Source organism: Zootoca vivipara, chromosome 1, assembly GCF_963506605.1.
Source record: "Zootoca vivipara chromosome 1, rZooViv1.1, whole genome shotgun sequence".
NCBI classification, from domain to species: domain Eukaryota; kingdom Metazoa; phylum Chordata; class Lepidosauria; order Squamata; family Lacertidae; genus Zootoca; species Zootoca vivipara.
In genome coordinates this window covers 41252240-41387178 of record NC_083276.1, presented here as the reverse complement: position 1 = coordinate 41387178, position 134939 = coordinate 41252240, and the positions used below count along the sequence as shown (strand labels likewise).

At 45.2% G+C, this 134939-nt stretch overlaps 2 protein-coding genes across 2 annotated transcripts; one reads left to right on the top strand and one right to left on the bottom strand.

Annotated features, from left to right (window-relative positions):
* The first annotated feature begins 27364 nt into the window (after nucleotides 1-27364).
* On the top strand, nucleotides 27365-97712 carry CCDC9B (coiled-coil domain containing 9B). The gene is made up of 13 exons (XM_035111128.2): nucleotides 27365-27453; nucleotides 38031-38144; nucleotides 40121-40225; nucleotides 41930-42094; nucleotides 49095-49247; nucleotides 72407-72481; nucleotides 78226-78410; nucleotides 79625-79680; nucleotides 80988-81041; nucleotides 82591-82696; nucleotides 88267-88324; nucleotides 90081-90839; nucleotides 95625-97712. The coding sequence occupies exons 1-12, from the start codon at nucleotides 27433-27435 to the stop codon at nucleotides 90804-90806; spliced, it is 1818 nt and encodes a 605-aa protein (XP_034967019.2). The 5' UTR covers nucleotides 27365-27432; the 3' UTR covers nucleotides 90807-90839; nucleotides 95625-97712.
* Nucleotides 97713-109562: 11850 nt separating this feature from the next.
* INAFM2 (InaF motif containing 2) lies at nucleotides 109563-115852 on the bottom strand. The gene has a single exon (XM_060273363.1). It carries the CDS (start codon nucleotides 115355-115357, stop codon nucleotides 115004-115006), a length of 354 nt encoding a protein of 117 aa, XP_060129346.1. The 5' UTR covers nucleotides 115358-115852; the 3' UTR covers nucleotides 109563-115003.
* Nucleotides 115853-134939: the final 19087 nt, after the last annotated feature.

Genomic DNA, 134939 nt, shown 5'->3' with positions numbered 1-134939 from the left:
GAGAGACCTTCTCTTAGCCTGGGATAATGAGATTTAGAAGCCTAGAAGAGTCCTAAGAACAGGATATGGGGGAAACAGAATTGCCTCTGTAATAATGGCAGTCTCAACCCAACAGTGTGAAAGATGCTGAGCGAGGAAGCAGTCCCTCCTCCTGAATTCAGGCAACAGAAGTTGTCTGATTCATTTAAGCGGTAGGCTTGATGATTAACACTACAGCGATGGCAGCTGACAGATCCAAGATTGTTTATGTGTCCCAGCAAAAAGAAATGAACTGCTTGACAAAAAGATAGTACAGGATTTATTTGAAGTTAAAAAGCTCTGCTTCCCAATTCTTCTTCTCCCCCAGCCTTCTGATGCTTAAAACAAGTTAGCAAGAATTAAGAAAGCAACTGAAATGTACAGATGAATTGACTTGACAGGCTTTTGTAAACATGTCACTACATTTTTCACTTAGCAGTTTTATGGAGGCTGCAATCTAGCAGGATGGCTTTATTCCAAAGGATGATGCTGGACTTTGTCACTTCCTTATTCGGAGTTCTTAATTGGTGCAGTGCAGCTCTTTAACACTCCAGCAGAAAGGAGGGACAGTCCTGTGGCCAAAGCAATGGGTGGAAATCCTAGAGTTTATATCTGCAACATCTCCTAGGCCAGTCTCCTCCAATCTGGTGCCTTCCAGATTCTTTGGACCGCAACTCTCATCTGGTCTCAGGAAGAGGCATTTTTGCACTGTGCTGCTTGAGATCCTTTCACTGGAGATGGCAGGAGCTGAACCTGGACTTTTTGCATGCTCTGGGCTCTGCACTCCTCCCATAGGGTGGTATATGGGTGGAGTTTAAATTTGTGGTGCATCTGGAAGTCATCAGGTTTGAGAAGGATGTTCTAGGCCTTCAATAATCAAGATGAAGGCTTACAGAGATGAAGGCTTACAGAGAATGGAGTCACATTGGTTGGTTCCAAGGAAACCCATGCTACAAGGTGGAGGAATGCAAGGCATAATGTTATAAGTTTTGGGTGTCTGGGTTTGTGGGTGCAATGCACCCATAATTTCTAGATTTAGTAGCTACTAGAATTTAATCAAGGGTTGGGGAATTAAATAACAACAAGTGAACTCCCAGATCCAGCAGGGATTCAATATAAAAATAATACAGGCCAGCTTCCTAATGAGGTAATCACCTGACGATGGCCGAGTCATTAAACTAACACAAGATGAGCCATCAAGACATTCAGTGCCCGCAGCAAGAGGGGTGGAGCCCCTCCCCCAGCTGTGGGCAGAGACAAAAAAGGTTTAGGATTTCAGTTTGGATGATGTAGAGAGTTCCAGAAAAACGTCTACTTCTGCTTCATTGACTATGCAAAAGCCTTTGACTGTGTCGACCACAGCAAACTATGGCAAGTTCTTAAAGAAATGGGAGTGCCTGATCACCTCATCTGTCTCCTGAGAAATCTCTATGTGGGACAAGAAGCTACAGTTAGAACTGGATATGAAACAACTGAGTGGTTCAAAATTGGGAAAGGAGTACAACAAGGTTGTATATTGTCTCCCTGCTTATTTAACTTATATGCAGAATTCATCATGCGAAAGGCTGGACTAGATGAATCCCAAGCTGGAATTAAGATTGCCGGAAGAAATATCAACAACCTCAGATATGCAGATGACACAACCTTGATGGCAGAAAGCGAGGAGGAATTAAAGAACCTTTTAATGAGGGTGAAAGAGGAGAGCGCAAAATGTGGTCTGAAGCTCAACATCAAAAAAACCAAGATCATGGCCACTGGTCCCATCACCTCCTGGCAAATAGAAGGGGAAGAAATGGAGGCAGTGAGAGATTTTACCTTCTTGGGCTCCTTGATCACTGCAGATGGTGACAGCAGTCACGAAATTAAAAGACGCCTGCTTCTTGGGAGAAAAGCAATGACAAACCTAGACAGCATCTTAAAAAGCAGAGACATCACCTTGCCAACAAAGGTCCGTATAGTTAAAGCTATGGTTTTCCCAGTAGTGATGTATGGAAGTGAGAGCTGGACCATAAAGAAGGCTGATCGCCAAAGAATTGATGCTTTTGAATTATGGTGCTGGAGGAGACTCTTGAGAGTCCCATGGACTGCAAGAAGATCAAACCTATCCATTCTGAAGGAAATCAGCCCTGAGTGCTCCCTGGAAGGACAGATCGTGAAGCTGAGGCTCCAATACTTTGGCCACCTCATGAGAAGAGAAGAATCCTTGGAAAAGACCCTGATGTTGGGAAAGATTGAGGGCACTAGGAGAAGGGGACGTCAGAGGACAAGATGGTTGGACAGTGTTCTCGAAGCTACGAACATGAGTTTGACCAAACTGTGGGAGGCAGTGCAAGACAGGAGTGCCTGGCGTGCTATGGTCCATGGGGTCACGAAGAGTCGGACACGACTAAACGACTAAACAACAACAACAGGCTGGGGGAAAATCCTTTTCAGTCTGTTAGCAGCAACAAGAAAGACGAAGGGGGTGGGGAAGCACCATGTGGGCTGATTGTGACAGACTGTAACAAAGAGGCAGGTACCATGGCAGATTTCTCTGTTCTTAAACCCAAGCCTGCTGTGCCAGTGAGAGAAGCAAGAGGCTCTCCTGGAATAAATTGCTTTGAACCCCTCGATCTAGACTCAGGTTGTATATATGTATAAATAGACCACCGTGGCGGAAGCCAAAGCGCATGGAAATGCCAGAAGCGGTTTAGTCATGCTGGCCACATGACCCGGAAAGCTATCTGTGGACAAACACCATCTCCCTTGGACTGCAAAGCGAGATGAGCGCTACACCCCATAGTTGCCTTCGACTGGACTTAACCATCCAGGACAGATTGTGAAGCTGAGGCTCCAATACTTTGGCCACCTCATGAGAAGAGAAGAATCCTTGGAAAAGACCCTGATGTTGGGAAAGATTGAGGGCACTAGGAGAAGGGGACGACAGAGGACGAGATGGTTGGACACTGTTCTCGAAGCTACAAACATGAGTTTGACCAAACTGCGGGAGGCAGTGCAAGACAGGAGTGCCTGGCGTGCTATGGTCCATGGGGTCACGAAGAGTTGGACACGACTAAACGACTAAACAACAACCATCCAGGGGTCCTTTACCAAATAGACCATATTTCACGAAGACACCACAGTCTCTGCTGTGTCTCATTTCTGAAAGGAAACATGAACCCTAGCTAAGCGCCTGGGACCCCTGGAATTTCACACACTGCTCAGCAGAGATTGGGCTGGCATGTAGCAATATTTATTAGTGCTGGAGTGAAATATTTGAAACAAAATAAAAAAAATCCTTCCAGTAGCACCTTTGTTGTTGTTGTTGTTGTTTAGTCGTTTAGTCGTGTCCGACTCTTCGTGACCCCATGGACCACAGCACGCCAGGCACTCCTGTCTTCCACTGTCTCCCGCAGTTTGGTCAAACTCATGTTCATAGCTTCGAGAACACTGTCTCTAAGGTGCTACTTTGGACAAAGACAAAGTAGCACCTTAGAGACCAATTTAGTTTGTTATTGGTATGATCTTTTGTGTGTATGCATACGTCTTCAGACACGAAAGCTCATACCAATAACAAACTTAGTTGGCCTCTAAGATGCTACTGGAAGGATTTTTTTTATTTTGTTTTGACTATGGCAGACCAACACGCTACTTACCTGTAACTGAAATATTTGGTTACTGTTATGCATTTTTGTGCTTTTATATCGCAAGCCACCCTCTGCTCCTTGGATGAAGGGTGGCATAGAAATTTAATAAATATTATTATGAAATATAAACATGGCTAGGATTGCATGGGAAGCCCTGCTCACAAGAGAGGTTTGGGCATAGGCAATCTATCCTAACAGGAAGTAGATTCCAATTGACATTAGGCAGGCAGCCTCACTAGACATATGACTTGGTCATGCACTGAGAATTTTAATTCACCAGTATTTTAAACTTTTGTTTTAATGCTTCTGTTGTGATAGTTATGGGTTGTTTTCAATATAGCATAGAATCATATAATCTTAGATTTGGAAGGTCCCAAGGGTCATCTAGTCCAACCCCCTGCCGTGCAGATATATCAGCTAAAGCATCCATGACAGATGGCCATCCAACCTCTGCTTAAAAACCTCCGAGGAATGAGAGTCCACCTCCTCTTGTGGAAGTCTGTTCCACTGTTGAACAGCTCTTACTGTCAGAAAGTATTTTCTGAATGTTTAGTCGGAGTCTCCTTTCTTGTAACTTGAAGCCATTGGTTTGAATTCTATCCTCCAGTGCAAGAGAGAAACAAGCATGCTCCCTCCTCCATGTGACAGCCCTTAAGATATTTGAAGATGCCTATCATATCTCTTCTCAGTCTCCTCTTTTCCAGGCTAAACATACCCAGCTCCTTCAAGCATTCCTTCATTAGGCTTAGTTTCCAGACCCTTGGTTGCCCTTCTCTCCACATGTTCCAGCTTGTCAACATCCTTCTTAAACTGTGGTGCCCAGAATTGGACACAGTATTCCAAGTGTGGTCTGACTAAGGCAGAATAGAGTGGTACTATTACTTCCCTTGATCTGGACACCATACTTCTGTTGATGCAGCCTAGAATAGCACTAGCCTTTTTTGCTGCTGCATCACACTGTTGACTCATGTTAAGCTTGTGGTCCACCAAGACCCCTAGATCTTTTTCACATGTACTGCTGGTAAGCCAGGTGTTTCCCCATCCTATATTTGGTTCTTCTGCCTAAATGCAGAACCTTACATTTGTCCCTATTGAAATTCATTTTGTTAGCTTGTGCCCAGTTCTCCATTCTGTTAAGGTCATTTTGAATTCTTATTCTGTCTTTAGTGGCATTAGCTACCCTTCCCAGTTTGGTGTCATCAGCAAATTTGATGAGCACTATGTTTTTCCCCTCCTGTGCACTGCCTTGACTCTGGATTGAGTGGGATAAGCAAATAACCAGGTATATACAGAAAAATCCTGTGCATTTTGCATATTTCTAGGCCAGCTTGCTTTATTACTTAGAATAATGCTCTCTCTCTCTCTCTCTCTCTCTCTCTCTCTCTCTCTCTCTCTCTCTCATACTAGCTCTGCTCAGCAAGCTCTTCTCCTTTCAATCCATTAGGGCTGGCTCAGGGAAGCATTTTCCCTATAAGAGCATCGCAGCCTAATCCAGCTTGATACATCAAGGACCAGAATGCTGCTGTTGAGTCCAGTTTTTGAATCTCAGCACACATCCCATTTGGCTCAAGCTCAGGACTTTCCATGATATGATTTAATTTGTCTCAGTAGCCCAACCTAATACATTCTCTGCTGCTTAAAGTGCTGAATAATTCAGCAAAACAGAGCTATTAAGGGAGCTGGAATGAGCAACACACGGTTAATTCCCATTTCCCAGTGAAACTAGGGATGGGACAATGACATCACTATAGTTTGCAACGGAGCATTATCCCTTAGGATTAAGATATTGAAAAAGAAGAAAGCTCAAATAGGGGACAGGAGATGAGTATCCAGGCATCCAGCACAATCCATTGCACATTTACCCGGAAGTAACTCACTGTGTTCCATGGGGCTTATGGTCAGGTTAGGGTGCAAAGGGTTGCTTTCTGCCTTAAGCAAGGCAAATAAGCATTGGAGGCTTGTCCATTAGGGCAAATGGGGCACTGCCCCACCAATCACCAACCCAGTAAATGGGTTGTTTTGTCTGGCAAGTGGAAATGCTTGTGTGGAAGGAATGATTGCTTTAGCAGAGGACTTTCTCGGTAGTGGCGCCCGCCCTGTGAACTCCCTCCCATCAGATGTCAAGGAAATAAACAACTACAGTCATACCTCGGGTTACAGACACTTCAGGTTGCGTCTTTTCAGGTTGTGTCCCACGCCAAATCCAGAAGTACCCGAACAAGTTACTTCCGGGTTTTGGGGCTCATGCATGCGCAGAAGCACTAAATTGCACTGTGCAGAAGCGCTGAATCGCGACCCGTGCATGCGCAGACGTGGCGCTGTGGGTTGCGAACACTGCGGGTTGCGAATGTGCCTCCCATACGGATCACATTCGCAACCCGAGTGTTCACTGTATCTGACTTTTAAAAGACATCTGAAGACAGCCCTCTTTAGGAAAGTTTTTAATGTTTGATCTTTTATTGCTTTCTTCTTCTTCTTCTTCTTCTTCTTCTTCTTCTTCTTCTTCTTCTTCTTCTTCTTCTTCTTCTTCTTCTTCTTCTTCTTCTTCTTCTTCTTCTTCTTCTTCTTCTTCTTCTTCTTCTTCTTCTTCCTGCCCAGAGTGGCTGGGGAAACCAAGCCAGAGGGGTGGGGTATAAATAATAAATTCTTATTCTTATTAACACTGAGTTCTGCCCTACATGTCACTCCTTCACCTCTCCCCCTCCCCCAGTTACCAATCAAAAAGTTTCAGTAGCCTTAGGCCAGGGGTCCCCAAACTAAGGCCCGGGGGCCGGATGCGGCCCAATCACCTTCGAAATCCAGCCCACGGATGGTCCGGGAATCAGCATGTTTTTACATGAGTAGAGTGTGTCCTTTTATTTAAAATGCATCTCTGGGTTCTTTGTGGGGCAGAGGAATTCATTTATATTTTTTTTCAAAATACTGTATAGTCCGGCCCCCCACAAGGTCTGAGGGACAGTGGACCGGCCCCCTGCTGAAAAAGTTTGATGACCCCTGCCTTAGGCTCTTTCCCAAAGAGTCCCAAATATATGTGAATCTATTTTCTCCTCCCCACACAGGCTGTTCTGGGGGTTCCCCTGATTCTCCAGAGTGATTGGAGTTTTTTGGGGGGAAGCCCCCTTCCACTAGTGTGAGACCTTGCACAGGGTTCCTGCTTTCAGGATAGGCTAATTGAGTCCTGCACCATATCTTGGTTGAATACTGTTGCGCAGCACGCCACTCCAAGCTCCAAGTGGTGTGAGATTCCATGGATTCCAGTCGCTTACCCAGGATTTGGTCTTCTGAGAATGAGAGGCAGCGGAGACTGTGGTGTATTTATGATATATGTTTTATCTGCACATCTATACAACCTGAGTCTATTATGGAGAGATTCACAGCATCAACAAACAAAGAGGGCCTTGCTTGCCCCATAAAGCACAGCCTTGGATTCAAACAGAAAACAGGCATTGCTCTGACCCTCTGGCTTCCCAGCCTGCTGCTTCCAGCTTTTGCTCACATCATGCCATTCTCCACTCTGGCCTTTATCTTTCTAAATGCTAGCAGATTTTTTTCATTTTCTGTCTGGCACAGAGTCACTCCCTTTGTTTCCTTAGTGACCCATTACCTCACCAGGAAGCTAGTCTGGCTATTCCAGGAATTTGAATCCTTGAATAGATTTTAACAGTTGCTGGATGTAGGGATTGGAAGGGTCTCGACACATCCAGCCTGCCTCCCACCTCCACCCTGCCGCAAACTCATAACAATACTTTTAGAAACAGCCTGATGTTCTTTTGTTTACAATTAAATTTGCAAATGATAAAGGAGGGATGGCAATGGAAGGAGACAATAAATTTACCAGATGCTCTGTCAACTCAGCTTGCTTGGAACACATAATCCTGGGTTTCCAAAATAGAGTCCCTCTGGAGGCCTCTCCAGGTGAAAACTGAAACTTCCTTCTGAAAAGGCTGTCGTAGCAGAAGCTGGGTATTTTTAGGGGTGCTTCCTAACAGGACCATTGCAGCCTATACCTTAGTTAAACAGAAGTCATTGAGTTTGCTCGTTGTGGTGCCTAGTAACTGGTATTGAAGGTAGCTAAATTTGTGAGGGAGATAAATTTGTAAAATTACTCAGTAAATTAAATAAACCAAATAATGGCTTTATTTATGGAACAGTCAATACCTATCCAGCCAGTATGTCCACAATGGAAACGTGCAGCATTTCTTATGGTCACACAATAGAATTAAGCTGTCAGAAGAGATGCAAAGCTAATTTAAACACAGGACTCTTTGGTTATATTTTTTGTGTTTTGCACAGTTTCTCAAATAATATGGAATTCTCCCTGCTAAGTACAGAGCTATTTTGCATTTTATAGATAAGTTCTTTAATGTCTGTTTTTCAGTTGTTGGTTTCTTTTTTTTAAAAAAAAACATATGCAATGTAAGTACAGCTGTATACAATCCCTATTATCCTTATACTCAGCAATTATTTATACTCACAGAGATGTCACTTATCCAAAGCAGTAGCAAAAGGCAACCTTTGAGAAGAGACTCTTGCTTACGCTTCTGTGCAATTGCTCATTGCCTAATACCTCAACCATACCCATAGTTTATGTTTGAAAAATATGTGATCACCAGGTACAGGAGCAAAACATTGCAGTCTTGGGAAAAAGTGGTAGAAGCAGAAAGCAGTGTGGAAGGGAAACTTATTAGGTTATGCCCAAACTTGATTAGAGTAAAAAGGTAAAGGTCATCATGATTAGAGTAAAAAAGGTAAAGGTAAAATGACCCCTGACCATTAGGTCCAGTCACAGATGACTCTGGGGTTGCGGCGCTCATCTCGCATTATTGGCCGAGGGAGCCAGCGTACAGCTTCCAGGTCACGTGGCCAGCATGACAAAGCCGCTTCTGGCGAACCAGAGCAGCACACGGAAATGCCGTTTACCTTCCTACTGGAGTGGTACCTATTTATCTACTTGCACTTTGATGTCCTTTCGAACTGCTAGGTTGGCAAGAGCACGGACCGAGCAATGGGAGCTCACCCTGTCATGGGGATTCGAACTGCCAACCTTCTGATCGGCAAGTCCTATGCTCTGTGGTTTAACCCACAGCGCCACCCGCGTCCCTTATGATTAGACCTACTGAAATCAAATGGAAATTGATTTCAGTCCCATGGATTTTGATATGTGTCTACTCTAAGCACAACTACACCTGGCTCTAACCCATTAAGTACAATGGGCAACTAAGTTTGTGTCACTTATATAGTCTATTCTAGCTTTCATCAACCTAGTGACATCCAGTAGTTTGGACTACAACTCCCATCAGCCCTCGCCAGCATGGAAGCAAAGAAGCAAAGCACTCGGCTGAATTTGTCCATAGGCATATTATTCAGGTGCCTAGGGTCTCTAGTGTCTGAGAGCTTCAAAGTACTGTATATCCTGCGTATAAGACTACTTTTTAACCCAGGAAAATCTTCTCAAAAGTCGGGGGTTGTCTTATATGCCGGGTCGTGTTTCTTATACGGCGAGTATATACCACACTCTGTATTTTAACTGGAAAAATTGGGGGTTGTCTTATACGCCCAGTCGTCTTATACGCCGGAATATACGGTATCTCAAGGGTGCGGGGGAGATCTTTGAACCATGTCAACCAAGGTGCCCCCCTTTAACAAAGCAATACTTACAATAATGCCATTTATAATAATATGGCCTGGGTATTATATATACAGTAGTTTGGGAGGAGGAATACTGCTTGGGAAACGAGGCATAGGCAGAGTTCCAACACACAGTGAAGTTGCCATGTGATCTATTGTATCTCTGTAGAGGGGATGCTGATGGTGTCATGTGCTTTGAGCTGTAAAATGGGCATGTAGTGAAGCCATCCCAAAGTCATTTCACTATGTGTTACAAAAGTGAAACACAGACTAAACTATGTAGCACAGCTTTTGGGGGGAAGGTGGGGTCATTTTAGCCTACAGGGGAAGAACTGTAGTTCTGAATATCCCCATCCCCCATCCAAAGTTTCTGTGTAGAGAAAATGAGCATTTCTAGAACCCACTTTCTCCTTGACATCGCACTTCTGTTCAGAAAAGCCAAAGTCTCACAAATCACAACTGGACCATGCTGACTGCTTCTTTCTCTACCTCATCCTTACACAAACCCTGCCCTATAAACCCCAATCTTCACATTTGTAAATAAGACATTTGTGGACAGGTGGCAGCAAGGACTCTTCAATAAATGATGCCACCCTAAACTGCTTCTACCTGAAAGGGGCTCAGTGAGGCTAGAGGGGAACTGAAGGGAGAGAGACTTTCTGTGGGCAATGGCTTTTCCACCTGCCTTGCCTTACCGTCCAGTTCCAGGAGCCTTTCCCAGAATATGGCTCTGAGAACAGTGGAAGCGGGTCGGAAGAGAGCAGTTCAGGGACAGTTAAAAAATAATAATTTTTATAAGTTGTGTGTCCTTATTTCTCAATTTGATCCTTTTACGTGGTTTTGTATGTTTGGTGATTTGCTGTTATTTTTTATTATGAATTAGTAATTCTTTATTGTAATTGATAAGTGTAAACTGTTTACTTACTATTTGCTGGCATTTAATTTTACTGTTTACGATTGGAGTCTAATGGATTATTGAATATTGCTTTATTTGATGTAAGTTGTTTATTTTAAAGTTCTTGTGACTTTTTATATAGGTTCTTTGATGGTTACTATTAATGTTTGCTGTTTTGTTGTCATTATTATTAGGTGTGTTGGAAGCTGCCCAGAGTGGCTGGGGCAACCCAGCCAGATGGCGGGGGTATAAATAAATAATAAATTATAATCATAATCATAATTATAATCACAATACTTATTATTAAAGCCAGAAATGTTCCAGGTAACTGCTCAGAACAAGGACTAGCTTCTGGCACCTCCTGAATCCCCATGCTACAATTGCTGACACTTGGACTTTCCTTTCCCCATGATAGGTCCAGTCCACATGGGCTATGGAGCAGTTTTCAGCAGCAAATGCACCGCCTGTGCAATATACAAAGAAAGCCACATAATAATGTGCAAGAGGCTCTTTTTTTGAGGCTCGGTAGCTGAGCTGGGACCTGAAGCAAAGTTTTCCCCAAACAGAAACTTAAATCTGTTATTGTGCGCTCATTACTCAATGGTACAGACACATGGGGCCAAGTGCAGAGTGAAGCTTATTCTGGTTCCCATTTGCATGGCATTTAGGTCTTATGAAGGTTTTGGTTTGTCGTTAGCAAGAACAGGAAGCTCCATTTCCAGTTTTAGGGAGAGTCTCTTGACTGCTAGTCGCTTATTAATACCCTTGAATACTGCAATTTGCTATACTTCATGAATGCACGAATAGTCCAACGTGATTAATCTGCCTTGTTTAAAACCAAGCATGGAGTGCTGTGCCACATTTTTCAGAGAGGATAGGTTGAGGAAAATATAAGTGATTTCTTATCAACATAGAAACAGACAAACACACACACACACACACACACACACAAACACACACACACACACACCTGATTGCACGGAGAGTCTTTTATCCGGTTTCTTTGGGCTGGGTGTTCAAGCAGAAGAGAGCTGGCAAATTGCAGCCCACATCAAACAATCTGAATGGCAGAGCCTTGTTTAAAGGCCCATTTGTATTGATTAAATGGAAGTGCATAATTGCTTATCTGTAAAGATTAATGCAGGAGCAGAGCGAGTCAAGATCCTGGCACTCTCTGCCAGCCCCAGGGACAGCTTTTTCCGTGTATAACACACAACGTGTAATGAACCACTGGTTTAAATGCATTTATTTATTCATGGCCATGAGGGTGAAGTGGAACCTGAGGCAGCTGTAGCTCAGATCTTGCTGGGAACCGTTTTGAGACCTTGCTCATCCCAGAAAACTAGCTATTGCCTCTAACATTAATGATGCAGTCATGAGGCTGGGCCTCTCCTGTGCTTTCCACCACTGGACTGTTTCTGAGCCATTTTACTCACCTCAAAACTGGCTGTTTTCTGGTTCCGGTTTCCGCCTGCAGGAATGGCGGACCTGTTTTCCATCTCTCTGACCTTCGTAAGGAATTTGGCGGTTGCTAGGGGAGTAAATGGCAACCCCCTACCCTCTCCGGGGGTTACGGAGAGGGGCCGCTGGCCCGCGATGCCCCCAGACCCACTCCGACTGTTTTTGGAGTGGGGGGAGCTTGGGCTGAGCACTTACGACGGCCAGGACTCCCGGACGCTAATCTGCATGGCGGGGATTTCCATGGTTAAAGAAGATAATTAGGCTTAAATCTATGGACATACTTCAGAAGGAGGGGAAGAAGCGCTGTTTACTGCTGAGAATTTTATGCTGCTGAGCGAGAGGAGTCAAAGAATGTACGGCATCTGGAAGAAGGATTGATGGGGACGGAGCGATAAGGGAAGCAAGTTTTTATTTTTTCTTCATATTGTTGCCTCGTATCTTCCCGGACGCGATGTCCTGGCTTGTTTGGAGTGAAAGAGAAGCAAAAGACTGTGTGAGTTGAACTTCATAGCTGTTGTTACTGAGCATATTTCTTAAAGATGTGAAGTTGCCGATGAGAAAAGCCCCCCCCTAGTCAGACGGAAGGAGTTCTGGACGCGTTCGGAGGATTTATGAGCTGTGACGCACTTTAAATTGGAGCAGCGACCTGAAGCTAAGTTCAGCTATAGGGCAAGGAGATCCATTAATTTACCAAGAGTTCATGGTTGGATGTTTGGGTCTCCTGCCTGAAAAAGCTGTAAATTCTATAAAGATAAATAAATCGTAAATCTTCATGGCTATGAGAGAAAATGAAAGTGATTTGAGCCTTTTAAGATGGCGCTGCTACTCCGTCGCAACAGGGAGCTCCACTAAGAAGATTTATGGGGAGGCTGGACTGATTAACTCACACAGGAGAAAGAACATCTGTGAAACTTCGTTTGACATTTATCTCAGCAGCTGGAACAATCGGATGAAAGTGGAAAACATCTAGGTGACTGTAAGGGGAAGATTTGGAATATTATGAGCTTGGAGGACGATTTGAACTTTAGAAATAAGACGGCAGTGGACAGTTGCGAGGAATTCCCAATTTCTTGAAGCATGGGAACCCAAAAATAAATTATTTAGATGATTTGGCATAACATTCGGTTTGATTGATATATATATGTGTATAATTTGAAATATTGAATGTGATATAATTGGTTTTAATTGGAAAATTAATAAAAATATTTTTTTTAAAAAAAAAAAACTGGCTGTTTTCTTTCAGTTATACTGTTAGGCCAATATTTTTGCATATGAAAATGCCTAAAGGATAGCAGATACGGAGCCAGGTGATTATTTCTGATACATTAATGAAATCAACAGTCCTATTTGCTATTCGTCATCAGTGAATCCATCACCAATCAATACTCTAGTTCCATTCAGTCAGAGATGGGTCTCCTGGGACTCTCCAGTTGCTGTCTCCAGCTCCCATCAGCCCCAACCAGCGTGGCCTGTGATCAGGGATCATGGGAGTTGTAGTCCAGGAACATCTGCAGGGCCAAATGTTAGCCACCCTTGCATTAAGTTCTTAGAGCACAGCATTTTTCATTTATCAGAAACTGTCCCGAGAACATTTTGTTATTGAGCAACCTAGGAATGTGGTAAATGAATTTATTTTAAAGTTTGTTTGAATTCTTGTCTGTCCTATTCTGGAAGCTCCAGATCAGCAATAGCACGCAAGGAGGCAAAATGGCTTTTTCTGTTATTTGCTTTCTGTTTTTAACCTCAAGGAAGAACCTTGCTCAGAATATGCTGGGAAGGTTGGAAGCCCGTTGTTGGTTTTACCTTTTCTGCATCCTGCTGTATTTCTGCTGCATTCCCCATCTGTGCCTGTCTCCAAGAAGAGACAGAGGGAAAGTCTAACCTGACAATTTCCGCTTCTACCCTTTCTCGCAACAGGAGAGAAGTGAGTTGCTTCTCCTCTATGGCCTGCCTCTGCTGATTCTGCCATGAGCCCCGGCCACTCCAGGTACAGTATGGAGCATCTTGCTCTGCCGCTGCAGCCAGCAGAGTGCCCTGCCTTCTCCAGGAACAGCCTGCCTGCTTGCTTTGCATCCATCACTGTCAACAAGTCTCTGCTCAGCTGCCGCTCTAGGCAGCCTTCCAAAAAAGCAGCCGCTGCCAAAGGTGCAAGGAACAGGCTGATGCATATGGACAGCCCTTCCCCTCAGCCTTCTGTGCCTGTAGTTATGTCATTCTCCTGCTCTCTGACTTTGACGGATGCCAAGGCTGTGCAATCTAATAAATGTCACATTACTCACTCTCTCCTGGCAAGCTCTACGTCTGTGGCCTGTTACTCATCCCTCTCTCATGATTCACCTGCCAAAGCCCTGGCAGTTGGCCACTTGCTGATTTTCGGTAGACAATAGACCACAGGCTTCTCCCTCGTTCTCTACCTGTGGTCATTTCTGTTGCCCTTTTTGGCTCCTGAGCAGCTTCGGAAGCTCACTGCCATCACTTCCTGCCAAGCAGACGTAATTCACCAACCCCCACATTTTCCATCTAAAGCAAGCTTTACTGCTCACCCCCCATCTTGCATTTTGCATTTTATTTTCTGGGTGGGTATGTAGGCCTGATCATGTGGTGCTGAGGAAGAGACAAAGCTGGGAGGAAAGTGTGGGGCAGTCACGGGACTGACTATGGTCAGCAACCTTTTGAGGTCCATGGGCACGTTTCGATTTTTGACCAACCAGATGCCCACAGAAAGTTCACAAGCAGGACCTGAGAATGCAACAATGTACTTTTTCAGGATTCTGAAGTTCAGGCTAGCCCATAAAATTAGATTTTTTTCTCTCTCCATTGGATCTGATTTCGATAAAAATCTTCCTTGCAGATGTACTCTAAAGTCACGAAATGCAATAGGCTCAGGTCTGGAAGCATGAATAAATTGTGTGGGTTTATCTATGCTGGGCAAATGCAGTATGTCCAGGTCAGTTTGATCTTTGCAAGATGCTTTGCATATATATGCGCAAAACCAATCTATTTCTGTTAAAACCTATACATTCATCTGGAACCATTTTAGTCTTCTGTGAAGTCTTCAGTGGAATGATTTACTATGAATTCTCCCTTTATTGTGCTCTGCAGCACAAAGGCAAATTTGCAAAATGTCCCCGAGCCACATGGATTCTGGAGAATGAATTGCAGAAATTATGGAATGGAATATCCAGAGGGTAATGCAAGAGAAATGATTTTATAGCTGTGCTAAGTGGCAAATTCAGTTTCTGTGCCAAGAACACCCCCTATTGCGTACTAAACAACAGATTCACCAGTGCATGGATCTGTTGGAAGTTCTGATGCACACAGACACTGAATCCAGCTTTTTTCCAGGTGTGCTTTTGGCAGTTGTTTATGTTGGGATTATTTCTTCTGAAGGCCTCTGCAGGTGAGCTTATGGCAGGGCCCTCTCTAAATATGTTGCTGCTTGAAGTGGTAGCTGATTGGGGGGGGGCTGCCACTTCCCTGACATCTGGTTGGTTGTGTTGCTGCTGTTTCCCAGGGGGCAGAAGGCTAGGGGCAAAGCAGCTGCAAAGTTGGCATAGTGCAAATGCACCAGCAGGAGTGCCGAATTGGAACTGCCTGTGCATTTACACTAACTCAATCTTGCCAATGCCTCCTCACCCCTACCTCCTTGTAAGCAGCAGCAACACAACTAACCAGAGGTCCATGGAGCATTAGTGCCCCACCAAGACTTCATGAAATGGTGCACCCCAGCCCAATCTCCTGTATTGGACATACAGAAGTTGATTGGCTAGGCAGTGGGATATTATTCCAACACTGATTACAGCACAGCAGCCTAGCTTAGGACAGGCTATGCACGGGGCAAACAGCTGTAGTGTCTAACATCTTGTCCCCCTCCCACTTCCAAGCATCTGCCACCTGAAGTCAGGGCCATCCCTAGGAGAGCATAAGGCTTGGGACAAATTGTGTAGCTTGGGTGACTTAGATTGAAGTAATTCCTTAAAGTTTTTGGAGTTCAAAGGCTTTATTCATGCAGGAACTATTTACAGGATGAGTGGAGATGAGACAGAGAAAACAGCAGACAGCTCCTATACTTTCCCCAGAATTGTGCCCTTTGTGGTTTCATCCTATGGGAAATTCTGAAAGACTTGTGACAATGCCTTGTCAAAGAGTAGCATTAATCTGAATGTTATAGCATCCCTCCTGCCAGATGTTAGTAACCTTGTTCAGGTTAGTAACCTGAAGGCAGCCCTGTTTAGGGAGGCTTTTAATGTTTAATCGATTATTTTATTTTATTTTTCTGCAGGAAGCCACCCAGGGTGGCTGGGGAAACCCAGCCAGATGGGTGGGGTATTAATAATAATAATAATAATAATAATAATAATAATAATAATAATAATTACCATGCACTGAGATCAGGAAGGATCATTATGATACTAATGCTGTATCACATGGTTTCAAATAACTCCTATCTTTGGACATAAAAAGCAATCTTACAGCAGGTCAGACTACTGGGTAGGGGTGGAGGAGCAAATTGATTCTGTTCACATTTAAATGTGAACCTACCAAACTTGAATTTTCTGAAACAATATGTGAACCAAAACACAGCCATCCTTTGAAATTTGTACTTCTCTGAATTTTGCAATGCAGATCTCTAGTCAAGCGATATGTAAAAAAAAGATGCACATCCTAGGTTAATGCATGGATAAAAGGACATATAAAAGTGAAAATAACATGAAAAAGTGCATAAGGCAGAATAGCATTGCAAAAATGTCCACAGTAAATAATAATAATAATAATAATAATAGCAACAGCAACAGCAACAACAACAACAACAACAACAACAACATATTATTATTATTTATACCCCGCCCATCTGGCTGGGTTTCCCCAGCCACTCTGGGCGGCTTCCAACAGAAAAATGAAATAAAATAGTCTATTAAACATTAAAAACCTCCCTAAACAGGGCTGCCTGCTAAGTTGTGCATAAAAAGGTATATACTATGAGAAATTTGCACGAAAATGCTGATAAATTTTCATGAGGCCTTCAAAACAACAAACAAACTCGGAACCACACAAGGTTACATGGAAATATAGAGAACTGAAGATTGGAAAATGAGAAACTAAGAGAAACCAAAACTGTCATATTTGCCCACCCCCTGCTATCAGGCTAGTACTGTAAACTGTGGCAAGCAGGGTATCTCTTCAAGGTATCAGGCAGAGAGGTTTGTCTTATTCTCATCTGATCCTTTTTTTCTGGAGATGCCATGGATTGAACCTGGGAGCTTCGGCATGCAAAGCATATGCTCTACAGCTGAGCTATGAGCCTCTGATATACTGTATCAGACTCTCCATCTCTTTCCTACATTCATTAATATGATGGCTCTCCCACAAAACCATACAGGAGCAGAGTATTAACCATGATCATACTGGGTCCAATATTAAAATGCAGCCAGAGCAGTTTGTGATGAGAATTTGATGCTAAGGATGGGGAACTACCTTGTCACTGTCTCTGTGCTGTGCCAGGGCCTGGAAGACAGTCCATTTTAGGAATCTGCTGTCCCTTACCCCCCCCCCCCCCCGATACCTTCAATAACATCCTGCAGAAACCAAACTATCTGAAAAGCCATTTTTGACATGCAGTTAAATCAAGTCAGAAAGGGTAGATTCTGGAGACATGCAGTCACTGGGACCTGAGAGAATTCAGAGGTATGAAGCGTTTAGATAATGTATGCGGGAGGTAGGAAATGTGATTTTTGATGATTCCATTTTAAATTTCCTACGGCTTTGGTTCCCTCTGGTGGCTGTGAATGTGATTTCATGGCACAGAAATGTAAGCAAGGGGCTGGCTGCTTTCAAATATTGTGACTTCCCTACACAGGGTGCAAATTGCCCAGGCTGCACAGGTCACAACAATCCCATCAGCCACATAGATTGGTGAAGGACAATAGAGGCTGGAGTTCTGATATTTTGTGTGGATTTAAGTTTCTGAAACTGTGCATTTACAACAGGGACATCTCTGACACCTGCAGAGGCCTTCGCCCTGAAATTAGTCTTCAAAGACACATTCTTTATTGTAGCCAATATAACAGATTGCCATGTGTATTTGGTTGCACTATGTGTGGGGTGCCCATAGTGGCTTCTCCAGTTTGCAAATATGTCCACAGGCCCCCAAAAGGTTGATCACTCCTGACATACCACCTAAATCAGGATCATATGTCCTCACCAGCATTATTTCCCCCTAAATCAAGCCAATTATTAAAACTATTACTAATCAATCAGTTATCAAATAGATATAATTGTTTAATCACAGGACTTTTTAATACATCAAATCTAAATCTATGCAAATCTAAATCTATGTTTCCATGTTTTTGCAACCATGATTTTGCACCCAAAGGGAAGATGAGCTAAAGCAGGGGGTCCCAAACTAAGGCCCGGGGGCCGGATGCGGCCCAATCACCTTCTAAAACTAGCCTGCGGATGGTCCGGAAATCAGCATGTTTTTACATGAGTAGAATGTGTTCTTTTATTTAAAATGCATCTCTGAGTTATTTGTGGGGCCTGCCTGGTGTTTTTACATGAATAGAATGTGTCCTTTTATTTAAAATGCATCTCTGGGTTATTTGTGGGGCATAGGAATTCATTCATATATTTTTTTTTCAAAATATAGTCCGGCCCCCCACAAGGTCTGAAGGACAGTGGACTCGCCCCCTGCTGAAAAAGTATGCTGACCCCTGAGCTAAAGCATTGGTTCCCAAACCTATTTGGCCTTGGCTGTAGTGGCTTAGGCAGCCAGAGCTCCTCTACCCTTCTCCCTTTTTCCTGCAGCATTTCCAACAACTGATAAAAAGACAAGCCACCATTGTGTGTAAAAAGGAGTATGGACTTATCCACACTTACCTTTCCTTCGATCTATCTGAGTGTCTTTCTTTCTTTCTTTCTTTCTTTCTTTCTTTCTTTCTTTCTTTCTTTCGCTCCAGAGCTTTCCCTGTGAAAACCCGCTCTTTAAAGCTCAATCGGAGCAAACAGCAATCTGCAGAAAACCCCAAATTGACATTTGCTCATGTTGAGTGCTTCGGGGCAAAAAACCCCCAACGCTCAGGCTCAGACTCAGAGCTTCGGACCTGTGTCTGGAAACAGGGGCGTAGCCAGGATCAAAACTAGGGGGGGGGGGCAAGCCATGGTCGTTCAGGGGCGGGGCCACAAAGTGGGAACGTGGGTGGGGCTACAGGGCCAGCTGGCCTGACGACATTGTGGCGGCGGCGGCAGCAGCCACCTTGTGCTTCTGGGGCTGGCAGCGGCGGCGGCTACCCTGCTTGGCTGGAGAGGACGGGAGGGTCAGGCAGGCGAGAGGGGGTGACAGGGTGGGCGAGGGCGAGGCAAGGCACAGCCGCAGTCACGACGGCTCCGAGGCATTGCTACATATCAGCATAATATTTCAACCATGTCGTGGGTTCAAGCCCCACCTTAGGAAAAAAATTCCTGCATTGCAGCGGGTTGGACTAGATGACCCTTGTGGTCCCTTCCGACTACAATTCTATGATTCTATTGATATATTGCCATAGCATATGCATCATTCTGCGTTCTTGAATTGTCCTACTCCTAGGCATAGCAGCCAACTCCTAGAGCAGGCGTGTCAAACTCAAATTCATTGGGGGCCACATCAGCAGTTTGGTCACCCTCAAAGGGCCGGTTGTATCTGTAGGACTATGTGTCCACTCTTTATTATCATAAATTATTGTCACTGCATTCAATTATTACTGTTTTTTGTAATAATGTAAGTAATAACTAGCTCTGAAATCAGAAACATAGTCAGAATAATGGCAAGTAGATATTCAAATGTACAATTATTGTACAATTTATTGAAAAATGATTTTTGGTAACTGCACTGGGTGGTGGAGGCTCACTAGGGTTTCATGCAGGACCTTTGCAGAGCTACTAGTACCTGGAGATGCTGGGGTCCTTCTGCATGCAGGACAGATGTTCTGCCAGTGAGCCACCACCCTTCACCAAAGGGACTGGCTGAGGTTGACTCACTGGAGCTGCTCTCCTGGTTCCAGGGTTTAAGGGCCAGAAGTATAAAGCAGCATCCTATGTTTCTGAGGAGAGGGAGAGGGAGGGGAGAGGAGGGGAGGGAGGGAGGGAGGAAGGAAGGAAGAAAAGAGGGAGTGGGAGGGAGAGAGGAAGGAAGGAAAGAGGGGAGAGAAAGAAGAGTAGGAAATAAGGAAGGGAATAAAGAAGGAAAGAAAAAGAAAGAGGGAGAGAGGACAGAAAGGGAGAAAGAAGGAAGGAAGTAGAGGGAAAGAAAGAATAAGAATGAGGGAGAGGAAGAAAGATGGGAAGGAAGGAAGGAAGAAAGGAAGGAAGGATGGAAGAAAGAAAGAAAGAAAGAAAAGAGGAAGCAGGAGGGAGAGAGGAAGGAAAGAGGTGAGAGAAAGAAGAGTAGGAAAGAAGGAATAAAGAAGGAAATAAAAAGAAAGAGGGAGAGAAGACAGAGATAAAGAAGGAAGGAAGGAGAGGGAAAGAAAGAATAAGAATGAGAGAGAGGAAGAAAGAAAGGGAAGGGGGGGGTCGCTGCCTTGATTCAGTGCCAGAAAAGAGCTCGAAGGGACCCAGGGGCAAAAAGCATTTCCCGTGCAGCGTGAGGCAGCGGATGTCTGTTTTAGGAGAAGTGCGTAAAGCCTCAGAGTTGCACATTTGTGAGGCTGAGCCGCAGCAGGAGGAGGAGGTGAGGCAAGAGGAGGCGGAGGCGGCGGCTTGCCGGGTCGGTGCCCGGCAGCGCCGTGCGGAGAGTCCCAAGCCTCTGGGACGCAGCAGTGCTCTGTAGCACTTTGAATCCTCCTCCTCCACACGGCGCTGCTGGGTGCTCTGTCTGTGCTTCAGCAGCAGCAGCACCAGCCATTTCCAGGCGCCGAGCCGTGGCAGGAGGAGGAGGATTCAAAGTGCTACAGAGCACTGCTGCGTCGCAGAGGCTCGGGACTCTCCATGTGGCGCTGCTGGGCGCTGACCCGGCAAGCTGCCTCCTCCTTCTGCTGTGGCTCGGGGTGCTCCAGGCAGCGCTGCTCTGGCTGCCTTTCTAACCCCCCCCCCCCGGCCCCAGCTGTTTGTCGGCGCTTTGTCGGCGCGATGCTTCAGCAGCAAGGTCCCGCTGCTGGGTCCCGCTGGCTGGGGCGCTCGGCGGGCCACATGACGAGGTCTGGCGGGCCGGATTTGGCCCCCGGGCCTTGTGTTTGACACCCGTGTCCTAGAGGCCTATGTGCCTCTCCCCCCCCCAATTACTAGTAAATACCATATTTGAAAGAGTCATCCCCCCATGTTGATGGGCTTTCTATGTGGGGCTTATCTGCCCCCCCTGTATTTTATTAAGAATGGAAGAGGGAGGGAAGGAAGGAAGAATAGAGAAAGGGATACCTCATATTTGTGGGTGCCTCTGGGTGATGCTGTGATGCTGGAACTCTGCAGCAAGAGGACGGGAGGGTCGGGCAGGGGAGAGGGGGTGGCAGGGCGGGCGAGGGTGAGGCAAGACAGGGCCGCAGTCACGATGGCTCCGAGGCGTTGCTGCATATCAGCATAATATTTCAACCATGTTGTGGGTTCAAGCCCCACATTGGGGAAAAAATCCTGCATTGCAGGGGGTTGGACTAGATGACCCTTGTGGTCCCTTCCAACTACAATTCCATGATTCTATTGATATATTACCATAGCATATGCATCATTCTGCTTTCTTGAATTGTCCTAGGCATAGCAGCCAACTCCTATAGGCCTAGGTGCCTCCCCGCCCCCAGTTACTGGTAAATACTGTATTTTAAAGAGTCATTCCTCCCCCCCCATGTTGATGGGATTTCTATGTGGGGCTTATCTGCCCCCCCTCCAGTATTTTATTGAGGATGGAAGAGGGAGGAAAGGAAGAAAGAGAGAGAGGGATAACTCACATTTGTGGGTGCCTCTGGGTGACGCTGTGATGCTAGAACTCTGCAGCAAGAGGAAGATACCAGTACACCTGTACAGGAGCCTTGTAAACAGCTTTCTCTCTGCTTGATTTACAGCAGGCACGTCCAACAGGTAGATTGTGATCTACCAGTAGATCACTGGATGTCTGTGGTAGATCACTGCTAGATCACTGGCACCCCTAAAAAAAGCTCACCCAAAATTTTCCTCCTCCCTAAAAAAAGCTGAACTATGACCTGAAGCCCTAAACAAAAATGGGCCTCCCTCCCTCCTAAAAGAAGCTCAACAAGTTTGACCTAAACCCCCCAAAACAGGGCTTCCCTGCCTTAAAAAAAACTCAACAGCTTTGACCTGAACCCCCCAAAAGGGGGTAGATTACTTCCAGTTTTTAACTCTGTGAGTAGATCAGAGTCTCTTGGGAGGTGGCCACCCCTGATTTACAGTATACAGATGCAGGAGGAGGGGCAGATTGGAACACCACTGCTTTTTATAAACATCACTGTGTCTATCAAAGCTACAGCCCCCCTTTCTTATTCACTTCCTTTTAGCCTTGCAGGGCCACCTTAGTCAAATTGAATCCTCTGCACCCTCATTAAATCGCCAATAGAACTGTTAATGCGATCCCTGAATGCTCATTAACAACTCCCCACTGAAGAACAATAGGGTGAATAGGGTGAACCTTGCCTGAAGGGATATTCTGCTCCATTGTCTTAACTGCTTAAGTACCGGTAGCCACTTTGCTTTATTTATTTGATGTGTTTTTGTTACAGCTGTGTTCCCGCCCCCAGCAAGTGGAGAGATGCTCTTGCTAAAGCAAAGCCCTTTCCACTTCAGTTTTTGGAGGGGGAAAGTGCTGGTTATGGTCTGTAAAATACAATAATTTTTTGCTTCTAGGGGGGGCAGCTGCCCCTCCTGCCCCCCTGTCTACGCCCATGCCTGGAAAGAGCAGGGCAAAAGTTAAGTGGGGATAAGCCCTGTGTCTGGTGCTGGGGCAACAAAACTGTCAAAGAGCAGATCTGCTTCTTTCCATGACTCAACCAGTCTTTGGACCTCAGCCCTTCTTTGGACCTCCGCTTGAAGCAAAGGGCAACAATGCAAAGCGTTGGGTTGGCTGACAGTGGTGATGATTTAGATCCCTGCTTGCTGCATCCACCCAAACTGGTCTGGTCGCCTGTGATTGTACAGTATTGCTAGCTTTCATTTCAGTAGCATTTTCTGTGGGGAAAGCTCTCTCTCTACATAGGAGCCAGCTCCAGGGGGGCATGGGTGTCTGGGCATCCACAATATTATAATTGTGGGGGCTGGGCACCCGCAAAGTCAATGAAAAAAGCCTGCAGGTGGCAACGGTGCTGCCTCTGAGAGAGAAGGAGTTCAGCTCCACCCTACACAGCCAGGAAGCAAGGCACCCTTGGCCAGGGGTGGGGCTTGGATGTGGAGGCAGAGTCTCTTTGTCTCTGAGCCCCTCCCTGTGGGAAAGGGTGCCTCGCTGGCTGCAGAGAGGAGGAAGTGCTGCTGCTGCCGCCTGTCACCGCAGTGCGAACGTTGCACATCTACGTTGCGGTGGCTGGGACCCACAACCCTGAGGGCGAGGTGGCACCCCCGCCTCCCCAAATTTCATGCGCTGCCTATGCATATTTGTTCAGGAGTGCTACTGGATTCAACGGAGATTACTCTCAGAAAAGTGTGCATCAGATTGCAGCCTCCGTCTAATGAAAACCTTGTCAAAGGTTGTGCTAACACGCTCAGGCCTAGCCAGAGGTCTTTGTGGATAATCGACAGCTTTTGCTCGTAGGTCTCCAAACATGCATAAGGACAAATGGCCTGATTCAGTATAGGACCCCCTGGCTATGTTTATCACAACACATTTTTAGAACTGAATTTGGCTCCCATGAGTGCATTCCCACAGGGGGTCCTGCACTTTTGTTCTGTGGATGAGAAAGCAGAGTAGAGAGGAGGGGTTTTTTTGGCAGCTCCCAAACCACTATTTCACTATAACAGAAATAAATTTTAAAATCAGACAATGGGTCAGTGACCTCCTGGCTTTGGAGCTGCCTCCAAGGAAGCACAAAGATTCAAAAACTAAAATAAATAAAATGCAATGAGTTCTAGTGAGTGATATTACCTACAAATAACTAATAAAACCATCTAACGGAAATAACAACAAAAAATCAATTACAAAAATCAATTACCTGAAGGAGCGTCTCCACCCCCATCGTTCTGCCCGGACACTGAGGTCCAGTGCCAAGGGCCTTCTGGCGGTTCCCTCGCTACGAGGAGCCAAGTTACAGGGAACCAGGCAGAGGGCCTTCTCGGTAGTGGCACCCACCCTGTGAAATGCCCTCCCACCAGAGGTTAAAGAGAATAACAATTACCAGACCTTTAGAAGGCATCTCAAGGCAGTCCTGTTTAGGGAAGCTTTTAATGTTTGATGAATTTCTGTATTTTAATATTTTGTTGGAGGCCGCCCAGAGTGGCTGGGGGAACCCGGCCAGATGGACGGGGTATAAATAATAAATTATTATTATTATTATTATTATTATTATTATTATTATTATTATGCCAGAGGAAGCCATGAAATGGAACTGAAGGGTGGCGGGGCGGGGGGAGGTAGATGGTGGAGTTTCTCTTAGAAACAGCACCACAGCCTGCCAATGATTGGTGCAAACAGAATGTACCATATCTCTGTGTGTGGAAGGCTAGAAATGCGCTTTGTGTGCTGCATTTTGGAGATTGCTGTCTAGCATCTTGAAAAGTGCTGCATTCTTAGAATGAAAGCTCAAACGTTTTTTTAAAAAATTGGGCAAATATGAAACTAATGTGAAATACGGATGGTGAACCATTGCCGTCGCAAACGTGAGAGCTGTCTCTTGCAACCTGGTCAGTGAAAGAGGAGTGGTGGGGATGGTGAAGGTTTTTTTTAAAAAAATATATCAGATGTGGAGATGCATTTGGGGACAACAAACTGAACTATTCTTTTGAATCTCAGCACAAAAGGGGAAGAGGCGTATTCTTCCAAATGCATGCACTGAACTGCCTGTAATATAAGCCCAGCATTTGGTCCTTACTGGATTGGAGAACCAACTAGCTGAATCCATGCACCTGCTTCTGCCAATATACAAGTGGAGAAGTTGTAAGAATTTCCCATCATCAGCACAGCGCTTCTGAACCTTGCTCTCGATAACAAGAGCTGAAAACCAAAATGTCTGTTCCCATCATAGATTTGTCATGGTGCATGGGTTAGTTTTTTGTGGTTGTTTTTTTTACTATTATACAAATTTTTAAAAATAAAATAAAAAGGAATGAACAGCTAATGTGCCTATAACAGGATCTTTTTAATGGACTGGAAATCAAAAGAAAAACTGAGAAGAAACCAAAGTAGAGTATGTGTACTTTGGTGGAGTTTTATTGCAGGAGTATTCTGTAACATGTTCTTGACACAATAGTAGTGCTTTGTGGTGGATTTATTCTGCTTTATTAATTAGTTGTTGGGCTTCCCCAACGTTATTGACATCTGGAGGGGAAATAGCACAACTAAAATGAAACAATTGCCCCCTCAGCTACAAAAAATATATAGTTTGGGGTATGAGCAGGTTTAGGATTTTAGAAGGATGGTATGCATGGAGAAATGCACTGAATGCAAATGAACCAATATGACAGCCTCAAAACCTTTGCAGTTACAAATAGTATTCTGCCATAGCAATGTTCCAAAAATCGACAGAGCCGTGTCTCAAATTATAGCTTGCCAGCCAGCTTCCAGTTTGATCCTTAGCTTATTGATGGAGAACAGGGCTGTCCCTATCATGAGACAAGGTAAGGCAACTGCTTCAGGTGGAAAGATTCATAGGGGCTGTAGAGCTGGTCTCCAAGGCTGTATTACCTCTTCCTGCTGCTGCTGCTGCTATAGTGGCAATGACACCTCTGGCACACTCCTTAGAAGCTGGATCTGCCTCTTTTGGCAAATAGGAGGCACTGCTGCTCTACCCCCCCCCCCCAGGGTCTCCTACCTAGTGCAATTCAGAGTTGGGCCTCCCCCACCCACCTGGCCACCTTTGATTCCCACTTCAACCATTGGGTAAGGTTGATTTGATTCCTCGCCCTTGTTCCCTATCGAGACATTCACTCACCCTTCTTCCCTGACAGGAAGGGGGCACCATTTTGTGGTTCACCTGAGGAGCCGAAATGTCTTGGCCCAGCCCTGATGCAGAAGGGGAAATAAGTCATAAAATAAGTGGAACAAGCATGAGCTTTGCAACTGGATGAGGAGAGAAATGATACACTGCGTCCACTGTTCAACTTTGAAGGGAAGACCTTCTTGACAGATGGTTTTGTTTTCAGAAAAACTGAACTACGCAGCATCTGCTTTGACAAAGAAGGAAAGCTGTAATGAGGCATTTAGTGGCGGTGACAGTATCAAAGGAGGCAGGTCCCATCTAGGGTAACAAACGAGCATGTCAAAGACTATTTGGTCAATCTGCATGAATTCAAGTCAGCAGAGCCTGATGATTGTCACACACACACACACACACACACACACACACACACACACACACGAGAAATCAAGAAGAAATGGCAGAAACCAATGCGTAAGCCAATGGAAGAAGGAACTGCAGACCTGTTTGCCTGAGTCTAGCAGATCTTAGAAGACCTTGGAACAAAACAATCTATAGATTTACAAGCATGTGGTAGAAAATAATTGGCAGGGAATTCAGGTGACATATCTACCAGTTGTTGACGTCTGCTCCTCAGGATATCTTTTATTTGCAAAAGCTGAAGAGTAGTACTTTCACTCTGTCTGGAGCTGGTAAGACCATCTGGCGCCATGTTTTCAGTTTGGGCAACAAAGTTCAAGAAGGCGATTGCTGACGCAGTTGCAACCTCACCTGCGGGGAATAATTATATATATATATATATATATATATATATATATATATATATATATAACCCAATCCCTTCAGAATAGGGGATAAATGGTTGTAATCATTTTATTAGATCTTAGGAATAGCTATTTTTTTCTTACCCTAATGCCATCATATGGAAGGATACATGGGAGACTTCTGCATTAACCCTCAATATCTGCATTTGTCTGCAGGCAATGCAGCCAGGACCCAATGAATTCATGCCCAGGGGAGAATTGTGCACACAGCGGGAGTTTCTGCGACGTGTATTTCCAGTGAAGCTGCTTGCACTGCAGAAGAGGCAAGCTGCTTTTCAGAGTAGTTTAAGAACAACTGGGAAGCAGGATGCCTCTTCCTCTATGTGGTAGAAACCACAAAGGTCTCTGCCTTTCCAGCATCTTATTTATTTATGATCAAATAGGAATGTGTCCCCAGAACCAGCAGTGATCCCTTGATCACAGAAGAACCACTGCTTTAACTATAGGATGGGGTGGATTGATTGGCCTAGTATGATTCTGTAGTTATAAAAACTTTGCCCACACTGTTTCCTACTTGGCAGGGGGTTGGACTGGATGGCCCTTGTGGTCTCTTCCAACTCTGATTCTATGACTGCTATATACGAACAAACCCCACAAACAGCTGCACATGAAGTCCAGCTGTTGAGATGCAAATTTGCCCTTTAGATGTGTACTTTTGGGGTAGGGGTGGGTTGTGGCACCATGGAGTGCTTGGAAGTCACAGGGAGTAGCAAGAGGTACATTCTCCCTGCAAGGCGAACGAAGAGTGGAGAGGAGGACAGACCAGCGCTCTGATTGCTTGCCTCTGCTTTCGTATATTAGGCAGCCAGTGCTTTTGGCTGGGAGCCCAGACAGGGCTTTTGTAATCAAAACATGATCTTGTATGCTGTGCAGCCAGTACTGAGAAAGGCCGTCTGATGGCTCTCCTCTTTTAGCTCTGCTGTGGAATCCGCCGAGCTTCACCTCTGATGTCCAAAATGCACCGATCTGTGAGTGCTGCCTTTGTTGTAACTGGGAGGGATGTGGGGGAGTCAGCCTTGCATTCAGCAAAGCCAAGAAATGACTTCTTCTTCTTGCCTTTCGCCTTTCGCTTTGTGTTGTCATTTTGGGGTGCTTCGCTTTCGGCCAGCAGATGTGTATCTGAGAGATGTGGGAGGGCAGAAAGGTGCTTTTTTTGGTACAGCAGGTTAGGATGTGACCAGGTTAGGATGTGAACATCCTTCAGGAGGATACCAGCTTCCCTCTCCCCCGCCCCCGCCACAAAGAAGGGGAAGGAGAATTTAAAACAACAACAACAACAACAACACAGAATGTTGGGTAATGATGGACACTTCCCATCCCAAAGACCGGGAGATTGGCGCTGCCTCGAGCAGCACAAAGGCCGGGCATGTTTACGAGAGCACTTGTGCATTGGCTAAGATGACAAAATGCTGGGTTGAGAGGCCCTCTCTTCCCCCATCCCCCAGGCTTTCTTTATCTCCTCAGCCCTGCTTCTTTTCTGAGTCTTTCATATCATAAATAGCTGACTTTGAAAGCGGCAGGTGGGGGGTGGAATCCTGTAGCCAGAGCCAAGATCTGCGAGAGAATCCCATCCACCAAGAACTGACAGCGAGTGGGTGAACTTGAAATGTTGGGTACAATGCCAGCCCCCCCCCCCCGCCCCCGCCACCCTCCATGAAGCTTCACTATCCTTCCCCCCTCCTTTTCCGTTGCATTTGGATAGAGAAAGATATCTATGCATGTCTGATCCTCCCTCCCCTTCTCCTCTCCCATTGGGCTCTCTGTTTTCCAAGCAAGCAAGAATGCCTTCTGATTCACAGCCACTGCACGTTTCTTCCGCTAAAGCCATTTATAACTCCCCCAAACTAGTCACTGTGGCATGCGGGTACCTCACTCCCCAGAAGAGCTTTTATGCCAGGGGTGTCCCTTTCCATCCAAAGTGGCAGCGGAGTCGGCATTCTTTCCAGTAGCTTGGCAGCGGAAATATACCCTCTCGTTACTAACTGGCTGCAACTCAGCAGCAAACAGCCAGGAAGAAAATCGCTGACCACGCTGCAACGTGTTGGTCCATTTTCACCAGTGAATCAGTGTGTGTGCCAGCCATCAGTCAGGCCTCAAAGTGCTGCTTTGCACTTTTGGGGTCATTCAGCTAGGCTTATGTTGCTGCTTTGCTACTGCTCTCTCTGTGTGTGGGTGTGTGTGCATGTGCAAGGAAAGGAATCTCTTCTTCAGCCCCAAATCTTGGAGATAATTGAAAAAGATCAGCGAGTGGGCCTGCAACAAAATGTTGCAGCAAATCCTCATCCTGCACTCCAACAGTGATGATAGGAGTTGTGGTCCTACAACATACAGATGGCACCACTTTGGCTCCCTCTGCTTAAGACTTTCTTGCTTGGTAACCCTTTATTTGACTACTATTCACTATTCCAGGTGTTCTGGAGACCAAGAAAGTGGTATAAAACTTAAGTTTTGTTAACATACATACATACATACATACATACATACATACATACATACATACACACAAACAAAAATATCAAAGCATTATGTTAAGTCCCAGCCACATTTCACCATGAATGTTATCCCCACTGGGGTGGAATCTAGACACATATTTTAAAAAGTTGTGAAAATGCTTTTTAAAAATAAACGTTTTGAAAAATATATTGAATCTGCCATAGCTCACTATCACCATCTTGTGTCCCATTTGTATAAGGCATTTTAACACACTTAAAAATGTTTTATTTGCAGTCGTGTACCAGAATCCTGGAAATGAAAGTGGGGCTGGTGGGAAATATTATACAAATCAGAGAAATAATAATAATAATAATAATAATAATAATAATAATAATAATTTATACCCAGCCCGTCTGGCTGGGTTTCTCCAGCCACTCTGGGTGGCTTCCAACAGAAAAATAAAATAAAATAATCTATTAAACATTAAAAGCCTCCCTAAACAGGGCTGCCTTCAGATGTCTTCTAAAAATCTGGTAGCTGTTTTTCTCTTTGACTTCTGATGGGAGGGCATTCCACAGGGTGGGTGCCACTACCAAGAAGGCCCTCTGCCTGGTTCCCTGCAACTTGGCTTCTCGCAACGAGGGAACCGCCAGAAGGCCCTCGGCGCTGGATCTCAGTGTCCAGGCAGAACGATGGGGGTGGAGATGCTCCTTCAGGTATACTGGACCGAGGCCATTTAGGGCTTTAAAGGTCAGCACCAACACTTTGAATTGTGCTTGGAAACATACTGGGAGCCAATGTAGATCTTTCAAGACCAGTGTTATGTGGTCTCAGTCCCAGTCACCAGTCTAGTTGCCGCATTCTGGATGTAGTTTCTGGGTCACCTTCAAAGGTAGCCCCACGTAGAGCGCATTGCAGTAGTCCAAGAAATATTTATTTATTTATTTATTTATTTATTTATACCCTGTGCATTTGGCTGGGTTTCCCCAGCCACTGTTCCCATTTGAAAAGTCTTTCAAATCATGTAGATAAACTAAGGTGACATATTGAAAGATCTTCATTGAAAGATCTACATTGGCTCCCAGTACGTTTCTGAGCAAAATTCAAAGTTTTGGTGCTGACCTTTAAAGCCCTAAACGGCCTCGGTCCAGTATACCTGAAGGAGTGTCTCCACCCCCATCGTTCTGCCCGGACACTGAGATCCAGCGCCAAGGGCCTTCTGGCGGTTCCCTCATTGCAAGAAGCCAAGTTGCAGGGAACCAGGCAGAGGGCCTTCTCGGTAGTGGCACCCACCCTGTGGAACGCCCTCCCATCAGATGTCAAAGAGAAAAACAGCTACCAGATTTTTAGAAGACATCTGAAGGCAGCTCTGTTTAGGGAGGCTTTTAATGTTTAATAAATTATTGTATTTTATTTTTCTGTTGGAAGCCACCCAGAGTGACTGGGAAAACCCAGCCAGATGGGCGGGATATAAATAAATAAATAAATAAATAAATAAATTATTATTATTATTATTATTATTATTATTATTATTATTATTATTATGAGATTCTCAGGCAGTCACCCAGACCTGCTTTGTAGCTTCAGCACAGTGGTGGCATAGTGTACCTTTTAATTTTTTTTACTAATAGCTGCATAGCCTGGCTCTTTTTGAAGTCGACTTTGATTCCCTGCATTCTTTGCCAGATTGAGCATTGTTATATTTTCACTAAAAGGCGCATTGCAAGAGCAAAACATTGGCCCTGCCTGCACCATACGTACATTTAAAGCAGTATCATACCACTTCAAACAATCATTGTTTCCCTCAAAGAATCCTGGCAACTGTAATTTGTTAAAGGTGGTGAGAGTTGTTGAGAGACCCCTCTTTCCCTTCACAGAGATGGAGCTCTCAGGGTGGTTTAACAATCAATCCCTCTTCCCAAAGAACTCGGAGAATTGTAATTCTGTGAGGGGAAATAGGGATCTCCTAACAAATCTCAGCACCCTTTACAAACTACAGCTCCCAGGATTCTTGTCGGGGGTGGGGAGTACAAGATAGAGTCCTCGTTTTTATTATGATTATACATGCTGTATTATGTCTACCTGGTTTTTATCCCAATGTGACTCTTGGAAGGTTGCCCATGAGGGAATAAGACCCTTGGGCTGAAAAAGCCCCCCACTGGAGATAATGGTCTGACTCAACTTATTACATTCCTAGCATATGTTGCTATTAGTATATGGCTTTATTAAATGGCTTGAATAACCAACCTCTGCACAGTTTAGCAAAGGATTCTATGGAATGTGGCTTGGTCGCTGCACATTTTTGTAAGATACACAATTAAAGGAGTGTATTTCAGAATCCACATTGCTCTGATTCCAGGGCTGGCCCACCCATGAGGCAACGTGAGGTGACTTCCTCAGGCTGCAGGATCCACCAGGGCAGCAGATCCTGGTGTTGATACCCCCCCACACACTTAATCCTGATGTAGATCTCCCCTCCCCCTTTCTTCCCTGCTTGGGAGGGAAATGCCATTTTGGAGTCTGCCTCAGGTGCCAAAATGGCAGCCTTGTCTGATTCCATTCTGCCTACCTAGCTTCCCCCCTGATTACTGTGTTTCCCCTTTTTTAAGACACCGTCTTATAACTTTTTTTACTCAAAAAAAACACATGGTGTCTTATTTTCAGGGGATGTCTTGTACCTTAAGGCCTCCTCGGAGGGGCCAGGCCACTGGCTCGGGGTGCTGCTGGGCGCTCTGCACGGCACCGAGGCGGCAGGCTGCTGGCTCGGCACTCCGCCCAGTGCTGCTGGGCGCTCCGGGCGCTCAGCGCTGCAGACCGCCGGTTCCGGTGGTGGTGGGGGGGCAGGCCTCGGGCAGCTCTCCCCCCAAAAGAAGAGGCCAGGCGCTGCAGGGCGCTCCGAGTGCTCGGCGCTTCGGAGTGCTCCGCTCTGCAGCCGCCGGTTCCGGTGGCTGGGCGGCAGGCCTCGGGCAGCTCCCCCCCCCCCGCAAAAGAAGAAGCCAGGCGCTGCAGGGCGCTCCGAGCACTCGCTGCTTCGGAGCGCTCCGCTCTGCAGCCGCCGGTTCCGGGGCGGCAGGCCTTGGGCAGCCCCCCAAAAAAGAAAAGAAAAGAAGAGGCCAGGCGCTGCAGGGCGCTCCATGCGTTCGCTGCAGCAACAGCAGCCGGTTCCAGGCCCCTCTGGCTGGCTGGGGCGCTCGGCGGTCTCACATGGAGGTATGTCTTATTTTCGGGGGTGTCTTAGATTTCACTAATGCTAAAAAATGCTGCCATGGCTTACATTCTGACTGTTGTTTAGTCGTTTAGTCGTGTCCGACTCTTCGTGACCCCATGGACCATAGCACGCCAGGCACTCCTGTCTTGCACTGCCTCCTGCAGTTTGGTCAAACTCATGTTCGTAGCTTCGAGAACACTGTCCAACCATCTTGTCCTCTGTCGTCCCCTTCTCCTAGTGCCCTCAATCTTTCCCAACATCAGGGTCTTTTCCAAGGATTCTTCTCTTCTCATGAGGTGGCCAAAGTATTGGAGCCTCAGCTTCACGATCTGTCCTTCCAGGGAGCACTCAGGGCTGATTTCCTTAAGAATGGATAGGTTTGATCTTCTAGCAGTCCATGGGACTCTCAAGAGTCTCCTCCAGCACCATAATTCAAAAGCATCAATTCTTCGGCGATCAGCCCTCTTTATGGTCCAGCTCTCACTTCCATACATCACTACTGGGAAAACCATAGCTTTAACTATACGGACCTTTGTCGGCAAAGTGATGTCTCTGCTTTTTAAGATGCTGTCTACGTCTTTAAAAAGGGGAAACACGGTATGTATGGATGTCACTTGCCCACACAAAGGTGACATAACAAGCATTAGGAACCGGGTTGGATCCAAATCTAATTTAAACAATTTTGCAAAAGTGTAACATCCCTGCCTCTCTCCACTGAATTTCCAAAGCTACCCACCCACTCTCTTTGCCAAGACATTTGATAATGATGTTGTTGTTTAGTCGTTTAGTCGTGTCCGACTCTTCGTGACCCCACGGACCATAGCACGCCAGGCACTCCTGTCTTGCACTGCCTCCCGCAGTTTGGTCAAACTCATGTTCGTAGCTTCGAGAACACTGTCCAACCATCTTGTCCTCTGTCGTCCCCTTCTCCTAGTGCCCTCAATCTTTCCCAACATCAGGGTCTTTTCCAAGGATTCTTCTCTTCTCATGAGGTGGCCAAAGTATTGGAGCCTCAGCTTCACGATCTGTCCTTCCAGGGAGCACTCAGGGCTGATTTCCTTAAGAATGGATAGGTTTTATCTTCTAGCAGTCCATGGGACTCTCAAGAGCAGGGGTCCCCAAACTAAGGCCCGGGGGCCAGATGTGGCCCAATTGCCTTCTAAATCCGGCCCACTGACGGTCTGGGAATCAGCAAGTTTTTACATGAGTAGAATGTGTTCTTTTATTTAAAATGCATCTCTGGGTTATTTGTGGGGCCTGCCTGATGTTTTTACATGGTAGAATGTGTCCTTTTATTTAAAATGCATCTCTGGGTTATTTGTGGGGCATAGGAATTCATTCATATTTTTTCAAAATATAGTCCAGCCCCCCACAAGGTCTGAAGGACTGTGGACCGGCCCCCTGCTGAAAAAGTTTGCTGACCCCTGCTCAAGAATCTCCTCCAGCACCATAATTCAAAAGCATCAATTCTTCGGCGATCAGCCTTCTTTATGGTCCAGCTCTCACTTCCATACATCACTACTGGGAAAACCATAGCTTTAACTATACGAACCTTTGTCGGCAAGGTGATGTCTCTGCTTTTTAAGATGCTGTCTAGGTTTGTCATTGCTTTTCTCCCAAGAAGCAGGCGTCTTTTAATTTCGTGACTGCTGTCACCATCTGCAGTGATCAAGGAGCCCAAGAAAGTAAAATCTCTCACTGCCTCCATTTCTTCCCCTTCTATTTGCCAGGAGGTGATGGGACCAGTGGCCATGATCTTGGTTTTTTTGATGTTGAGCTTCAGACCATATTTTGCGCTCTCCTCTTTCACCCTCATTAAAAGGTTCTTTAATTCATCCTTACTTTCTGCCATCAAGGTTGTGTCATCTGCATATCTGAGGTTGTTGATATTTCTTCCGGCAATCTTAATTCTGGCTTGGGATTCATCTAGTCCAGCCTTTCGCATGATGAATTCTGCATATAAGTTAAATAAGCAGGGAGACAATATACAACCTTGTCGTACTCCTTTCCCAATTTTGAACCAATCAGTTGTTCCATATCCAGTTCTAACTGTAGCTTCTTGTCCCACATAGAGATTTCTCAGGAGACAGATGAGGTGATCAGGCACTCCCATTTCTTTAAGAACTTGCCATAGTTTGCTGTGGTCGACACAGTCAAAGGCTTTTGCATAGTCAATGAAGCAGAAGTAGACGTTTTTCTGGAACTCTCTAGCTTTCTCCATAATCCAGCGCATGTTTGCTATTTGGTCTCTGGTTCCTCTGCCCCTTCGAAATCCAGCTTGCACTTCTGGGAGTTCTCGGTCCACATACTGCCTAAGCCTGCCTTGTAGAATTTTAAGCATAACCTTGCTAGCGTGTGAAATGAGCACAATTGTGCGGTAGTTGGAGCATTCTTTGGCACTGCCCTTCTTTGGAATTGGGATGTAGACTGATCTTCTCCAATCCTCTGGCCATTGCTGAGTTTTCCAAACTTGCTGGCATATTGGGTGTAGCACCTTAATAGCATCATCTTTTAAAATTTTAAATAGTTCAGCTGGAATATCATCACTTCCACTGGCCTTGTTATTAGCAGTGCTTTCTAAGGCCCATTTGACTTCACTCTCCAAAATGTCTGGCTCAAGGTCAGCAACCACACTACCTGGGGTGTACGAGACCTCCATATCTTTCTGGTATAATTCCTCTGTGTATTCTTGCCACCTCTTCTTGATGTCTTCTGCTTCTGTTAGGTCCTTACCACTTTTGTCCTTGATTATGGTAATCTTTGTACGAAATGTTCCTTTCATATCTCCAATTTTCTTGAACAGATCTCTGGTTTTCCCCATTCTATTGTTTTCCTCTATTTCTTTGCATTGCTCATTTAAGAAGACCCTCTTGTCTCTCCTTGCTGTTTTTTGGAAATCTGCATTCAGTTTCCTGTATCTTTCCCTATCTCCCTTGCATTTTGCTTGCCTCCTCTCCTCCGCTATTTGTAAGGCCTCGTTGGATAGCCATTTTGCTTTCTTGCATTTCCTTTTCCTTGGGATGGTTTTCGTTGCTGCCTCCTGTATAATGTTACGAGCCTCCATCCATAGTTCTTCAGGCACTCTGTCCACCAAATCTAAATCCTTAAACCTGTTCCTCACTTCCACTGTGTATTCATAAGGGATTTGATTCAGATTGTATCTTACTGGCCCAGTGGTTTTTCCTACTTTCTTCAGTTTAAGCTGGAATTTTGCTATAAGAAGCTGATGATCTGAGTTACAGTCAGCTCCAGGTCTTGTTTTTGCTGACTGTATAGAGCTTCTCCATCTTTGGCTGCAGAGAATATAATCAATCTGATTCCGATGCTGTCCATTTGGTGATATCCATGTGTAGAGTCGTCTCTTGTGTTGTTGGAAGAGAGTGTTTGTGATGACCAGCTTGTTCTCTTGACAGAACTCTATTAGCCTTTGCCCTGCTTCATTTTTAACTCCAAGGCCAAACTTGCCAGTTGTTCCTTTTATCTCTTGATTCCCTACTTTAGCATTCCAATCCCCTGTAATGAGAAGAACATCCTTCTTTGGTGTCATTTCTAGAAGGTGTTGTAGGTCTTCATAGAATTGGTCAATTTCACTTTCTTCAGCACCGGTAGTTGGTGCATAAACTTGGATTACTGTGATGTTAAAAGGTCTGCCTTGGATTCGTATCGAGATCATTCTGTCATTTTTGAGATTGCATCCCATTACAGCTTTTGCCACTCTTTTGTTGACTATGAGGGCCACTCCATTTCTACTACAGGATTCTTGCCCACAGTAGTAGATATGATAGTCACCCGAACTGAATTCGCCCATTCCCTTCCATTTTAGTTCACTGATGCCCAGGATGTCGATATTTATTCTTGTCATCTCATTTTTGACCACATCCAGCTTACCTCCACTCATGGTTCTTACATTCCAGGTTCCTATGCAATATTTTTCTTTACAGCATCGGACTTTCCTTTCGCTTCCAGGCATATCCGCAACTGAGCGTCCTTTCGGCTTTGGCCCAGCCGCTTCATCAGCTCTGAATCTACTTGTACTTGTCCTCCGCTCTTCCTCAGTAGCATGTTGGACGCCTTCCGACCTGAGGGGCTCATCTTCCAGCGTCATAACTTTTATATGCCTGTTGTCTTTGTCCATGGAGTTTTCTTGGCAGGGATACTGGAGTGGCTTGCCAGTTCCTTCTCCAGGTGGATCACGTTTAGTCAAAACTCTCCACTATGACCTGTCCATCTTGGGTGGCCCTGCATGGCATAGCTCATAGCTTCTCTGAGTTATTCAAGCCCCTTCGCCACGACAAGACATTGATCCATGAAGGGGTTGATAATGATAAAAGAACCCAATATTTTCCTCACCTTGGGGGGTGGGGATATTTCTCATAAGGAAAATTTGCACATTAGGCAGACTTGATATTTAACACCTAAACTGAATTTGTAACTTAGGAAATTGTGATTTACCATGAATTTTTTGGGGGGCTGGTAAATATTTGGGGAGGGGAAATGTTTTTGATTAAGTGCCAAAATGTACACAAGCTCACAGATACCAGCTATTACTGCTCTAACTCAACCCATTTTGCAGAGAAAAATAGTGCTTGAAAAGCCACACCACCTGCTTAATACAGATTCTTCTTTTGTCCAGATTTCACTGATTCCTTTTGCAAGGAAATCACATTTTGCCCTAAAAACCCAGTCTTACTTTATAAGAAGAGGTCTGCTGGATCATACTAAGGGCCCATTGAGTTTGTCATCTTCTTTCCAGGAATGGCCATCAAGATGCTTAGATGCTTTTGATCAGAGCCAGCATCAGTAACCTTGCATATCATTGTCCCAGGGCATTGTGGCAAATTTCAGTGGCAGCTGGAATCAGCCATCCAATGCTATTCAGTGTTGCTTTTGCCTACCTGGCCACCTCAACAGTGCCAGGGCTTACCAATAGAGGAAGTGGTTGACTGATTGAGGAGGGGGCCACTAGAAGTATTTACTCAGGATTTCCTCAAACCTGCAGCTGGCTCTGCTTTTGATCCTCCCTTCATTTAGAAGTGCTGCTCTTTCTGGTGGATATATTTGGATTTTGATCTTGTTAATGCTTCAGTAAACTACCCTTATTGTAGCATGCATTATATCTTACATGAAATTTCTGCTTTGGCCTTCAGATCTTAGCATAACACACACGCGCACACGTTTGTCAGTGTCAATATTATAGTATAAATATACGATTACATATAGAAGGCCACATACTTATCCAAATTTATATTTTTTCATTACAATTTTAAGTTAAAATGCTATCTGGCTATGTTTATTCAAAATAGGACACTGGGTACCTATCTTCTGTGACTTTAAAACAGTGCTAAATGTTTGATTGCTGTGGGTGATGAAGACCTTTGTCTTCCATCTTTTTCTTGGTTGAAAGAGAGAAGACAAAGAAGAAGAAGAAGAGTTTGGATTTGATATCCCGCTTTATCACTACCCAAAGGAGTCTCAAAGCGGCTAACATTCTCCTTTCCCTTCCTCCCCCACAACAAACACTCTGTGAGGTGAGTGGGGCTGAGAGACTTCAGAGAAGTTTGACTAGCCCAAGGTCACCCAGCAGCTGTATGTGGAGGAGCGGAGACGCCAACCCAGTTCCCCAGATTACGAGTCTACTGCTCTTAACCACTACACCACACTGGCTCTCAAGAGATCCCATGGTATGGCCAAAATTCCTTCTTTGGGAGGAACAACTACATATGAATTTCAATAAATAACAAGGCTATCACCTTGCTGAAACTAAGACCAAATGAGTCCCATGATGGAAGAATGGTGGAATATAAATGTAAAAAAGTAAAATCTGTACTATTAACCATATGTGTATCTGTTATCTGTTTTACTGACCATATGTGGAAATCCCCTAAAGCTCTTTCGTTTCATTAGGATGCCACTGTGGATGATGCAGTGTTGCGGAAAAAAGAACAAAAAGATGTCGAACTGGATAAGAAAATCATAGCTTTGCGGAAAAAGAACGAAGCCCTTATGCGAAGATATCACGTATGTTTGACTTCTTAGCTCAGTTTCGGGGCCTCCTTGGTGAACGTCTGAAGCCCTATACGCTGATAACTCTTTTTAAAAATTCAGTTTGTTGCATTCTTTGTTCAGCTGACACCAGTAGCTTGATGAGGCCGAAGTAAATTTATTCCCACCAGGATTGGAATTTCAAAATTATTATTCTGCATAACAGATCAGGCTGCCAGAATTAATAAGGAGCCTAAACCAAGGAACCTAAGGAACAGCAATCATGTTGGGGAATGGGGAGGAAGCCTATGGCCAATAACTTCTGCTTGGGCACTGTTGCAAGATACCCCCTCAATTATATAGACTTGAGGCCTATTCATACTTTGTTTGTCTCATGATTTCTAGTCACGGGTCCTATACTTTTTTTTTGTTCTGCCACTTTACCTGTGAAAACCAGCTGTTCACTGCTGAATGTCAATTGGGTTTTCAATTGGTACTTGTTCTGAATAGCAGTAAACATTAGGTTTTCCTGGGGAAAGTGGGGGCAGGACAAAGAAAACCCCTCTTGGACCCATGACTAGAATTGGCGGGACAAACCAAGTGTGGAAGGGCCTCCAAGGTGCCCCATAGGAGTCAGAATACAGTAGTACCTCGACTTACGAAGGCAATCCATTCTGCGGCGCTCTTCGGAAGTCGAAAACTTCAGAAGTTGAAGCGTCCATTTTACACATGCACAAAGCGCGATTTTGCACTTTGTGCATGCGCAGACTGCGCACGTGGCGAAAATACTTCCGGGTTAGTGGACTTCGAAAGTTGAAACCTTCGGAAGTCGAGGCATTCGTAAGTCGAGGTACCACTGTACTGTATGGTTTACCATCCATTGACATTTCTGGGTCAGATTAACCTGAGCTTTGGAGCGTGTTGTCATCAGTATGCTAATACCACCTCTATATTTCATTCAGGAAGTGTGAAATAGCAGTCTACCCTGAATCAATGTATTGAGACTGTGTTTGGGCATGCAGGATTTAAGAGATTGAAAATGAGACTGGAGACAGGCAATAATCTTTGCAAGAGTGGAGGCATCTTTCTTTTGAGGCCTCTTGGTCAATCAGATGATGCCAGAATATAAAACCTGTGAAACCTGTTTACCAGAGGTGAAAATAGTGTCTACATACCATTGTTGTTGTTTAGTCGTTTAGTCGTGTCCGACACTTTGTGACCCCATGGACCATAGCACGCCAGGCACTCCTGTCTTCCACTGCCTCCCGCAGTTTGGTCAAACTCATGTTCGTAGCTTCGAGAACACTGTCCAACCATCTCGTCCTCTGTCGTCCCCTTCTCCGTCCTCTGTCCATATCAAATAATAATAATAATAATAATAATAATAATAATAATAATAATAATTCCCATAGATCTCAGGGCGGTTCACAACATAAAATCATAAAATCACAATATGAGAAACAAAATACATAATAAAAACAAAAACAAAGACAACACAATAACCTTCCACAACACATTTTGAAAGGGCACTAGTAGATGTCAATCAGCCAAAGGTCTGGTTAAAGAGGAATGTTTTCTCCTGGCTACTAATAAAGACGCCAGCTGAACCTCCCTGAGGAGAGCATTCCACAAACAAGGAGCCACTACAGAAAAGGTCTGTTCTTATGTTGCCACCCTCTAGACCTCTCATCTAGGAGGCACATAAAGAAAGGCATAAGATGATGATCTTAGGGGTCCAGGTAGGTTCATATGGAGAGAGGTGGTCTTTAAAACTATCTTCAACTCTCTGAAGAAGAAGAAGAAATCACATGTCTCACTAAAGCCTTGGTAAATATAGTCATCACCTGGATGTTGCTATTGTCAAATATATTGGCAGCGGCAAATGTGTGCTGATGAATGTACAGTTTCTCATAGCTTCCCTATGTTTCTCCCTTTGTTTGAGATTGCTTTGTTTCTAGCTTTCCGCTTGTTGTAAGCTGATCTGATAGAGGAGCTGGCTGTCATTTTTGTAGGAAATAGAAGAGGACAGGAAGCGAGCAGAGCAGGAGGGAATGGCTGTCACTTCGAGGAAAGCCAGGCCAGACGGCCTCACCATCACCATCACCAAAGCCCATAATGTAAGCATTATCTCCCCTTCCTGCTAAGGAAGGATTTTTATACGTTCCATTCTTGCAAGGTTAGAGAGGTCTTAGCTGAGATGGATTATGAAATCAATATGTAATAAATATAGAGACCATCAGGCTTCAGGCTCTATCGGCTCTCGGAATGATTTACAGGTTCCTAAATGTAACAGTGGGATGCGGGTGGCGCTGTGGTCTAAACCACTGAGCCTAGGGCTTGCTGATCGGAAGGCTGGCGGTTTGAATCCCTGCGACGGTGTGAGCTCCCGTTGCTTGGTCCCAGCTCCTGCCAACCTAGCAGTTCAAAAGCACGTCAAAGTGAAAGTAGATAAATAGGTACCGCTCTGGCGGGAAGGTAAACAGTGTTTCCGTGCAGGGCTGTCTCTAGGCCCGGGTCCGGTGGTGCGGGGCACCAGGGGCGCCACTGCGCCCACTGAGAGGCACAGCGGAGGCTGCCCCAGGCGCGGCGGATGCAGCCCTAGGCCCCCCTCTCACCTGTTCAGGCCGCTCTCCGGAGGCGCACGGGCCTGGGGCCTCCTCTGCTGCGTGCAGGGGCATCGCAACAGGGGCGGGCAACGCCCCCTGGCCCAGGGCCAGCCCTGCGGCCAAGCTGGATGGCGCAGGGCGCCGGCCCTCCAGGCAGCAGCCACGCTGCGCCCGCCCGCCGCACTGGGAAACGGGGTGGGGCGGGGGGCACCGGAGGGATCCAGCAACAGGGCACGGGCATGCTTAAGACGGCCCTGTTTCCATGCTCTGCTCTGGTTTCGCCAGAAGCGGCTTAGTCATGCTGGCCACATGACCCAGAACAACTGTCTGTGGACAAACGTCGGCTCCCTTGGCCAGTAAAGCGAGATTAGCGCCGCAACCCCAGAGTCGTTCGCGACTGGACTTAAGTGTCAGGAGTCCTTTACCTTTACCTACGTAAATGTAACAGTAATACAGTATGTGCAAGTACATGTGTTTGGGGATGGCTCTCCATTGAGGAGTAAATTTAAACACCTCTGTGAACTATGGTTTAAAAATAATAATACAGTGGAACCTCGGTTTACGAATGCAATCTGTTCCACGAAGGCGTTCGTAAATGGAGGCATTTGCTCCCCGAAGGCACGCTTTTGCGCGTGTGCGAAGCACCAATAGAGCGCTTCTGAGCACGCGTGTGCTGCGCAGATAGCTTCTGCGTATGCGTGAGCTGCGCAGACGTGGGCTGCGCATCCGATGCCGCGGAACCCAGAAGTAAACACTTCCGGGTCTGCGGCATTCGTAAACGGAGGCGTTCATAAACAGAGGTAGTTGTAAACCGAGGTTCCACTCTAGAAGAAAATAGACTATGAAAGACTGGAGTGAGCCCAGCACACACTATTGCATCATCTATTTCTCATGAATAAAGATCCACACCATGACGACCCTATTGTTTTCCTAAACCTTTGACATTTCAGCCAAATGTCAGATTCATAATTGAAGAGATGCTTTTTCCCCTCGCCAGATTTATAGGTTGCCTAGCAAATTGGACAAAAGGACCAGCTATTTCTTTGGAAAGAATTTCTCAGTATATGTATCACTGGCAAAAAGTGTGCAGTCATAGAGCCCTCCTGACATTTTCATAGCCTCTTCTCCCCAGCTGTTGAGGGAAAAGAGAAAGGAAGGAGGTTAATATGGTAACATCCTGACCATTTCCTAGCTAAGTGTTTGTCCTGTTGGCAGGAGAAAAGAGTCGTGAGTGAGAAATGGGGAAGCAGCGGCCCTCCTGCCTCCAGTTTTGGGATCGGAAGTGAGGAGGAGGAAGATGACGAGGAATCTGATCACTTGTTTACATTCAGGATGGGGAAGAGGGTTCAGTTGGCTGTTACCATGGACAATAAAGCCAAGGTGAGTCCCTAGCTCATTTTTTAAAAGTGCTGAATCTATAGAGATGCCAGCAAATTCAGGTTGCAATGATGAAACACAAGTAAAAGTATTCCAGTTGAAACAGAGCAACATACATTCAGCAAAAAAGGTGGGTCCCACATTGTTAGTTAGCATAGTGAACGCTTTGCCCAAAAAATCCAATATAGTTCATGTGCAAGCAGGGTTTGAATTTGGTTCTCTAATATCCCAACCCAGCATGATCCACAAGGCCACCCAATAACGCATACCTGCCAAGTTGCGGCCTGAGAAATAAGGGACTGGACCGGAAGTAGCAGACCGGAAGTAGCGCTGCCGCCATTTTGGAACTGGGCGGAGCATGCTCAGAAGCGACTTTTGATGCTGCTCTGCCCTGTTCCAAAATGGCTGTCACACCAGAGTCGCACTGCAGCCATTTTGGAACTGGGCAAAGCAGCATCAAAAGTCGCTTCTGAGCATGCTCCGCCCAGTTCCAAAATGGCCACCGCGCCAGAATAAACTGGGGAAAAACGAAAAAATCCGTTTTTTCGGCTGGGGGCAGCTGGAAAAATGGGGGTTTCCCGGGGAATATGGGAGACTTGGCAGCTATGCCAATAAGAGTCACGGTAGGGCAGGTTTTGAATCTGGTTCCCCAACACTCCATTCCAGCAAGGCCACCCAGTGAGCTTCATCTGCGAGCAAATGTATTTACAATCCACACAGGATAATTTTACAGGGCTAATCAAACTTTTAATGAAGTCCATATTATTGCTTGCTGAGTAAGTCAGCATTCGGGTGGTAATCTTTGTTGGTTGCCCTACTAGAAAACAAGGTTGCCCTTCTGGAAGACAAGGTGCAGCAGCTTCAGGGGCGTGTATCTACGCTCCAGAGAATTAAAGAGCTGGAGCTTTTCTTGGATGCAGCAGAGCACACTGTCTGCACCAAGGAGGAGACAGGGGATCTCCCTGAGGAGGAGGTCAGTTCCCCAACACAGCAGCCAGATGTATGGAGGAACGTGACTCATAGAAGTAGAAGGCCCAGGGATCGCTCTGAGTGCTTAGAATTACACAACCGTTTTGAAGTGCTCATGGAAGACGAGGAACAGACTCCACCTGAGGATCTCTCCCTCATCACAGTTGATGAGGAATATGAAGACGAGCAACCAAGTCAGTCCTCTGGAAATATGCAGGTAACCTTGGAAGGGACAGCACATAGAAGAATCCCAACCAAGCCTATGAAGAGGCGTGTAGTGGTGATTGGGGATTCCCTACTGAGGGGTACAGAAGCAGTGATCTGTGGGCCTGACAAGATGTCTCGAGAGGTGTGCTGTCTACCTGGGGCCAAGATCAAAGATGTAACAGAACGGCTGCAAGGAATCATAAAACCCACCGACAAATACCCCTTCCTTTTGGTGCATGTGGGAACCAATGACACTGCAAGCCATAGCTTACAGAAGATCAAAAATGATTATGAGGCTCTGGGCAGGAAGTTGAAGCAATTAGATGCACAAATTGTCATCTCTTCTGTCCTCCCAGTTGAACGACATGGCCCAGGGAGAGAGGGAAAAATAGGGGAAGTGAACAACTGGCTTCGCAAATGGTGCAAACAGGAACGGTTTGGATTCCTAGATCACGGTCTGCAGTTTCTTGAAGATGGACTTCTGGCAAGTGATGGACTGCACCTCACAAAAGTTGGGAGGAATGTTTTTGCCACAAAACTCAAAAACCTCATCAGGAGGGCTTTAAACTGACTTATGTGGGGGAGGGAGACAGTGGTCCTGAAGGTAGGAGTCTATCAAATGCTGAAGATGATCATCCAAATGTCAAGGACCAAATGGAGCAAGCAGCATGCAGACCTAGTGGTGGGACGAAAATATCCTTAAATAAGAGACATGGGGGAATGATCAACGGTCTTCAATGTCTGTATACTAATGCACAGAGCATGGGAAATAAACAAGATGAACTTGAGCTCTTGGTACAGCAAACTAAATATGACATAATAGGCATCACTGAAACCTGGTGGGATGAGTCTCATGACTGGAATGTAGTAATAGAGGGATACAATCTATTTAAGAGAAATAGACCAAACAGGAAAGGAGGAGGAGTAGCTTTATATGTTAGGGATATGTATACCTGTGAAGAGATCCAGGATTTAAAACTTCAAAGCCAAATTGAGAGTATCTGGGTCAAAATTAAGGGAGAGAAAAACAACAGTGATCTCATTGTGGGAGTTTACTATAGATCCCCAAGCCAAACTGAGGACACAGATGATGCCTTCCTGGAACAGATGGCCAAGCATTCCAAAGGAAGTGAGATAGTAGTAATGGGGGATTTCAACTATCCTGATATTTGTTGGATGTCAAACTCAGCCAAGAGCATAAGGTCGAACAGATTCCTCACTGGCCTTGCAGACAACTTCATTGTCCAGAAAGTGGGAGAAGCAACAAGAGGATCAGCCATTTTAGATCTGGTCCTAACCAATAGTGATGACTTGGTTAGTGGGGTAGAAGTGGCAGGATCATTAGGTGGGAGTGACCATGCTCTTCTGGAGTTTATTATCCAGCGTAAAGGAGCAACCAAGCATACTAAGGTCCAAATTCTAGACTTTAAGAAAGCCGACTTCAGAAAACTTAGGGAAACGCTGGGTGAAATCCCATGGACAGTAATACTAAAAGGGAAGGGAGTTCATGATGGTTGGGAGTTTGTTAAAAGGGAGATATTAAAAGCACAACTTCAGGCAATACCAATGAGACGGAAACATGGAAGGTGCCTAAAGAAGCCAGGCTGGTTATCTAAAGAACTTTTGACTGAGTTAAGATTTAAAAGGGATATGTACAAAAAATGGAAAAGGGGGGAAATCTCCAGAGAGGAATTCAAACATATAGCCAGCACGTGTAGAGACAAAGTCAGAAAAGCTAAAGCACAGAATGAACTCAGGCTCGCCAGAGAGGTTAAAAGCAACAAAAAGGGCTTTTATGGGTATGTCCGTAGCAAAAGGAAAAACAAGGAAACAGTGGGGTCACTCAGAGGAGAAGATGGTGAAATGCAAACAGGGGACAGAGAAAGGGCAGAACTCCTCAATGCCTTCTTTGCCTCAGTCTTCTCCAAGAAAGAAAACAACGCCCGACCTGAAGAATATGGAGCAGATGATTCAGCAGGGGAAACACAGCCCAGAATAAGTAAGGAGGTAGTACAAGAATACTTGGCTAGTTTAGATGTATTCAAGTCTCCAGGGCCAGATGAACTACATCCAAGAGTATTAAAAGAACTGGCAGAGGTGATTTCAGAACCACTGGCAATAATCTTTGAAAATTCCTGGAGAACAGGCGAAGTTCCAGCAGACTGGAGGAGGGCAAATGTTGTCCCTATTTTCAAAAAGGGGAAAAGAGAGGACCCAAACAATTACCGCCCAGTCAGCCTGACATCAATACCAGGAAAGATTCTAGAGCAGATCATTAAGCAAACAGTCTGTGAGCACCTAGAAAGAAACTCTGTGATCACTAAAAGTCAGCATGGGTTCCTGAAAAATAAGTCATGTCAGACTAATCTGATCTCATTTTTTGACAGAATTACAAGCCTGGTAGATGAAGGGAACGCTGTGGATGTAGCCTATCTTGATTTCAGCAAGGCCTTTGACAAGGTGCCCCATGATATTCTTGTAAAGAAGCTGGTAAAATGTGGGCTAGACAATGCTACCATTCAGTGGATTTGTAGCTGGATTACTGACCGAACCCAAAGGGTGCTCATCAATGGCTCCTCCTCATCCTGGAGAGTAGTGACTAGTGGGGTGCCACAGGGTTCTGTCTTGGGCCCAGTCTTGTTCAACATCTTTATCAATGACTTGGATGATGGGCTTGAGGGAATCCTGAGCAAGTTTGCAGATGACACCAAGTTGGGAGGGGTGGCTAACACCCCAGAGGACAGGATCACACTTCAGAATGACCTTAACAGATTAGACAACTGGGCCAAAGCAAACAAGATGAATTTTAACAAGGAGAAATGTAAAGTACTACACTTGGGCAAAAAAAATGAAAGGCACAAATACAGGATGGGAGACACCTGGCTTGAGAGCAGTACATGTGAAAAGGATCTAGGAGTTTTGGTTGACCACAAACTTGACATGAGTCAGCAGTGTGATGCAGCAGCTAAAAAAGCCAATGCAATTCTGGGCTGCATCAATAGGAGTATAGCATCTAGATCAAGGGAAGTAATAGTACCACTGTATTCTGCTCTGGTCAGACCTCACCTGGAGTATTGTGTCCAGTTCTGGGCACCACAGTTCAAGAAGGATCCTGATAAGCTGGAACGTGTCCAGAAGAGGGCAACCAAAATGGTCAAAGGCCTGGAAACGATGCCTTATGAGGAACGGCTTAGGGAGCTGGGTATGTTTAGCCTGGAGAAGAGAAGGTTAAGGGGTGATATGATAACCATGTTCAAATATATAAAAGGATGTCATATAAAGGAGGGAGAAAGGTTGTTTTCTGCTGCTCCAGAGAAGCGGACACGGAGCAACGGATTCAAACTACAAGAAAGAAAATTCCACCTAAACATTAGGAAGAACTTCCTGACAGTAAGAGCTGTTCGGCAGTGGAATTTGCTGCCAAGGAGTGTGGTGGAGTCTCCTTCTTTGGAGGTCTTTAAGCAGAGGCTTGACAGCCATCTGTCAGGAATGCTTTGATGGTGTTTCCTGCTTGGCAGGGGGTTGGACTGGATGGCCCTTGTGGTCTCTTCCAACTCTATGATTCTATGATTCTATGATTCTATGATTCTAGAATGTTCCTCCTATACAACATATAGGCTTTAGCCAATTTTGAGTCATTGTCACAAATAGTAAATCTCCAGCAGTCGAAAAAGAAAGCAGCTTGCACTCAGATTGTAAGTGACCCTTCAGTCTTTTACTGCCTGATAGGATTGTAAATTCATTTCCACCACTTCAGAAAGCTCTCTAGACATCTTTGCGGACAGCTCGGTGACGACATCTGTTTCGTTCGCAGTGGCAGTCAAAACAACACATCACATTAGGCTGTGTTGACATACAAGCAGAGTGTAATATGAATCTCTTACAATAACATTAAAGAAGGCAATGGCAGATCCTTGACTTGACTTAAATACTGTCAGAATCAAGACCTCAAAGACAGGAAGAGGACATGGGGTTGATGCTTCGAAGCCCCAGTAGCAGGGCTCCCCCCCCCCCAGCCCCAGTTCTGACACCTCTAAGGTGGGCTCCATCACCATTATAAGAGAATGAGGGAGGTGTTCATGGTGAGTTCCGGCACCTCTTTTTCTAGAAAAATAGCCCTGGCCCCTGCCCAGCAGTATGAAAGCTTGAAATACAAGTCTTTTCTGTTCTTAGGCATTTCTAAAAAGAGCGTTTCCATGAGTGCTAATACAGGTTGAAGATGTCAGAAGCAAAGAGGGTTGGGGGCAGTATTTTACTAACAAGTCCCATTAGTGCAAGAATTTCTGCTTGTACAACAGGACTCCCCCCCCCCCCCGTCCCTTACCACTATCCACCTGAAATCTCTTCCAGAGGGTTGGGAAAACTCCTAGAACAGATTAAGGGAGTGTATGGGAGAGGAAACGGGGGGAAACATTCTGTTGCACAAGCATAAATTCTAAAAAAGCCTTAGCACTACATTGGATTCCACCCTTCATGTGTAGTCAGATTTTTTTCTTGCAGTTCAAATCCTGTTATTAATGTTGCATGCGGTAAATGTTGGTATGAAAATGTGTTTCAGTCATTTCTCTCATTCATTTTTATAAATTACTGCAAAGTGAGCCAGGTGGAATGATTCTCCTTTCCTGCCCTGGCATACTGTTCGGGGGTTCTCCCAACTCCCCTTGAGCCAATTTTGGGGTGCATGAGGGAGGAGGGAGCAGGAAGCCCTGCTGTGCTAGCAGAAGTCTTTGACATCATTAGTTGATTCTGTTACTCTGAGTCTATGCGTTCTAAGTAATCTGTGTGCTACCCTCAAAACATAGTGATATTTTCAATTACATGGAATAAAAGTTATATCATCTCTGCTACATTTTGCTTAGTCGTGCTGGTTTTCATCCAGGAAAACAATTCCCATGATGAGAATTTTTTGGCTCGGAAGCTAAGAAAATTAATCAACCCCAAAGGGAGTTAGCTGATCTTTACACAGCCCTCCTAAATGCTGACAAAAAATTAAGAGAACACTTCTTACTTTAGTCTTGATTAGTTTAGTGCAGGGTCCCCAAACTAAGGCCCGGGGGCCGGATGTGGCCCAATCGCAGAGCCGGCCCTACGTGCAGGCTGGGTGGCGCAGGGCACCATGGCGCCGGCCCGCCAGGAGGGCGCCGCGAGCTGCGCCCACCCGCTGGCCGACCGGTCCGCCGCGCAGCTGCGCCTGCCCGCCCGCCTGCCGCGCAGCAGCGCCTGTTGCACCCGCGCTGCGCCCGGCGCCCGGCGCCCACCTGCCCACCGCGCTGGGAAACGGGGTGGGAGGGCGCCGGAACGGGGCGGGAGGGCGCCGGAGGGATCCGACGCACCACGGCTCCGGGGGCGCTTAAGACGGCGCTGCCCAATCGCCTTCTAAATCCGGCCCGCATATGGTCCGGGAATCAGCATGTTTTTACATGAGTAGAATGTGTCTTTTTATTTAAAATGCATCTCTGGGTTATTTGTGGGGCATAGAATTCATTCATATTTTTTCCCAAAATATAGTCTGGCCCCCCACAAGGTCTGAGGGACAGTGGACCGGCCCCCTGCTGAAAAAGTTTGCTAACCCCTGATTTAGTGCAACAAAATTACAATGCTAACATACCTTATATTATCCACAAAGGTTCATTATCTTGAATTTCTGGCTGAAATATTTCTTTTCGGAATTAGATTGATTACAACTGGTAGCTATCAATGAATGGGATTTGCTATTTATTATACTTGTTTTTTCAGTGCCAAATAAGCATACTTACTCTAAATACGCACCTTTCTATACATACTGTACAGGGCAAGAAACAGCATACTCTGATTCTGCTTTTTCTAGGGAAAGCGGGTTGTGAGTGAAAAACGAGGATCAGAGTGTCTTGTGAGCCCAGGGGAGGCCCCAGACATCAGTGAAGAAGAGATTGATCAGTTGGTTGCTTTCCGCAGGGGAAGAAGGATGCAGATTGCTATTACAATGGACAACAAAGGCAGGGTGAGTATTTCCCCAAAGGGCTCCCTTTGGTTCCAGTTCTCTCCTTGGACTCAATCCCGTCGCCCAGCCCCAGTGTTAATACATGTTGCCAAGGCTGCTACCTCCTGATGCAGAGGTGCTTTTGGGAAGCAGAAAAATATTTGGAAACTTGCTTTCTGCTCCAATGCTGCAACAATCCACTTATGCAGCTACCTCTCTGATATCTTGTGGGGCGAACATGGAAATCTTGCTTACTGCAGCAGACTGAAAAGAGGATGGGGTGATGGAAAGGCTATAGTATGCAAACGCTCCCTCAGTCCATCTCTGGGGTCTCTCTCCCAGTGCAGTTGGGGAAAACTCTTTCCTGGCATGCTAGAGAGCTATTGCCCGTCAGAGATGACAGTACTGAGCTAGTTGGGCCAGTGGTCTGACTTGGTATAACTTAAGGCAGCTTCTTAAGGCCCTTCCAAACTGATTATATTTTTTTGGCAAGTGTCATCTGCAACATGTCATTGATGCAATAATAGTGCATTCGTGGTGTATTCATCCGGGGACGTCCATGCTTTGTTAGTTGTTAAGTGATGCTTCTTCAGCTGTGACATCTTGAGATAGCATGCAGTAACTGCGCTAGCGGAACTCAAGCAAGAGCTTTAGGTGCCAGTTTCTGACACCTTCAATGCGGCAGCTGTCTGCTCTGACTCGGAGTCTTCTACCAAGTGCACATTTAAGTAGCCAGTGAAGCAGGTAAGTCCCTTGAAATGGCTCTGGGAAACAGTCCCATCTTTGCCCTTCCCTAGGATATCATCATAGCACTGTCCATGGCCTCCTTAGGTAAATCAAGATGAATCACATCCTAAAGTTTATTTGTACAGTGGTACCTCGGGTTGCAGACACTTCAGGTTACAGACTCTGCTAACCCAGAAATAGTACCCCGGGTTAAGAATTTTACCTCAGGATGAGAACAGAAATTGGGTGGCGGCAGCGGCATGGTGGCAGCGGGGGCCCCCATTAGCTAAAGTGGTACCTCGGGTTAAGATCAGTTTCAGGTTAAGAATGGACCTCTGGAACGAATTAAGTTCTTAACCAGAGGTACCACTGTACTGATGACAGTGGGTGATGCTGAGATCTAAACCACTGAGCTTCTTGGGATTGCTGATTGGAAGGTCGGTGGTTTGAATCCGCACGACAGGTTGAGCTCCTGTTGCTCTGTCCCAGTTCCAGCCATAGCTGCCAAGTACCCCGTATTTCCCGGGAAACCTCCGTTTTTACTTACCGTTTCCCAGAGGTCTCCCATTCCAGCTCCTCTCCCATAAATTTCCCTCCCCCCCCCCTGTCGGTGGCCATTTTTCTGGTGCCGCTTTGCCCATCTATGGGCACCAGAAAATGGCTGGTGCCGGCGCCAGAAGTCACGCCGGCGCCAGAAGTCGCACCTACGCATGTCCGGAAGTACGTAGACGCAACTTCCGGTGTCACTTTGCCTATCTATGGGCACCGAAAATGACCGACGCCGACACCGGAAGTCGCGTCTACACACGTCCGGACATGCAGGATCAGCAGCTGCACGACACCGGAAGTTGCGTAGACGCGACTTCCGGTGCCAGCACCGGCCATTTTCAGTGCCCATAGATGGGCAAAGCGACACCGAAAGTTGCATCTACGCAACTTCCGGTGTCGTGCAGCTGCCGATCCTGGATTTCTCCGCCGGGTACTTGGCAGCTATGGTTCCTGCCAACCTAGCAGTTCAAAAGCACACCAGTATAAGTAGTTAAATACCGTGGCAGGAAGGTAAATGCCGTTTCCATGCACTCTGGCTTCTGTCATGGTGTTCCATTGCACCAGTAGCGGTTTAGTCATGCTGGCCACATGACCCAGAAAGCTGTCTGTGGACAAACACTAGCTCCCTTGGCCTGAAAAATGAGATGAGCATTGCACCCCATAGTCGCCTTTGACTGGCCTTAACCGTCCAGGGGTCCTTTTTACCTTTTATTGACCATTTTTGTATTGCACCCTTCCCCTGAAGAACTCATGGTGTGGTACACAGAGTTACCCTCAGAAAAAGCTCGGCATGTGAGTCAACAGGAGAGATGATGACTTACCCAAGCCTAACCAGTGAGCTTCATGGCTGAGTAGGGTGTCTGTCCCCGACACCCATTGAAACTCAATACAGCTCTCATAATTCATTCTACAACACTGGAAAGTGGAAATGTTGGCTGGGCCCACTGCAATATCAATTGACTTAAGATAAATCTGTCAAATTATGTGATCATCTAGGCCTCAGGCATAAAAGCAAAACATTTTATAGGAAAATGTTCAGTCCCTTGCATCTCTAGCCAGGACTGGCCTCTCCTCCTGCCCTCACTCGCATGTCAGTTAGGCTTAGAGGAAAAACACTTCTCATTTTTGCCAATGGGAGGTTTATCTTTAATTCTAATTGTCACACTGTGGGGAAGGGGCACAGTTCATTGGGATGGCAGCTGTGGAAGGGCTTCTGTCCTCGTGCACTGTGAGAGCAATTGGGATGTTGGGTAGAGAAAGAAGATTTTGGCCCTCCCAATCATTTGTATGTACCCCCCAAAAATTACTCCTGAGGGAATACAGCTCTTGACACAAAAACAGTTCTGTTACTTTTCACCTTTAAGTGAGAATATTTTAAGATCTTGAGGACAAAATCCTGATATTTATAAACAAAACAAATCTCTTTTTTTAATGTTACTACCTCTACACCAACAACAACAATTGTCTTTTATCAGGCCGCTGTTAGGCACAGGAACAGGAACAGGAATAATAATAATAATAATAATAATAATAATAATAATAATAATAATAGCACCCCTGTTTAGAAATTGCGCAACTAAGTACAGGGGAAAGTGATATAGGATTAAAAGGCGCAGAATCCAGTTTTTCAGAATGCCACTGATTCTAACCAAGAGGCAAGACTGTCTCCCTCAGAAGGACGTTGTCCAGCCACTATCTGAGGGCCCACTTCCTTGCGGCATCTTCTGAAGCGTGTGCTTCTGCGCTTTCTGGGCCAAGGTTTTTAAAAGCAGACTTTGGAGCCGAGCTCCAGCTGCCTCAAATAGATGGTGCCCGAGTGACATTCTGCTGACAGAGAAGAGGGTTAGCCCAAGAAGAGCACAAGCTGTGCGTCCTATTCAGTCTTCAGGCTGTAACTCAGCTGCCGGGCCTACACTCTGCCCCACGCCTGCGAGGACAGAAAAGAAAAGGCTGTTGACATGGTGAGCGGGGGGGCATGCGAGAGTTTTACAGCCCCAGATGGGCAAGGCTGTTTTCTCAGGCAAGATGGATGACGGGCCTGCAGGGAGCACATGGACACATTGAAGCAGAGAGTGTAAATCACGCTGGGAGAGGCGGCCGGCGCAGCCAGCTCAAGCCTCTCTCTCTCATGGTCTGCATTTCCCCAGAAACAGTGCGCCATTGTTCTCGGGCCCAGGCCCTGCGACGCCTCCCAGCGTGAAGTACACGCAGATTTGGGCCTGGAGTTTAAAGAGCTTTTAAACAGTACATTTGGCAGTAAATGCCTTTTTGTGTAAGGCTGCGAGTGACTCAGGGCTTTACAGACTTCGCCATACGGTTGAGGCATGTTAGATAAACACAGAGCTGGCAAAGAATGAAGAGGAGAGGAGGCACAAAAGTGGTTGGGAACGGGGGAAAGAGGGGGAGCTTTTTGTGAAATGTGCTCCGTTACTGAATAGCCTAAAGGTGATTTGTGTGGAAACTCTATCTTGCAGTTCGGTGCAAGCTCTTGGGAAATACAATGTCAGACCTTCCAAGTGCCTCTGTTTTCCAGGGATTTACAGAAGCCGTCCCTGCATGCCTCTGATGGGCCAGGTTTACATTGTAAATATACAGACATGTGGGGAATTTGTTCATGTGCAATGTAGCATGATGTTGCTAGGATGTAAACTGCAGTTGGCTAAGTAGGGCAACCCTTTCCATTCACTGAATATTTACACAGCACTTTTCCCCAAGTGCTGAAAACATTTCCCAAATGGAACTTTTCCATCTGCCTTAGTGATGGGAGAGTTTGAAATACGAACTCTCCCAGTGAGAAAAAAGGGCTGCAGCTCAGTGAGAGAGCTTCTGCTTTGTGTGCGGCAGGTCCCATGTTGAATCTCTGGGATCTTCAGGTGGCATTGAGAGATACCTCAGGCTGAAATCCTGGACAGCTGCTGCCAGTCAGTGTTAAGCTAATGCTAAGCTAGCGAGAGTATGGTAGAGGTGGCTAACCTGTAGCTAGGGATTTTGGAGAATTCTGTCAGGAAGAGAAACCAGGAGTGGAAATTGCCACAATTTGCATGTTCATTGGATGTCAGTGGGACAATGTTCACTATCACACCTACTCAAATTTAATTAAACAAACCACAGTCCCTGACCTTCAGATGTTATAGGGCAGTACAGTAGCTTGTTTAAAAGTGGAAATGTATGCTTCTCATTGACTCCTGTTTTGCATGCCAGAAAGCTGGGAGAATGGGAGAGCTTGTGACCCAGAGCTCAGGAAAACTTGTTCACACAGCAAGAAACAATGTTTTCCATTATGTTGATCTGACCCATAGTCAAATTATCTGGCTACGGCGGAAAGTCCATTTCCCCAACAACACAACATTGTATGCCTGGATCCTCACAACGAATGAATTGCAAACCAAGCAATTATTACGTGAAAAACTGATTGCCTGGAAGGGCCCCAAGGCTTACTGTTCCTTTGATGTGCTATGCCATGCTCTAACCCCGAGAGGGAGCTAAAGGAGTAGAACTGAAGCCAGTATTTGCACATTCCGTCTCCTAAAAGGGCACCATCAAAGAAAGAGCTCTGCCCATCCAATTTTTGAAAATCCAGAGAGATGACAAAGAGCAGGGCCAGAGTAAGAGCACATATAGCTTGAGTTGAATGCAAGGAATAAGGGACAGAGCTAAACATTGCCAGGAAATTGTATGTTTTGAGGAGTGATATGATGGATGTGAGAAAAGCGGCAGTACATAAATATTGAGAGGTGGTGGAATTCAGAGTAGGGTTTTTTAACCATTTTAACCCTTCCAGTCGGGATTCAGACCTCATCATGGGACTGAAACTGCCTTGGTCGCACTGGTCGATGATCTTCGGCAGGCTAGGGACAAAGGTGAGAGTGATTTCCTGGTTCTGCTGGATCTCTCAGCGGCTTTTGACACCATCGACCATAACATCCTTCTGGACCGTCTAGAGTGGTTGGGAGCTGGGGGCACTGTCATATAGAGTTCCGCTCCTTCCTCCTAGGCCGCGTTCAAAAAGTGGTGGTGGGGGATGAGTGCTCAGACCCCTGGGCTCTCACTTGTGGGGTGCCTCAGGGCTCTGTCCTCTCCCCCATGCTTTTTAACATCTACATGCAGCCGCTGGGAGAGATCATCAGGGGGTTTGGGCTGGGTGTTCATCAGTATGCGGATGATACCCAGCTCTACCTCTCTTTCAAATCAGAGCCAGTGAAGGCGGTGAAGGTCCTGTGTGAGTGCCTGGAGGCGGTTGGAGGATGGATGGCGGCTAACAGATTGAGGTTGAATCCTGACAAGACAGAAGTACTGTTTGTGGGGGACAGGAGGCGGGCAGGTGTGGAGGACTCCCTGGTCCTGAATGGGGTAACTGTGCCCCTGAAGGACCAGGTGCGCAGCCTGGGAGTCATTCTGGACTCACAGCTGTCTATGGAGGCGCAGGTCAATTCTGTTTCCAGGGCAGCTGTCTATTAGCTCCATCTGGTACGTAGGCTGAGATCCTACTTGCCTGCAGACGGTCTCACCGGAGTGGTGCATGCTCTGGTTATCTCCCGCTTGGACTACTGCAATGTGCTCTACGTGGGGCTACCTTTGAAGGTGACCCGGAAACTACAACTAATCCAGAATGCGGCAGCTAGACTGGTGACTGGGAGCGGCCGCCGAGACCACATAACACCGGTCTTGAAAGATCTACATTGGCTCCCAGTAAGTTTCCGAGCACAGTTCAAAGTATTGGTGCTGACCTTTAAAGCCCTAAATGGCCTCGGTCCAGTATACCTGAAGGTGCATCTCCACCCCCATCATTCTGCCCGGACACTGAGGTCCAGTACTGAGGGCCTTCTGGCGGTTCCCTCGTTGCGAGAAGACAAGTTGCAGGGAACCAGGCAGAGGGCCTTCTTGGTGGTGGCACCCGCCCTGTGGAACGTCCTCCCATCAGATGTCAAGGAAAAAAACAGCTACCAGATTTTTAGAAGACATCTGAAGGCAGCCCTGTTTAGGGAGGCTTTTAATGTTTAATAGATTTTTTTATTTTATTTTTCTGTTGTAAGCCGCCCAGAGTGGCTGGAGAAACCCAGCCAGATGGGCGGGGTATAAATAATAAATTATTATTATTATTATTATTATTATTATTATTATTATTATTATTATTATTATCATCCAGCCATTCTGTAAAAAAAATCTAATTTGGTTTGTTTTTATTAAGTATAGCAAATATACCAAAATCAAAACAATATATTCAAAATCATATTAATCCTTCAAAGTAAAAATTGATTAAAAAATAAGAATCCTTTTTAAGAGCCAATGCCTTAAACGGCCTGATATGGGGAGGAGTTGGAGTCTTGGCTGCTCAGCGTAAAGCAAGCAAGCAGTGTGGAGCTTCACCTTAGGCAGAGTGCCCTGGCATCTTAATGCCACCGCAGAAAAGGTCGTGGCCTTGTTGCCTACCTGCCATACTTTGGAAGGCCATCAAAGGAAGGCCTAGCGCAGGGATGGTAAACCTCACACCTGGGAACCAAATGCTGCCCTCCAAGCCTCTCTCTCTTGGGAATCTGCCCTTGGGATTCTCCCCAGGCCATACCCACCTCCCACTCAGCAACACCCATCACTGGCTCTGTTTTGCATTCTCCCTGAGTGTTTCTGGCCTGGCTGGAATCTGCCCTTGAACTCTGATAATGCTTCCTTATTGCTTGCCTAGACGGGGGGATAGAGAGGGCTGGGTATGCAGAAATGAGCCTACCCTCTCTTCACTCTGGCCCTGCCTGCCAGTGACATGTGAAATCCAGACGGGCCCGGCTCTAGGGGTAGTCTCGGCGGCGCAGGGTGCCAGGGCGCCGGGCCGGCAGGAGGGCGCTGTGCAGCAAAGCCGCGTGGAAGCCATGCTGCGCGCTGCCCCCGCCCACCAGGGCGGGGGCGCCAGAGCGATCTCCGCGCCACGGTGCCACGGCGCCCGACCGGCTTGAGATGGCCCTGAATCCAGAAGATTGGCCTGAAGGAAATACAGCCCTCAGGTTGAAAATAGCTTCCTATCTATGGCCTAGGCTAGGGTTTGGGCTAATTCATATGTGTGGGTGCTTCTTGCGATACTCTTAAGATCCCAGTTCATCTTCACAGCAACACTTTAGTGTAGCTTAGGCTACTGAGTTGTCCAAGGGCTGAGGAGGATCCTGGCTCACCAAGAGCAAGTGTATGTGGGGTTTAGTGCTATTTCCCTTAAAATATATCCCTTGCGATTGCCAGCGGGTACATGTACCCTCCTCAAACCAGCGCACTGCAGAAGGTTCCTGGTATTTGATATCAGCCTCTTTCTGCTTCAGTGGAGACTAAATGGAATTGCAATATCATTTCCCTCTCCCATACATGACAGTAAAGCAAATCCCCATGGTCTAAGAAGGAGAAACCTTATTACTATCATAGCCTGCCCTTCTGCCCAGTGCCCAATATTTTCCCTGGCACCAATATCCCAGTTGTCAGCAGAGAGTTGAGTAATATCTCTCTCTCTCTCTCTCTCTCTCTCTCTCTCTCTCTCTCTCTCTCTCTCTCTCTCTCTCTGGGTCTTCTAGTATTGGGTTTCCTTGGAGACCTCTCTGTACTATGCCCCCTCTTTCATTTTGGTAATAGCTGCATTTAACAGGCTGCTGTTTTATGCAACAGTGCATTTAAGTTTCAGAGTAGTGTATCCAGATCCAGTGAAGCATAATGGTTAATTAGTATGCAGCAAATCATCTTTAAATTGGACGTCTATGGTTTGTGGACTGTTTGAATTGCTTTTTTATTAACAGTGTATAGAGAGATCATATATCATGAGTTAATACGCTTCCTGTCTAAAGAGGTAAGTGCCACATCATGATTGTAGGAATGAAATGAAATTGGGGTCAGATGACAAATGGAGTAAATGGAGGCGAGTCCTTCTGAGCCACCCGATATTTTCAAAGTTTTCACTTTTTTTGGGGGGTGGGAAATCAAGGGGGGGATGGAGGGGTGAAGGACAAAGAGATAATTAAGCAAACTTTACTTTTTACTAGCTCAGTAGTAGGGGAAGGGATATAGCTCAGTGGCAGAGCAAATGCTTTGCAAGCAGAATATCTCAGTCTCAGTCTCCGACATCTCCAGGTAAGGGTGGCAAAAATTATTGTCTGAAATCATGGAGACCCATTGCTAGACAGTGTAGTGTAGAGACAATAAAGAAGTAGAGGTGCTTTTAGACTGTCACTATTTTGGAGTGGGAGCCAATCACATACTGGCAAATTCAACTTGTGTAATAATAAACAAGAGGCCTTGAGCAACATACCTGCTTCCCCAAAAGATCGGACTTTTTGTGATAAGGGAAGTTATGGGAAAATGCATGGGAAAGTGTGAGAGAACATTATGACACAACAACCATCTAACCTATACTGTATAACAAAGATGATTGCCTTGTGGGAAGAGTCTCATAAGTGAAAATAATAATAATGAAATTTAATGACCATTTGTTCTGATACGTTTGCAGGGTGGTTAGATTACTTCAAGGTATAAGGGTTATTCCACCCTTTGGCTGTGTTTTCCTATCGCTTTCCCTTTCACCAAAAACTCCCAGTCAGCTACAATTGCAGAACCTGAAGTTGCAGGTATTTGAGTGAAGCCCATGTCAATAGAGATTAAGCACTTAAAGGGGGGGCATGTCACCTTGGCTTTATTGCCCATGGTAGCAGCCAACTGAATCCTGTTCCCTATCCTGGATGTAAACAAGTGACTGGCTTTCTCAGCATCTTCTTCCTCTTCACTTCCAGTCTCACAGCTGGAGGCAGTAGAACGCTTCACCATCTCTTTTTGTTTTAATGACCCTGAACAATTTAGTATAATCAGCAAACCTGGCCACCTCACTGCTCATCCCTAACTCAATATTGTTTATGAACAAGTTAAAAACACAGGTCTCAATAACAATTCTTTACTTTCTGCACCCCTCCATTTGAAGAACTAGTTGTTTATTACTACTCTCTCCTTCCCGCTACATTACCAATTCCATATATTTCCAGTTCACTCTGCTGTTAAAGGCACAGGAGGAGAAACAGGTAAAAAGATGGCAACCTTCAGTACTGGATAGAGGTGGGGAACAATTCCTCCCCTTAAATCACAGCATTTGTGTGTGTATTCTATTGCACTTCATGTATTTCTGCTGTAAAAAATAGACAAATTCTGCAATAAAATGGACAAGCATGTAACGTAAACTATCTTTGGTGAAATGTGCTATCTTGAGACATAAACAGAAAAAAGGAATGTTAGATGCGACACTGAAATGGGGTTTCTGCCTTGTTATTACTGTGCCTGTCTCTGTGACAGTTTGATGTTCAACTAAAAAAAGGCCCCAAGCAATTAGCAGGAATAAAGGTTGCTCATTCAAGCTCAGACTTGCCTTCTCAGCATCCTCTGTTTCTTTGAACTGCTCCAGGGAATTGTCTTCTTTGTATTTTACTCTTCTCTTCATGTTTAAAGCTCAGGAGAACTACTGACTCTGTACTCTCATGTAGCTTTCAAAAGCTACCACTTTCAGATGTTGCAAAATCAGCTCAGGAATACTTTTATGTCAGGAGCCTTGAATCAGCCCAATATTATTTCACTAGGCACAGGGCAGGGAGTGTGGGGCTGTATTTCTCCATGGGACAAGCCTTACTATCCACAGTCATTCATCTCTTCTGTGAACATATCCAGAATTAAATCATGCCCGACAGCTGTCTGTCATGTTTGGGAGGATATTACATGATATTTGCTCGTTTGTCTTTACCACTACGGAGAAATTGAAGGAGGAACTATCCCCAGCTTGCATTTACTGAAATATCAGGATTGTAGGGGTGGACCCTTGCAGGGTAAATTCTCCCTTCAAATCCCATGGGAAGTGGCTGTAGCTCAGTGGTAGGGCATTTGCATTGCACATAGATGGTGTTAAGTCCAAACCCTGCATCTTCAGGCAGGACTGGGAGAGATCCCCATATGAAAAGCTAGAGACAAATCAATACACCAGCGCTTTCTCAATCTCGTGTGCCCAGATGTTGTGGGATTACCACTGGCGGAGGAAGAGGAGTGCGGGGGGAGCGCCCTGCCCCCGGCAGCGCGATCCTGGTGGGGTTCCATCGTGGCTGCCCCCCCGCCCACGCTGGGTGCCCCACCCCCACATGCGGCACATCCACCCCCAGAACGCATGCCCCACCCCCAGGATGTGCACCTCGCCCCTGTGGGCAGCGCCCCCGGGACATGACCAGCCCGGCCCCCACCTGCTCTCCGCCACCCCCTGGTGCCGGAGCTCCGCCACTGGGGACTACAACTCCTACCATCCCTAGGAGGATGGGAGTTGTAGTCCAACAACATCTGGGGACCCGAGGTTGAGAAAGGCTGCAGTTGACAATACTGAGCTAGATGGAGCAATGGTCCGACTCAGTATAAGACAGCTTACTATGTTCCCCAAACTGGTCTAGAGCCCCACTGGTGGGGGGAATTCTAAGATGAAGAGGGGACTTCTGTTTTTGGAAACCTTTAAAACACACATACACACACAAACACACACACACACAAAACCTCTTTGCTTATAAAGTGGTGTTTTGCCTCTGAAAGTTGGGCTATATTTGCATCTGCATCCATAAATTAGCATATGCAAATTTTATGCAAATTTCTGTCATGGGCCTCCCTGAACGTGAACAAAATGTACAAAACCCCATTTAAATAAAATAAATAAACCAGGATGGGTGAGACAAACTGGCTTTATCCTCTTTTTTCCTACAACTGTTGCCCTATAGTTGCGTGCGTGTTTAAACCCAACCAGTCACTTTCTATCACTCAGGATGCTTCCAGATGGGATGAATTGTGGGGTGGATGCTTCTCATGCATGCAGGGTTGCTGTTGTTTTTGTGGTATCTGCACAATGTTGTTCTTCTTTCTGGGAAAAATTTGAAACTGTTGGCAATGTCCCTTTTCTGATACCTCAAAGATCTGCTTACAGCAGGGGTGTCAAACTCAAATTCATCGGGGGCTGCATCAGAAGTTTGGTCACCCTCAAAGGGCCGGTTGTATCTGTAGGACTATGTGTCCACTCTTTATTATCATAAATTATTGTCACTGCATTCAATTATTACTGTTTTTTGTAATAATGTAAGTAATAACTAGCTCTGAAAGCAGAAACATGGTCAGAATAATGGCAAGTAGATATTCAAATGTACAATTATTGTACAATTTATTGAAAAATGATTTTTGGTAACTGCACTGGGTGGTGGAGGCTCGCTAGGGTTTCATGCAGGACCTTTGCAGAGCTACTAGTACCTGGAGATGCTGGGGTCCTTCTGCATGCAGGACAGATGTTCTGCCAGTGAGCCACCACCCTTCACCAAAGGGACTGGCTGAGGTTGACTCACTGGAGCTGCTCTCCTGGTTCCAGGGTTTAAGGGCCAGAAGTATAAAGCAGCATCCTATGTTTCTGAGGAGAGGGAGAGGGAGAGGGAAGGGGAGGGGAGGGAGGGAGGGAGGAAGAAAAGAGGGAGTGGGAGGGAGAGAGGAAGGAAGGAAAGAGGGGAGAGAAAGAAGAGTAGGAAATAAGGAAGGGAATAAAGAAGGAAAGAAAAAGAAAGAGGGAGAGAAGACGGAAAGGGAGAAATAAGGAAGGAAGTAGAGGGAAAGAAAGAATAAGAATGAGGGAGAGGAAGAAAGATGGGAAGGACAGAAGGAAGAAAGGAAGGAAGTAAGGAAGAAAGAAAGAAAGAAAGGAGGGAGAGAGGAAGGAAAGGTGAGAGAAAGAAGAGTAGGAAAGAAAGAATAAAGAGGGAAAGAAAAAGAAAGAGGGAGAGAAGACAGAGATAAAGAAGGAAGGAAGGAGAGGGAAAGAAAGAATAAGAACGAGAGAGAAGAAGAAAGAAAGGGAAGGGGGGGTCGCCGCCTTGATTCAGCGCCATAAAAGAGCGCGAAGGGACCCAGGGGCAAAAAGCATTTCACGTGCAGCGTGAGGCAGCGTGTGTCCGTTTTAGGAGAAGTGCGTAAAGCCTCAGAGTTGCACGTTCGTGAGGCTGAGCCGCGGCAGGAGGAGGAGGAGGTGAGGCAAGAGGAGGAGGAGGCGGCTTGCCGGGTCGGTGCCTGGCAGCGCCGTGCGGAGAGTCCCGAGCCTCTGGGACGCAGCAGTGCTCTGTAGCACTTTGAATCCTCCTCCTCCTCCTCCTCCACGCGGCGCTGCTGGGTGCTTTGTCTGTGCTTCAGCAGCAGCAGCAGCAGCCGTTTCCAGGCGCCGAGCCGTGGCAGGAGGAGGATTCAAAGTGCTACAGAGCACTGCTGCGTCCCAGAGGCTCGGGACTCTCCGTGCGGCGCTGCTCCGGCCGCCTTTCTACCCCCCCCGGCCCCAGCTGTTTGTTGGCGCTTTGTCGGCGCGGCGCTACAGCAGCAAGGTCCCGCTGCTGGGTCCCGCTGGCTGGGGCGCTCGGTGGGCCACATGACGAGGTCTGGCGGGCCGGATTTGGCCCCCGGGCCTTGTGTTTGACACCCGTGGCTTACAGCATTAAATCCCTGTCTGAAAACACTCCAACCACGATACTTTTAAATGGAGTTCATACCTGCTCTCCTGTGTGCATGATGATGTACTTAGTGTCAGCTCCTATCGCATTGGTTTGCCTATCTGCACAGCCAGTCTGGGTCAATTTTGTGATGTTTGGCTATGCAGTGTTGAATGTTATCTGTTAACTCTGTTCCATCCTGTTTTCCCCTTGTTCTTGTTATTTTTAAAACCAATTCACAAACCAAGAACTTATACATTGACCGCTAATAATGAACCATATGTTGCAGACATTACTGCAGATATATTATTCTGTTTTTGTGATATACAAATGACATGCGGAAACTTGGTCTATTAATTTGCATCATTTATTATCCTTGTTTATAAAACCCAATAAAAAAGTTATGTTATAAGAAGAAGAAGGTAGGATTCAGGTAGGGGTGGATGACGATTTGGAGATCTTGAGTTCGCTTTTGCTTTTCACTCCTTCAGAAAGTGGTGGACTCTCCTTCCTTGGAGGTTGTTAAGCAGAGGTTGGGTGGCCATGTGTCATAGATACTTTAGTTGAGATTTCTGCATTGCAGGGGGTTGGACTGGATGACCCTTAGGAACCCTTTCCAACTCTACAATTCTATGATTGTCTGATTCTATCACTCCTAGTGGGACTGCCAGTTTGCACCCAGCACAGCTGTTGCAAAGTCAGGCAATTGTTCCTGCAGCTGCCATGTATGGTTACAAAACTCAGACCAACCAAAGTAATAAATAGTGAGAGCTTTTTGGCAGCAGAAGACCTAGAAGTTGACAGGATTCTGTATGAATTGGTAGCCAGCTGCATCAGCTAGACAGGAGACAAAGCAGCCCTGTGTGCTGTACGCAAAGCATGTCTGGCTGTTGTTAGGAAGCTGGCTGTCAGAAGAGAGAGCAGGATTCATGCTCGTACCAGTCTTTCTCCCATTCAGGTGAGTGGAAATAAGGAGAGCTGAATTTTCATGGAAACTGTCCGTCCCAGACACCAGGGTATTCTTCATTTTGGATAATCTGCCTGTTGCTCAGTTGTGACAATTGAACAACACATTTATAAAGTGCTGGGAGCTGTTCAAACAGACTATTAGTGTGCCTACAATTGATGCTTATTTAAATTATTAGCAATTGGCACCTAACCCAAAAAAATCCAAAAATTATGTTCCTCTCTTGCAAGACTAAGCATATGTTAAGAAAGAGATTTGATGGCTGGTTTCTTTTAGAACATAGTATCATTTCTAAGTTGAAACTATTTATTCTCTTTATAAAACATGCTCTTTGAAATGTATGGTATGTTTGCCCATATCTTTGATTTGGAGAAAGGCAGCGCTTTTTTCTTTAAAAAATATTTAGGGATACTCTCATTTTGACTCAAGGAAATCACCATTTTATAGCTCAAATCAGGAAAAATAAATACAGTAAATGGACAAAAGTACAAAGATTCACAAAATGTTTAGGGGTATGCATCCCCCTGCATTCCGCCCCCCCCCCCCGGGGGGGAAGCACTGGAGAAAGGGCTATAAAAATCACCATGTCAGAAATTGCCACAAGGGCAAGGGTGGTACAAACCCCCAGAAGTTTGTTTACAACCCCCAGCCTGCATGAATGCATGCATGTCGATTGGTGGGAGAACGTGAATAAAAGTTTTTGGCCTCTGTATGGAGTCGTTGGCCTCCGTGTTGTCCTGGGAGACAATGGAGGAGAGTCCTGTTAATAGTAGCCTGAAAGCCCCTCTTCACTACCCCAGGAGAGAGTTGGGGTGGGTTTCTTGGATGTTTGAAGCTGAGTCTTGGATCCAAACTATGAGAGATAGGTGCATCTGGAGCACGTGGAAGTTTTGCATTCTACTTTTTATTTCTGTGTTGGGCATTATTCTCTCTCCCCTGTTTGGTTTCAAGCTGTCAGATTAGGTTGGTTTGTTCATTATGATGGGCGTAAAGCCGAATAAACATCTCTTCTTTGATGTTGGTTTGTTCATATTGTTTCAAACAAACTTGTACAGATGTTTTTTTGTGTATTTATTTAGTGATGCTATTATTTCTCATTGTGTGTGTGTGTGTGTTTGTTATATATTGTTATATATCAGATGTCAAAGAAATTAAAAACTATCCGACTTTTAGAAGACATCTGAAGGCAGCCCTGTTTAGGGAAGTTTTTAATATCTGATAAATTATTGTATTTTAATGTTTTGTTGGAAGCTGCCAGAGTGGCTGGAGAAACCCAGCCATATGGGTGGGGTATAAATTATTATTATTATTATTATTAATTCAATTATTCACTTGATACGTTGCGAGCCACTTGGGGCACAGTTTTGTGGGAAAGTATCATACAAATAAATAGATGAGGCTGATCATGAAAATCTTGTAGTACGGAAGCCTCTGTTCAGCACTTCAGCTACCCCCATTTCACCATACCTACCAAGTCTCCCGTTTTTTGTGGGAAACCCCAGTTTTTAAAGCCGTTTCCCACTGTTGTCCCAAATGGCGAAATATCCCGTAATTCCCCCGGATTTTCAAAAATTGGGCAGAGCGACACCGGAAGTCACTTCTATGTGTAGAAGCGACTTCTGGTGCCGCTCTGACCATGTCTGGGCACTGGAAATTGGGCAGCGCCGGCACCGGCATCTGGACATGCGTAGAAGCGACTTCCGGTGCCACGCCGCTGCTGATCCCGGATTTGTCAATCCGGGAGTTGACGGGTATGCATTTTACCCCCGCCCCCAGTTTTCTGCCCCCTCCAACAGCCAGCCAAGATTCTCAATGGACTGTTATGAGGGCCTTCCACTTTAGGGATTTCCACCCTGAAATATACTCGGAGTCGAGAGTGAATTTCATGCTCTTTATTCAGCTCATAGTCATCAAGGAGAAGAGGAGAAGAAGAATGGCTCTTTTCCCAAAACCATCTGCTTATATACATTATTTACACAATGGGCCATGCGTGATTGGCTACTTCAGGGCTACACCTGTGGGCCAATTATATTGTGGATTGACTTCTGCCTGCAGCCTGATTGGCTGCTCCTACAGGCCAATCAGGTAGCAGATTCACTTCTGCCAGCCGCCTGATTGGCTGCTCCAGCAGGCCAATCAGGTTGCGGATTCACTTCCACCTGGAGTTGGATTGGGTAGCTCCCGCTGATTCTGAATCCTATTGTTCTAGGATTCAGCTCAGTACATAACACCCCTCCCCTCTAAGTTCCAGTCCTGCCCGGGAAGTTGCATTCGTAGTCCCCAAGGTCTGCTGGCCGCCTCCGTGTGCGTTGTGGCCTGGGGTGGCCTGGGGTGGTCAGGGGTTCTGGTTCTGGCTCGTGTTCCGAGGCTGCTGGCTGTGCCGGGGCTGTCTGGTCTGGCGCCACTGAACCACTAGGTTGTGACTCTGGTTCCGGTGTCCTTCCAGCCTCGGGGCGCCCCTCTGTGCCTACTGCTTCTGCTTCCCCTGCCCACCCCTCTCGCTCTACAGGCCTCACTGCCCTGCTGTCCCCTTGGGACCCCTCTGTCCCGCTCTCCTCCCGGGTTCCTTCTGGGAATCGTCGCCGTAGCTGGTCGCAGTGGCGGCGCCAACATTGCCCCCCTTCCGTTAGTACCTCGTACGACACGGGACCGGTCACCTTGGTGACTGTGGCGGGTACCCATGCTGGGCCTGCCCCAAAATTCTTTGCATACACTGGGTCCTGGGCCACAAATGTCCGGGGGTTCCTGCCTTTCCCCACCACTACCTCATCCTGAGCTCTGTCGGGGTGAAGTCGGTCCAGTCTAGTTGCAAGGCGCCGGCCCATGAGTAGTTCAGCTGGGCTCCGGCCCGTCGTTGTGCTTGGGGTGCTGTGCTGTGCTAGAAGAAATGCGGCAAGGCGGTATTCCCAGTCCCCTTGTGTTATGCGGCGGAGGCTGTCCTTGGTGGTCCGCACCATGCGCTCCGCTTGGCCATTGGTGGCAGGGTGGAATGGTGCTGAGCGGATGTGGCGGATGGCGTTCTGCGCTGTGAAGGTCTGGAACTCCTCTGACGTGAATGCGGTTCCATTGTCTGAGACGAGGGTGTCAGGGAGCCCGTGGGTTGCAAACAGCTTACGTAGTACCCGGATGGCTGCCGCCGTAGAAGTGGACGGTACCAGTGCGACCTCCAGCCATTTGGTGTAGGAATCCACCACTATGAAGAATGTTTTTCCCTGGAAGGGGCCAGCGAAGTCCACGTGCAAGCGTGACCATGGATGTCGGGCGGACTCCCAGGGCTGGACTGGGGCCCTTGGGGGATCCGGGCGGGATTCTTGGCAGGTCTGGCAGTGTTGGACCCAGGCCTCTATCTCTCTGTCAATCCCCGGCCACCACACATAACTCCTGGCAAGGGCCTTCATCCTCACTACCCCTGGGTGTGTCTCGTGTAGGGCTGTGAGGACCCTTTTGCGGAGGGGCTGGGGAACAACAACCCTGCTTCCCCATAACAGGCACCCCTTGTGGGCCGACAGTTCATGTTTGCGGTTTGTGTAGCCAGCGAATTCTGGCCCGGGGCTGCTGCTGGGCCATCCTCGCCACACCCAGTCCAGGACCCGGGAGATGACCCTATCTTTTGTGGAATGGTGCGCAACTTCTTGTGCCTGAATGGGTCGGTCGGGAAGCAGCTCCAGGGTCATAACCTCTTGCGCAGGCGCTGGGTCGGGGCCTGTTTCTGGTAGTGGTAGCCTGCTGAGGGCGTCTGCGTGGCCCATCGCCTTCCCAGGGCGGTGGATTAGTGCATACTGGTAGCCGGCAAGGAAAATTGACCACCTGAGGACACGTGGAGACAACACTTGGGGGGTCTGCTTCTTGGGGGCAAACAGGCCAAGCAACGGCTTGTGGTCAGTCACTATGGTAAAGGGCCGCCCGTACAAGAAATCATGGAATTTTTTTACGCCCTTCACGATTGCCAGACCCTCCTTGTCAATCTGTGAGTAGTTTCGTTCGGCTGCAGCAAGCGTCTGGGAGAAGTATGCCACCGGCACCTCTCTTCCATCCGGGAGTTGGTGTCCCAGGACAGCGCCGATGCCATAGGGAGAGAGTCCATGAGATTCTGGAATATGCCTGGTGCCACGCTAACGCCAAATTGCAGCCGCTTTACTCTGAATGCCCCTCTGTGCGTCACAATCGTCTGAGCCTCTGCTGTGGCTTCGTCCACAGGCAACTGTTGATACGCTTGGGCCAAGTCCAGTTTGCCAAAGATTTTTGACCCAGCCAGGGTGGCGAGGACATGGCTAACCACTGGCACTGGGTATGCATGGGCCGTGAGAGCCTTGTTTATGGTGCATTTGTAGTCTGCACAGATGCGGACCGAACCGTTAGGCTTGACGGGTATGACAATTGGAGTTTCCCAGGGGGCGTTGGGCACCGGCTCCAGCACTCCTTGCTCCACGAGCCGGTCCAATTCCTCGTCTATGCGGGGTTTCAGGGCGAACGGGACCCGGCGGGCCTTGTGCCTGATGGGTCGTACAGCGGGGTCTAGCTGTAGGGCAATGGGGGGTCCTGTATATCGTCCCAATGCCCCATCGAAAACCCCTGGAAACTCTTTGCATATGGCGTCCACGTCCACTTGTAAGCTAGTGCGGTTCACCCCGGTAACGGCTAGCCCCAGAGGTCCAAACCATGCCAGTCCCAGTAAGCTAACGTAGGGGACCTTAACTACCAGCAAGTCCAATTGTTGCTTTCGCCCTCGATATTGCACCCTGAAGGTCCCCACCCCCATTGTAGGGACCTTACGTTTCTGGAAGTCCCGGAGGGTGAATGGGGCCGGCCTTAGTTTGGGACCCCCATTAGGGCACAGTTCCCTTAATGTTCGGGCCGAGATTATGGATAGAGTTGAACCCGTGTCCAGCTCCATGCGGCATGGGGCTCCCTCTATCTGTACCTCTATATAAATTTTCTCTGTGCTGGGATGGGGCAACTGGAATACCTGGTAGTCCGTGATCTCCGTCGAGTTGCCTTGGTGCATGGTGCCGTGTGACCTGGGGCTCCTGGGTCGGTCTTCTGATGCTTGTCGACGGGTGAGTCGAGCCCGACACACCCGGGCGATGTGTCCCAATTTTCTGCACTGCCTGCACTCTGCGTTGCGGAAACGACAGGTCCTCCTCTCGTGGTTCTCCCCGCAGCTTGCACAGTTCCCTCCTTCTCGTCGAGGCTGCTGTGGTGTGTGTGCTGCTTGAGTGCGCCGCTGTACTCGGTGTACTTCCTCCCTGTCAGATTCGGATTCGTCGGTGAGGTCTTCGTGGTAGACCCTCGGTTGGGATGGCGGGGCCGGTCGTGCCTCTTGCGTTGACCTCTCGGCGGCTTCGGTTGCCAGGGCTTCCTCCAGAGCAATCTGGAACGTGAGGTCTTTTTTGGCATAGAGGCGTCGTTGCAACATCTCGTCCCTCAGGCCACCGACGAGGCGGTCACGAAGCATGTTCTCCAACTCTGAGAAGTTGCATAACCGGGCGGCTTGGCGGAGGGAGGTCACAAACCCAGTTATGGTTTCCCCCGGGGCTTGCCGCTTTGCGTAGAAGGCATTTCGGCAAGCTACCACCGAGGGCTGTGGTGAAAAGTGCTCCTTCAGCCGTTCCATTATTGTTTTGTAAGAGACGGTAGCGACATCTCTAGGTGCAAGGAGAGCCCGGGCGATTTCAAACGTCTCCTCTCCACAGACGCTGAAGAATGTCGCCCTCTTCATGGCATCGTTGGTGACTTCTTTCGCTTGCAGGAGGAAGTTGAAACGGGCGGCGTACCCTTCCCAGTCTCCTGATGCTGGTTTGAATGGCAAGAAGCTGCTGTCGGTAGCCATTCTGGGTTCCTTGGGTCCTGGAGCTGAAGCCTGGATGCACGGTGCGATGCAGCGGTGCAGCAGGTGGCGGTGCTGCGGTGCAGTGCGTGGTGGCGGTCAGCTCAGCAGGATCCCATCCTCGTCGCCAGTGAAATATACTCGGAGTCGAGAGTGAATTTCATGCTCTTTATTCAGCTCATATTCATCAAGGAGAAGAAGAGAAGACGAATCGCTCTTTTCCCAAAACCATCTGCTTATATACATTATTTACACAATGGGCCTTGCATGATTGGCTACTTCAGGGCTACACCTGTGGGCCAATTATATTGTGGATTGACTTCTGCCTGCAGCCTGATTGGCTGCTCCTACAGGCCAATCAGGTAGCAGATTCACTTCTGCCAGCCGCCTGATTGGCTGCTCCAGCAGGCCAATCAGGTTGCGGATTCACTTCCACCTGGAGTTGGATTGGGTAGCTCCCGCTGATTCTGAATCCTATTGTTCTAGGATTCAGCTCAGTACATAACACACCCCCAAAATATTTTTGCACTTCTGTGAGGTTCAAGATTCCTCCAAGTCTCCTTCCCTCTTGCGTACTGGGATGTGGGGTGGCTTTTGGACTACATAGCAAGATAATATCGGCTGATGTGAACTCCAGCCCTAGTGGAACATGAAGTTACTGTTTTTGAAATGGTGCCACTTGCTAAAAGCCTTTATTGTTGCTCAGTGGCTACTGGGGAACTTGGATAAATCAAGTGGATTATGTATACATGATGCTGGGCTTTGAGACTGGCGCCAGCAGAGAGATACGTATTGTGGGTTCCTCCTCATAATAGTTCAGATGAACTGCTGTTCTCTGATTAATAATGTAAATATTACAAAACTCCAATAGGTCTCCAGCGACTGCTTTCCAAGAGAAACTAAATCTGATCAAGCATTGCCTTCCTGGAACTTCTCATTGCTCTGGGAAGTGGAGTGAGTGTAGCACGATAAATTCTAAGCATCGTTATACACTCCTCTCTTTCCCTGAGTGGTGATAAGTCCCAGGAATAGCATTTCTGAGTCATTTCCTTTGGCTGAGAATGTACCGGAGATTTATGGTGCCTTGGTAATATCTCTTTGTTTACAAATAAGCAAGCAGAGATATTGCAGACAACACAAGTGCTAATCTCACACGAGCTCCTCATGAAGCTACAGCTGTACCTCTGCTTTAGCCAACTGCAGCGAGGAATATAGCAAGCTGCCATATTATCAGGGCCAGGCTATTTGCCTATTTAGCCTAGTACTGTCAACTCTGACTAGCAGTGACTCTCCAGGTCTCAAACTGAGAGGGCTTTCCCATCACCTGTTGTGGGGCCTTCAAAATGATAGGATGTGTTCTGCCACTGAACAATAGTCACTTGGCAAAGTTTCATCTTTCTGTCCCTGTGGCAATTCTGATGCTTCCACTCCAGATGTCCTCCAGCTGCATGCCAAGGCCCCACAACGCAGTTGCTCCCTATGTAATGAGCAACTATACAAGACAGCAGCATATAGATTTTTAGTTCAAATAGGCCACAAGTTTATTGGTTACAGGTGTTGTTCAGACTACTCCTGAGTAACGAGCTTCCACATACTTGTCTTTCAACAGTCTTTATTGGTGCACGTTATTTACAGTGTAGTGAGCTGTCGGTTCATGACTTCTCATTCCGTTTCAGAATCCGGCACTGCCCCTTTTTGCGACTTTGACCAACATAAAAGCCTCGGGACAGTGAATCTCCTCCCCTTTCTCCTCCTACGATCTGCTTTCTCCCTGTCCACCCTTCCCGCCTCTCTCTCTTCCCGCCTGTGGAGCAGGGGCTCTCCCATGCTGCCAGAGACCTGGCACTCCCTCTCCGTCTCCTGACTAGCCCCTTCAGACCCCGCACTTTCATGACTGCTTGGAGACGGACTGCTCCTGATGAGAGGGGGGGGGGGTTCTCTATAACCTCTCCCCCTTACAGGTGTGAAAGGTTTGGCATTGGGTGAAGCCACTGCTTTAAATCCAGCCCATCTACTGTGAGTGTATCTAAGGGTAAATCACAACATGGGAGAGGCCCTATGACCTACATCAAATAGGAGCACCCCCGAGGGTGTCCCCTCTGGGGAAGTTCTATGGCCCTAGTCCCCATCTGGGCATCAGACAGAAGCAACCCTTCATAGATCCCTTTAACAGAATAACCTTAACCAAGAAGGGGAGGCAGAGGCTACAACATCACCTCTAGACCAGATTAAGGCTTACCCAATGCCTAACCTCACAAAGTTGTGAGAATTACTATGAGGTTGGTGAAAACCAAGTGGCCAATGCCAATTGGCCAAGAGGGAAAATTCCTGCCCAGCCCTGAATAATGGCGACTGATATGGGAGATCCAATGAAAAAATTGAAGAGGAATGCTGGCCTGGCCACAATTTATTCCCTTAGGGGCAGGCCCAAGCGACGCTCATTGGCTGGTTAGACCCTCCCCCGGGCAGGCCTGCAGTCTTCCCCAGCTGGCCACCAGATCACTGATGTTAAAGGAAAGCAGAATGTCCTTATTACTGTACTGCATATTCATTTGTGCTCATGATTAGGCTGGTCATGGGAGATTCCTCTGTCAATACTATTTGCCCTGAAGAACTTTTGAGGCAGTCATACTGCTTCTAAACAGCACATAAGGTCCTGCTAAAATCCTGTAACTTTTCATGCCACAAATGCTCTGGGTTTTTTTATTGCCCTGCTTTTGTTGTGTTAGACTCCCTCTAGACGGTAATAATGTAGAAGCATTCGAGAAGAATGAAAGAACGTTTAATAAAGCAAAATAAATTTACCACCAATGCACTATTACTGGGTCAAGAACATGTTTCAGAATACACCTGTAATATAACAGCCATCTGGAGAGGTCCTTTGTCAAGAGTTTTTGCAAACTCGTGTACAAGCAGAAGCACTTCTTTTTTTGTTCATGTTCATTTATCACAATGCATCAAACAGCCCTTCTGTGACTGGAAGGTGCTTTCTGCATGCAAAAGGGTATCATTGGGGCCAACCCACAACCAATGTGATATTTTCCCTCTATAAAATGAGAACAATAACCTGCATCACAAGATTGTGGTGAGGGCCTGCACGATAACTGAGGATGATCTAGCAAAAGTTAAGCACCTTGCAGTCCCACTGAGAATGAAAATTTTGCTTAAATCATTCCCATGGACAACCAGATGGCTTCAGAGTGTTTAACTCTAGCTGAATCATGCCCAGAATTTGTAAAGCACTTTTCAGATCAAAAGTGCTATCGAAATAGCAAGGACTAACTAACTAACTAGAGAAATGTTCAAATGCTATTTGTGTGTGCTAATTTTGGTTGGAAGTGCTCATATTGATGGTAAAGACAAGGCTTTTAACTACAGATCTGCTTTTCCTTTCTGGCAGCAGTGTGGAATAGAAAGGATTTGGTAAGAATTTTGCTCTTCTTCCACATCTTGTTTCCCAACCTTTTCCTCTGTTCCATTGTCTGGACCTGAGAATCCTTGGTTTCTTCTGTATTGTCTGTTCTTAAAAAATAAAATAAAAATAAAGAAAAAATCCTGGCAGGAGAATCTGATCTTGTGCTGATGCTTCTTTGCTCCTGAATAAATGTTCCCTTTTGTGTCCTTGCAGGTGGATGAAAAGAGAATGGTGGAGAGGAGGTGGTCAGAGGGTGACAAGCATTCAGAGAATGTGCTTGTCAGAAAGGTGAGAGCAGTCTTTAATGACGATTTCCATGAACGGAGCAGGGTTGACTGCCTTAATTCACTAAGCATCAGTGGCTGGATGTTGACAACATAAAACACCAATTCACAAGTCAATTCTGACTAAATGCACAAGAAGATTATGATTAAACCTAAGGAAGAACTTTCTGACAGTAAGAGCAGTTTGACAGTGGAACAAACTACCTTGGGAGGTTGTGCACTTGCCTTTATTGTTGGTTTGCTTTTTTTAAAAAAAACATTTTGTGGTTTGCCTCAGGTGCCAAAATGTCTTAGGCCAGCCCTGACAGTAGCTAGCAAAACCCCAGATACAACATGCACAGCTGAACTACTTAAATCAGCATGTTGGCTTTGTGCCCTGATTTGCTACAGAGAGCATCCGGAGATGGCCCTAGTGCTCATGCCTTGGCCACAGTATTACCACCAGTACTGCATGGCCAATGACAGCAGTGAACATAGGGGGAGACGGAGCTACAGGAAATTCTACTTAAGGTCTTTAGAAAGAATTCTTCCCCATCAGCGAATAAGGCAATTTTGCTTGCCACTATGTTTATCTCACACGTGACCTCATTGTAAACAGAGATGTGTCAGACGCTAAGGGGGGGGGGGAGCAAGCACCTGATGCACCGTTAATCGATGGCTTGATCCAGCCAATCTGCCTCCAGTACAGTATGGTGCAATGCTAAGTAATGCCGTTTTGTGGAATGCCATCACAGTGCTGTTCAGCACACAGGCCACCAGAGGGTGCCAGAAGCACAGCACAGCTTTAGCCATCCTCACCTGAACATTACATTTTCAAACAGCAAAGGAACAGGAGGGGGAACTTGCTTGCCAAGTCCACTGCTTTAATTTGACAAGGACGGGACGGGAGGGACAAAATGAAGCCATGGTGCTTTGCCTGAGGTTGAAAAGGTTTGTGGCAGGAAAATGCTCAGGCTGGGCATGCGACGCCTGTTCTGTCCCTGCGCCATCCTTGCACCACCGTGGAAATTCTTTCACTGCTCCATCAAGCCTTATGACTAAGACCTGTCACACACTATTCATTCTTGCAGCTGTAGTAAGCTCTTTGGGAAGGAGGGGTGTTGATCCAGAGGCTGCTAACTGCCGGCATTAATAACGAGAAACATGTCACTCTCAGAACGCAAGGGGGTGACTCTTTTTTTGCAATAGATTTGGCCCTGCTCACTGTTCAGTACAGACCCAGAAGGAAGCCTTGGCTCCCTTGAGCCGACGAATGCTCGTAATTAACGGAGCACAAATTGAATAAGCCTCCCTTTCCCGGTGAAGTGATTCATTAGCCTGAGCTCCAGCTGCAGCCCAGGGAGCACGGTGAGCTGATCTGATCTGTGTCACTCCCTTATGGCCCAGGAAGCGCAGCTGTGGCCAAGCTGAGCTGAGGCCCTGGTCAGTATGGTAAACAGCTCCCTGCCCTTGCCCTGAGCTGGCTCCCACAGTGAATATCTGCTGCTCACTTCCTTAATACAAAGTACAGTCATCCTTGGGAAAGCTGGGGTGCTCCTTACATCTCACATTGCCCAGAAGATATGTGATTCAAGCAGGCAAATCTGTAAACATGAGCTGCCACACTTTCAGTTAGAGTTGGCTATATTCTACAAAGCAGTTCACCATCCCTTCTGATGGCAGTTCCACCCCTCTTTTAGACTGAGGGGGTGTCGATATTTGGGGATCTACCACTCTTTTTTAAGCTATTAAAAATAAACATATTCTGGCTAAATCCAGAGTCTCTCACTTGAGCTCATAAGTCAACAAACAGTGGACTCCAGCTGGGATTCTTGCTGATTGATTTGCCAGGTTTGGAATATTCATTCCAATGCTCCTGCACAGTAATCTCCTAGATGTCCTGGATTCCCCCCACGATTCATAGATTTCATTCACATGCTATTCCAGTGCTCCAGCATGCTCTCTGATATAGAAATATATCTTATTTCTCATTTCCTCCTCCCAAGCATCAGACTCCTGAGTCTGGCAGTGGGAAGCAATTTTAGGGAGGCCAGAAACGGAAGTGGCTGGAGGGTGCCCTGAGCCTCTGAGGTGCTTTTCTATTGCTCACAGTAGAGATCCTAACTTCTTGCTTCTCCACCCACATGTGGGATGGGCTTGTCAGGCTCCTAAATTCCCTTTGGTAGAGAAGTGTTGCTGTTCTTTCTCTCCTTTGCCCACCCACATAGGTGTGTCTCCTTGGCAACAGGTTCCTCAGCCTCTAATTTTCCTCAGTTCTATTCTGATCTGCAATGAAATGCCAAGGATGTTAATTCTTGTTCATGGTGTGTGTGTGTGTGGGGGGGGGTGTCTTTGAAGGGGAGAAATATGGAATATTGATTTATCCACAGATAATGAACGTCACAGGACGTGTATATTCAGCAATATATTCTGGAGCCTCCCTTCAGTTCAAAGAGCTGCTGGTTGGCTCCCACATCTGGTAGGCTACACTAAACTCTTGCTGTGTTGATGGCTTTTCTTTCAAATTCATTCCTTCTTGTTCTGAGCAGCCACTTTTCGCTAAGGTCTTAAGCATTCAAGCAAGACCAGCATTCAGCTGCTACAACGCGGAATGGAACAATAAATCATGAGGCCTCAGGCAGCGCAAGCAAACAAATTTCCTGCTCAAAGTACATTGTTCTGACTTGTATACTGGAGGCTCATTATGCAGCATGCTCTGAGCTCCCTGTCCTTCTGGGACCAACTATACAGGTACAAACATTTATACGTAATGCACCACTAGAGCACTTTCCCCCAACATAGTGCCCGCCAGATATTTTGGACCACAATCCCCTTCAGGCCACGTCAACATGGCAATGCTGCCTGGGGCTGATGGGAGTTGTAGTCCAAAATATCTGGAGGGCACCAGGTTGACGGAGGCTGCTCTGTAGTGTGGCATAGTGGCTCGTTCATGAGGTGTTAACTAGGAAGGCCCAGTCTCAGCTGTCATCTCACTAGGCGGCCAGAGTTGAGCCACTCTCCCTCAATCTCACAATCCCATCTGCGGTATGAGATATATAGTGCCCTGCCTAACAATAGGACTCTCCTTTTGTTTATTTTACATTATTGTATTTTTCCTGCGGGAGAGAAGGAGAGAGGGTGGTTTTGTTTTTGTTTTTGTTTGCCTCAAGGTCCAAAAGAACCTGTTCAGCCTTGGGTACCAGGCCCCTTGATTTGAGGAGGGCACTGTTTACTGCTCCAGCTCAGGTAGTGAGCATCTGTTTTAACAAATCTTGTGAACAATGAGCTGTGCAAGCCATTTGTGTAACTGGGTGTGCCAGATGAGCAGTTAGCCATTTGCATTTGCCACCTCAGGAGTGTGTGTGGTGTCAACTGTTTGTTAATCGGCATTAGGTGCCTGTGCAGAATTATCTGTTCTGGCAAAGCATTTTGTCAGGTGTTGAATCTTGGAGTGCTTCTTGGAAGAGCATCAACACAAAAGTGTGCCTGGGTCGTTTGGAAGCCCACACAGAGGAGATAGTTCCTTTGTTCCTTAGGGTCCCCAAACATTGGCACCTAGATGCCTCCATTGCAGGCCCCTTTGACGTTCTGCAGCTCAGGAGGATATAGGAAATAAAGAGCATTTTAGCTACCCAAGACTCTCAAATTACTCAAGCAGGGGATTTTGATTGGGGTGATGTGCAACAATTTATTCCTAGCCACAATCTCCAAATGATACAAGTTTCCATGGGGTTCCAGGTACTTACCCAGGCTTTATGTTTCCTTTGGAATGAGGCACAGCAGAGACTGTGCTGTCTTTAGGTTATATGACTTATTTACACATAATATCCAGCCTATGATGGAGGGGTTGACTCAGGCTTTGTCTTCAGAACTATCAAAGAGCTGAAGGAGGGGCCCCACCCATTTGTTGTCTGGCAAAGAGCCCCTTTTTCCTTTGTTCTCTTAATGGCCCATTCACCAGATAATCACCTCATGAGGAAGCTAGCCTGTTTTATATTTTAACACTTGCTGGATTAAAGGATTAAAGGATTCTGGCACCCACAAACTCATAACAATATAAAGAGGAAAGAAGGCAGGTCAATACATTGTTTTTCTTTTAGGTTGGCCATTTATAATTAGTGTTTTATTCTCTTTTATAATGTTCCGCTGTGCTGTTTTTCTTACTTTGCTGCATTTTAGTTATTTGATTGTTTTAGGTTTTTTTTTAGTTTTTGTAGTTTTGTAAACCACTGTAATATCTCCATGAATTGTGGTGTATAAATACTTTAAATAAATAATAAGCTAAGTAGTATTTTTACCTGGTTTTTTTAAAAGCATAATTATACTGCCTTTTGACTATACAGTCTTTGAGGGGGCAGGACACGAGTGGTGCTGTGGTCTAAACCACTGAGCCTTTGGGGCTTGCTGATCGGATAGTCGGCAGTTCGAATCTGTGCAGTTTCTGTGTGTTCTGGTACTTGTCATGGTGTTCCATTGCACCAGAAGCAGTTTAGTCATGCTGGCCACATGACCCGGAAAGCTGCCTGGTGGACAAATGCCAGCTTCTTCGGCCTGAAAAGCAAGATGAGCACCGCACCCCATGGTCACCTTTGAGTGGACTTAATCCAGAGATCATTTACCTTTGAGATGGCTTAAAATATTAATAACCAATAGGCTCAGTTTGCAATAAAATCCAATTAAAACAGCACGAAACAGTGGGATATGTAAGCAAAACAACAAAAATAGCAGCAGATAAAAATAGCTTCCCAAACTGGAGCAGGAGCCGAGAAATGGAACCGCAAGAGAATAGCAGCTCAGCCATTCAATACGGAGGTGTAAAAAAACTGCCTTCATTTAGTCCCTAAAAGCCAATGATGACTTAGCACCTTATGATTCCATGGGGGGGGGGCGGCTACAGAGATGACTTTCTTCCCTGTCAGCACCTACCTTATTTCTGAATGTGAGGGCGCCTGTCCAAAAAAGACAGCTTCACGGGGTCAAGCAGCACAAAAAACCCCAACGATCTTTATAAAAGCCCCTCCAGACATCATTTTGATTCTGCGTTCATGATTATGGTGCTATTGGAAGTGGCCATGCGCAATCCAGCTTTCAATGCTAGTTGCACCTACAAACATTTCAGGGTGGCCAGACTGCATTGTTTCTAATCGGTGTATATCCTGTAGCCTGAAATCCCATAACTTTTCACATCACAAATGTTCTGGGTTGGTTTTTTTATTGTCCTTTTTTGTTGTTGCACCTGAGCCCCTCTGGACAGCAATAATGTGGTGACACTAGGAAAACAGCCCAGAGCAACTAAAAAAGCAGAATAAATCCACCACTGAGGCAATTCTTATTATGTCAAGAACATGCTGCAGAATATGCCCACAATAAAACACTTTGCTTGCGACACCACTTTTGAGAGCTGATCAAACTAGGCCCAAATAGTAGCTTCCTGACTGGTAAACATGATGGTGAAGTGAAACTTGTGCAAGCTTAGCGACACCTACTTCCTCCTTCGCATTACTTCCCCTTTGACTACCCTTTCTGAAGCCAGGATAGCTGCATCCAAGTGCTGATGGAGCCGAGTTGTCATTGAGAAGCCCTTCAAGCAGCCACCCATATACGAATTGGATTGGCCATAACGCAAGAAGGTGAGATGGTCAGCCAAAGGAACAGCAGATCGAAACAGTCTAAGTCGAGATTCATAATTGCTGCAGTGATCATCAACATGAACTCTGGATGCCCAGGAAGTCCTTCCACGTCAATCACATATTGTTTTGTTTCAATTAGGAGAGAGGAAAATCTCCCCAGAAGAGCCCAGTGGATAAGGGCTCTACCCTGACCGGGAGAGAGCGGTCAGAATACATGCGGTGGAAGCAGGAACGGGATCAGATTGACCTGGAGCGACTGGCACGCCACAAGAACGCAAGGGGGGAATGGCGGCGCGCTTGGGACACAGAAAAATCAGAGCACATGTAAGTTGTCTCCCAGTCAACACACACTCTGCATGCTGTAGGCCAGGCATGGCCAAACTTGGCCCTCTAGCTGTTTTGGGACTACAATCCCCATCATCCCTGACCACTGGTCCTGTTAGCTAGGGATGATGGGAGTTGTAGTCCCAAAACAGCTGGAGGGCCAAGTTTGACCATGCCTGCTGTAGGTCATCTTTTACCAACACAGTGCCCTCCAAATGTTTCGGACCAGGACTTTTTCAGCCGGAACTCACCGGAGCTCTATTCTGGCACCTCTCAGGTGGGTGCCATTGCCATTCAAAGAGAACAAGTGAAGTGTTCATGGTGAGTTCCGGAGCATCTATTTTCTATAAAAAAAAAATAGAACTGTTTTAGACTAGAACCCCTATCAGCCTCCCTGTGCTTGCACTTGATGGGGCTGGTGGGAATTGCAGTCCAAAACATCTAGAGGGTACCAGGCTGGCCAAGGCAGATTGTAGCTTGCAAAGAGGTCAGTGATAGGAAAAATATCCTGGTGGGAGCTAGAAAGCTGATGGGAAATAATATGCTTCATGCTACTCTTGGGCCTTTGTGGGCTTTATGGGGCTTGTGATTGCTAGAGAAAGAGGGTAGTATATCAATGTCTCTGCCTAAATAGATGGCTCAGAGTCAACTACCCACAGAGGATCCATTATAAAATGGACTCTCCTTCCTTGGAGGTTTTTAAGCAGAGGTTGGATGGCTATATGCCATGGATGCTTCAGCTGAGATTCCTGCATTGCAGGGGTTGGACTAGATGACCACCGGAGTCCCTTCCAGTGCTACAATTCTATAATTCTATGAACATCAGTGCATGTGCAAGTTAAGGAGAAGAAGGCAACTCATGTTCATAAGAAAAGGGCCCGTTGTAAAGGAGGACCTCACAATTTATATTCGTTTAACTAAAAGCCAGTCTAATTTATTACTGAATGCCCTCCATATAGTCCAAAGGGATTCCGAAGGGAGATACTGGTTATTTTGTATTTTAAAACTGACCTAAAAACACAGAATTTGCAGCCAGCCACTTGGCAAAACTGTTTGGCAGCAGTTTTCAGGGCAGGCAAAAGCAAGGATTGTTTTATAACAAGGGGTAGGTTCACACAGTCATTTGTTAATGTGTTAAATTTAACATGAGCAGCCTTTTGGGAAGATTCTTCTCTGCCCCAGCTTCATACCTGAACTATTACTTTCATTTGCAGGTTTGATGATACTAAAGATGGAGAGCCAGCTTTGGATTGTGTCCACAACAAGAAAGGTGAGCAAAGGACTGGACATGTATTTACCGGCAACTGCTTTTCTGACAGCATTTAACTGTTCTAGAATTGCCTTCCTTTTCCTTTTTGTGCTTAAATTGTGGGTCTGTTTGCCCCCGCTCCCCAGACTCCTTCACGAGGAAGGACAGAACAGACATTCAATAAGTGAATAAATAAGTTGATGTCAGGGTCAAACAATGCATCTCTTGGCTATCTCATTTGCTCTGTCTCAGATATCCAGCCCTCTCCCAATGTGGCTCCAAGTCTGAAGGCTACTTCTTTCATACCTTTTAAAAGTCATGCCTCTGTCAGAAGATGCTGGGCCCTTGTCACTCCCATCCCAGTTTTTCATGTCTTCATTTTGAGGTGTGACTCACAGTAGTAGTTTTATGTCGTTGAAGTGGATGGTGGAAGACACCCCTAAACCTGGTGTGCAAACTTTCAAGAGCAGTTGCTAAGCCAATGCTGTTTCTGTGTGGCTCTCTAGGTGGGGGGGAAAAAAAGCAAGTGTCTGGGAATAGCAGTGTTAAGCAGTGTGTCCAGCGTTTTGGAATGGGGGTTGGGGAATCATGGGCAACTCTCAAAGATTCTTGCACTGCCTTCTTTCTTTACTCATGTGAGTTCTTTATTTCCGTACGGGTCGGGGATATGAGACAGCTCCAGCGTTAAAGTGCAAATAAAACAATAATTTTTGTTCTGCACCATAAAGGAAAAGTCGAAGTACAGCTTGCTTCTTAGGGCTCTCGTGTCTGCTGCATGGTATTCTCTTGAGACGTTCCCCAGAACTCAATCCCTGAACTCTACATTCACCAGAAGGGACACTCCAATTGCCTATATTGACTAGGTCAAAATCCACTGTTGCCTTTGTAATATGATGAACCATAGACTCTGACTACTTTGAAAATTGAAAAGTTTCTATTTGGGGGGTAGGGGTTAGAAAAAAGAGACTGAAGACAATGCACAATGCCTCTAAGTGAGGCACATAGAAATCAAATTCCATGTTCCGATTCACAAAACAAAAGATATTTGGAAGCAACTTTCCAATAAATGTTGAAGATTTCTACCTGCACGTAGATTTCTAAAAAAAATGTTCACCTTTTTTTGCTCACCACTGTTATACTAGTTGCTTTCTTGGTTCCCTTTTCACCAATGTACAGATTTTTATATTAACCTGATCCTCCCTTTCCTAGATGTGCAAACGGTTTTGACGTCAAATTAGGCAATCTGTGCTCTGCTGCTGCTGCTGCTGCTGGGGGATGGAATTTGTTGTTACATGATCCTGCTCTGTTAAATGCTTTGTCCTTTCAAGGAGGAAGAAGTGCCAGGAAGTCCCAGCACCGATCCTTGCCTTCTGAAGGAAAAAGTGAGTAAGTCTCAGGAACAGGGTTGAGTTGAGTTCAGCTGTAATGTAAATGCTGGCTTTCTTTTCCATGTCAGAAGTATCACAGAAACATTTCCTAGGTAGGAAGTTATTGCCCCCAAGACCATCTTGCCACCACTCCAGGCCGCTGCCCCTTGCAGCGCGATCCCAGTGGGGTGCCATCGCGGCTGTCCCCACCCCTGCCTGCGCTGGGCGCCACACCTCCACAGGCAGCATGCCACACCCCCAGAATGCGCACCACGCCCCTGTGGGCAGCACACTATGCCCCCAGGACGTGCGCCAGCCCTACCCCCGCCTGCTCTTCCCCCCCCCCCCGGTGCTGGAGCATGAAGCTCCGCCACGGCTCCAGGCCCAGAGTTAATGTTGCATTTGTAGAGGCCCTGGATATCATACAACTTTCCCTGACCTTCAGGTGCTAATTGCGACTATTTCTGTGGGTTTATGCTTCCTTCCATTGCTACCGTATACTGCTGTTGCTATTTCTTGCACCTTTCTGTGACATCACAGCTCGATGGGATTATTTGGGACACTGAAGTAAAGGAGAACTGAAATCCCCCTCCCCCAAAAGCAGGATTCATCGAGCCTATCCTGTCTCTTTCCTTGCAAAGAGGGCACACTGCTGGCTAACAGCCAAGGACAAAGCTGACGAGAAGCAGAGCAGAAATGCTGTATGCTAGGAGGCAGGCTGGGAATGGTTCCATATAGGACAATCAGAGTGGGCATGTTGCAGGGGTTATAGTTTCCAGACATGCGAGCCAAAGCTTTGCAACCAGGGAGCATTCTGGGAATGGTTGAAGAGGACTGCACCAGGAAGTTCCATGGACTTTGTGGCTGAATAGCATCCAGAGATGGCACAAGGGGTGGGGGAAAGAGTGGTATTTGGATAACCAAAGAAGCAAGCAAGGAAATAACTGAATCAGGACAGGAAGGATCACAAAAAAACACTCCCACTGTTTGATTTTGGAAGTTTGCTTATACATTTCTATGCAGCCTGCCTCCCCCTCTCCCCACTATGAAGAGCCAGGCAATCTCCCACCTCTACACTGACCAGATCCAGACCTGCTTAGCTTCAGCAAGCTTGCTGAGTGGCACACGCCTTCAGACCAAAATCCTGGAACCCCATGAAAATGGACACTTTTATCTTTCTCAGTGCAATCCCCTCATCCCTGGCTAACTGCATGGGTGACATCCAACTAAAAAAGGCCAGTGCAGTGATGTTCAGCTGCACAATGTAACTTCTCGACCTTCTCCTCATCCCATGCTCTCCCCTCAATCTGCTCCAGAGAGTAGGGAGAACCCCTGGAACAGAGGTGCACAGGGAGAAAAAAAGGTGGGGAGGTTACACTAGAGCAAAATGCTTTAGCTGTGCAATGTAACTGTTTCATTGGATACCATCCAAGGATTCTGTAGCCCTTCCACTTCCAGTCCTCATGGCTGCTGGGCCCTTCTTTAGCCATGGAGGTCAGAACTGTGGCGTATTGTGGCCTGGTGCTGGACTGGCTAGCCTTGGCTCATGGCATTTTTCTTTTAGGTGGAGGTCAGCACAGAAGAAGCACCAGTGAGTCTGCTGCCAGAACATTGCCAGTAGTGAGCAGTAAAGCCAGAGGGAAGGACAGACTAACAGGCAGAGCCAGAAGGTAAGGGAGCAGCTTTCAATGGGACTTCACTGCCTCTGGTGGGAGTCCTGCTCAGTCAAAATGGGCATCTCCACTCAGGCCTTATCCACACTTAGGGTTGCCATATTTCAAAGAGTAAAAGCCAGGACATCCTGAAATTTGTTGAGCTTTTTTTTACGGAAACCCCCAAGTTGTTGAGCTTCTTTAAGGAAAACCCGCTTTTTCTGTTGACTTGCCTAAGATCCAGGACAAAGCACCGCCTTTCAGAAATCCCCTTTCTGTCAATTCCACCTTTGAAATCCCAGTAATCTCTGGGAAAATCCAGACATATGACAGCCCTATCCACCCTTACCTTTAGCCCCATGTTTTCCAAGCTCAGGTCCACGCTTCAAAGCTGTTCTTTTCCCCCACCCTGGAGCGTTAGTTCCCCACAAAAACCCGCTCTATAAAGCGGAAGGGAAACAAATGGCAATTGGGGTTTCCCACAAATTGCCATTTGCTCCAATTCAGCGGTTTGTTGAAAGGGAGACGTCAGTAACATAAAATGTAATGGAGACTACTACTCCCAATTCTTAAGAAAAGGGAAATCTTCTTTACTTATTACAGTGCCATCCTAACCATGTGTAATCTGAAGTAAGTGGATTCAGTGAGGTTTACTCTTGGAATCGTTTCACAAATTAACTGAAACAAACTATTTGCAGAACAGTTTCCCTAGCGCCCAACTTCATACCCACTGCCACCGTCTCCAGCTCATGTACTGTTTGGTTAGTTGCTGATCTCAGGATGGCTCTTGCCATCCATTCAAAAAATTGACTTTCAATGGACAAGCTTTAAAACTTACCAATTACAGTCCGGGGGGGGGGGGCAGTATCATGAATAAACTGTTTCAAGACTAGATTGTATCACTAAGGGAAATGCACATAAATACCCAAAGGCAATGACTCCAGGAAGATAATTGCAACAAATCATATTTCCTTTTTCCAGACTATACTGAAAATGAGTTTAATTGCATGAGTAATTCTTTGTTAGTCTTTCCCAAATCCAGGGTGGGGGCTAGAATAGTGCCAATGGGAGGTTTCCCCCCCCCCTAGCTGCATAATTTTCATCAGGATTGTGGTTGGGTAGGAAAGTGTTAAACTTTCTTTCTCCAGTACACTACAGTACAGTACTGTGATCTCAGTGAAAATCTTCCTGCTCCTGTAATTAAATAAAGCCCCCTGGTCCCCACCCCACAAACATATCCTGAGTCAAGGAGTGCCAAGACCAGAAGCTAGAATTTGACTTACTCTTTTTGGAATTTTCTAGCTATTAGACCACACTATTGATAGAAGCAGTTTATGTACATCAAAGATGGAGTGGCATTATCAGGGCGATTACACTAGGGGGTGGGGGGAAAGACCACAGTATACATATGCACAAATTGTGCCTTTTAAAATGAGACTATAACAGAATCCACAAATGAACAGAAATTCCATGCAAGTATGATTAGATTCCTCCTATCCTAAATTCCATTAAAATCTAGTCCAGAACATCAGAATTGCTCTTAAAAGTGCACTTGGCACATTGCCAATCGTCTCCTATGATTTTAGTCTCAGAATTGTCCACATATGGACAGTAACGCAACTGCAAAGCAGGACAGTATTTCCACGGCCACAGTGGGAATGTGCCGCTCACATTAGGCAAGCAGTTGTTATGCATGAGAAGGGAAACTTATTCCAGCAGAAAGATGTTGTTGTTGGGCTTTTATGGCCTATTAAATATAGTCTGCTTATTCAACTTTATGTGTGTATCACAAATCACACCTGTTTTTTTTATTCCTTGCTGGTGTTTGGGTTAGAGCTTTCAAATTAAATCGGTGTGTTTGGACTTGCCTTTATAAATAAGATTGTTCCTGAGACTTAGCCCCTACCCGTACAGCAAACTTAAATCTCTTGCTTCTTCCAATAAGTAGCATTGCTTCTGTCTGTAATTAAGTGCAATTATGCCATTTTCGTTTCTCGCAACGTAAAAATGCTTTAGGGAAAGGGTGAAAATACAGCTACATTTGTGTTTTAAAGCTCCACTGGAGTGCTGAAACAAAGCAAACCTGTAAGACCAACCACTACAGCACAGGCAAACCGAAAAATATAGATACGGTTTGTTAAATCAGGGGTAATGGATGGCTTATTCTTTTATCAGCTTTGACTTTAACTCCCCCACCCTGAAACCTGATAAACTAGATCAGGGGTTAGCAACCTTTTTCAGCCATGGGCCGGTCCACCGTCCCTCAGACCATGTGGTGGGCCGGACTATATATTTTTTTGGGGGGAGGGGAATGAACGAATTCCTATGCCCCACAAATAACCCAGAGATGCATTTTAAATAAAATCACACATTCTACTCATGTAAAAACACCAGGCAGGTCCTCCCACAAATAACCCAGAAATGCATTTTAAATAAAAGGACACATTCTACTCATGTAAAAACACGCTGATTCCCGGACCGTCTGCAGGCCGGATTGAGAAGGCGATTGGGCCGCATCCGGCCCATGGGCCTTAGGTTGCCTACCCGGTAGATAACACCATAGCAGTACTTGGAAAGCAGTTCTTCCCCACTTGTAATCATTAGGGTGGAAGCTGAGGCTGGAAGACAAGAAGTGACCATTGAGTCTGGTAATAAAGTAAACAGTGGAGTACAAGAGAAGAATGGTAACTCTGATCACAATGCCCACTGAGCAACTACTTTCAGTGCCACCATAAGATATATACAAGGTTATAGCCACATCCATAAAATACCACTGTGCCCCTCTCATGAAAGTGTACTGAAGTCATTGGGATCGAGTTCCTGGGACAGTCCCTTGCTGGAGACACAATTCCCAGCCCAGAGAGTGTAACTTCAGCACCAGAATCAGGCCATTTGCAAACCCAGCTTCTCCAAGCACACCAAGGTGAAGCCCGCCCTCCAGCAGAAGATTGTGAGTGCCCCATCATACACTGCTTCGCCAGCAGCAGGTGTTGTCCAGCAGTGGCAGTGGTGAAATGGCATTTATTTCAGAAAGGCAGTTTCCCACTCACCTCCTAGAGTGCTACGAACAGCAATTCCCTATAGGAGTTCAGAGTAGTGGCAACAGCACTGCTCAGTATCCAACAGTGCTGCTGCTTCCGCCACCAACCTCTGCTGATGAGGTGTATTTAATTTTTTATAACCACCCACCTATCTGCTGACACACCTGAAGTGGCGGCATGGTGATGTAAACACTAATGACTGAAGTCCGTAGCATGGCCTGGGTACCAACAGTGCTAGAACTCATATAAAAATAGTAATGCACATGTGACCTGAAAACAGGTACAAAAGAACAGCTGCCAGTGGAACAAATGAACAGGAAAAATCTCAGCTTCGTGTTCATTAATCTCTTTTTCTAAAGGGCATTAGCAACGCCCTCGTTCTGTGTTAATACAGTACTGTAAGATTGGGGTTTAAACAGAAGGGGTTTAATTTATCCAGGAGTAGTGCTAGAGATTGACAACAGTCCTAGCAAAGTTGCCAAGTAACAACTCCCCCCTATAGTTTGGAAGATTGGCTGATAGTTCTAAACTGCTGCTGTTCACAATGGCTAGGAAATATCTGAAGGGGAAATAACTGTTATGACTTGGTGGGGGGAAGAGGGGCTGTACGCCCTTCTAATTCCTGGATCCAGCAAGTGTTAAAATCTGAGCAAAGATTCGAATTCCTGGAATAGCCAGGCTAGTTTCCTGGTGAGGTAATGGGTCATTAAGGAAACAAAGGGGGTGACTCTGTGCCAGATGATAAATGGTACAAACTTGCTGGGAGTTAGAAAGACAAATGTCAGAGTGGATGGAATCAAAGGCTGTGTCTATGGGAGAAGCAAGACCCTCTTGGGGTGTTAATGCTGTGAGCGCCTCCATCACAGGGTCACAGGGTCAGGTTGTATTTATGTGTAAATAAACCACATATCCTAAAGACACCACAGTCTCCACTGTTTCTCATTCCAAGAAAACTGAACCCTGGGTAAGCACGTGGAACCCCTGGAAACTTGCACCGCTCCAAGATTGGGGTGGCATGCAACATAATTCTTGCATGCACCCCCAGCTAATAATGAGGTGATCTCCCTGTGAAGAGAAATTGCCTTGACAGTGACAAAGTCTGGCACAGAAACGGAGATTCCTTCCAAACCTCCTGTCCATTGAGCATTCATCCCAATTTGGTTGCACAACATTTGTGGGAAGGTTCAAAGAGGGCCATTTAGTGATCATTCCCAGGGAGGTGATGCAATATTGTGTCGTGCAAGTAGTATTCCACATTTCCCACTGCATTTTACTTTCCTTATTGCAAAGTCCGATTTGAGTGGGGAGGGAGAGACAATTCAGCTTTAACTGTGCAACCTGAATTTGTTAGTATGAACTAAGAAATCCCTGGCTTGGGTTTTAGAGCTGCCTAATCACTAATGGTCATTTTAAGCAAAGCACTACATATGAGCCTGAGGCCCCCATCTGCAATGGGGTGTGTGCAGGAATAATGTGACCTGCTTTCACATGTAATAATAATAATAATAATAATAATAATAATAATAATAATAATAAATGTCAAATACTTTGAACATTTTTAAAAAAGTTCTGTATCAGTTATCCTGATCATCAGAGTTCCTGGGCCTCGAGGTGCGACACGATAGGCAGAAATTCAAATAGTGAATTTTCCTCTATCACTCCATCTGCACACTGGGGAAAACTGAGTCACTTGGATTCCTACTTTCCTGGAAAAAGTGCTCCAATTACCGGTAGTTGTATTTTCCCTTGTATACTGAAGAATATAACCTCCCTGTAAATATACTGTATATATTGCTTTGCTAAATTTTGTACTATTTTAATAGAAACTTTAATAGAGTCTGTGTCAGGAAAAAAGGCAGCAACTGACCTGTCACTTTGCGTGTGAAATAGAGGATACTCTGGAATACACTCCTTCTCTTGGTGTTAGTTCGCAAACTGTGGCAGACAGCTCCATAAATCACTGGTACATGCTGTTAGTCTAATGACAAATGTCTGGGAATAGAAATTTGATTTTATGGTTTTTATTATATTACACTTTTAACAACCAGCTTGTGAAAGATTAATGGCCCCTGATGAACCTTTGGAATTAAGATGAATATGCTCTTTAGGTGCTGCGAGTGCAAATGTTGTGATGAATCTGGACAATCTGAGCATCTTTATAAGAAGGATTGCTGCAAGAGCTAATATGGTTTATAGGCAGTTTCCAAAAACAGAGGCAAGCATGAGCAAGAGCAGACCTCCTGTGCTCTCACTCCCTGGTTTTTGAGAACCGCTTAAAGAAACAATAACAAGGAACACAGACTTAATCCCAACTCATCCTCCTCATCCTCTGATATCATAGTTAGTAGATAGTCAGTGGTTACATGCTTCACCTTTTCTTCCTAATGACTGGTTGTTACTGGTGGAAAACTTGGAATCTTGTCTAGGGTTGTGTTCAAGACCCTCTGCAAGGAGATGGAGCTCCCAGGTTAGGCAAAACAGCTATTATCCAAAAGGGAGTCCTATCAACATTTGACAACCCTCATTTTTGTGTGTGCTGTTTTACAGATGGGATGCCAAGGAAGGTGAAGAAATGCCCTTTGTAAAGGATGAACCTGATAAGCAGGTGAGTCTCCTCTATAGAGTGTTGCTTAGATCAGGAATGGAGAACCCTTTTTGATTCTGTGGGCCAGATCCTTATCAGCATCTATCCTTGCAGGCCAACTGTGATGGTTGGGTGGGGCCACCTACCTGTCCTTTTGGAGCTCTTTGCAATCCATTTTTGTTTTAACAACCCTGGACAATTTGGTTTCATCAGCAAGCTTTGCCACCTCAGGTGGGCATGCTTTGAGGGAAACAGCCTCCTGAGAGAGGTTGGCACCCCTGGCAAGCCAGGTTTGGTCCACTGATCAGAAGTGCCCGACCAAACAAAATAACACCAAGCCTTGCGCCATCCTTGTACTTTGCATTAATCCAGAAGAACTACAGCCCTTGGTTCTTAACTCATCAAAGTTAAGAGTAGAGTCTCGCATTAACTGGGGGCCAAGCTGGATAAGATTCCCACTGATGCCTGACCAGGCTACTGGAGGTTTTTGTTTATTGAACTGAAATGCATCTAACAGGGGGTTGCAGATCTGATTAGAGTAAGGCAGTGGAGGAGAGAAAGAAGATGTTTAACTTTCCCCCCTCACACTGCTTTAGTGTAGATACACACACACACAGAAACACATCTAGTTGCTTTCCCTCCCATGATGGGAAAGAAACGATCCTGTATCCTCCCTGCCCACCCTCAAGGATTGGGTTGTAACGATGATGTAGCTATGAACTCTGCTGTCACTGCTCCCAGATTTCCAGCTTCATATAGCTACATTTCAGTTAGAAGCAGCAGCAGCAGATTGATCAAACAGCTCCGAGCATCCCCTCTACTTTGGCACACAGAAGCTTGCACTGGGAAGGTGAGAAAAGCTAATCCTTTAACCAATGCTTATGAGTATGAGGGAAGATCCCTGTGTTACCAGAGTGGCCCGGGAATTTCTTCAACGTTGCCTAGTCCCAGATCACTCCAGGGCCGTTGAATTAATTCTTTATTACAATAAAACAATGATCTTATATTATATATGTATAATATATGCTGTCTCTCCAATAATAAATCATTAATAGGCCAAATCCTATGCAGTGTATTTCAAAATATGCCAAATTGATTTTGAAGGGTTTGGCCTAATATGGAGATAGTTGGGTAAATGAGAAATTATTTCATTGCAATGAAGAACTGTGCATATTTTAAAGTACTGTACATTTTCCCACTCTGGTTGCTAGGTGTTGTTTTTTAAGGGCCACTTGTGCCTCAGTTGTTTGCATGCCCCAGCACTGCTTATAAACAGGAATTATGTGAGCCAGGCAAATCATTTCCTGCGTCAAGTGTGGTAGTGTGGTTAGAGTGCTGGGCTAGGACCAGGTCCAAATCCTATCTAAGGCTGTAATCCTATAACCCCATGTTCCCTTTGAATTCAACAGGGTATAGTTCTGAGTAGGAACGATTAGGATTATGTTGTAAGCCATGAAGCTCACAGGAGAAGGAGAAGGAGAAGGAGAAGGAGAAGGAGAAGGAGAAGGAGAAGTTGTATACTACCCTAGACTCCTGTGGGTAGTGATAAAGCGGGATATCAAATCCAAACTCTTCTTCTCTTCTTCTATACCCACAAGTCTCAGTAGCTGTGCTTTAGTTTTCTTACTAGTGAAAGGGAGACTTAACTTTAGCTACCGTACCTCTGGTAGCCAGCTACTGATACCGGTACCAACTGCTTTGTATGGGTAATCTGTTGTTTCTTTAAGTCAATTTTGTAATAAGTAAGTAAGCAAAGTTTTGTCTTCTGTCATTCTAGAGATCCTCAAGCAACGAGCAACTGAAAAAGCAAGCTCTGGCTAGTGAAGCAGTCAAGGAGCATAACTTCTCAGCAGGCCTAGAGAATAATATAAAGCCCCCAGAACCGAGTGCTCCCTTGCCTCAAGCCCAAAGAGATGAATGGAACCAATCTGCAGGTGGAGAGCAGGGTGCAAATGAAAAAGCCAGGAGGTACCTAACCCAGGACATGTCTCCCACAATTAGTGCAGATGAGACCGGAGCAGATCTCAAACTCAGTAAGTCAGTAACTGGGACTGATTTGTCTCTCAAGGGCAACTATATGAACAGCAGCTCTTGTCAGGGAGTGCCTGGGAATGTGGTGCAGACTTCTGGGTACAACCTTCAAGAAATCAATTCCATAGTCTATGAAGGTGGCTTAGACAAAAGTGCATATTGTGAACAGAACCCTTGTGGGGAGCAGGCAGGAAACCATAGTGAGCTGTTGAACAAGGAAGAAGGAGGTGGTGAAGGCCAAGGGCTGATCACAGTAGGACAAGGAGAAGAGAACCAAGTTGGTGGCCTCCAGAAGGAGATAATCCCTGCAAAGGAAAGTGACGCTGCAGCCTGCCTTGTTCAAATGGAGGAGTCCAGGCCTCCATGTAAAGAAATTCCAGACCCGATGAATGAATTTGTACAGGAAGGGGCACAAATGAGGAACAAGGAAGATGGCCAACCTCAGTTGTGCAGTAACAAAACACAGGATTAAGACCGAACACACAGGGCTCCGTAGAGGTCAAAGGTGAGTGCAATGCTAGTCCCTCCACTTGGCGTTTTATGTAGATTTCTAGCCTGCTCTGTCCCAAGAGCTCAAGCCTGGTAGCTCAGTTACACCTAAAAAGATGAGACGCCACCATCCAGGAAGTTCTCCTGCCCATCCCCTACTGAAATGAATCATACTTGCACTGGTAGGACTGTTTGCATTCACTACACTGAGGTTTAAACAGGAGAACCCCCTCGTGGATTCAGTCCTTGTCGCTTAGGAGCACAGCTCACAATCTTTGACTGGCCTCTTTGTGTTGAAGGCATTATTGTGATGACTCTTGAAAGCTGCATTTTCTATAGGTTGGTCAATTCCCACTTACTAGGCACAGATCCTAATATTATATGGATGAATCTGCCATTACGCAGCTAAACAGTTCACAGCAGAAGATAGTAAGCAACAACCGGCTTCCAAATGATTGCAAGCTGTAATGAGAATGCAGCTCTCTTCTTCAAAGCTGCAAGTCTTAATCTTGGGCAAGCCTGCTGTGATCCTACTAAAGATAATTAAGACGATTCATTCATTTGTTCAGATTATCTAGTTGGGGGTGAAAAGGAAACCCCCTGCAGAAGCAGAATGCTCTTCTCCAGCAGTAAGGTAGGTCTTTTCTTACAGGTTATACTTTCCAGACTTTTAGGTTCAAACAAACATATTCAGCTGCCATTCCCAACCTTGCTCCGAGATGTTTCCTTCCCAGAAAACCACCGATATCCACAGAGCAAAGCTGAGAAACATTGAGTAAAATGTCTAAACTAAGATTTTCCTGGCAAGTGCACAACAGCTTACAAACACGGTATTTTAATAGCAGCTACAAGCTGTGACTTTGGGAGTTAAAATTCTTCTTATCTTGCTCCTTTCCTTGCGCACAGTCTCCCAGAGAATTCAGCAGACTTCCTCCAAAGTGAAGAAATTGTGGCAGCTTCCTAACGAAAGCCCAATATTACATAAACTGGCAGTATCTCATGTGACATACTGGGAGTCATGCTTGTTCTTTTAATAACAAAATACTGAATACTGGTAGTACAGAAGGTCAACAATTTGAAATCTGTTTGTGGCTAGTTATTGGCTACTTTAAAAAAAGTTATTAGTCATTCTTTTAAAAATTCAAGGGTCTATCTAAAAATTTGTAAGTCAAAAAATCCCTATCTAAAACCGCCGCAGTTTTTTTCCGGATGTCAAGATATTTGTAAGCGTGCGGCCATTACCCCCATTCGTAAGTCAAAAAATTTGGTTGTCGAGTCGTTCGTAAGTCGAGGTACCACTGTAAATAACACAGAAACTGAAGTCTCGGATTTTGAAATGGATCATATGATATTTCAGACATAGGTAAACCTCTGAAGAGCCGAATAATCATACTTTTGAAATGTTAAAGCTGTTTAGTGTGCTTACAACCCATGTTAAAACAATGTTGATGCAAATTGTTAAAACACACTTACACACATACATGACTTTGCAGAATTCTTTTTGTATTTTATCATTTATTTTATTTTATATTAGTCCTGGTCTTCTGATCTGCAGATGTAAGAGATGGTGCTAAGAGGAACCATATGTGAGAAACTATAGCAAAACCCTTTGCTTGTAACACACAGTTTCTTTTTTATCATCAGCACCATCAATCACTATTACTTATTAATAAGACTTGTCTAACTTGATGATCTGAAATTGCCTTAGGTTAAAAAAAAATTACAACTTGGTAGAATGTTGATGTTCCTTCCCATCCCACACATTTCATGTCAAGTTGTAGGACCATCTTTCTTCATATTGCCATCCATCAGTGGAGCCCTTATGTCGGTGACAGATTTCGCACATAGAGTTGTTAGCTGTGACCCATTTCTCCAAGAAAAAGCTCAGGAACACGTGACTTTAACTCTTTGCAGCCGGTATCTTATCCATTGATGCAATTTCTGTCAGAGAATGAGGAAATGCTGCTTTTTTTATTCAGAATGAAGATTGCCTCCAAAAGCTGCCTAAGCATTTCCCACAGGTCTAAAGAACATCACCTCCAACCCTTAGCACCGTTTATACATGCCATTGTATAAAATAATATGCACAGACTAACAGACACTCCAGATAATACATAATGGGCGAAGCAGACAAAACAGAGGCAAGGAAGAGCCTTCTTTTGCCCTCATCTTCTACCAACCCATCCCTCAACTGCTTGCTAGAATCTGTCCCTGGTAGCTGCCTCCATGGGCATGGCCAGGATTTTTGTTGGGGGGGGGGCAGAACCGACGTGATTGGTCAGTTAAGTGTTTCTATTGTTTTACTTGATCAGCTGCCCCCCCCTGCCCTCCCCTTGGCTATGCCCATGGTGAGAGAGCCAGTGTCCGCCACTGCCAGAGCAATCACACTGAACTCTCAGGAAATCTCAAGGGTCAGTGTGGGGTATTGTGAGTGTCAGACTAGGATTCCCCAGATCCTTGCTCATTGAGCTCAAACTCCCACTCAGCCATGACACTCACTGGCTGGCATTTGTGGAAGGGACATAACTCAGAAGAAGAAGGCCTTAGGTTGAATCTCTGGCATCTTCAGGTGGAGCCGGGAAAGGCTCTGGAACTCATCTATCCCACATCTTGTTCCCTTACGGAAGATGCAATACACACCCCCAGGCAGATTCCACCTTGCAAGAATGTTTATTTCACTCTGCCCCAGTTGGCACCAGAACCCTAATGGGCATGTTTGTTCTTAAAATTCAGGACAATAATATATAGATTATCATCATGGCCAAGAAGGGGCAAAAGAACCTCTTACTTAGGCATAAGAAATATCCTGGGTGTATCACACATCTACAAACTTCATTTCTCACTTGCCCCCAGCAGACAAATTGAGAAGTGCTCATTTTTCACTCTCAGGCATATGCACAGAAGGAGGGAAGACCTGAGGCACAGGGATCCTCTCCTTGCAAGGGGTAGCCCAGTTGGTACAGCATAAGACTCTTCATCTCAGGGTCATTGGTTCAAGCCCCATGGTGGGCATTGTAGCAGGTCCGACTAGATGATTCTCGGGGTCCCTTTCCAATTCTATGATACTATGAAATAATCAGGTTACTGTAGATAAATGGTGGGTTTTCTTTTCCTGTGGTGTCCGGCTCCTCCCCCAATAATTGCTTCAAAAGATTTACATGTAAAATCTGCAACAAGATGTTGCTGTGTGGAGTGCTGCTGTTCACAATTCCAGCCACTCCACTCCATTCCATTTCCCACTTTGCCATGGTTTTCCTTCCCATGAGAAGAGCCTTCTAGATCAGGCCATTAGCCCACCTAAGTCCAGCATCCTGTTCCCTCAGTGGCCAACCAGGTGTCTCTGGGAAGCCCTCTCCCCAACAGGCAGACAGACAACCTTCCATGGCCAATGGAGTCAGTTTGAAAATCCCACTGGAGGCTAAGTGCAACCAGTACCTCTAGCCTTTCTTCACACGAGTTGCTATCTTAAAACTTGATCGTCCTCATAGCTGCTCTCATCCTCTGCTTCAAAATGACAACAACCCAAAGCACAAGCCCAGAATCCCCTGCAGAACACGCCCCCCCCCTGTTTTTAAGTTAAGAGTGCCAGGGAAATCAACAAAGGAAACAAACTACAAAAGCTTTTCATTCAGTTATGTCGAGACAATTAATTTCAGAATCTCAAAGAGAAAATACAGCTGGGGTAAACTTCCAAAGCACAGTGGGGTGCTGACGTCAGCGTTCTCCCCTGACGTAAACAAGAGCAGTACAGCCAAAGTCTTGCGAGCTGCGGAGGTCAGTCTTAGAATGCAAGGCAGTGCAGAAGGAGTTGGCATGACTGAGCAGTACACGGAATTCCTCCCCTGATTAAAAGCATAGGAACTTAGGCAACAGAAATGTTAACTCCCCCCCCCCTCCATTCCTCCATTATATCTGAAAAGATGTGGGTATAATATAATAGCTAGAAACTGGGTTTTGTTTTGTTTTTTTTAAAAAAGAAGAGGTTCTTAGAATTTGCACAGAAAGATCATGGAATAGAAATGACAGGCTACATGGCCCATTTCTCAATACCTCTTAATACTAAGCCGTGCTTACAGTAGAATGGACTGTACTGCAAGGTTTAGGACTGCAGCCTTACTCAGAAATATTTAGTGGGGGGGGGGTCATGACAGATTTGGGGGTGGGAGGCTTTTCCTTACCTGCCAACACCCATTTTGTATAAGAGTTACCCCGAAAGATTTATAACAGGCTGCCACACACTAGTCAGTCCAATTGCTTGGAGAGATCCTGAGTCCTGATGCCAGGGACTTCTCCCTTCAGCCAGCTTCAGGGAAAAATAAACCACTCTGGACAGCTCCCAACAAAATATTAAAAACACAAGAAAACACCAAGCGTTGAAAACTTCCCTAAACAGCCAGGACCGCCTACTGAACAGGCTGTAAGCAAGAAAGCAGGTGAGTGGGGCTAGCTGGCGTTGGTGGGCCTGTGCCCCATTTACCCTAATGCTAGCTTCCACTAACTAGCTCCCAGAGGTACTCAGCTTCTACAGATAGGATCACAGCAAGAACTGATTCAGCCTTTGCCAAGTAATTGACTTTTGGGGGTGGTGGTAGGGAGAGGAGATGGGAAAGGTTCGTGTTTTCCATTAGGGGGTGTTTACAGCGTGCTCATCCTCACAGCGTCAGAACCTCTCAATGATCAGCAACTTGTGCTGGACGAACTCTCAGCTGGGTGAGTAGCTCACACAAGAGGCCTGCTGCAGCGTTAATTTGCCACACAGCAGTTCCTGACCACCCTGATGTTGCTTTTGTTTGTTTTCCAGGACAACGTGCTGAAGCAAATCTGGTTGCAAAAGAAGATGAGCACAATCTCCCCCTCTGACGCTGACCTACAGCACCTGGCCTTCAGCTCCCAGTGACTCCTCCCCCTGCAGGTGTTTGCCTGTCTAGAAGCCACTTGTGCCCTGAAATTGCCTATTCGGTGCCGAAGGACAGAAAAGGCCTACTTACAAGCAGCCTCCTGAGGAGAAAGGAAAGGAAATCATGGCACTTGTATTTTGTACCTAACTCCCCCCCCCCTATTGTGGGCATGTGATGGGCCATGTGTTGTCTACTGTATGCACTTTATTTTACTGAATAACTAATGATATTTATAAGTTGGGTTTGCTTTGAAGATAATTCCCCTTATTTTTCTCCTCAGCACTGACCAACGGATCTATTCTTTTGTTGCTTCCAAAACCAAGTGGCAAACTTTACAGAGCCTCTGGCTGGGCTTGAGTTTTATGGATGTTTGGCCAGTTAGAGACAATTAAGAAGAAACCATTTTCTTAACAATAAAGGTGGCTGAGGAGATAGTAGATCCAGCAGCCAGGAAGACTGCATTGTGGCTTTGCACAAGTGTGGCAGAATGATGAGAAGGGACCGGTGGTGTCACAGGTTCCACACAATTTATGGCTACAAGTTCATTGAGGTTTCTCTAGAATGCTTTCTCTCTTCAACCTTCCTGGTTTTGAACTCGTGACTACCATGAACTTCCTCGTTTAATACAGGAAACAGTACTCCCTTCCTAGGTATTTTGGCTCTAAGAGGAGGCAGCTCCTCCTCACTGCCGCCTGTTCCCTTGGCCTCTCCCTCTGAGGGTAGAGGGAAAGTCGATGGTCATGTGTGTATGAAGGAAACAGGCAAATTGTTATCATTCCCAATAGCAAAACATCCAGACTGAACTCCTTGATTTTGGCTACACTCCCAAATCAAAACATTCGTTATCATTCCCAGATAGCAAAACATCCAGACTGAACTCCTTGATTTTGGCTTCACTCCCAAATCAAAACATGGTGGAAGAGAAACCAGATGTGCAAATCAGATCAGACAGCACCGAGATATGACCGTGCCGGTTGTGTGTCATTTCAGTTGCTGGCCTGCAGGGTTCCCTGTACCTGGGAAATGGTATTGCAGCATAATTCCATAAAGCAGAACAAATTTTTTTGCAAAGCATTGTCTCCTCACTTCTAGGATATGATAGGAGCCAATTGCACTTGAGCACCAGGGTTCTGTGACACAATCTAGCTATGTGTGAGAAATGGCTGGCAGAGGCGACTCCAAGCACCAGCAACAAACGTCTGCATTATGGACTGGCTCTCCCCTAACAACCCAATGGGCACAATCCAGCTGAAGTTACACACCATTGCAGCTCATTGATTCCAATTATAACGTTGAAGAATGTGCTCAGCACTCCTCTCCCAGGAAAACAGCGGGACCTGACTCCAGATCACTTATTAACTTGCTCATAAGTGATCGGGAGGAAGGGGTGAGCAGGGAAATGACCAGGTTTGCTGGCAACACCAATTTTTGTTCAAGTTGGTAAAAACAAAAAGGGATTGCAAGGAGCTCCAGAAGAATCTGTCTGATTTGGGTAAACGTGCATTAAAATGGCAAATCTGGTTCAACGTAAGCAAGCGTAAAGTGATGCATGCTGTTTGCGGCAAAAATTCCTAACTTTACATACGTTTTGGCAGGGTCCGAGTAAGAGGAAACTAACGAGGGGGAAAAGATGTAAGCTATTGTGGATTTTGCAATGAAAATGTTGACCCAATGCACAGCAGCTGTGAAAAGGTGACATCCATGCTGGGGACAATTAGGGAAGGGGTTGAAAATAAAACTGCCATTATTGCTATGTCCTTAAACTATTTTATGGTGGGGCCACGCCTGGAATACTCTGCGTAGTTCTGGCCCCACATCTCAAAGAGGATATTGTAGAGCTGGAAAAGGGCAACTAAAATTATATTAGTTCTGAAACCCCTCCACGGAACCGGGGCTTTTAAATTTAGTAAAAAGGAAAGTAAGGCCGGGCAGGATAGGATAGTTTTGTAAAATTATGCATTGTGTTCAGAAAGTGGGTGTAAGTTTTTCCTCCCACTTTCATAACACTAGAACTCGGACTCATCCACTAAGGCAAAATGATGGGAGATTCAGAACAGACAAAAGGAAGTACAGCACAGAGTTAACCTAAGGAATCTACTACTAGCAGATGTGGCAACGGCAGTCAAATTAGACAGCTTTGAAAGGAGAAGGGATTTAATTTGTGACAATTTAATGTGAAAGAGAGATGCCATTATTATATAAAGTAAATTAGTAAATTAAGTGTTATAGAGAGCTGAATAATTCAGGTTGTGTGTGGATGCTGTTTGCATCTGATAGGTCAGAAGAGAACACCAGCTTGTGGGCACAGCAGTCATATGGGACTTATACAACAGTGTATCCCTGTATGGAGTAAAACACAATATTAATTCTCTTTCACTAGATCGATTCTAAAAGGTAATGTTCAAGTGTGCAGAATTACACACAGCTTACACCTAGTTAAAATTCCAACTTTCAAAGGAGCATGATAGACACAAGCTTTCTCTAATTTTTGCTGGGTTAAAGAGATATCAGCACCAGAAATCTGTCACATTAGAATTGTTCTCCCCATGATGTCAGCATTCAGAAAAGACATACCTGCAGCAGACCTATTGTTATTTATGACCACCATGTGGCTGGGGAGAGAGATTGCAAAAGAAGGGCTCTGCATTTTTTTGCAAGAGATGTCTGGACATCCATAGCTATCCCGTGACCCAGTATTTTCAGTGAAGCAAAGCAGCATGTCTGGAGTGTGCATGCAGAGATATTTGCTTGGCTTCTCAGCAACAAACTCTTACTAGCCCTAATAGTAATAGTGCTTTACTTTTGGGCCAGAATAATGAGAGACATTGCATTTGATATTATTCAACTAGCAAATGTGTTTTGGTTTTCCCACTTACTCAAATGGAAAGCACTCAGATGGCACTCAGATAGGCAGCCTGTTAGCAAGAAAGCAGAGAATGTTGTGCAATTAGCATGTGCTTCAGTAAAAATAATAGTTTGAATTTCTGAGAGCCAACATTGGCCTCCTTCGGAAACAAACAGATCAAATGATTTTTAGGTTTGGAAGTTCTTAACCTGAATAGATTTGATTCCTATGTCCCATAACACTCAGCATTGATTGATTTGTGAATATACATAGACATATTACCAGATTATGAACTAGAAATATATATATATATATATATATATATATATATATATATATATCCCACTTTTCACCATGTAAGGGACATGGTATGACTGAAAGAAAAATAAGCACAATCCTCATTGATTTTTAGTGGGACTGAAACACACATAAATGCTTTGGGTACGTATCGGTTGTTAGTAAATCAATTTGTTTATATATCACTTAACATAATTTTGAGCAGGATTTCCACCAGTTGTTCTTCCAGCATAATTGTGAGTCATCTTAATAGTGCAGTGTGGAAAACTTGAATTTTAGGTTGCCTCGTTGGCAAAAATAAAATAAAATAGAGAGCTATTCTCAAGCCTAGTAATAAGCTCCATTAAGTTCCACTTATGGAAGAGGAACTGTTAGTCAGCCTTTTGTTCCAGAAGACTGAAATCATGTAAAATCCAGCAAAACAGTAAGAAGCATATGGGCAGGAAAAAACAATGTAATGTATGAAAAGGCACTAAGGGGTGGTACCTTATCAAAAACACTGGTCCTTCCCAAGTATAGAATCTTTATGCTTATCTGCACAGTTTTATAGCAGTCTATTGAGGCTTTCCCTGGGAATTGTCTTAAGAGATCCTTTCTCTCCGCCCCTGCCACCAGCCCTACCATTTAAAAACTAGTTTTCCCTTTGAAGAGAGAATTGATATTAAATCAGTTTAAGGCTATGTACACACTAGTGGCTTAACACAGCAAGGCCATTTCTACCCACTCACCCAAGTCGTGTTTTTACATTGCTGTATACAGCAGGTGGGGGGGAGGTATCTTCACTCAATGTGCAATACTTGTTTGTTGCCCTGCACCTGCAACCCCCCTGAACGTCTCTTCGTTGAAGCTGTCATCTGCACATGTGCAACAGCCACCTCAAACGGACACACCTCAGCTTACATTTTCAAGTTGGATGGAAGCTGGTTTGAAGGAACAGACATTAAACAGCAGTATTTCTCAATAAACTACAGGATACCTATGGATTGTGGCTAACAGCATGTGTACTCTGCTCCAAACACCATCGGTGGAAACGCACTTGAGTAAATGGAAATTTAATGGAAATAAAACGGTCTAAGACTGCACTGTTAATAGTACCGATTGAAGGGTCTGCATTAACTCTGCTTATTGACATTTTTTAAATATAAAAAAAAACCTTGATACCGATTCTTGTTTTCCAGAATTTATATGTGATGTTTGAGAGGCGAGTGAAATGATTAGAAATACCGTGCTTATTTTTATTAAATAAAATGGTCGAGGTAAAGAAAAGTTTTGTGGCTTCAAAACTTGGGTAGAATTTTGAGAGATTAGCAACTGCTACATTGCTAGGAACAAATAAAAGATTCTGCTAAAATGCAGGTAAACAACCGTTTTCAACACAAAGATTGACTTCTTGACGTTTACACAGCTGTGTTCTCCATTCCCGGAAATAGTTGTGTCTGTACAGAACACCACCCAGAACATCTTTTCAGCAAAACAAAATGAGTGGCTCCCTCCTCAGGAGCCTCAGAGCCGATTCACATTATCCCCGTAATGAGGGAACCTGGGACCTTGTGCATACAAAGCAGATGCTCTGCCACTGAGCCAAAGCTCTTTCCTTGTAACATTGTATGGTAAAAGCCCCTGCATAGCTGTATAACCTATATGCGAATATCTAGAATACTTGGAGGTGGTCGAAAAAGGAGTTAGCTAGACTGGCACACTCTGGCTACCTCAGATCTAGTCAGTGCAGGTCTTCAGAGGTTTGGATGTGCCACTCCACCTGGCACCTTCCTCCTCCTTGCCAGCCTTCTGGTTATTGACATGTAACCATTGGGAACCCCCCTTGATATTTCCCAGGATCCTTTATCAGATTCCTGTGTCTGCTTGTGGATGAGTGTAAACAAGCATGATGATCCAGACGAGTGGGGTTGGACAAATTGCAGCAGGTAGGTCAGACTCAGTGGTGTGGAGAACAAGACATGGGAGGACAGGTTGAAGGAACTGGGTATCTTCAGCCAGGAAGATGCAGGGAGGACATGGCAGAATAATTCAAATACTTGAAAGGCTCTCATATAGAAGAGGGCAAAGACTCTTTCTCTTCTTCCCCGGAGGGCAGAAACAGATTTAATGGGCTTAGGTGACAATAGGGTAGGCTTTGGGTGAGAACCAGGAGCAATCATTTGATGATAACAGCCAATTCCCTAAAGGGGCTCTTCCACGGCGGAGATCTCCAAGCAGAGGCTGGACAGCCATCTGTTAGGGATGCTTACGCTCTGGATTTCTGGCACAGAGTAGAAAGATGAATTACAAAAGTCCACCTCCAGCTCTGATTCTGTGGGTGCTCCTGGGCCGTGCTTTAGGCAGAGGGCATAGTTCTTGCACTGACTTGGCTATGGCACAGTCTTCTCACCCTCACACATGCACCCTCAAAGATGGATAAAGCAACACATTGGCCTCAGCTTTCAAAGTTGCTGTTTCGAAGGAAAAGTAACCTACGTACACACGCACACGTGCACGCACGCACACACACACACACACACAAACACTGCATGCTTATTGTGCTATGAACTGATAATCCCGACCAGGACTCTTCTGTGGAGACGGCAAAGCTGCCTTGGAGATAACTGGAACTCAAATGGAGCAATGAAAGTTGGTTCCACTCAAAGTCATTCTCTCCAAGAGGTAGCTGTTTCCTCTCACAATATTGGCTGGCAGCCAGAGGTTCTTGTTCCTCACTCTTTGAAGCTTTCCGCAAGGAGGGGGAAGCTGCAGGAAGTACCCTGGGTGCAACAAACACAGTACCAGCCAGGAAACCTACCTTACTGGCATGGGCTGCTCAGAAATGGTGAGATTTATGATCAGCTCCCAACAAATCATTACAGTAGGTCAATACTTACCTTGTGAAAGAAATCAATATTGCAGGCTGGAGAATTCTTAAGTCCCTGTAAGAACAGATTTGAAGGTAAACAACAACCCTTTTTTTAACATAAAATTAAATAAAAAAGCATTGCATTGAATCCAGATTGCAAGTGGGTGGATTGGAAATTCCACAAACAGTTCTGGGTCACTCAACATGGATTTGTTATCCTGCAGTTTCCCCCCTCCATTGATGTGGCTAAAGCAAAAAAATCCCAGGTATTCCTCAACAAAATCAGCAATGCCAGACAATTTCCTCACTTTGCCCTAGAATCCACCATTGCAGGACAGTGCAAAGTGCATTTGGTGCAAAGATTCTCAAAATACGGTCTGCAATCTCTGTTCAGGTGGTTCACAGCAATGTTGCAGAACAGCCAATACTAGCCTGCACTTGGTTTATTATTGAACAATCTAACAGTGCCTTGGGCCTTTGACTGTCATAATACGGTACTGGTGAATATTACAGCTGTACCGGATGGGTCTCATTAGGGTTGTAGTCCCAAACATCTGGAGAGCTCCATGCTGGGGAAGGCTATTCTATGCCTTCGGAGATGACAAGCAGAAATCCAGCTGGTGCTCAGGATTATGGGAAGGAACATAGGAAGGTGATTTATACCAAGGAAGACCATTGGTGCAACTAGCTCAGTACACTGGCTGGCAGAAGCTCTCCAGAGTTTCAGATGGAGGACAATCCCAGCAATACCTTGAGATACCAGGGATTGACCATGACACCTTTTGACATGGAAAAATGCAACTTCTGCCAGCATGATTCAAGCTAAAGGAAAGGAGATTCGGACTACACATCAGGAGAACTTTCTGATGGCAAGAGCTATTTGACAGTGGAACAGACTCTGTTGGGAAGATGTGGACTCTCCTTTCTTAAGAGGTTTTTCATCAGAGGTTGGATGCTCACTTGTCATGTATGATATAGCTGAGATTCCTGGAGAATGGACTAGAAGACCCTTGGGATCTCTTCCAAGTCTACAACTCTATGATAAATGGTGGGTTTTCCTTTCCTATGGCGCCCAGCTCCTTCCCAAATAACTACTTCAAAATATTTACATGTAAAACCTGCAGCAAGGTGTTGTAGTGTGGAGTGCTGTTGTTCGTTCACCATTCCAGCCACTCCATTCTGTGATGGGAACACAAAGAGTTCACAGTATGCGCTTGAACAAGCCACTGGAGTCAAGTCCTATAGAAATTTGCAACCGCGGGTGCTTGAAAGATTCAATTTCAAAATCTCTCTATGGTCCAGAAAGTTCATTTTCACATGCATATTTTTTTTAAGGTATGCTTTAATTATCAAACAGCATCTTCCAACAAAATGACCAACATTTCAGAAGTTAGAAAATCACAATAATAAAGTTCTGAAATCCTCCATGAAATGACCAGCAGAAGACAATGCTGTTTCAATCGTTAAAGTTAAGCAGGTTTCACCCTGGGCAGTGTCTGGATGGCCCTACTAGAAGCTTTGTGTAACTCTCTCCAAAATCCTTGAAGGAAGGACATGTAAGTACCGGTATATGAAAATAAATGCATACCCTTGTCAAAAAAGAAAAAAGAAAAAAGCTCCAGTATTTGTTGGCAGTATTTCATCTTAAGAGACACTTTGGATTTGAGCCTCTGGTCTGCAAACCCCACCCAATAATCCTTGATATATCACAGGGGTTCCCAACAAAATTTTCTCGAGGACCCCTCATCGAGCCGCTATTGTGACAAGGACCCCCATTAATTCCTAATCCTAAAATTAAAAAGTGAGAGCCAAATTAAGAGTCTTTTTATATTTTATATTTATACGTTTTTTTACAGTTGCTTGAACATCAAATGCATTATCTTCCTCTTCATCTGTAGGCCTTTGTCGTTTTAACGAACCACTTTTTAACCAAAGGTCCATTTTTAACTACGCGAGCTGTAGCTTCCGCGAAAAACAATGCCTTGTTTACAAACACTACTGTTTTGCAAAGAGGCAGCACACGCCAGGGAGGAGGGAGGGGAATGGAGAAGACAGGGTACCTACGCAGTAGCACACAAATGAAGCCGACGCGCGCAAAGCATCTTGGGGAGGTGAGTGTTAGTAGAATGCGCGCGCTGCCTCTTTGCAAAACAGTAGTGTTTGTAAAGCGCCACCTAACGGCATACAGCAGAACTACTGCCTCTATCTAATTCTAGTTTTGTGCTAGACTCTGCTCATGCAGGAAGCGGCCAAAACAAAAAATCTGTTATCATACAAAATATATTTAATATATTTTTTATTCTAATAGCATCTTGCGGACCCCTCTGGCATAGCTCGCGGACCCCTGGGGGTCCCCGGACCACCTGTTGGGAACCACTGATATATCAGGACTCGCCACAGCAAACCATTGGTGAAAAATACTTTGTATATGCTCAGAGGACTCCATCATTGCTTCATTAGAACACGGCTGGGTACAAGCATTAAACAAAGAAGTCTGAATTCCAGTTCTGATAAGCTAAAAAGTAAATGTGATATTAGGAGCTCATCCAAAGAGGAAGATAATGGATATTGTATAAATTAAATAAATACAGTTGACGGGCACTGGAGGAGAAGTCCGCTGCTGCTGGACCTACTAGTCAGTCCATCTTACATACGAAGGGCCCCAGCAAAATCAAATACTTCCTATTTTCAGTCAAAAAGCTAGGTCCTTGCTATCTTTTATGCTGCATTAACTGCTGTTATATTTTTAAACTGCTATTCCATTGTGCTCCATTGGAAAGGAGATCTTAAAATTATTTTCCATACTGATTCGTCCCTGGACCCAACTGACTGAAATTGGCTTGCAAGCCTGAAGGAAGCTATAAAGACTTTTAATTAAGGGAATTTAAATTACAGAATACGGAGCTTAAATAAAACATGGGGAGGCTATTTAAATCTGGCTACCCAGCACAAAGCTTCTGTTCGGCATCATCACCGTACACCATTTGTCATGTAGCCTTCAAGAAAAGGAGGTGCTTGGCAGCAATTCACACCGGCAGCTACTCCATCCTGGTCCCAGAGGCACTCGATATTCAGGGCTGATTCTACATTTACCTTTTGTACTGGTACACATAACGGAGTACCCAAATGCATGCATGCCCCGTCAAACCCAATGTGTGCATGCATAAAGCAAAAGAACAAAAACGGGAAGCAGCAACCAGGAAAGGTTCGGGCCACAATTTCTGAGTTTTTTATACCCTGCGCACAATTGATGGAGAGCATCTGTAGTTGTCATGTGTGAACCCATGAAAGACAGGCATCAGAACTCTGGGTACCATTAAAGGAATTATAGTATTGTCATACGATAATACTATCGTATTCGCTCCACAATGGCAGCGTCTGAAGGGAAGTTGCTAAATAATGATTATGATCAAAGGTATCCCTAAATAATTTGAGAGGTGATTGGACTTGAAACATCTGCTGGAATGCTCATTCAAAAGTGACTCTGCACAAATAAATAAATGCAGCCACATCTCTGCAGTAATTTTGCCCGAAATATCTAAATACAGAAGCGTTTCTGCAAGATTTGAGTCAAAGCCCAGGTGGTGGAAAGGCGTGTTCTCAAAAAGGGCATAGATGGATAGATCCTCAGTCGGTACAGCATGAGACTGAATCTCAAGGTCATGGGTCTGAGCCCCATGTTGGGCAAAAGATTCCTGCATCGCAAGGGGTTGGACTAGATGGCCCCTGTGGTCCCTTCCGGCTCTATGATCTTCAACAGGAACAAGGCACACTGCAACATTTTGCTACAACGTAACACGCCACCTGTGTAACACAAAACTGAGATTCAGAAAATTCAGTGAACCCCTGATGTCTGCTGCACCTCTGCTCTTACAGTTATTTTATCTACTACAGCAGCACTAGATATTTGGTTGGGAGTCGCCCAGAGTGGCTGGGGAAACCCAGCCAGATGGGCGGGGTATGTATAAATAAATAAATAAATAAAAATTAACTCCTTGGCTGTGGCTGTTTTAAAAACAGAACACAAAACAAAGACAGAGAGAGAGAGAATACAACTTCAGACTTGTTCACACCAGACCTTAAAAACCTTTAAAAGCACCTTTCAATTTGATTTATCATGCCAAAAACAAGGTGTGACTCTTAATCTCAGGGTCATGGGTCCGAGCCTCATGGGCAAAAAGATTCCTGCATTGCAGGGGGTTGGTCTAGATGACCCCCGTGGTCTCTTCCAGCTCCACAATTCTACGATTCTTTGATATCTAAGAGCTGTTTCATATGTTATGGCTATCATTTGGAGGCTGCTTTCAAATGCTTCATGTGGTGACTGCCACCATGTGGGAAACCACTCATCTACAGAGGCTTATGCTACGGAGATTGATTTTTCTCCATGCCATTTTCACCCTCTCCTTTGAACCTTTGTGATGCTATGGAGAAAATCGCAACATCCATATGGTTAAGAACACAAACAGCTCAACATGCAGTGACACAGATCATCTGTAGCAATGACCCTCTGCAGGGCCACCATGCTTTGCAAGCCAAGCCCAAAAGCCCCTTCACAAGCTTCTAAATGCTTAGAACCGCTAGAACAGTCAGGCTTCACTAATACGCTCATCTTGGACTAAGACCCCACCTTATTTTACACAGTCCAACCTTTGCTGCAGAGGTTCCAGAGGAAGAAGCAGTTCATCAAGTGATGCATCACCCATTAAATCAAGGGCAATATACCTTAACGTATCAGGCTTGAGACTGGTGCCCAGAAAGGCTGAGCAGCCCAACCTTCAACGAGGCCCAAGGGAAACGCAATGCTCAGTATAATATATAACACAATGGACTTCATGTCTGCTGCAGGCATCCCATTATTGAACCGCTAAGGATGCTTTTAGTAAGGCATTTGCTTCCATCCACAATTGCAGTGCTTTTGCAAATCAGAGTTACACGGAATACCACCAGTCAGATGAGATCTGTGGCGGAGCAAGGTCAGGTGGTACCCGGTGTGGAAAATTTCTTGTCTCACCCTCCCCATTGAATTTTTTTTTTACCTGTAACAATGGTTTGACTTTATATCAAGGGGGGAGCCAAAGTTATTGAGCTTTTTGGGGGGAGATTGCATGTCTTGCAACGAGGAACCTGCTGGCTGCCATAAAGCTGAGGGAGAGCCGGCGGATGGACCATATCGGCAACGGGAAGCCTGCGCACGCCAAAGCAACAGCATCTCTCACAGCCGTTGACTGCCGCACAGCATTTTGTCACCCCCCTCGGAGATGGTACCCGGGGAGAACCGCACCCACCTTGCGACACCTCTGAATGGAACCCAGTTTTGATGCAGGGAATGAACTGACTGACACCTGGTCAGAGTCAGGCCAAGCAATTATTATCCCTTGATGTAGGAAGCAGGGGCCCCTTTTCGACCAGAGGACCGCATTCCTTTGTGGGCAGTCTTCCGGGGTTGCATGCCAGGGGTGGGCAGGGCTAGAAGCGATAACTGGGTGGAGCAACAGATGCAAGACTTATCATCATCCAATAGGCGACATTCTAGCCACACACAAAACTGAAGTTTCTACACCACTCACATTAACAGCTCTCCATCTAGGCAACCGAAAGTTCAAGGACCAATGTCAGCCAGGAAAGGAGCAGGACCAGTGAGATGGCATGACCTGGGTAGGGTTCTAAGGGCCAAGTAGAGCGACCTGGGGGGGGGCACATTTGGTACCCCCACCCCTGCCTTAAAGGGGTAGCTCTCGCAGTTCTACGAACCAGGAAATGTTGCTTGCTTATGAGCCTATCGAGCATTTAAAGTCGTCGGACAGTTTTCTAGCAAACTTCCATCTTGCCTCTTTATTCAACACTCTGTCTGCCGCAGATATTCTTGTTTCTCATTTGTTGTACACAACCTGACCATCAACTTTTAAGGCTTTCGGCAGCGACAGTTTCCAGCGGTCAGGCATGCATCTAATGAAGTGGGCTCTGCTCTGATAAAGTTTATGCGGCGATTAATGTGTCATTAATGTGCCACAAGACCATTTTAAGGCTGTGCTCCTGCTCCTGGAATCTCCCATTCGCCAAGCCCACAAGCTGCCACATCGTTTCACCTAAAAAAAATACTGCTCTCTCCCCAGAGTTCACCTGTGGTTATCACACTGGAAGTGCAGAACATAGCTGCACAAGTTTCCTGGCATTTATTGCAGTTTGTAGCATAATTATTAGTGATAAGCAACAGCAACTCTTCTGCATGTGCTTCTACATGATACCGTGAAACCTTTAGATCTTTTAAAAACAGTGTTACCATATTAGAAATTAACACCCCAGTGCTCACTCCATCAATATATTTTTATGTAGGAGGAATGCCACCAGGACTGCTGCACAATGATACCCTGACATTTTGTGAACGTTTTCACTAATGTTACAATACCCTTTAGAGCAGTGTTTCTCAATCTGGACTGTTGCTGGACTACAATTCCCATCATCCCTAGCTAGCAAGACCAGTAGTCAAGAGTGATGGGAGATGTAGATCCAACAACAGTTGGGGACCCAAGATTGAGAAACACTGCTTTAGAGGCTTATCAAAAAAGGGGAGCAGGGGAGAGAAAATGCAGCATATTGCAAAATTGTTTGTGATCTCTTATGGTACTGAAAATCCAAATATCAAATGTTCCCTAGCACAACCCTGTTTCTATATTACAAGTGGAAGAGATCTGACAGCATCATTATATAAAAGGAAATTATATAAAAGGAACTCATATAAGCATTACACAAGGGAGGGCTGACACACAGTTTGACCAGGGGTGGAGAACCGGTGAGCCTCCAGATGTTGCAGGACAACTCCCATCATTCCTGACCATTGTCCATGTTATGCTGGCTTCAGGAACAAAATAGAGCTGGGGGGAGTTGGGGGGCACATCTGAAGGGCCACAGGTTTCCCATCCCTGAACTGTGAGCCATGCATTCTGCCTATCCTCTGGCCATCAAATAGTGGCACACAGATTCATGAGCCATTAAATTGTCCATGCAGCTGTAATAGTTGATACAGTTAGCTAGGTAAATGTAAAGGTAAAGGTAAAGGACCCCTGACAGTTAAGTCCAGTCGCAGACGACTCTGGGGTTGTGGCACTCATCTCACTTTACAGGCCGAGGGAGCTGGCGTTTGTCAGCAGACAGTTTTTCCGGGTCATGTGGCCAGCATGACTAATCTGCTTCTGGCGAAACCAGAACAGCGCACGGAAATGCAGTTTACCTTCCCGCCGGAGCGGGAAGGCAGCCCTTTTTAGGGAAGCTTTTAATGTTTAATAAATTGTTGTATTTTAATATTACTGTTGGAAGCCGCCCAGAGTGGCTAGGAAGGCCCAGCCAGATGGGCGGGGTATACATAATAAATTATTATTATTATTACCTGCTTGCACTTTTTGGGGTGCTTTCAAACTGCTAGGTTGGCAGGAGCTGAGATTGAGCAACGGGAGCTCACCCCACTGTGGGGATTCAAACCGCCGACCTTCTGATCAGCAAGCCCAAGAGGCTCAGTGGTTTAGACCACAGCGCCACCTGCGTCCCTAACAGTTAGCTAATCTCCAACAAAGTCAGCAAATCCTGGATGTGTTAAACAATTAATAAGCATTAATTGTTCTGACATGCCCCGGGCTCATTAAAACAGCTTGATTCCTAACAACCATGAATAACCATTTCTTTAAAAAAGAAAAAAAAAGAAACCAGGATTTACCGTATATATATATATTGTGTATGTATATATATATATATATATATATATATATATATATATATATATTGTGTATGTATATATATATACACAAAAATACATAAAAATTTCTGCACATCTGCACTCTTTGAAGTGGGGCTGCTGCATCCCAAGCACCAACCTAGGCAGGAAAAGAAGGTCTAGACAGCAAGACACGCCTGTTCACAAGGAATGTTTACAAAGAATCAACAAAGGATTTAACCAGTTTCATCATCTGACACAGCCATGAAATTCACGGCAATTATCTTGAAAGTCTCCCATGACATATCTCAACCCTATGTTCTTTAGCTGTATTTTGGGGAGAAAAGCAGCCAAGCTCACAAAGAAGGAATTTGCAATGTGTCATAGTTAATAACTACCCTAAAATCATACCCATGTGGCTATAATTTTGTGAACCAAAATAGGATTGTTATGGGCTGTGCAATGCATGCAGCTAGCTTCCTATGGTCAGCATAAAGACGGAACCTGCCTGTCCCCCATAATGTTCACGGTGTTCCTGGTTTTGAGAACAAATACCCTACCAAGACCTTGGTCAGTTGACTTGGGATGCAGCCAGGGGATATGGTCCAACCTCCTAGGGACTGAACTATTGACACCTCACCTGCCGCAATCAGCAGCTCAGGAACAAGACCACTGGTCCATCTAGCTCAGAATCATCTATACCCTGATTGGCAGCAGTTCTCCAGGATTTCAGACAGGGAACACTCCCAGACCTACCTGAAGAGGCCAGGAATAGAACCTGGAACCTTCTGCATGCAAGGCAAATGCTTTACCACTTCACCATTGCCCAGTCCTATGCAACAGGTGGCAAATGGGCACATGAGTCCAAGGGGTGCTGTCAGTGTTGCCTGTCAGAAGTACCCCAGCAAAATAAAAAGCTCGGGGGAAAGGAATCATAGAATCGTAGAGTTGGAAGGGTCTCTGAGGGTCAGCCAGTCCAACCCTCTGCAATGCAGGAATCTGAACTAGATCATACATGGCAAATGGCCGTCCTACCTCTGCTTATAAACCTCCAAGGAAGGAGAGGCCACCACCTTCCAAGGGTCTTCCACTGCTGAAAAGAAAGTTTTTCTGGTGTTTCGTCGGAATCTCCTTTCTTGCAAGTTGAAGCCATTGGTTTGAGTCCCACCCTCCAGAGCAGGAGGGGGGGGGAAAGCTTGCTCCATCTTCCATGGGACAGCCCTTAAGGTGGTTGTCGCAACGATTTCAAACTATTCTTACCTCCCTAGCATGGGATTGCTTACACTTTCTCTATGACAGTATGATCCACGCCAACCTGAACTGTTTTGCAAATAAATGGACCGGCTTTATAGCACTCTTATGTGCATCATCAAGCAGTGATGGGTAGACAAGATGTTTTCTACACACGAGAGTGGCTGTGTCGTGCATACTTGGTCACTAGAATGTCAGAAACAAAAGTAGCTTTCAACTCCTGTTTGAAGAGTGAATTTGCTGACACGTTAACAGCCAGTCGACAGGACTTTAGGGTGAAGCTGCCCTTATATGGCAGGCAGTTTTTCAAGAAAGGGCCTTATTCTGAATGTATATGAAAAGATGCCCAAACACAGGAATTCTAGGTTCTCTCTGACAAAGTGGCGAGAACATTAAGCAGTGCTCATTTAATTTAGTTCACTTCTCTTCCCCTTCCATCTGCTTTACCCAGCAGACTTAAGAAAGCCATTAGCTGTTTGCAAAAAGAAAACATGTTTGCTCATAAGTCCCTTTCCGTCTTCCCACAAACATCCCACAGCCTCTGAGGAATCTCCAATCACAGAGCAGTCCCAGCCACAGCAGCTTCCTATTGAGTCTTTTCTAAAAAAATGTTTTAAAGCTGAATGATTTCTTAAGTGCCATGGGATCTTGGGAATGCACATTTCCCATAAACCCAGTTTCCAAGTATACTGAACTATCCTGGCACGCGATGAGTCTTCTTCCTTCCTTCCTTCCTCTCCCACTCATTCCCATTTGATGAGAGTGAGCAGAGATGAATCCCAGATCAACATATCGAGAAAGCAGCATTTCTCACCAAGTCTGTTCCTGCCAACTCGGAGGTCCAAACGGCACAATAGTCTAATCCTACCCGCAACACAAAACCATCGCCACCACAATGGTCCCCTCCCACACATCACCTTCTGAATTGTTAGTAGCGTGCAGCAGGCATGTAAAAAGTCATGTATGTGGGATCAGACACACATTTTCCCACACTCTGCACCCGCCCACTGGGAAGCCACAATTGGGCCCACTGTGCAAACAGACATCAAACAAAACAACCGACAAGCTAACTGTACATTTTCTTTGAGTGCCTGGATGTAGGATTTTTTTATAACACACGAAACAGTTCAACTTTTTACAGTTGCACCCTCAACGATCAAAGACATGCAAAGCTAGTCCCAAACAGGTTGCCCTTAATCCACAGAAAACCAGGCTTGCTTTAATCTGAATTAAAGCTAATTGGAGTTCCTGTGCCCACAAAGTTCTTTTTTCTGCCATTTGACTGTAGCGCTTCTCCTCCTGACCCCTGCAACATACAGTCATCTCCAAATCACATAAATGTTCAGATTTCCCCAGCCTCATGTCTGGAGTAACATGCAAACCAAACAGCTGGTTAAAAGAGGATCTAGAATCTAGAGAGGAAGCAATTTTTTCCATGGTGGGTAAGGCTGACAGGCTACTTGCCATTTTCTGCATCAGTAAATAGGGAAGGGTAATACTCTCTTAAGGAATGTGATTTTTTTAAATAAAAAAACAAGTCAAAAACATTTGAGTTTAGGCAGAAATCTCTCAGTGTATTTTTTTCACCTTAAAAATATTTTTTAAAAAATATACAGAACTTCTGAATACAGACATAGCTTACATGGCTGAATTAGATATAGACATAGAGCATGTTCACAACTTCGAACTTAAACCTATTCAAGCCTGACGTTCAGTGACAACCTTACAGAAGGTTACCGGTAGTGGCTTGGCAGCCCAATATCAAAGCAATTTTGCCAACATTTCATTTCGTTTCTTCCCCCAGAGTAAATCACTCAGAAGTATCACACATTTGTCCTTGCGTGTTCAAAATGTCTGACTAGCAGTATTAACTGTACAACATATCAAAAAATATACTGGAAATCCCTCTAAGGGCACATTTTTTTTCTATTTATTTGAATCAATAAAGGGGGGTAAGGTGGAAACCTTGTATTTTCATTCAAATGCCTGTGGCCTCCCCAAAACAACACATCCATCAGTGGTCAGTTCACTATTACATCTTCAGCTTTAAAAAAAAACCACGGCTGCTCTTTTTTGTTTTTTGTTTGCTACTTCAGCCACTGGATCCAGCTGATCAGAAGGGGGCAGCTTGCAAGCTTGCTTAGTTCAAAGCAAGTCAGGGAACAGCTACACAACACCCTGGTCCAGTGGTTTCCTGGGCCGGCATGCTGCTACCGGTACCAGTGCTCAAGACTAGTTCAGACTGCTCACACATACCATTACCCAGGGACTAATTCCCACTGTGAAAGCAGTGGGGCTTACTTCTGAGCAGGCATGAATAGGATTTGCATTGCATGCTTCCAAGCTCCCCTCTCCTGCTGCACAGTGAACTTAGGGTTACAATTTTGGAAGGAAAAATCAATCCCCTTGTCACTCACTGCAGGAACACAGATCAGCTAGCTGATATACACAGCAACTGCCATCCCACAGCAGACAATACACATGTGTGACACATTGCAATGCACATGTTCCAGAGAGGAAGCCATATTTATCTTTTCCAGGGGGGGGGAATCAACAAGAGGCTTGTGGAACCTCTGACTAATATATTCTGGGGTAAACTCAAGTGTTTATTATACCCGATGCAATAAAGTTTTAAGAGACTACAAGATTCTTTGTGCAGATGCTTTTCCTGACAAAAAGATTTATGCGCCTGTGGGAAAAAGAGTACTGTACGAAGTGATGGAAACGATCAACTATAGAACTAAACGCTATGAGCTACGGAGGGAAAATGCATGTTTTAAAAAACCTGAATATCAGCTATGTCTAAGCACTACAGTGGGTTTTAAACCATGTTCTGCTCTCATTAGATTCTTCAGCAAAAACGTCAATGTTGTCAGCTCATACACTAATGTATTTCAAATCCCTAACAGACAAGTTTAAAAATATAAAAGATTAGGCCTCTGGCATAGGTTCAAGAGAAGAGACTAGATTCAAGTCAGGTCCTGGGGAAACTAACCTTGGCCATTTACAGGTATATATTTCTATGTGGTTGTGTTAGCTGCTTCACTGTTCCAATGCTCAGACTACTGGAATCGCTCATACCATTGTGAAGTCTGCACTTACAGGAATGGTCCTATGGCATTAAAATGCAATTGTTTTATTTCTGGAAGCCCCAGCAGCAGTTGCAACCAACCAAGGGGAACAGAAGTGGCAGAAGGATGGTTTGGGGATTTCCAGACAAAAACCGTGACCAAAGGGTAGCTGTTTCCACTTGCTCTCATTCTCTGCTGGGAAGCCGGTTTGAGTGTGTGTGTGTGTGTGACCATTTGCAGTGGGCAGGGTAGAGTTAACCCAAATTGGGAAGGTCAGCATCCAGGCCAGCAGCAATATCAGTTTATGTCAAATAATTTAGGACTGGCAGCAATGACAGCATACAGCTGAAACAGAAGGAAAGTTAAACGAAACTCAAATCTGATGTAACTGGCCTGGGAAAAGGTCAGGAACAAATACACCAAAGGTTAACTCTCAAAAGCAGCATCGCCATGAGGCCGGAGAAATATGACCACAGAATGAATTCCTTTCGGGCATGTTTACAGCAAAATATTAACCGGAATGCCTCTTCCTTGCTTACAATTTGGAAAAGAATGGTTTAACAAAAGAGGTGCTGAGCAAGCAGTAATAAAGCACAGGGTCAAATCAGCAGTGCTATACCCAGGGCTTTAAGGAACTGGGCATCCTTTTCCACCCCAGATTAGCTGTGACTTGCAAAGGAAGCTTTCCCCAATAGCCCTTTAAACACCATTCAGCACCTGCTCCTTCTCTCTGTCCGCGTGTGTACAGAATATAGATTATATAGGTCCTCTCTATGCATTAACTAATGGGATCTGTATACAAAGAGGTTTATGCACAGGGATACAAAGGAAATGCCTCGGGATACATTTCAGATAGGCTGACATACCTGAGCTCCATTCCACGTGGTTCCCCCCCCCCCACTTATTTCGGGATTAATAAAGCGTATTTGTAAAAACTAAAAACCGGTACAGTTTCCCCTGCTCGAGTCCCAGAGAGAGAGGCGGGGAAGCCAAGGGCCAAGACAGGAGGAGAAACGTCCGTCATCTCCCGGCCTTTCCGAGTCCACAGCCGAGAGCGCGCGCTCGAGTCCGGGGCGACGGGGGGGTCCAGGCTCCCTGCTTGCTCCAGCGGCCGTCGGGGCTCCCGGTCGGATGGCTTCCCTTGTACTGTACTCCGCAGTCGCTGTCTCCGCCGGAGTCGGTGCAGCACGGTGGGGTCGGTCGAGGGATGGGGCGGCGGGGAGAAAGGTTGTGCCTCCGGCCTCCTGGGCCGGATCGAGTCCCTACGGCGCCGAGGCGTCGGGCTCCAGCGTGGGCGACACGGCAGCGGCGCCTCCGCCGTTCAGCGGCCTCGTGGTCTCCCCGGGGTCGGGCGCGAGCGGGCCGGTGCCGGGGCTGGGGGCCGTCCCGGGCGGCTGTGGCGGGGTGTGCGGCCCGCCGCGCACGGGCTGCCAGATGAGACTGTAGTAGACGGCCAGCACGATGGCGGCCAGCGAGACGGAGAGGACGTAGGCCAGTACGGTGGCCAGGCGCACCCACTTCTTGTTGGTCTTGGCCGCCATGCGCGCCTTCTTGTCCCCGGTGTAAGTGGCCGGCTTGCCCCGCTCCCCGCCCGCCCCCGCCTCCTTCTCCTTCATGGGGGCGCGGCCTTTGGCCCGCTGCTCCACCGCCCTCTCCGTCTTGCTGAGGCTCCCGAGCGGGATGGGCCCCGAGGGACGCGCCGCCACCGCCACCGATCACATCACGACATGCCCCGGGGCGCCAGGAGAACGAGGCGCTGCTGCTGCTGCTGCTTCTGCAGCGGGTGGGCCTCGCAGGCGGGCGGCGGGCGGCGATCGACGGCCTCGGCGGCGAGCTTGCGACGCGCCCGGCTGCAGGAAGGCGGTCGTGGGTGGAAAAGCCCGTCGGCGGAAAGGCAGCGTCGCTAGCCCTCGACCCGCGGCGAGGATGCTGCTGTCGGGGCGCGCGCCTCCTTCTCTCTCTCTTTCGCAGCAGCAGCAGCAGCAGATGAATCCTCGGCGGCGCTCAGCGGCCGGGCTGTGCAGGCAGCGGGTATTAAAGGGGCAACGCGGAGCGAGCGCCGACGGAGGTGGGAGCGGATGCTGTGGCGCCTTAAAAAGGCAATGCAAGAGCAGGAGGACCACCGGCCCGCCGCGGCTCTGCACTGGCAGCAGGCCAGGGGGCGCCGCCCCCTCCGTCCAGGCAGGGGGAGGGGGGAACAGCTCCGGCGGATCACATATTGGGAGGGGGAGCGACTCGGGGGGCTGCGATCCCAACTCCCTTTTCCCTGGGAGTAAGGCTCATTTAATGGAGTCACTACGTACTTCCGAGTACATGCGGTAGGGTCGCGCTGGGGGGGGGGGGAGAGAGAGAGAGAGAGACAGGAAACGAAAGGTACACACGCAAAGCTGCGATCCGGCTAAACAAATTTGCAATCTTTGGCTATTGAGGCTGGTGGGGTGGGGGGAGTCGCATTGAATGAAATGGGACTTCCTTCCGAATGTCCCTGCATTGCTGAAAGTCGCTCTAAAGTCCTAAGCCATTCGAGAGAGAGGTCCGCTTCAGACACTAGTTTTCCCTAATCCCTCCTCTAGCTGATATTAGTGTGCGGGCGTGTGGGAATGGTCAAATATTGAGGCGCCCGTCAGTGATCCCGAAGTGACAGGTATGGAAGACAACATGGGGACTCCCGGATTTTGTCCGGGAAGAACTCCTGAACTAGTTTGGGGGCCCGTTCATCTCACTGTGGACAACATTTGTGAGTCTCATAGCTCCCATTTCTCACATAGCAAAAGAAGCCAAGAAAGCCGCTTTTTCAATCTATCTAGCCATTGGGGGGGGGGGCTTTGTACCAATATGTGAGCACCTGGAGTCTGGACACTGCAAATTGACCGTTTGAAAAACGCTTTCCTGCCTCTAGAAATCTAATCTGCCCTGCCCAGGATGCTGGTGTGTCTATTAGAGATTCTAGTACACACAAATGACTTTGGCAGAAAGTCTGATTAGCCTCTTGATTGGCATCTGGAAGGCGTGTGTGATCTTGGTTAGAAATCCAACATTTTGTATTTTTGTTTCATGGGAGCAAGGAATTGAGGGGGAAGAAGCTAGAAAAGTGCTCAATGGTTCCAAACGTTCAAAACAGAGATTTTAAGAACAGGACTGTTAGAATGAAGTCACCTTAAGATGCTCTGTTACTGCCATTTGACTCTTAATGCAGTGATGTGCCAATATGACATGTTGAGAAGAAAGGATTGGGATGTAATAATCCCTCTGCTGATTTTATACATATGTGACAGAACTGCCCTTTAATATAGGCATATTGGATCAAAATACTAAATGAGGTGGGTAAATGAATGACAGTATACCATTTTATTAGGACCATTTGATCTCTGATCTGCTGGCTGGCTAAATTCACAGTCTTAAAGTATAAGTATGTGACAAAAGTTTGAAATGTTGCACAAATGCTAACATCCAATAAATTGATGAAATGTCTAGATAGAAAAAGGACTGCTGAAACATCTTTGAAATGCAGTGTTCATACACCTCAATCACTCAAAAGTCCTAAATGGATTTGCAGAAGTTCAATTACAATATAACATTTCAAACTGTTTTAAATCTTTTTTTTAATAATAAGAAAACTGTTCTGTGATATGAATCTACCGTAATTTGTTCTATCTGAAGGTATAGGAAAGGAATGGTTCTGTATTTCCTCTTTTTTTAATATGACAGGCAAATAGCTATACATTAATTCAGGTGGGTATCATCTACGTCCTCTTGCTTGCTTGAGTCTGTGATAGGCTGCTGTGTGTTTGGCTTTCTCTGGAGCAGTGAACTCTACCCATCAAAGGTAACAGGGGAGCTTGCTGTTCTGTACAACAGCACACACCTTCAACTGAAAGAAGGACAAGTCAAGAGCTGGTCTTGTAGTGGGAAATTCCACATTCTTATCACTTCAAATAATTGATTTGGCTTTTGAACATGTATAAGCAAATGGCTGAAATAAGTTCAGGGACCTTTATTTACATAAATGCTCCATGTATCACATGTCTGGTGCTGGAGGAGACTCTTGAGAGTCCCATGGACTGTAAGAAGATCAAACCTATCCATTCTGAAGGAAATCAGCCCTGAGTGCTCACTGGAAGGGCAGATCGTGAAACTGAGACTCCAATACTTTGGCCACCTCATGAGAAGAGAAGACTCCCTGGAAAAGACACTGATGTTGGGAAAGATTGAGGGCACTAGGAGAAGGGGACGAACAGAGGACGAGATGGTTGGACAGTGTTCTCGAAGCTACGAGCATGAGTTTGACCAAACTGCAGGAGGCAGTGCAAGACAGGAGTGCCTGGCGTGCTATGGTCCATGGGGTCACGAAGAGTCGGACACGACTAAATGACTAAACAACAACAACAAATCACATGTCAGCAACTAGTGGCCCTAAATTCTAATCAAGCCCTCTGACTTCCGAACATAGCTGCCAAGTTTTCCCTTTTCTCGCGAGGAAGCCTATTCAGCATAAGGGAAAATCCCTTTAAAAAAGGGATAACTTGGCAGCTATGCTTCCGAATTGTCAACTCAAATGCAAGGGGACAGCATATTTAAAGAGAGGCCCTTGACATGTGAATGGCTACCAGTTCCCTTTTACAGGTGAGGTGGGACCCTGGGCTTCCAGTTCATGCCATTTCTCAAAGTGACCCTCTGTTTATACAGGTATTACCAACCTTTATGGGCCCATTTGCAAATCTTGTGGGCATCACACACCAAACTGTTCCATAGGCTACAACAGAATGCACATTTCAAGTCTAATTTCAATGGGAGAAGAAGACCCTGTGGGCACCAGAGGAAGCCTATGTGTGCCCCTGGGCACAACTTTGGCAACACCTGCTCCAGCAAAGCATGTTTTGGAAACGGGCCTTTTGAGCATCTTCCATTATAGCTGCTTAACACCTCTCATTCTAAAGAACAGCCTTATGTTTTCAGTCACCTTGGTCCCGTATCACAATGGAGGAGCTTTATGTCACCCAAGCCAATGCATGTCTGCTCAGATGTAAACTGCATTAAGCTCACTGAGGTTTACTCCCAGGTAACTGCGCACAGGGTGGCAGCCATATGGTGGCATTAAACTAATTTTTACACAGAATAGTTCCACTAAAATGAATGAACATGACTAAGTTAGGCCCATTAATTGAATACCATCCATAATGACTAATCTGTATGCCACCTTAATTAGTTATTGCCACTCTGTCCTGAAGATGTAGCTTTGCAGCTTCACACAACTTCATAGTTGTGGGTGGCTCATTTGCCATTATAGGCTTGGATTGCTGGCTGACTAAAACAGAACAGTTCTTGTTGTCAGGATGTTATTTCCCCTCCATATTAAAATCCAGAAACAAATGCATAAGGGGAAGTGAATACACACACACACACACACACACACACACCCTAAACACACATTCATGTTAAGGAAAATAGGATGAAAAATTAGTGTAATAATAATGGGCAGGGGGAATTTCCCCACTACTGTATTAAGATTCTCGTTATTTGAATAACAATCCTACGTATGTTCAGCCTCCAACATTTTCCTTCTTGTCTTGTAGATCTCTCTCTCTCTCTCTCTCTCTCTCTCTCTCTCTCTCTCTCTCTCTCTCTCTCTCTCACACACACACACACACACACACACACACACACTCCCCATCTTTGTGTTCTGGCTGGCTATTGGTGAAGGAAATCCTTATTAAATGGGAATTGGTCTTCCGGTTCCCAGGAGCCCAGCAAATCTGTCTTAAGTGGGCAATGCTATTGAATGGAAGAGAAAGAGCAGCACAGTCACAGATGCAGCTATTCTGCAATATGGTAACAGCTGATCGGAGCTCCAGCAGGATATGAAATTATTGGTTTCCAAATTGCACTGCTCATTAAAAGGCTCTGCTGTTGCCCAGCAGCTGCTGGGAAACCTAAAGAAATAAAGTGGATCAGGCATATATGAGGATGCTGGGCTATGAGCATGGCTGTCAGCGGTGAGAGATTCGGTATGGTGATAGTATTTTCGTCATACAATACATTAGGGGTGCCTAATGTGGCCTGTGGGCCATAGCTGCCAAGTTATCCCTTTTTTAAAGGGATTTTCCATTATGCTGAATAGGCTTCCTCGCGAGAAAAGGGAAAACTTGGCAGCTATGCTGTGGGCCTTACATCCCCCCTAAGGTTTTTCATGGCCCCCAGAGGACCCCCTCTATTTTGTCACTGTCAGCGGTATTTAATTTAATTTAATTACTTATTCGCCCATCTCCTCTCTGATCTCCTGTGTTCTGGGTGTTCTCCATTTGTTTCTCCAGGCAATTTGGGACCCAAAATTTCCCTGCTGAAAGTGTTGAAACAGATCCCTCTTCCTTGTTGAGAGGTGCCAGTGACTTTCTTGTTTCAACTGCTTCTGCAGCACCCTCTGAGTTTGTTGGAACCCCTGGAACTGTGACACAGAAAAAGCATCTGAGAATCAGCCTCTAGTTCTTTTTTTATATAAAAAAGGTAAAGAAAAAGAGACTTCAGAAATCAGAGATTTAGATCTAGGATGTTTTCCTTAGAACTTGTAGGGTGGAGAGCTGGATCAATGACTTAAGATGTCTGGCTACTGCCCTGGCAGTTGGGCTTTGGCTTTTCTCTTTGCTGTCAGCAAATCAATGGATGTGTGCTTTTATTGATACCTCTTTGAGATATACTCAGTTGGATAAGGAGATGTGCTTTGAAAATAGCTTTGTTTATCCTACAGCAGCTCTAAGGTACCATGTGGGTGATGATGGGCACAATTAACCTTTCTCCTACGCAGATCTGGGGGACATGGGTTGTAGACAAGAGGCTGGGAATGGGTAAATTGAATCTGTCTGATGTCAAAAGGCAGGGAGTTCCAAAATGTGGGTGCTGCAAGTATCATGTGGCACCTGTGACTGTGCCAGTTCTGTAGATCAGAGTAGTCAAGTGGGCATATATGGGGTAAGGCAATCTCACAAGACATCTGCACTCAGTTCACAGATGTCAGGGGCACGGTTACCCCTATAGTGGCTTGACATTGAGGGCTGGGCCCAGAGAGTGGCCCTGATTGTGCTTCAGACTGCCAGTACCCTCCATGAAAAGTTATAAGGAGCAGGGCTTGTGCTTAATTCTTCAAGACCTGGCATCACTAACCCAGCATATTTCAAGCTCCTGTCCTGGCCAGGTCAGTCTGTTGCAGCAAAAACGAGAGAGGGAGAGAGTGCACCAGCCCTAGGGCGTCATCAAGACCAATGGATTTTATACAAGACGCAGTACAAGGGAAAGAAGCCCACCCAAAGGTCAAAATGGGGCATGGCTTAGTTACATATAATAATAAATAAATAAATAAAATTATTTATACCCCGCCCATCTGGCTGGGTTTCCCCAGCCACTCTGGGCGGCTTCCAATAGAACATTAAAATACAATAATTTATTAAACATTAAAAGCTTCCCTAAACAGGGCTGCCTTCAGATGTCTTCTAAAAGTCTGGTTGTTGTTTTTCTCTTTGACATCTGGTGAGAGGGTGTTGCACAGGGTGGGCGCCACTACCGAGAAGGCCCTCTGCCTGGTTCCCTGTAACTTGGCTTCTCGCAGCGAGGGAACCGCCAGAAGGCCTTCTCGGTAGTGGCACCCTGTAATCACTTTGGATTACTGCAGTGTGCTCTCCAAGTGGCAGCAAATGAGATCTAATTTAAAACAACTGCTCTGTCATCTGTTGGGAACTGTTCGCTACAGCCCTGTACATGACTTCAGTAACTGTGTAAAGATCCTTCCAGGTTCTCTATTGTCTCCTACACAGGGAGCTTCCTGTCTCAGAGGTGATTTTCTCGAGCATCGAGTTCTACCTGAGGCCTGGTGTGTTGTATGTTTCTGCTCCTGGTTTTATTCTTTGCTTCTGGCTCTGAGTTCCTAGCTTCTAAGTCCTTCGCTTGACCCAGCTATGCCAGCATCCATTCTGTTTCCGGGTACAGTTTAGAGTGTTGGCCGAACTTTAGACCAAGGAAACATGAGTGATGTCTTCTGTCATATATGCCTGCCTGTTTTGTTTTGTTTTGTTTTGTGATCTGCAGAGGAGGCTCATGTCTGCATCCCAGCAGTGATGGGAGTTGTGACTTGCTGGGATTTGGAAAAGGGCTGTTTCTGTGTCTAAATTATGGCTCTCCCCACCTTGGAAGGGCAGCCTGACCCTTCCCTTCCGACCTTCCACTGTCTTATTGATTTTATTCTGGCAGGCTTTTGATCGGCTGACTAGTTGAGTTATAGCAGTGTGGTTCCTTATTTTTAAGCTGTTTTTATCTGGTGTCTTGGGATTGTTGTTTTGCTTATGTGCTAAATTTCCTATGTCGGATGGAAGATTTGATCCATTTTTAATCTGTTGTTGTAAGCCAGGGGCTGGGACATATTTGTTTAGCCCAAAGGCCACAAATTTAACTGTTCCCATTGTAGAGCAGGCTAGCTTCTACACACTCAAATATCCCTCTCTTTCCTATAGCCAGACAAGCATAGCTGCCAAGTTTTCCCTTTTCTCGTGAGGAAGCCTATTCAGCATAAGGGAATTTCCCTTTAAAAAAGGGATAACTTGGCAGCTATGGACAAGCAAAAGATACTACCAGAGTTCAATGACACATTCCCAGGCAGCCTGGGGAGAGTTCTGAGAGTCAGATATAGAGGCCTGGTTAGTTGCATTTGACCCCCGACTCCTGTTGTGAGCTGTACTTATGGCAGTGTTTCTCAACCTTTTTTGGGCCACGGCACACTTGTTCCGTGAAAAAAATCACGAGGCACACCACCATTAAAAAAGTTTAAAAAATTAACTCTGTGCCGCCCTATATTATAATTATGACTGTAAGAAACACTTGCCAAATATTGCTTTCCGGCGGGTCAGTGTTGTGTATTGGCGGCCGCCAGGCTCGTTTGCACTGAGCTTTGGGAAAGAGGAGGAGAAATATTGCTTTCCGGCGGGGTAGTGATGTATATTGGCGGCCGCCAGGCACGTGACAATGCAAATCGCCCTTCTCGTCGCCGCATGTCGCGGCACACCAGCCAGCGTCTCGCGGCACACTAGTGTGCCGCGGAACAGTGGTTGAGAAACGCTGACTTATGGTACTGAATTTACACTACTGTATAAAGATGGGGATAGTGCATTGTGCAGACGACGACTGAAATTCAACCACCTAAATAGAGTAAACCAGCACTTAAGTATTCAAAGACATGCATATGCAGGCAAAACATAAAAAGAACAAATCTATATTTTGCGATTGAGAAAATGGAACTGAAGATATAGAAAAGGCTGCTAACCTGGACTTTGGCTTGGTATTGATCGCAGGTGCAAACAGCAATGGCACTGAGCTTGGGTTACTATGGTACAAGAGTTTACAGATCCCTGCTCAAACAAGACACAGCATCTCCCAGGCAGACACTTCCTTTCTCTGCCCAGGCAGTGTGGATCATTGTCCATCTAGCAAAAGCCAAAAATTTATATTTGTGTTAAAGACTACAAAACACCGTGTGGGAGGAACTGACAGTACAACTTCAAACAAATCCAAGAATTTTTTTGCTGAGATTCATAGAAAGAAGAAAATGCATAGGATTTCTTGAAAGGGATTTGTGCATTGCATAAGTCGCTGGTGCCAAATCGGGCGGGGGGGGGGGCTGGGTGTCTCCATGTCTCCACTCCCAGAAAATTTCCAGTGTGGGTACCCAAGCATATCCATGGCCATAGCAGAAGCAGAGGCCCTGGCCCAGTCGCTTCCACTGCAGCACCGGAGAGTCAGTAGAGAGGCAAGGCAGCAGGCAGTTTGCACACAGCGCATGCGCCATGACACCATGACATCACACACACGATAGCACAAGTGACATCATGAGTTCTTGGGAGGAAAAAGAGGGCATAAATGGAAGAAATAAGAGGTTTTGGTTTTAAATAAGAATCCTCCACATCTGTTAGAGTCTTAACAATTAGAAGTTTGTGAAGGCAAAGCTGAGGTAAATCCCTGGCACTCATATTCCTGGACAATTCTTAACACAAAGATCACCTAGAACAGGGGTCAGCAAACTTTTTCAGCAGGGGGCCGGTCCACTGTCCCTCAGACCTTGTGGGGGGCCGGACTATATTTTGAAAAAAATATATGAACGAATTCCTATGCCCCACAAATAACCCAGAGATGCATTTTAAATAAAAGGACACATTCTACTCATGTAAAAACATGGTGATTCCCAGACCGTCCACGGGCCGGATTTAGAAGGCGACTGGGCCGCATCTGGCCCCCGGGCCTTAGTTTGGGGGCCCCTTACCTAGAAGATAGTAACACACTTCTCTTGCCTTTAAAAAAATAAATAAGATTTCCTGAACTCTCACCCAACTGTCTTCACATTATTAGAATGGAGCTCTGGAGTCATGCAATGCTCAACAACTGTGGGTCTTTGGCACTGAAAGAAGCAGACAGTTTGAACCCCCTGAGGGGCTGAGCTTCCTTTACCCTCATTAACCTAGCTTGAAATGCAGCAAAGGGATGCAGACTAGACTGCTGTAGAAATTATTCTGTCCTCATAGAAGCTCAACCGCAGGATTCATATTGCTGGCCCCTGGCAGTGGTGTGCCTTCCAAAGGGTAATTACAGTCTCTTGAGCAGCGATCACTCATTTTTACTGGCTATAAATACGCTGCCTTTACAGAGAATCACTTCATTCTTGTACTACGCACGGACTTAAAGCCACGCTGTGTGCCTTCTAATTTTCACCCCATCATGTTCCTTCAAGTTCAGCCTCGTTCCAACTGCAGAACTGGGACACTTCATTGCTTAACTTTGAGGCGAGGGGCGGGGGTTGCCCTAACGCTACAGATTTTTCCTTTAATATGTTTACTCTCTTCCTTCTCTGGTTTTATTTCTTCCTGCAAAAATAAAATAAAATCACATTTTGCCCTCTGATTCCCACACCCCATTATACTTTAGCTTATAATTGCTTCTAGAAGGAAATATTTTCTCACACAGTGGAGTCCCCCCAGTGTCTCACAGGGAAAAGTACAGTCTCTGGCTACACCTTCCCTGTATATTTGAAGCACTATTATACCATTTTATAATAGCCATGGCTATTATAATCATGGCTCCCCCTGCCTGCAAGAATCCGGACAACTGTAGTTTGTTAAGGGTACTGAGAGTTGCTAGGAGACCCCTATTCTTCTCACAAGGCTACATTTTTCAGAGTAGTTTATCAACCAACCAACCAACTCCTCTTTCCAGGGAACTCTGAGAATTGTAGCTCTGAAAGCAGTATCGGGACTCTCAGCACCATTAACAAACAGCAGTTCCCAAGATTCTTTAGGGGAAACCATGACTGTTAAAGTGGTATCATAGTGCTTTAAATATATGGAAAACAACAGGATATGGCAGTGTGGTGTAGCTTGAAAGAAGAGCCTCTCCAGTAGATCTAGCTGGGTTGGGGGGTGGTGGTGGAAAGGGACACGGCAGTCGTTTAAGGGTCCTGGTCCTAAGCCAAAAGAGATTTTTCCAGAGGAGATTTCCCCCAAAGTAAAGGCATGAAGTAGCCTCTTGGTAGGAAAAGCACAGGCACTGTGCAGTCTGACAATGAAAGAGCTTTTTTGGAATCCCTTGGGCTTTCAAAACGTTTAGCGGTTGTGCACTTCACAAATGCCAAAATGTGCAAAAAGTGACATCTCCCTGCCTTTGCAAAGTGCTTGTACTGGAAAAATACACAATAGTTTTACACTTTTCAAGCTTCAATCGTATGCAGTCTATGAGGGCTGACTTATGAGTAAACGGGTGGAGGGGGTGTTATGCTACATGAGAAGCCGGGGCTTGAGTTTTGGGGAAGAACTTGAGAAACTGGAAGCTGTCTAGAAGTACCAAAAACATTATTAAAATATTTTATTTTACTTCAGCCGTGTTCTCAGATGCTTCCATTTTTAAACTTTTCAGCCTTCGTTGTTCTGTTGTGGATAGGTCGGCCACTTCAACATTGCTATGAAAAAAGAGAGCACTGAGGACACTGTATTTGCATAAAACTTCCAAATGCTGATTTATATTGTCTGGGTGAAAGTTTAGAAACAGTGGCTATGATTTGAGCAAAATTACAATGCATCTCACTGGAGTGGGGGGGGGCTGGAAGTGTAAAGAAGCAGAGGGAATGTTTTGTCATAAAAAGGTAAAAGTGTATTGGGAAATGATTTATAATGAATTGGGAAAAATGTTAAAACTACTTTCCTCCCAAAAAATCCAGAGTCCTTTTTCTTGGGAATAACCCAGACAGAAATTCTTAGGTGTCAGAAAAGTTATTTATGTATGCAACAACTGCAGCCTGTGTTTTGTTAGCCCGCAAATGGAAAGTGAGTAAGGTTCCAACCAAAGAGGAATGGCAAGTTAAGTTGACGGAATATGCAGAACTTGCAGATTTAGCATATAAAATAAGAGAGCAAGCAGAACATACATTTAAAGAAGAGTGGAAAACATTTATTGAATATATGGAAAATAACTGTATACAGCTGAAAACGCTGACAGCATTAAGATAAATTCAAGAGCAAACATCTGAGAGGTTCTGGAACTGAGTTCCTGTGGGTTCCAGCTGAAAAAGTGCTGAATAAATTTATTCAAAAACAGGTCCCATTCAAAGCCATGGGACATACCTCAGAGTACAGTACACATAATTAGGACCAAACAGAAAGTTCATTCCAAAGGACTTACTCTTTCCTGAAGTGCAGGAGTGGGGAAGCTCAGGCCCAGGGACAAAATGTGACCTTCCAGGTCTTTCCATCTGTCCCACAGGACCTTCCCTGACCTCACCCCCTCCTCACTAGCCACACACCTTCTCCTCAGGCCACACGCCATACTGGCTCTCCTTTGCACACTCCCTGAGTGAGTTTGCCTGACTAGAATATGCCCTTGAGCTTCCATAATGCTTCTTACTTGAATGGATGGGGAACAGAGAGGGGTGTGTGTGAGTGTGTGTGTGTAGAAAGCTGCCTATGGTAGAAAAGTAAAATCAACATTTGTTGCACCACCCACTTTTGCTTATGGCTCACCCACCACTGACAAAAAGGTTGGCCTAGAAGGGAATGCACCCCTTGGCTAAAGGAGATGGTAAATTAGAAGCAGGTGGGTCTGCAGGGTTGGCCCAACCTATTTTGCCCCGTGACAAGGCAGACCCTCTTGCTGCTGCACCAATTGGAAGGTCGGCGGTTCGAATCCCCGCGACAGAGTGAGCTCCCGTTGCTCGGTCCCAGCTCCTGCCCACCAAACAGTTCTAAAGCACGTCAAAGTGTAAGTAGATTAAGTAGATAAATAGGTTACCACACCAGTGGGAAGGTAAACGGTGTTTCCATGCGCTGTTCTGAAGCGGCTTAATCATGCTGGTCAGAAGGGGCTTAGTCATGCTGGCCACATGACCCGGGAAAACTGTCTGCGGACAAACGCCGGCTCCCTCGGCCAGAAAAGCGAGATGAGTGCCGCAACCTCAGAGTTGTTTGCGACTGGACTTAATGGTCAGGGGTACCTTTCCCTTTACCCCCTAATATTTGATAATATCTGAACTGGGGTTAGCATAAAACATTAAGCAAGAAAAGGGAATTGTTCCACCTGTTCCATTGAGCGTAAGCTGGATGCAGTGATCCATGCTACAAAGACACAGGACATCCAGCCACTACTCACAAGCTCGATGTGTTTGGCAAAGGCATTGTCCGAATGAGGTGCACATCCACATGGAACCATGTGTCATGGTGCTCCCTAAACCTGCTCACTGCCTCCTCATAGATGGAACAGGGAGGTGATTGGGCATACTTGTCAATCTGACTCTCTATTTGCACATATTATCAGACATGGAAGTGACTCATCATCCGGTGTCTTTAAATGGTACTTTGTAAAGCAGTCCCCAAGGGAACCCAACGGAAGCGATTATGGTTTATGCAACCAAGATGTTATTTTGCTGAGGTGTTATTCTTTTCAGCAAGAATTGCTGCATAACTGTTTTTTGTTTTTGTTTTTACACTGTTTGTTCTGCTCAGCGATGTTACCTAATATGAACCTAACCTCTTTTCAAGGCTAAATTTTCCCTGAGAAAAATAGCAAGATGGAAAACATGCTGTGGCAATTATGTCCATGCAGAGCCAAACATGGGAAAACTTCGTAAAGTGTTTATACTGCTGAATAGTCTTGTTGGTTACAATTCTGAGGTGGCGTGTTTAGTTTTAAATGCACCAATAATGCCAGAAATGAGGGAGCTGTAGCTGTTGAAGCCTGAGTCTCTCTTGCCGTGCCATCCTGTGAGAATTTACTCAGACATCCATCCCACTCTGTTCAGTGGGGTTTTCTCCAGACAGGAATGGACAGGTCTGCCAATTCCAGTTTCTCATTTTTCTAGTCTTCAGTTCATTTTTCCACACATTTCAGCATCAGTTTGTGAATTTTCTTTCAAAGTCCTAATAAAATTTAATCAACGTCCTAGATCAATGAACATTTTTTGCAAGCACAGTACACTTGCCTCGTATGATGCACTTTTGTGCTATTTTCACCAATGTATGTGTTTTTATGCACCCTTCCCCCCAACACGCACCACTTTTGTACACATGATTTGGTTGTAGAACTGCATCGCAAAATTTGGAGAAGTGCAAATATATGTGTTTTGGTTCGCCTGTTGTTTCAGAGAGTGTGAATTAAGAGATTTGCATTAAAATCCAAACACCAGCCAAACCTCTCTCCCATCCCTACTCCCAGGTAAATGTGCACAGGATTGGAGCCCTAATCCTGTCTGCTCTGCTCTCCCATCTACAACAGAAGGCAGGATGCTGGATTTGCACAACTGCAAGAGAGGAAGATGGACCTCTCTTCTTCTTCTTCTTCTTCTTCTTCTTCTTCTTCTTCTTCTTCTTCTTCTTCTTCTTCTTCTTCTTCTTCTTCTTCTTCTTCTTCTTCTTCTTCTTCTTCTTCTTCTTCTTCTTCTTCTTCTTCTTCTTCGAAATAATTTGTATTTGGTTTTACAAGTATAAAATTATAACAATACCATCATATACATTTCCACATTTGCAGATTCCTCCGAATCTCTGGATTTCCCACCTTCCCTCCATGGGTCCTATTATTAAATCTTTTCTACTGCATCTTTTCCAGTAATCTATATTTTATATCATTCCGTTGTCTCCATAGTACTTGCTACATTACAAGTGTTACTGAAATCCTGCTAGCGTTTTCATTTTATTGTATTTTTAATATTTTGTTGGAAGCCACCCAGAGTGGCTGGAGAAACCCAGCCAGATGGGCAGGGTATAAACAATTAATAATAAAACAATTAATAATAATAATAATAATAATAATAATAATAATAATAATAATCTGCTTCCAGTGGGCTCCAAGATAAATGATAAATTTTCCCCATTCTTTGTTAAAGTTCTGGTCTTCTTGATTCCTGAGCTTTCCGGTCAGCTTTGCCATTTTGGCATAGTCCAACAATTTGATTGGCTATTTTTCTCTGGTAGGGACTTTATCTTCTTTCCATCTCTGGGCTAATAGCATCTAGCCGGCTTTCGTCGTATACATAAAAAAGTCTTTTCTGCACCTCACTCTTCAAGACAGCCAAGCTACCGATATTAAATGTTCCTCCACCTGAGAGCATGGTCACAACTTTATCCATTGTGATATGGAAATTGCCACCATGTTCTGAAATGAAGAGATTTTAACAAAGCCCAGCTTGGGAAGAAAGATATACAAAATTCCAGAAAGTTACACTACTGCACTGTATCAGGTTTGGCCAGGCTCCTATGACACAGCATGCTTAGCCTAATGGTTTATCCAGTTCCCTTAGAACCTGATATTTTATTTTTTATGATTTTCAATTTTATACATTTCAATAATTTTACAATCATTTTAACATTTCAAAATTTGACTTCCTCACCCCTCTTTCTGCGGTTCCTTAAATTTATTTTTATATTTTCTGCATATTCCAAATTAGCTTAACAACTTAATCGTTTATTCCTCTATTTTAAATGTATACTCTTATAAAACTGCAGGTTATTACAATGATCCTGCCAATGTTCTTATCTGTTTACAGTTTGTTTGTAAATATTCAATAAACCATTTCCATTCTTTGATAAACAGTTTGTTATCTTGATTTCTTATTTTTCCAGTAAGTTTCACCATTTCTGCATATTCCATAAGTTTTTGTATCCATTCCTCTTTCGTCCTGACTTCTTCTTCTTTCCATTTTTGGGCAAATAACATTCTTGCTGCTGTAGTTGCATACATGAATAAATTTCTATACAGTTTAGGTAGTTCTGTCCCTATAATTCCCCAAAGGAAAGCTTCTGGGTTTTTTTTGTTTTGTTTTTACAAATGTTATTTTAAACATCTTTTTCAATTCATTATATATCATTTCCCAGTAAGCTTTAACCTTACTACAAAATCACCACATATGATAAAAAGAACCTTCTTTCTCTTTACATTTCCAACACTTATTTGTTTTTGATTTATATACTATCAATATCGCATTTTCATATAATTTTTTCTTAAACCATAGCATGCTGTGAATTTTATATCTGTATTCCACAATTGTTCCCATGCTTCCATATCCATATTGTATCCAATATCTAAAGCCCAATGTATCATTGAGAATTTTACAGTGGTACTTCTACTTACGAATAACTCTACTTACAAATGTTTCTACTTTCAAATAGAGCTCCGTCCGCCATCTTGGATGTGTTTTAGATAGGATTTTTTCTACTACGAATTTTTAGATAGGGTTGCTTCTACTTACGAATTTTTTCTCCCAATGCATTCCTATGGGATTCGACTTACAATTTTTTTTCGACTTACAAATGTGCGTTCGGAACGCATTAAATTCGTAAGTAGAGGTATCACTGTACTTGCTCATTCTTTGTCTCCCATTCTAATAGTAGCTTATACATTTTAGACCAGTGTTTCTCAACCAGTGTGCCTCCAGATGTTTTGGGACTACAACTCCCATCATCCCTAGCTAGCAAGACCAGTGGTCAGGAATGATGGGAGTTGTAGTCCCAAAACATCTGGAGGCACACTGGTTGAGAAACACTGTTTTAGACAGCACTTTTACATTACATTCCAACAGATCTCTCTCCAATTGTGATGTTTGTTTCCCAAACCCTCTTTCTTTCTTAAATACTTTGTTCAAATGATGTTATTATATCCATGTTAATTTTCCAGATAAATCCTTAAATTCTTTTAACTGATACTCTCCACCCTCTTGTTTTAATAAATTTCTATAACTTGTCCAACCTTCTATCATATTCTTTTTCTTTACTGTTATGCAGTGCTTTTTTTCTGGGGGGGGACGCAGGGGTATACATACCCCTAAACATTTTGTGAATCTAAGTTTGGCCTCATTGAGGGGCGGTATTTCAATATGAGTAGGAAAATGAGAGTACCCCTAAACATTTTTTTACAAAAAAGCACTGCCGTTAGGGCTTCCAGCGGTGAGAGCCAAAGTGGTGTTTTTGCCTCAAATAGATTTTTGTATTTATCCCATACTCTATACAGATTTTTCCTAGTTATATGATTTGTAAAATCCTTTATGTACTTTCACCTTTTCATACCATAAATAAGCGCCCCAACTGAAAATATTATCATGACCGTCTAAATCTAAAATGTGTGAATTCTCCAATGTCATCCATTCTCTTAAATGGGAGAATTTAATTTTGTTTTCAATGATTTTTATAGCAAGAGTTTTCTTTAGAAGCAAGAAGCTTCAGCGCCAGCAGGGCAGGCAGGGAGCTCCAAATGGATGTTCTTTGCACCAGAAAGATTCACACCAATTTGAAAAACAGTGTGATAAGAGCTTTTAAGGGAGTACATCGCCTTCTTACAGTTATACCGCCAAGTGCTACCAGATGGGAAGAAACACGAGCAGCCCATCAGAAAAATCGAGTGATGTAAAAACATCTAGAGAATTAGAGGTTATTTCAGAGAGCCATTTTATGTCCCAGAGAGACGAGTAACAACTTTTGCAAGCATCTGAGGTAGCGGCACCATCAGGGCAGGGCTTTGGACGGAGCAGGTGTCCAGCGTTTCACGCAGCAGAACTAAGCAGGATAGTTCCCAAATGTGGCAAGGGTTATCCCATTTTGAAGTGAGCAAAGCAAAACACTCTACCATCTAAAGAGAGCCCTCCTTATAAAACTAGAGACTGCAGAGTCAAAAATCACCTAACTGCTCTGAGTCTATGGCACATGATTTAGCTTTTTTTCTTTTCTCTGGCAGATATAGACTTTCTTGTTCCAACTGGCTTTTAATGAAAGAGCTGGTGCCATGCTTTTTTTAAAAAAAATGTGATTATTGATGTCATTTATATAAATTTTATATATGTATATAGTTTTAATTCTGTCAATGTTTAATAGTTTTTAATTATTGTTTTCTCTATGTTTTAGCGGTTTTTGTTTTTATCTGTCTTGAGTCCAGTCAGGGGAAAAAAGTAATAGTAAAAATATTAAAAACTCTGAAAGTTTGGGGGACTCCTATTATGATGGCTATTTTATTATTAGGCTGTCTGTCAGTACAGTCATACCTCATGTTATGTCCACCTTAGGATGCGTCTTTTCGGGATACGGACACGCCAAACCCGGAAGTCCTGGAACGGGTTACTTCCGGGTTCGGCGCGTCCGTGACCTGCGCGCATGCACAAAGTGATGAATTATATGATGCGCCTGCGCAGCTGCGGCACTCAGGATGCGACCTGTTCAGGTTGCAAACGGGCCTGCAGAACGGATCCCATTCACAACCAGAGGTACCACTGTATGCTTTTTTATTATGATTTATGATTTTATTATTGGTGTTCTGTAATGTGTTTTTAATGTTATACACCACCCTGGGATCTGTTGATAAAGTGTGGTATATAAATTGAAATAATAATAATAATGGCATAGTTTTTACAACAGAAGACGGAGAAGTTGAGTAGAGCACAAAGCAATGCAGTTCTGCACAACTGAGGCCTCTGTTTCCCGGAACATCTATGATTTTAATGCCTATTGCAGAGGGAGCTTGAGGTTAGATATGTGAAAGTGCAGCGTTTAGGAAACGTGCAAGGCCGTTTTGGCTTAGCATCTCATTGGCTTATCGTGAGGTTGTCTGGCATAAGGCCATACACTGCAAATACACTTTCTTAGAATTTCTCAGGTCAGCAATGAGAAGCAAAGGTCAGGTCACGCTAACCCAGCATTAATTCTGGGCTACGTATGTACAGTGCAGCAGGGGTGCCAACTTGAATAAAATATTGGGGAGGGAGGCACATAGTTGATCACAAGATGCGGTGCGCACACACCATTTGAATGGCAATGCCCATCAATTATTTTTTTTGGGGGGAGGGAACCTCAGCCCCTAGGAGTTGGCTCCCATGCAGAACAGAGATGTGGACTTTCTGCATCCCTGGCACCTTAGCAGAGTCTGTTGTATGCTGTCATGGCAGTGTATGTAATTTCACAGTTCAGCCACTAGATGCCAATATTTCATGCAACTGTTGAAAATCAAAAAACACTTATAAGGTAAGTGGAAGTACAAAGAGGCTGAAGTAGCATTTAGATATAGTAAGAAGGGAATAAGTTTAAATGCAACATAATTACCAAGAGTTCTAGATCCAAATGATATTTTGAAATATTGGGGATGTGCGGTTAAAATGGATCAGGAAAACTTTTTATAATAAGTATTTTAGAAGAAGAATTGGTTTAAGAAGTAGAGAGTGCTATATTAGTTATTAATAGAAACGTGGAAGGGGGGGAGGAGGAAGTTCACAGAGTAAGAACTATACATGATATTGTTGAATAAATATTTTTTCTTTTTACCTTTTTTCTTTGTTTTTGGTTTTTTCTTTTTTTTCTTTTTTGTATTTTTTCCATATTTTTTCCTGTATGTGTTATAAAATCAATAAAAATATATTTTTAAAAAAGAAAAAAGAAAATCAAAAAACGTAAAAGGGAAGGTTTTATTTGGTATTTAGCCAGGTATCCTCAGAATACTTTGATAGAGAGAATGAATAGAATAGAATAGAATAGCTCTTTATTGTCATTTTCCCCTGCGGAAACAACGAAATTTTTTGGTTGCTATCTCAACTCAAATAAGACACTCCACATAAATTAAAATACTAATAAGCCAATGCAATACAGATCGATATAACAAATAAATAAGATGACTTCAGAGTCCAGAGTTTCCATTTAAGGCCAAGATTGCTCTAGGAAAGAAACTGTTCTTGAGATGGCTTGTTCTCGCCATCATTGTTCTATATCTTCGTCCCGATGGCAGGAGCTCAAAGAAGTGATGACCTGGATGCGATGGGTCTCTTGATATATCTAATGCCTTTCTGTGGCACCTGATGGTATAGATATGTTCTAAGGTAGAAACCAGGGGGGAGAAGCGATGGAAGAAGAATGGAAAGATTTCAAATTATACTTAAAATATATATGCTAAAGTAACATATTAGATCAGAAATAAAGTTGTAAATAGACTGTGGAATTTATGAATATGCAATATGAAAGAAAGAAAACAGATTATATAAGGTGATTAAAAAGGTATAGAATTTGCTAAGTATAAATGTATTAAAGAACCACAGGGAGGGGAACCCGAGGAGGTCCCAATATACAATGTGATGTTAAATAAGAATTTCTGTGTTATATGTATTTGTTTTTCCTCTATTTTTTCTATTTTTCTATTTTTGATGTTTTTTCTTTTTCTTCTTCTTTTTGTATTTCTGAAAATTCTAATAAAAATGTCTTTTTTTTAAAAAAAGATATGTTCTAAGGTAGAGAATGAACAGCCAATGGATACTCTCTGCTGTTTTAATAATTCTACACAACACTATCCTTTCCCGAGAAGTGCAGCTTCCGTACCACACACATAAGCCATAAGTGAGCATGCTCTCTTTTTTTTTTTTTTTTAAATAATTTTTATTCAATTTCCAATTTATCCGATTAAAATAATAAAAAAAAACATTCTTTTATACACAACATTATAAATTTTCATCTAACATTTTGCTCTGCCGAGCTACGACTTCCCCCCCTCCCTTCATGCGGGTTTCTTGTTTACTACATTTTTGCAGTTCCTTTTTGACTGTTTGGTCAATTCATAGGATTTATTTCAATCCTGCAAGTGTTTTTAAAGATCTACAGTTTTTCTCCATATAATCCACATATTTACTCCAGTCTTTTTGAAACCTTGTCTCCCCCTGGTCGCGGATCTTGC

Excerpts from the sequence above, each read along its gene's own strand:
- CCDC9B (XM_035111128.2), top strand. The coding sequence starts at position 27,433 with ATGTCCAAAATGCACCGATCT. Across the intron at positions 79,681-80,987 it reads TTGTGTCCACAACAAGAAAG|GAGGAAGAAGTGCCAGGAAG; the intron begins GTGAGCAAAGGA and ends TGTCCTTTCAAG. Across the intron at positions 88,325-90,080 it reads AGGATGAACCTGATAAGCAG|AGATCCTCAAGCAACGAGCA; the intron begins GTGAGTCTCCTC and ends CTGTCATTCTAG.
- INAFM2 (XM_060273363.1), bottom strand. The coding sequence starts at position 115,357 with ATGAAGGAGAAGGAGGCGGGGGCGGGCGGGGAGCGGGGCAAGCCGGCC.